The 137,524-nt window shown below is 46.0% G+C and overlaps 1 protein-coding gene across 3 annotated transcripts; it reads right to left on the minus strand.

Annotated features, from left to right (window-relative positions):
• Window positions 1-16,493: 16,493 nt before the first annotated feature.
• Window positions 16,494-121,506, minus strand: DALRD3 (DALR anticodon binding domain containing 3). 3 transcript variants are annotated; one of them, XM_078661799.1, is made up of 14 exons: window positions 121,206-121,506; window positions 103,659-103,963; window positions 90,071-90,326; window positions 89,854-89,938; window positions 88,861-88,919; window positions 85,611-85,727; window positions 75,875-75,945; window positions 74,610-74,668; window positions 69,123-69,205; window positions 65,294-65,417; window positions 36,600-36,658; window positions 21,209-21,322; window positions 20,036-20,104; window positions 16,494-17,347 (listed from the first exon to the last, which is right to left on the minus strand). In XM_078661799.1, exons 1-14 carry the CDS (start codon window positions 121,404-121,406, stop codon window positions 17,228-17,230), a joined length of 1,722 nt encoding a protein of 573 aa, XP_078517925.1. In that variant the 5' UTR covers window positions 121,407-121,506; the 3' UTR covers window positions 16,494-17,227. The 3 variants fall into 3 exon arrangements, with proteins under 3 accessions (XP_078517925.1, XP_078517924.1, XP_078517926.1); XM_078661798.1 differs by having other exon boundaries at window positions 89,854-90,326; window positions 121,206-121,470; XM_078661800.1 differs by lacking the exons at window positions 16,494-17,347; window positions 20,036-20,104; window positions 21,209-21,322; window positions 36,600-36,658 and adding an exon at window positions 40,862-41,013 and having other exon boundaries at window positions 89,854-90,326; window positions 121,206-121,470.
• Window positions 121,507-137,524: the final 16,018 nt, after the last annotated feature.

Raw genomic sequence — 137,524 nt, forward strand, 5'->3', positions numbered from 1 at the left:
GGATCGCAGCTGATGCCACCAAGTCTCATCTGCAGCCATTTCAGATCCAACCCTCCCTGAGGTTAGTTGTTATAAGGTCTTTCTTCCTTTTCCTTCTTTCCACCTTGTCTTCCTGTTATGTTCAGCCTAGGAACACTTAGAATGTTCATTGATGTCATGGAATGTGGTGTGACTGATCTGAGACAGTTGACTCCGGGCTGAGCTCAAGGATACAGCTCCTGGTGGGGCCTTCATACGATCTACATCTTGGCCTACCAACTACCTTGTACTACCTACCTACCATCTCTGTACCTCAACTTGAATAAATATACTTCATGGAAGAACTACCTGGACTCCTGAGAGATATTTACTTTCAACAATAGTCTTAAACAGTCTCGGCCAAAGCTTACCCATGCGATTAAAGGGTGGTAGCATATTAGCAGCTACTTCTTTTTCAGCTGCTCCGTCCTCTTACAGTATGAACAGTGATGCACCTCGTAAGTATGATGACCTCATGTCCCTCATGCAAGGCACCATATGGGTTCACTCCAAGAGTGCCTCTAGGCACAATGGTACAAAAGGGGGTGGTGATGGACGGAGCATCTGAACCAATCAAACACTCACACCCAGTCAAAAGATCTGGGTTTAATCCATCACCGTTCTGTAGCCCCCTCTGCCACCCCAATTCAGACATGGCTATATGCAAATCAGTCTGACCCTGTGCCTCATGGGAACAGTCCAGCCCGAACTGCCAAGCCATGCCTTCCCTGGACCGGAAACAAGCTTCCGAGGACCGGTTTCTGGCATTACAGCCGTCTTCAGCCCGGGTTGCTTGAATCCAGTGGCAAAGTGAGCAAGGGACTCACGTCTGAGCATACCCTGCCACACTTATGCGGCCAAAGCAGTACAAAAGGGGCTGGTGATGGACGGAGCATCTGAACCAATCAAACAGTTCGGGCTGGACTGTTCCCGTGAGACACAGGGTCAGACTGATTTGCATTTAGCCATGTTTGAACTGGGGTGGCAGAGTGGGCTAAAGAACGGTGATGGATCAAACCCAGATCTTTTGACTGGGTGTGAGTGTTTGATTGGTTCAGATGCTCCGTCCATCACCACCCACTTTTGTACCGCTTTGGCCGCCATAAGTGTGGCAGGGTATGCTCAGACGTGAGTCCCTTGCTCACTTTGCCACTGGATTCAAGTAAGCCGGGCTGAAGACGGCTGTAATGCCAGAAACTGGTCCTCGGAAGCTTGTTTCCGGTCCAGGGAAGGCATGGCTTTAGCAGTTCGGGCTGGACTGTTCCCATGAGGCACAGGGTCAGACTGATTTGCATTTAGCCATGTCTAAACTGGGGTGGCAGAGTGGTCTACAGAACAGTGATGGATCAAACCCAGATCTTTTGACTGGGTGTGAGTGTTTGATTGGTTCAGATACTCTGTCCATCACCACCCCCTTTTGTATGGTCTAGGCACAATGGTCACAGATGGATTGTCACTAGGAAGATCTAGCGTTGATCAGGGCCAGCACTCATCACCGTCTGCATTGGTGGAACAGCAACAACCTGTTGTGCGACTGACCCAGTTCTGCAAGTGACTATCACCACAGACTCATCACTCACCGGGTGAGGGAGCGAATCTAGATGACATGACAGTCCAGGGTCTGTGGCCGTCTCATCAACGGGGTCTCTGCGTCAACTCTCTGGAATGTTTAGCCATACACCTGGCCTCAAAACTTATCTCCAAGGCATTCAGGACAAAGTAGACCTGGTGGGGACAACCAACATGACCGCCATGTTTTGCCTGCAGAAGCATGGCAGTACACGCGCTCCTCAACTGTCAGCACTAGGTCAGCAAATTTGCCATTGGTCAATCCACCACCAGGTGCATTTCCCAGGGTGGACAATGACTTAGCAGACCAGCTCAGCAGTACATGCAACCAACAAGTCCAGTCTTACTCCCCTACTTTCATCGGTGGAGGGTATCTGATATCGAACTCTATGTATACCGTGAATGATAATCAATAGCATTCTTTTTTACCCATGATCAAGACAATTAATCTCACAATCTCCTGAACTGCACTGCTCATTTACTTCATTGTTTCTTGTAAACCAAATTTGAGAATATTTGCTTTATATCATAAACACAAATAGATAATCAGTCACATATTCCAAAAACTAGAAAAGCTTAAAACCTATTGTCAAGGTCAGCACAAGACAAAACCAGCGCTAAGTGTCCGCACCCATCACCAAAGTTTGTGTAAATGCAAAATCCTGAATCCAAATACTAATTTTACATTTAAATATATTTACAGCCCCAATCTTTTAATGCACTTCATTGTACATAAAAGCATTTTCTGGAGCAATGCTCTCTCTGTTTCACCACAGAGAAACACAAAAAACAACAAGGGGCTGAGGCACAAGTCCTTAAGAAATATCAGTCTTTTAATGCATTCCTTCTATATTAGGTTCCCTCTGACTTTCTTCAGGCCTAGTACCCCTGTTGGGGGAGGGAGGGAGGTGTGTTGACCTGTTTCAACGTGTTGGAGTTCTCCTCAGGAGTTGGAACTGGAGCGCCTTAAATACATGGACAGAACTAGGGACTGGAGTGCTTGTATGAAAGGTCTGGATAAACTGGTCAGGGATCTTTGCATATGCTTTTTCTTTTGTTTCACTTTCACTATACGAATTGGGGAAACTGTGGAAAACATCCCTCCCCCTCATCCTGGTGGTGTCCACATGGGCCAGATAACCCTGGTTCTCCACCCTGCTAGAGATGTCTATTTCTCTGCATGAGAACCCCCCAAACAGGCTGGACCTTCTCACACGGAACAAAGACAGATTCAAACACCCAGACCCCCAGGCAGCTCAACTGAGCAATTTGTCCCCTGAGGTCCTAGAGTTTGGTTATCTTACCTCAAGCTTGGACGCCTGTAGACCCACCCTGGCACTCGCTAAGCTGCCAAGTGGAAGAGTTTCATGCACAACTGTACTTAAAACTGTCTAAACATTCTTACACCAACGGTCCAATGCATCTTTTGTCACCTTTAACATTTGCAGAAGTCAGGACTAGCCCATACCTCAATTCGGATATATCTACCCTCTGTCGCTGCTCATAGGCAGAACAGGGAACGTTCCGCACTGTTCAAGATCCCTGTCTTTAAAGCTTTTATGGAAGGCCTTAAAAATGTCATCTCACCAAAGGTGCCTTCTGCCCCAGTATGGAATCTCAGTGTTGTCCTCACAAGACTAGCGGGTCCCCCTTTGGAACCATAACCCTCTTGCCCTTTACATTTCCACTTCTGGAAGCTCGCCTTCCTGGTAGCCATAACTGTCCTAGGCGTATACGTGAATTATAGGCCCTAACACTGCAAGAACATTTCTTTCAATTTTTTTCCAGGTCCACAATGACAGGCTTCTTCTTAGAGCCAACCCCAAATTTCTATCTAAGGTGGTCTTTGTCTTTCACCTTAACTAGACATTTGAGTTCCCAGCCTTGCTCCAGCCTGCAGAAGGTAAACTACACACACTTGACGCCAAGTCTGCTAATATGTTTTTTGCATAGATAGGACTAAGTCCTTTTGTAAAGCATAACTTCTTGGAGCCTTTGCACAGCCTCATAAAGGTCATTTCATATCAAAGGCAAGGACAGCCTGGTGGCTTCTCAAATACATCCAAACCTGCTACCTTAAACCCAAAAGGACCCAACCCCATCCTCCCCAGACCTCACTTCACCTACAAATAAGGCACAATTATGGCCTTTCTTGGGAGCATTCCCATAGATGGCATCTGGAAAGCTGCCACATGGTCAATTCCACACTCATTCACAAAAAACTAGTGTGTGGTCATTCTTGCAAGGCAACAAGCTAGAGCGGGTTAAAATGTCCTAAGGACTCTGTTTTAGATTCTTCATCACCTGCTGTCAAGCTACCGCTTAGGAGAACAATGCTTTACAGTTTATACGGAGCATGTGTACCTACAGCCGCACTTGCTAAGAACGGATTATGTGACTTACTAAGCATTTGTTTGTCGCATGTAGCGCTGTAGATTCACTTGCACCCGGAAGCTAGTGTTTGCTGTAGATATCTTCAACCTCCATTAATATTTATACAGCAATCATGGTCATTATACTAGCCTCCTCACTACTCCATAGCTACGCTCACCCGCTTTGTGAAAAACAATCTAACAATGGGGTCAGTACCCATGCGTGTTCATTACCGGAGAAGGAGTCATCGATACCTTATGATTCAAAAGACTTCTTCAAAGAAAAACAAGTTGCAACCGTCTGAGCCAAACACTACATGGCAGGAGTATGCCGAGCATATGAATCTACAGCACTACATATGACAAACAGAGGCTTACAGGGTATGTAACATAATCCTTTACCTTCGAGGTACGTCGGGGGTTGCTTGTTTTGTTGTTTAGAGGGGATGTAGCCAAGCATCTGGCCAAACTGCCTTTTGGGGGAAGAGTCTAAACTAAGTTGTATCTGTAATGGCAGAGTGAGCCAAAAAATTAGACAGAATGTAGCAGTGGTTAAGATTACTTCCAGCATTCTATCATTTATAGCTTTTTTCATCGATTTACCCTTTGTGACCTGGCTCATTGAGCCAGCGGAACTCAAAATGCATGTCACTCAAAAGATCTAAAAAGGCTCACTTTTTCAGGTGAGTTTTGTTCTTCTGGACATTACGACTATTCAATGTTTTGACCCTTTTCGAAATGATTTATGCTTTAATACTAATTTACTGTTTTCCTAGGGCCCGATTCACAGAACTAACTTAAGAAAAAATCCTAAACTTACTACTTTTGGTGTTCACAGAAGTTAGGATTTTGTCTTAAGCTTGTTTTAAGACAGTCTTAAGACAAAATCCTAACTTCTGTGAATACCAAAAGTTGTAAGTTTAGGATTTTGTCTTAAGTTAGTTCTGTGAATCGGCCACATCGTGCGGAGTTTGTGACTACTAAAAATAACACAGTAGACATTATTATATTGGTAATTCCCTCTAATGCATGCTCCTTCTCACTCTAGCAAAAGTGAATACACTTTTATAGATCAGATTATGGGGATTTTTTACTATGGGTTGTCCGGTGGTTCATGTGACACTGTTCAGTTTTGCTCTGCGATCATATGGTGTTATTGGCGGGCAAATGGATGCAAGGGCATATTTAAAAAGAATTAGTGCTCTGCTGCACAGCGAGTGTAGTTGATCTGCTGTGTTGCGTGAAAGGGAGAGAGCAGAATTGCTTTAAAAAAAGGCACAGTTCTACTCTTTACTTGCACTGGTGCACTTTGGGTTGCCTAAGCCCAATGCAGGCACCATTGCTCCATAGTGCAAGTGTGCCTGCGTTATGGTCAAGATAGTTTTCGTGCAAGAAGGTGTAACTTCCTGCACAAAAAGTATCCTTGGAGGCTTTTTTCTCTTTGCATGTGTGCTGCAGACTGCAGCACACAAAGGATACATAAAGAGAAATAAATATAATTCTTCTCGTTGCGCCAGCGTCAGGCAGGCATACATTTTGGTGCAAACGTATGTCGACATCTATTTGTAAATATGGGTTTGCATCAAAATCCATAGGTGGATGCAAGAGAACGCCTCCCTGATGCAAAGTAATGCAAGGCCAGCACAATCTGCTGCATTGTTACTTTTACCTACAAAGCCACGCAAATCAACATTTGAGGGACTTTGTAAATATCAAAAAGGATTTTGCGTCGTGGCTGCGTCACAAAAAAGTGCCATAACTCAGACGCTAAATCTTTTTAAATCTGGGCCAGTATTTTGTGTTGCACAGTGCAAAATCTTCATTAATAACCTCCTATCTTGATTTTTCTTTCCATGTCCAAGTTGTGCACCATTAGGGAGAACCCGTTTCAAATACGTCAAAATTAAAATGGCTCGTATGCTAAATGTGCTCTGCTTTTCTTTATATCTTTAGACTACAGGACTCAAATGCAAGACGGCTGTCCTGGCTGTTCCGCTCCAATGAAGACTTTTCACAAAGCCTCTCCACGCATCAAAGGGAAGAGCCACGCAAGCTCCAATGGTGACGTGGCACCCTGGGTGCGACCCTCCTTGTCTGAGTCCTCTTTCACCACCTTGCTCCACAGCATCCCTTTGCCAGCTTCCTGCACCGACCACCTCAAAATGGTGGCAGGCCTTCGAGATCCACGAGAGGTGCGTCCCAGTGTCATCACTGAGGAAAAGGGCGGCCATTTTGAAATGCCAGAGAACAGCAAAATCTTAAGGGACGCTAAGGCTAGGCGTGGTGGTTCTCAGCGGTATGGTGGCGGGAAGGTCCGCGTGGTAAAGCTGCCGCCTGTCCCGAACGTCACCAACCTCAGCTTCAGCAGGAATTTCACCTTCTCGTTCTTTGAGCTTATGGATCACCAGAGTCGGCAGCGCATGATACAGGCGCTGATGAAACAACTGCATTAAAGTTCTCGCTGCAGCAATTCTGCACCTATACCAAACCTCTATTCACAACGTGGGACTGAAAAAAGATTCTGTGTGCCTCTCCGTCAACTGGAAAGCTGTAAGACTTGAGTCCAGATTTACCAAGGCTTTTTTGGCATTAAAACGATGCAAAGAAGAATAAGTTATTTATTTCCCTAAGCAAAAGGTGTTTTGTGCTGGAATGGTGCCCTTTTCACAATACCAAATCGGTTCAGTCCCTGTTTGATAATGACAGCAGACTGACGCAAACACCCATAGGTTTTGACGCAAAGCATGCTCAGCTTAGCAAGCCAGACTGGGCTTTGCATCAAAAACTAGCAACGAATGAAAGCATGCGTAAATGAGGTTCAACATACTATGCAAAGCTTTTCCCACTTTACATACGTGCCGCACAGTGATGCACGCATGCAAAGTCGGAAAAGGAAGGAGAAATGAAAGCATTTCTCCTTCATTGCGCCTAGTTTAAAAGGGCGCAGTTTTCTCATGTTAAACCCAAACTGCTTTATTTAGTAAATTGTATTTAGCCTGAGAAACCTTAGGTGGTTACATGGGAACGCCCATGCCCACCATTGGCGCTAAATAATGTAAGGCAGCGCCATGCTCTGCTTTGCATTACTTTTTCGTTATTTCCAGCGCTTTACAAGTTTAGTGCTGGAAAGTAAATTGAAAAAAAGATTTTGCGCCGATTTGCGTCATTGTAACGCAAACGTGGTGCAAAATCTTTGTGAATCTCCCCCTTAGTAAGTTTTATGTGAAACCTTTGCCCCATTGCAAAGTTTTTCTGCAGAGCCTAAACTTGTGTGGAATATACCGGACACATGTTTTAAACTGTCCCCTGCACACAGGGTTACTCTTCAGTGCAAACATTTATAACATGTTCCATACTCTACACACCTATGATGCATTAGAAGCAGATGTGTTTGTAAACCCATCAGCTGGTCACAGGCTGTACAAGATTAGGTAGAAAAGTAATATGATAGCTACCCGTCAATATGTAAATTGTAAAACAAACTAGCGCACACATTGTCAATAATGTCATCACTTATGTTATTTGAGATGTCATCAGTGATGTCATACATTATGTCATAGAACATGTCATGTTTGATGTAATATGTGAGGTCATAAGCAGTGCATTGTGGGCGCGGGAGTTGCAGTTAGCTCTGCTAAATATAACTAGTGAATTTCTGTGTTTTATTTATAATTCAAAACGTTAATGTTGTCACTGACATATTCACCTAAGTATAACTTTACTTTAACCTTTGGTTGTTCCAGTGAATATAAAGATATATACATACACTAACTAAACTAATGTTACCTCAAGTGAAAAGGGGGCTAAAGTTGACTAATACTTTGAAAGTGGCTTTACCAGGAACAATAAAAAGATATGAAATTGAAAAGTTAAGTACCTACCTTTTCCTAATCTCCCTAGGTGCAATTTGCATAGTTTTCATCTGCAAAATAATGTGAAATTTGGGGAAAATTATGCGAAATACTTATCCATCAATTAGCACTATATTTTAGCGCATAAGGTGCTCTTTAATCACTTTTTGTTGTGAGGACACATTTTGTGTAAAAAAAACAAAAAAACAGTGTGAACAACTGCTGCTTGCGTTAAACCCATTGGCGTAATTCCTGCGCATGAGCATGGTAAATGTTTGTAAGTGCATGTAATTACACAACGTGATGTCCTTTCGGTAATTTTGCATAAGAAGCTTAATACAAAGTTACTGAAATTACACATATTACGCTGGCAGAATTTACATTTCACACAGGCCTACTTAAATGTGGAAATGAGCTGTGATTAGAGGCGTTATTTCTAAATATGTAAAACTTTGTCTGATTATGCAGTCAGATAGCTGAAGTGACACTGAACATACGTTGAAATAGCAAATTGTTGTATATGCTTATATGTTTTATTAAATGCTGTTTCCTTGGAGAAATTATGATGATGAGGTGTTATCACTGTTTTTAAATTACTTTGTACATGTCAGTGTATGCCAGTTATTTGTGTATTGTATTTTCAGGCTTTTGTGGTTTACACCTTCGTTTAATCCACATGACCTTAGAACAGCTGAAATCCAGAGATGATATATTTTGTATAGTGGTGTTTTTGGTGTACTTGATGTTGTTGAAAATGCATGTTAGGGGGAAGTGATGGAATGTCTTGACTTGCTCTTTAGATTGCAGTGTGTGACACTATTTGGGGTACTGTTTTGCTCAAATTTAGATTCCTTCCATGTGTCATTATTAAACATGCAATGTGTGAAGTTGTACATTGATTACTTTTGGTTAATGTTATTAACAATATATAATGGGGTGGGAGAGTAGTTAACTTTTCACTAGCATGTCTTTTTAGATTTGTGGTATAACCGTCGTCAACAGATCAGTTAGCTTCAAAGCCCTCTGATAGTGGTAGTGTTGCCGTATTATAGTGGGAAGGGTTGCCCTATTATAGTGGGTGTATCTGGGTATCTGACAATGGAATGTGAGGGCATTTGACGGTGGGATGCGGCTGTACGATGGTCGATAAGATGGCGTAAGATACCAGCTGTATGGGTATTTGGAGAAATATACTGGTGGTTTTGTGGGCATATTGTGTTTTTTGTTTTGGCAAGGGGTGGTGCTGTGTTGGAGTATGATGGTGGATGTGTAGGTATAGGCCAGTCCAGGTGCAGGCTCAACCATAGAGCCAGGCCATGAATGACTAGGTTCTTTAGTCTCGTCAGATGACTTCGACGGACAAGGTGAAGTCGAATACCTTTTTGATGTTTTACTCTTCTTTTTGTGGGACGTACTAAAACACTCAGACGACTTTGACGGGGATTGATGGCTCCGCAACTGATCCCGGGACCTTTCTTTCGTCCGGGATTGAGACCGTCGCTGCATCGCACGTCCAGTGGCAAGGAGCTTGAGGGACCATTTCCTCAAGGCCTAGAGGTGCATGGTGTGGAAGTGGATGCAGATCTTCACGTCTTGGTCACACTCAAGACACCAGAGGCACACAAGATGCAGGTCTGTCACCAACATCTGATGGTGACAGCCACCACAGGGCTTGAAACCAGCCTTCCATTGGATATCCTGCTTTACCAGGAGAAAAATCTCAAAAAAATTAGACAAAAAAAAAAATGAAAAAGGAAAGTCAAATAATGTCTGGAGGTAGCTCTCTCTGGATCAATGCTGACTGGTGTGGAAAGAAATGAACTGATGTTAGCGTGCTCAGGTGGAGCTTATATAAACACCGCACGCGTACTTCTGGATGTCAAATGACGCCACCTACCAGCATGCAGGGGTACTGCTCACGGAAAAAGTTCAGGATCCAGTCTGATGCCAGGGGATAATTCTATGGTAAGGAATCTGTGGGTAGAAGTCTCTATAAGATGACAAATTTCCCCAGATCTGAAGTGCACAAATGCAATGTCTTACTACATGTATGTAAACAAAATGGTGCAAACCAGCCATCAGATAATAAAAAACTAAATATATTTAGATATTGTTATTAATATAGGCTTGTGCATCACGTAGATGTTATTTGTATAATTGTGCTACAGAAATGTCATAATTCATTACTACCTTTAAAACAAAGCCAATTTTGGTGAGTATCCAAAAGACAGGGGGTCTCATTTACGAGAAGTGGCGCATCGCTGCGTGAAAGCAGCGACGCGCCACTTCTCAGTGTGCCCTCCTTGCGACACCAATGATGTGTCAAATTTACAATATGACGAATCATGTCGCAAGGAAGGACAGATACGTCAGTATAACTGACGTATCTGTCAGCGCTAAAAGTGGCGCATTGCTGGAGTTGTGTCGGAAGCCTAACGCAACTCCAGCAATGTTCCTTTCACATGGGGCAAGCCCCATGTGAAAGAGCCTGCGTCATCCTTACGCCTGCCATGAGGCAGGCGTAAGGTTTTGATGCATTGGCGTCCTAGAAGTGGCTCAGCAAAATCTCATAGATTTCGCTGCTCCACTCCTACGACCCTATCTTGCGGGGGAACGCCCACCCAGCAAACATTATACCTGGCGCAGGTATAATGTAGCGCAGGAGTTTACGAAGTGACGCATCTACCTAGATATGTCACTTCTTTACGCCACTGGGGCTTCACAAAAAGTGACGCACCGGTGGTGTAAAAGTGACGCAGGGGCTCATAAATGATCCCCAGGATGTGATCTATACTCCTTACCATGTATGGAGTCCATTTCATGACCTATCTGGAACATTTGAACTTTAGTCTAGACAACGTGCTTACATCAAAGCCAAGAGTGTACATTCAAGACTAAGGAAGTGCATTCATACTGTACGTACACTCCACATTCACGAGTCAAACGAGTTGTGAATGGACAATAAAAGAAATCATATACATTCAGAAAAAATACAATATTACATAACTAGATTCTCAGTCTCTGTCATTTAGAGGACAGTTGAGAACTCGCAGTCTACTGGCGCGTCAAACACCCCACCTCCACAGGCTCCCCCCACAGCCACCCCTGCCAAATGTATAGCTCCTCACCATGTAGGTAAGTATCTCTCTGCCGAAACTGCATCCACCAGGACGATGGACGCAATTTTTTTTTTATAATGCTGAATACAGAGTCAACGACATGTTACTGATGGTAGCTTGGCATTTATTTTGTTGGAACCCCTACTCTTCCCTAAAAATGTAGGAGTGTTGCTGAAAATGAAAAAAGAATTTACCATGGCACAAAAACATGTCTCCTTGTGCATCAGGACATTTCAGTCTTTTCCTGCCCGGGAAAGACATGCGCAGAATGTCACTCCCAGGCAGGGGAAAACAAGTCAAGAGGTGAACTAACACGGCTATTGCACTTTCGCCAATGTGGCACGGCAGCCCTGTGGTGGACGGGCCACAGAATCAAGGATTTCTCGACCAGCAATGCTTAATATGGGCTGGTGTTTGCATGTGTGGCCCACCGGCACTCATTGTTGGGGACTTAAAACTTTGATCCACAGCAAGAGAGAGAAAAAAGCCACAAGAAAAGGGAAAAGAAGAAAGTGGATCAACAAAGGGAGAAAGCAGGGATGAAAAAGAACCTGAAAAAGTGAGTGAAAGAAGCAGTGTGTGTTTGGTAGTGGGTGAAAGAGGCATGAGGTGGAATCAAGAGTACGCTGCTTTCGTTTTCGGCACCTCGATCTTTTGATGGCTGTGGAACCTCTGAACAGAACTGTGAGCACCCGCACTTGCCGAGGTAATGAAATACAGTCTTAAAAGACGATAGTCTCAAGGGACCCTTGTGCAAGGGCTCAAAGGGAGAACCCATCAAGTAGGTTAAGACAAGATTTAAGTCCCATTGAGGCACAATAAAAGGAGTGGGCGGAAACTTGTTAGTAAGGCCCTTAATGAACCTTAATACAATGGGCAACTTAAACAAAGACGGCTGATCCAGCAAGCAAAGGAACGCCAACAAAGCCGATAAATAGCCCTTCACAGTAGCCACAGCAAAGCCCTGCTGGGCTAGAGAGAGAGCAAACTGAACGATGTTGGATAAGCGATCCCTCAAAGGATCAATAGAATTCTCCCCACACCAAACTACAAATTTGGACCACATATAGGAATAAATAGACTTGGTGGACTGAGGTCTGGCGGACAAAATAACGTCCACCACATCCGGCGGGAGAGAGAAAGAAATCGGGTTTCCCCGTTCAATCTCCAGGCATGAAGGTGTAAGCTCTGGAGGTGGGGGTGTAGAACCTGCCCCTGCGACTGCAAGAGGAGGTCTGCCCTGAGAGGGAGACGGAGCGGAGGGCACGAGGAGAGGAGGAGAAGATCTGTGTACCATACCCTTCTTGGCCAATCCGGGGCAATCAATATGACTTGGGCCCGGTCTTGGCGAATCTTTCTCAGAACCCGAGGAATCAAGGGAATGGGAGGAAACACGTAAAGGAGTTGTGAGTCCCAACTCACCTGAAATGCATCCCCCAAAGCTCCCTGCATCAGATACTGGAGACTGCAGAATGACGGGTAGTGAGCGTTCTCGTGAGTGGCAAACAGGTCCACCCGAGGAGTTCCTCACGTCCGAAAGACGTGACGAACCACCTCCGGATGAAGCCTCCACTCGTGGTCGGCAGACAACTGCCGACTGAGACTGTCTGCACGCACGTTCAGAACTCCGGCCAGATGATTTGACATCAGACAAATCTGATGGTCCTGAACCCAGGACCAGAGACGCAGAGCCTCTCTGCAGAGACAATGCAACCCCACTCCTCCCTCCTTGTTGACATACCACATTGCGGTAGTGTTGTCCGTCAGGACTTGAACCGACTGACCGCAAAGGGAAGGGAGGAAGGCCTTGAGCGCCAAACGTATCGCCCGCAACTCTAGAAGGTTGATGTGAAGCAACCTTTCCTCTGGAGACCAAAGACCCTTGATCTCCAGATCCCCAGATGAGCACCCCACCCTAGGGTAGAGGCATTCGTTAACATTGTGGCAACTGTTGGAGGAAGATGAAAGGGCTTTCCTTGAGACAGATTGCCCTCCACACTCCACCAAGACAGATCCGCTGCAGCTTCTCTGGAGATCCTCACAGACTCTCTGAGATCTCCATTGTGCCGATACCACTGCCTGCGGAGGCACTAATGGAGTGCCCTCATGTGCCAGCGTGCATGGTTGACCAACAGAATGCAGGAAGCAAACAGACCGAGCAGGCGAAGGACCTTCAGGACTGGAACGACCGCTCCATTGTAAAAGAAGGGAATCATTTCCTGAATGTCGAGAATCCTTTGAGGAGGTGGGAATGCTCGACACACAGTAGTGTCCAGTACCGCCCCTATGAACAGGTTGCGCTGAGAGGGCACCAGGTGAGACTTGGGCACGTTTATCGAGAAACCCAATTTGTACAACAGCTGAGTTGTAACCTGCAGATGATGAAGCACCTTCTCTGGCGACTCTGCTTTCAGTAGCCAGTCGTCCAGGTAGGGGAAAACTGGAATCCCTGACCTCCTGAGAAGGGCTGCCACCACTGCCATCACCTTGGTGAAGACTCGAGGTGCAGTAGTAAGTCCAAACGGGAGAACCGCAAACTGACAATGCTGCGATCCTACCGTAAAATGGAGATACCTCCTGTGCGACTTCAGGATCAGGATATGAAAATACGCGTCCTGCAAGTCGATCGACACCATCCAATCTTTCCGTTGCAGCACCTGAAGAACCTGCGCCAGGGGGAGCATCTTGAACTTCTCCTGCTTGAGAAAAAGATTCAAGATCCTGATATCCAGGATTGGACGTAACCTGCCACCCTTCTTGGGAATCAGAAAATACCGCGTGTAGCATCCCTGCCCCCTTTCCTGCTCCGGAACCACCTCTATTGCACCTTTTTTTAGTAATGCAAGGACTTCCTCCTGCAGAAGAAGGTGGTCCTCCGAACAAGTCCCTTGGCAAGGAGGGTAATTTGGAGGAAATTCCCGAAAGGGAAGAGCATACCCATTTTCCACAAGATTCAGAACCCAAAGGTCCGTATTGACCGATTCCCAATCTTGTAGAAAATGGGTAAGCCGACCCCCCACAGGACCAACATGATCCAGAATGGTGGATCTAGGGCTGCTTTGCTGTGGCAAGAGGGGGGGAGGTAGAGGAGGAGGAGGGCTGATGACCTCGTGGACGACCTCTGTTCTTACCCCTGTAGGTCGTATACAGGGTATTTTGCTGCTGCTGTTGCTGCTGCTGAGGCTGCCTGTAGGTCCGAAAGGACGACCTTCCAAAACCTCTGTACCTTCTGTAAGAGGAACCTCTAGACTGTGCCTGTAGGCCCAGAGTCTTGGCTGTAGCCTTGCTGTCCTTGAATCTTCCTACGGCTGCATCCGCCTTTTTACCAAACAGCCCAGAACCATCAAAAGGGAGGTCAAGAAGTGTTGCCTGCACATCCGGAGAGAACTCCGACGACTTGAGCCAGGCACTTCTCCTTGTGGACACTGAAGACCCCATAATCCTGGCAACAGAGTCCGCAGTATTCAAGCCACTCTGAATGACCTGGCATGCAGCAGCTTGAGTATCCAATAAAGCCTTATTAAAATTCTGTCTGTCCTCAGACAATTTAGGAGCAAGCTGTTTTGCCGAGTCCATAGGAGAGTGGATGCAACGGCCCAAAAGACAGGTGGCATTTGTGGACTTCAAGGCCATACTTGCTGAGGAGAATACCTTTTTGGCTGACTGGTCAAGCTTTTTCGAGTCTCTATCACCAGGAACTTGAGGAAAGGCCCCAGAAGATTTCTTCAAACAGGCAACCTGAACCACCAGGCTATCAGGAGAAGGTTGAGATGTCAGGAAGTCCGGATCTCCTGGAGCCGTCCTGTACCTCCTTGCAACAGATCTTGATACTGATGGAGCCGAAAAGGGCTTACGCCATACCTCCATAACTGGCTTAGTGATGGCATCATTGAAAGGCAGCAAAGGCTCTATGACAGTGGAGGGGGAATGAAGAACCTCCGTCAAAATATTAGATTTGAATTCAGCTGTTGGAAGCTGCAGGTCTAAAAGCTCCGCTGCCTTCCTTATCACTGTGTTGTAAGGAGCCACATCCTTAGAAGGAGCCTCTGAAGGAAGAGAAACCTCCCATTCTGGTGACATATCAAGGCCACTTGCCACCCTCAGATCTTCAAATAAGTCCTCTGACTCTTGAAGTTCACCTTCCTCCATTTCTTCCTCTCAATAACGCTGCTCCTCCAAAATCCTCTGAGCATCCCGCCTGGATCTTATCCTCGGAACCGGCATTGGTGGAGCCAGACACGACTCAGACGAATCCGGAGCCGGCGTCGAACACGGACCCGGAGGCACAGCCTGAGTCGAACGAGGCTGAGCTAACGGCGCCGGAGTTGAAGGGAACGGCGTTGACGTCCTCGGTGCCGGGAAATGCCAGGACGGCGCCGCTGGAAGGAATGGCATAAAGGGAGCCTGCGCATAGGCCTGAGGAACCCCCAGATTAAAAGCCATAGGACCCATGGAACCCAAAGGCGCTCCTGAGGGGTACATAGCTCTTTCAAAGACTCCATACATTGCATTTAAGTAATGTCATGGATCTTGACTCGGGCCAGGGAAAGGTGGGTAAGCACCCGGTATAGAATCTGGCTGAGGCATTACCGGACTCAGACCAATCAGCGCCGACAGTGGAGCCAATGGAGTCGACGACTCATCTGGTACTGGAGCCTCTTCCACCGGAGCCGGAGAATGAGCCGGCATCGGAGATGGAGCCGGAGTTGGAGAATACGTCGGTGAAGCTGCAGGAGAAGCCGATCAAACAGGAGAACCCTGATTCGAGGGAGAAGGAGACACACAGTCCTTACGATGTCGAGGAACTGGAGAGGTCAACTTCGGAGCAGTGTCCTTATTTGAACTGTGTCGAGAGCAATGCCTCTTCTTCTTCCTATGCTTTTTTGATTTTGAAGCATGACCCGACGACGACTTTGAGGCTCGACCTCAACCTGGATCGTGACCTTCTTCGACCTCTCTTCTCCTTCCTCATCTTCGCCATGAACAGCTTGGCCTCTCTTTCCTTTATAGCCTTCGGGTTCATGTTCCGACAGCAAGTGCAACCCTTGACGTCGTGCTCCGACGACAGGCACCGTAATGGACATATGTCCTCCACACTCCCTACAGGGCTTGAACCCCGACTTCCTTGACTACATCTTCGAGAAAGAAACAAGAGAAGACCAGAAATACAATCCAGAAAAACAATGTAACAAGAAAACCACGGAGTCCCCAAAAAAGTTAGTGTCGACGGCACGGAAAAAAAGGAACTGTCGTCATCACGCCGACGAGGCTCTCTTATGGCTCCGGTGACGTCAGCAGAGTCGCGAGCGGAGCCATGCTTCTGTGACGTTGTCCTCGTCCACGTGGAGAGCCACGAAAAATTTCCGAATGCTGCTAGCGCAGGGGATATTCACAAGGTGAGGAATCCACTGGCAGATGTATCCATCAGAAATGCTTTTTTTAAACACCTCAACTGGTGAGTTTCAGTACTTCTGAGCCCTTTCACCTTAATGATGAGCAAGGCACAATTTTCTCATCAGGGTACACCTAACATCCAAGAGACAAAATAAAGCAGGAAAATATTATTAAATTCTCAAAAGGTCATGTAACCATAGGCAAAGCCGTTTTTAGCAGAAATAAAAAGTAAACCTGAACACTTGTCATTGTCATTAATTTTTACTTTTTTTTTTCATAGTATGTCTGAGAATTTAAGAGTGGTCCCCAAACACTCTTGATATTTTTGGCATTATCCAGTTGGTCGTGTATCTCTTATGAGGAAAGCCAATAATAATTGTTGTACTGTGACAGGCTAACTCTGCACTAAAACAATCAGCCAAAGATACCCTACGATAAACCATGTTAACTTAAAACCAACTGCAGCACTGTTGAAAGATAAGAGGGGAGCTGGTTCTAGCTATGGTGAGATCTCCTTGCTCTAGGTATGGTGAGGTCTCCTGGTGGTATTCTGACCAGCAGAATTATGGTTTAGGGATGGATTTTGACACTGATGAGTACTGCAGTTTTTAGGGCACAGTCTTCCTGGCTAGTATTTGGTCAGAATTCGGAAGGTTCTAGGTCACAGTCGCTTGGATGGTAACAAGGTTCATGCATAGTTTTCAGTGACCTGATCTCTTCATAGTCTTCTCGTCCCCTTGAGAGTCTCGGTAGATTGTTCCGGTCCCACAACCAAAGTCGATGCCCCTAGAGATCAATGTTCAAACAGCGCCAGGATCACTGGATCCTGTGGTCCGACGCATTCTGCCTCAAGGCGGCCCATTGGTATCTTTCCGTCTCAGGGTTCTCAGGTGCTGAGCAGTGCTCAGAGCTGGTCGAGTGGTGGAATGTGGAGTGTGGCTAGTGCACGGTGTAGAACATCTTGTACTCCTCTCATCAGCTGCAGTCGAGCAAACATCTGACTGAACAGGTGTGACAACGGCTCCTGCAATAAGACAAATGCATACTTTAACTTTGCCAAGTAAACATTTATATAGGCTGGTTTTCACTAATCAGTAATGCCACCCCACAAATTATCCAATTATCAGTGTCAGGAACCACTCCTAAAACATTTGCTATCAAGAGACAGAGCCTCCAGCAGTAGACAAGTGTGAAGGAAAAGGTATTGAGTTTCTTGTTATTTAATTATTTAAACCTTGCAGACAGATGAAAGTGGCGACGTAGATTCAAAATCAGTTAAACATGGATGTGGTTGTTAGCACTTTCCAAAAGTGATTGAGAATTAAGAGACTGATTCTTCCATGAGAACAGGTTCCATAGCCTTGGATCCTGAATGGAGAATCTCCGGTCTCCACAATCTTTTTATATACTTTTCGGGACTTCTGAAATCACTTGCGTGTCAGCCCCTCAACCTCTGTAACTTATAATATTTTTAGACCCATGTTCTGATCAGAAATTCAAAAGGTTTATATCCAGTATATCTGCACCTTTTACGATGTCCTTGAACTGTGACATAACTTTTTCAATAAACTTGGACAGCCAATGACCGCGGAGAATCGTGGGACCGAAGTTACCCAGCATAGCTGGATATTGATTGCCCATTTTAATTAATGGAGTTTGAAACACTTGCCTCTGCTCCAGCAATGAGAAATACACTCATCAGTTTGGTACAAACGCAGGAACAAATGCTACAAAGGTCTTAGTCAGCAGAGCTGTGACAGCACTTTCCAGGGAACAGTGGTTTGACCCTCCATTTCTTCAACTTGCATGGCAGAGTTCAGTATGAAAGGTTTTCAAACTACCAGCTCCAGCACGACCCATGAGCTGGATGTATGAAAGTGCAAAGTACATAATAAGGGTGAAATGAAACAACAAGCATCCAAGATAGTATGTATAATCTAAAGTGTTATCTGGTCTTGCATAGTGAACCCCTTTTTGGGTGGTCACCCCCAGTTTTTCATTTTTTGGGACTCGCTTCCTGGTAACCTTAAACTCTAACACTGGGGCTCAGCTATCCAGTACCCAGTGTCCCCCTGACACCTAAAGTATGTAGAAGGGCATAGTATATGGTGCAGAAAAACACCCATGGCATGGGAAGTTATATGTCACTTGTGGACAGCAGCACCTACTGTGCCATCCACTACAGTGGCAAAGACAGCATGCCTCCAAGCCTACCCGGACAGCAGCGTCTTGAACCCTGCTACGCAGACCTGACAAAATTACCCTCCTGAAAGGCAACAAAACCTGATTTAAAATATTAAACAAGTAGAACCTAAGTTCACCTTGCTCCCCACATGGTAGGGTGCATAATATGTAATATTAGGAATGGTGCTGTAGTAAAACGCTACACAACTGAAAGTTAACTAAGCTCCTTTGTTATGCGAACAAGCTATCCGAGTCTTCCAAGAAACTGATTTCTCCAACTGTAATAGCTCACCTTCTAACTTCAACATTCCACGTTCTACTGATGTCATTAATACCTCTACACATGTTTCCCCCCATGACAAGAGCCCAAAACAAAATTGTCACCTGTCAGGCTGCAGCTGGAACATAGCAAATTTCAAAGTATAGATTATACGCGTTAATCTATAACTATGGCTCCCGGTTTTATGGTTTTTTATTTTTTTTTACATTTCTGTCTGTATTAATTTTTGTCAACTCTATCTGTATTTATTATGGGTTTTGTGAAAAAAATAAAGCTGAAACTGGTATAGTGCCACATTTATTTAACCAATAAATATGCAGACATGCTTCAATGCCTGCAAGGTTTCACTGATATGAACACCCCCAGAAGATAAATCAATGCACTTATATGAAAATATGCACATTTCAGTATCAGCCTTGTGCATATTTACTGCTGTTTATGCCTTTTTACTAAATTCCTTTCTTTTTTTAAAACCCTTACCTATCAATCCACACAGTCATTGGCCTGGCAGTCATTGCAAAGTGTATTTAGTATCACTCAAAAAAACACACAATTTCCGTTTCTATCCACATTTAAAAATAAATACAGACAAGAAAATAACTGGTTTTCTGTCTGTATTTAGCTGTAGAAATCAGTAACAACAGAAAACAGGGTGCCTTATCTATAACTTTGTACTAGCTACAGACTCAATTCAGAGAATTATTGTTATATTTAACAAAAATCCATGCTAATCGGTAAGTTAGATTTTCATTTTCTATACGGGAAATGTTAGTTTTATAAAGTGACTTTCATGTACCTGAAGCTGCTGGAGGCTAATTTCCACTAGCTCTTCAGGAACTGCGCATACGGTGCTTGACCTGAATTAGGTGTGAAACCTCTATCCCAGAGAAGAGACAATGGCCTGGGAATGGGAGGTGTTTTCTTCCCCAAGCAGGAAGACCCCTTGAGGTGGTCCCAGCAACTTAATTTACTTCAAAGGGGCCTTCCCTGTCACATGTGGAATGGTTCCAGCTTTTAACCCCCTAGTCAGGCAGGCACCAAAGCCGGTGGGATGAAAGCTACCACCAGAACCAGTTTTGAGTGACCACAGAGGTGGGGATGCTCATTATGCGCATATACAAAGCCAGCCTCCTACAGGCGGTATTTGTACAGGCGGTATTTGTAAGTGGGTGAGAGATGCGTGTTCACTCTGTCTTGGATACGGGATAAGGATATCTGAGAAGTGGCATCTGATTGAACACAACTTACCCCGAGAATGTGGACCCGGTTATAGTAGGAGCTAAAATCCATGCTAAGGTTCACCAGGAATTTGCAGACCTGAAAGACAAGAGGGACATTATTCCAGATACAAGCAGGCTCAGCATATGGATCTACAGACATAGTTTTAGGGAGGAGTCTGAATCGTAGATGGACCAGAAGATAACGCATTTAGTCCCCGCTAGAAGGAATCCAATGCAGCTTATCGGCAATCACCTTTGACAATGATAGTGATCCGCCAAATACACTGCTTTATATCAATGCTTAGATTTTTAGGGTTTTTCCAAGCTCCCCAAATGTCGGCAAGCTCGAAAAGTGAGGTACAGACACAGAATGTGTGAAAGGGGGACAATAAGGTCCAGGAATCCCGAGACTGGATATGAATCCCAAATCTGTTTTTACTTGGAGGAAAGTTGGCTTAAGGCTCTGGACCTCTCCAGCCTCTAGAGAATAAAGTGAGCAAGGGTTGTAAGCGGATTTACCCGGGGACCTCCGAACTGGCACTCGCTGCGTTCTTGAATTTCTGACAGGACTACGGATGATTTATGCTACATCATGTGACTTTGTTTGTATGCAATGTTATGCTGTCTGACAAAAAGAAAAGATTACAAAATAGCCTTGAGAAAGCCCTGGCTCTACTCGTCATACAGGGCGAAACACGTGTCGGCTGTTCTGTCCTTTGCTGTATGAATCAACTGAACAATGAAAAATACGCGCAAAAGGATAAACGTTTGAGAAAATACAAATAAAAAACAATTTGTTTATATACACAAGTTGGTGCTGTTGTATTTAAGGAAAATCTACCCATTGATGGGGATGAATACAAAGATTGGGAAAGGAGGAATACACGCTTACAACCCTTGCTCACAGAGACAGAATGTGCTGTGGTCAGGATTACAACACAAGTGAGGAAATCTTGGAACAGAAAGCCACCAGCTTAGCCAGTAAATCACATCAACCTGGTGGCACGTGCAGAAAATTCTTTTTGTAAGACATTATACTGGATTGACAAATATAGAATTATCTTAAGAATGCATGACCTGATATAAAGCATGAGGGAGCAGCCAAAAGTCAGCTGTACAAAAACCATTAACCCATTTCATGAGGGTATACTGGAATAATGAAGAGGGGGGGAGGCGACATATTGCAAAGGAGTGTTCTCACCGCTTCTGTGTGCGCTGTGATCCGGATTCCTTTAGTAGCAAACTGCAGCTGTGCAGACTGGTCGAGCAGTTCTGGGAATGGAAGGATATAGTTGAACAGCAGCAGCCATTCACCCTGTTCAAGAAAATTCAAGATATTAGGCAGGAACAAACATTCTGGATATTTAAAGAAGACTTCTGAACTCGTTCACGAAAACCATAATCCTTTCCTTCATCACAGTCATTTATTTATCACAATCTTCCCTCTTGATTGTACACATTGGCCATCACAGCGCACCATGCAACAAGCCTCTGAAAAGTTGCACAACACTGGGCAGACCTTTCTATCGCTTTCAAGTAGAATTATATTTTCTTTTTTTTTCTAGTTCCTTCTTACAAAACAGATTACAAGGAAATAACAGGGTACCGAAACTATGATTTACAAAAAAAAAAAAACTTTGGGAAGGCCCTACAGTGCAGTGAATGCTTTGGTTTCTGGATGCTGAGTAAATCAAACATTCATCACCAGTCAAGAAATCAGGGTTAAATCCATCGTTCTTTTGCTCACTAAGCCACCCCAGTTTGGCCCAAGCAATATACAAATCAGTTTTAACCCTGCTTCTCATGGGAACAGTCCAGCCGAACTGCCAAGTTGGGTCCTCACTGGACTGGAAACAAGCATCCTCAGTCGTTTTTGGGGTTTTACCCCTCATCAGCCTGGCTAGCTTGAATCCAGTGGCACAGTGAGCACAAGACCCACGTCTGGGCATACCCTGCCAACTTAGGTCGACAAAAGCAAAAAGAACAAGTAATGGATGGAATGCTGAACAAATCAACATTCCCCCCTAGTCACAGATCTGGGTTTCATCCATCGTTATTTTTGTTCACCATGCCACCCCAGTTTGGACCCAGCCATATGCAAATCAGTCTTGACCCTGCTCCTCATGGGAACAGTCCTCACTGGACAAGAAAGAAGCATCCTGGGACCGGTTTCTGGGTTTTACCCCTCATCAGCCTGGCTGGCTTGAAGGTTGAGGTTTCTTTTTAAGCACAATAGAGATGAAGGCTTGCGTAATCCCACAGCAACGCATCTGTGCATAGCTCCTCAACATAATAGCGGCATCTGGAGGAACACATGGTGGGCGAGGAGTAACAGAGACAACGAGAAGCAGAATACAACCATCAGAAGGTGGAGAGACACTGACAGGACTTGGCCAATAGGGAGGTACAAGGGAATGAACATACTGGAATATACTAAAAACTATCATGATTGACAGGCAAGTGAGCTGCTGCAGAAGCATGGATGTGCAAGAAGGTAAGATGAAAGAAACAAATAAGGAAAGACCCAGGGAGTGGGAAAGAGGAGATTGGAAGTGAAGAACAACACACAGAGGACCAGTAAGCACCACACATCTGAACAAGGAGCTTCAGAAATGAAAAGGGAAGTACAGCATGAAACCTGGAGATAACATGTAAGCATCACAAAAGAGACTGGATTAAAAGTAGGAGGAACAGGAAAATAAAACAAACAGTGAAAGGCCAGGCAAGAACAAAGACTCCTCATAGCAGCAAATATCACAGATGGAAGGGAAGAAATGGAAGAGGCTGGAAAGAGGAGGACGCTAGTCTCCAATAGGGCTACAACAAGGCACAGGTAAAGGATCCAAGATTCGATCGCAGAGGCAGTGGGAAGGTGTTCCGCTTTCCACTAGCCTACAGAACAGCAGTTAAGCAAAGCAGGTATTAAGTGGACCTGAGGCATTTAGAGATGGGGATTACGACTGCTCAAATTCCGTAAGATTGTTGCCCGGACCCCGGGATGGCCATCTCCAATGGCTGAGCATGGTGAGGATTACTGGATATTGAAGACTTGTCTAACTAAGACCTGTTCTGGGTGTTTCCTAAACATCGGGAGGAGGGTTATGCTTGTAGGGCTGACTGTACAAGAGATTAACCCCCAGATTCACCATTGTACCGTTTTGCGAGTCCCTAATAGCGATTATTAAGGAATCGCTATTAAGGACTTGCAAAACGGGATTCATGTAGAAATCGCAATTTTATTTGCGATTTCTACAACTTCCTTATTTGCGATTAGCACATTGCTAATTTGCAATTTGCTAATCGCAAATAAGGATGCGATTTCAAGGATGCCAGGGGTGTCCAAAGGACACCCTGTAGCACCCCTGAAATGTCAATGTAGACTGATGTTGCGCACACACATGTCCAAAGGACATGTGTGTGTGTAACATACAACTTGGAAAAATGCACTAAAGTGCATTTTTCTAAGTTTTTGCTATTTACCACAGAGTCAGACTTCGCGGTATATAGCGGTAAAAAATAGCGAATTCTCAATTTTTCAAAGGTTCATGAATAGCATTTAAGGAATCTCTAATTGAGATTCCTTAAATGCAATCGCAATGTGAGAAATCGCAATTATTTGCGATTTTTCAAATTGCGAGTTCATGACCCATTGATGAATTCCAAATGCCATTTTTGCGGGCGCAAACGGCCGAATTTTGCGATTACACACCGTTTGCGCTCGCAAAAATGCTTGATGAATCTACCTGAAAGAGCGGACTGCCCACAGGACCTCCATGTTTGAACCACTTGACCCGCGGTTGGCAGATTGTCAGAACAGGAGTCCATGCTGGCAGCAGGGAGCAGCCCCTCTGAGCCCGGCCCAGGAAGCCCTTGCATGCATGCATATTCAAGGTTAGAACATTAGAATGCTGTGATCCCGAAGGAGACAGTGGGTAAATAACGGCTGCCACAGCTCTTCTGGTCCAACAGTACAATGCTTCGCTTGCTGTTCATCTCTGTTTGAGTTGGAACCTCTTGCTGTCAATGGGCGTGATGTTCTTTGCCTCAGGCTAGTCCTATCACAAGATGTCCTCTCTCCGGATACAGTCACTCCCCTGAGGCTCTGGAACTATAGTTTAGGGTCAAGGCAGGTAATGACTAGAGGAGCACTCAAATGCCAGCATCTTTTTGTGCCGAGATGAGCTTGTGCATCCGACTCTACTCCCAGTGAGATGAGCTCGTGCGTCCGACTCTACTCCCAGTGAGATGAGCTTGTGCGTCTGACTCTACTCCCATTGAGATGAGCTCATGCGTCTGACTCTACTCCCAGTGAGATGAGCTCATGCGTCTGACTCTACTCCCAGTGAGATGAGCTCGTGCGTACGACTCTACTCCCAGTGAGATGAGCTTGTGCGTCCGACTCTACTCCCAGTGAGATGAGCTCATGCGTCTGACTCTACTCCCAGTGAGATGAGCTCATGCGTCTGACTCTACTCCCAGTGAGATGAGCTCATGCGTCTGACTCTACTCCCAGTGAGATGAGCTCGTGCGTACGACTCTACTCCCAGTGAGATGAGCTCGTGCGTCCGACTCTACTCCCAGTGAGATGAGCTCGTGCGTCCGACTCTACTCCCAGTGAGATGAGCTCATGCGTCTGACTCTACTCCCAGTGAGATGAGCTCATGCGTCTGACTCTACTCCCAGTGAGATGAGCTCATGCGTCTGACTCTACTCCCAGTGAGATGAGCTCATGCGTCTGACTCTACTCCCAGTGAGATGAGCTCACGCGTCCGACTCTACTTCCAGTAAGATGAGCTTGCGCGTTCCACTCTACTCCCGGTGAGATGAGCTTGTGCATCCGGCTCTACTCTCGGTGAGATGAGCTTGTGCATCCGGCTCTACTCCCGGTGAGATGAGCTTGTGCATCAGGCTCTACTCCCGGTGAGATGAGCTTGTGCATCCGGCTCTACTTCCAGTAAGATGAGCTTGCGTGTTCCACTCTACTCCCGGTGAGATGAGCTTGTGCATCCGGCTCTACTCCCGGTGAGATGAGCTTGTGCGTCCGACTCTACCCCCAGTGAGATGAGCTCATGCACCCAACTCTACTCCCGGTGAGATGAGTTCATGCACCCGACTCTACTCCCGGTGAGATGATCGCATGCATCCTACTCTACACCCAGTGAGATGAGCTTGTGCGTCTGATTCTACTCCAGGTGAGATGAGCTCACACGTCTGACTACTCCCAGTGAGATGTGCACATGCATCCTTCTCTACTCCCAGTGAGATGAGCTCGTGGGTCCGACACTAATCGCGGTGAGATGAGCTCATGCATCAGACTCTACTCCCGGTGAGATGATTTTGTGGGTCCGACTCTACACCTGGTGAGATGTGCTCATGCATCCTACTATATGCCCAATGAGAGGAGCTTGTGCGTTCGACTCTACTTCCGGTGAGATGAACGCATGCACCCTACGCTACTCATGGTGAGATGAGTTTGTGTGGCCGACTCTACTCCCGGGGAGATGAGCGCACTAATCCAACACTACTCCCGGTGAGATGAGCGCACTAATCCTACTCTACTCCCAGTGAGAAGAGCTCACGCATCCTACTCTACACCCGATGAGTTGAGCTCGTGCGTACGACTCTACTCCCAGTGAGATGAGCTCGTGCGTACGACTCTACTCCCAGTGAGATGAGCTTGTGCGTCCGACTCTACTCCCAGTAAGATGAGCTCGTGCGTACAACTCTACTCCCAGTGAAATGAGCTCGTGCGTACGACTCTACTCCCAGTGAGATGAGCTTGTGCGTCCGACTCTACTCCCAGTGAGATGAGCTTGTGCGTACGACTCTACTCCCAGTGAGATGAGCTCGTGCGTACGACTCTACTCCCAGTGAGATGAGCTTGTGCGTCCGACTCTACTCCCAGTGAGATGAGCTTGTGCGTCCGACTCCACTCGCTGTGAGATGGGCTCACGCGTCCGACTCTACTCCCGGTGAGATGAGCTTATGTGTCCGACTCTACTCCTGGTTAGATGAGCTCACGTGTCCGAGTCTACTTCCAGTAAGATGAGCTTGCGCGTTCCGCTCTCCCAGTGACATGAGCTTGTGTGCCAGACTCTACTCCCGGTGAGATAAGGTTGTGCGTCAGACTCTACTCCCGGTGAGATGAGCTTGTGCATCCGGCTCTACTCCCGGTGACATAAGCTTGTGTGTCAGACTCTACTCCCGGTGAGATGAGCTTGTGCAATCGGCTCTACTCCCGGTGAGATGAGCTTGTGCAATCGGCTCTACTCCCGGTGAGATGAGCTTGTGCATTCGGCTCTACTCCCGGTGAGATGAGCTTGTGCATTCGGCTCTACTCCCGGTGAGATGAGCTTGTGCATCCGGCTCTACCCGGTGACATAAGCTTGTGCGTCAGACTCTACCCCCAATGAGATGAGCTCACGCACCCGACTTTACTCCCGGTGAGATGAGTTCACGCGCCCGACTCTATTCCCGGTGAGATGATCGCATGCATCCTACTCTACTCCCAGTGAGATGAGCTTGTGCGTCTGATTCTACTCCAGGTGAGATGAGCTCACAAGTCGGACTACTCCCGGTGAGATGATCGCACGCATCCTTCTCTACTCCCAGTGAGATGAGCTTGTGGGTCCGAAACTACTCGTGGTGAGATGAGCTCATGCATCAGACTCTACTCCCGGTGAGATGATTTTGTGAGTCCGACTCTACAGCTGGTGAGATGTGCTCATGCATCAGACTCTACTCCCGGTGAGATGAGTTTGTGGGTCCGACTCTACTCCTGGTAAGATGAATTTGTGGGGCCGACTCTACTACCGGTGAGATGAGCGCACTAATCCGACACTACTCCCAGTGAGATAAGCGCACTAATCAGACTTTACTCCCAGTGAGAAGAGCTCACGCATCCGACTCTACTCCAGTTGAGCCTGTGCATCTGACTCTACTACCGGTGGGATGAACGCACTAATCCGACTCTACTTCCTGTGAGATGAGCGCACTAATCCGACTCTTCTCCCGGTGAGATGAGCGCACTAATCCGACTCTACTTCCTGTGAGATGAGCGCACTAATCCGACTCTACCCCCGGTGAGATGAGAGCACTAATCCGACTCTACCCCCAGTGAAATGAGTGGACCAATCCGTCTCTACTCCCAGTTAATGAGCTCACACATCCTACTCTACTCCCTATGGTGCAACATGTAATGTTGAGGTCCCCTGCAGAATGTGGTGAGGGGGCCCTCATATTCAAATATCTCACAGATATTCCTAGACCCTACGATGCCAGGTCCCCCTGAATGTTGAGGCGGAACAAGGGGTTCCACACGTGTAGGGCTGCAGGGGCTTACAATACGGCCTTGTCCACTCCAGATTTCTCCTCTACTTTGTCGAGTAAACACATTTCAAAAATGACTATGAACATACTTCAAAATATTCTGTTAAAAATCATATATCGTGCCCGCTTCCCTGCAGCGTTATTTACATTTCCCACTGATGTAACGTTAAAACTTCAGCATGTGACTTGCGTTCTCACCCTTCTGCCTTTGCTGCAGTTTAACACACACTGAAGGCACATGAAGGGCCCAGTAGAGAGTCAGACTACAGCCAGCGTAAGAGGATCAGAAGTGGCTGCTTCAAACACTGCCAGTCAGCCTCCGGCCTAGCCTGGGCTACAGGAACATTAAACTCTGCTGAGTCAACACAAACCAGCCCCACAACTACTTGGTAACAGAACTACATCTGCCTGAGCAAACAGAATTAAAACAACGTTAGCCTCTAAAGTCAATATTGGACGCGCCTTCAAAAACTGGAAGGGTTTTGTCGCTGGAGCCGTGGTGGGATACTGAAGCTGGGGAAGTTTGGGATTCCACTAGTCTGGGTTTGTTTGTAGAGCTGCAATAGGAGTTTGATGTAACTTTATACCACAAAATCAAAACGACGCATGTATTCCCCTGGAGGTTTGTATAGCGCTACAATGCCACTTTGGACCACTTCAGAGTGCTAGGTTTACAGCAAGGTCAAAGGAAAAGTCCCAACACCTGTTTCCAAAGGTCTCCTGATGTCCAGGTGGCCGGCACTAGCCTCAGGATTGGATTCAGAACCTTTCGAAATTTGGTTTCTCTGACTCCCAGGCACATGCCTTTATGCTCTAAACATCAGAGAGCTTGTTTCTGTAACTGGCTACAGGTGGCTGAACTAAGTACTCTGATTTGGCTTCAAGTTCTAAGATGTCGCCTCTGCACCAGAAGGCTTTCTCCATGCTTGATACACTCTTGAATGTAATACTGACCCCTCTGGCTGTAAGAGACTTCATTTCGAAACAGATTTCACAATTTTAATGTTCAGACATGATCATTTGGCTGCTCGATACCGCACAGTAGGCACTCGGAAAATAAACTTAGTCAATTGACTGGTGTAGACAATGACAAAGGAAGTGTGAAGGGTTTACGCACTTTTTGAGTGAGAGAAAACACACAGATTATCTAAGTTCAAGGATGTCTCAGATTGCTTGGATAGTAGGAAAACATAGGTACCCCAGGGTCCTGATCGAGAACAGATGAACAACAAGTGGCATTAGATAGCTCTAGCCAGACACACTAGGAGAACAAGAGGAGGGTGGGAAATTATCGACTGCCCATGCTAACGAGCAGCATTGATATGGCAACAAGAAAACCCTTGCATAGAGGAGCAGAGATGGCACCAGTGTGAGTAACACCCAATCCAGTCGCCACGCTGCATGCTGGGAGAAGCGACAGTCGGCGGTCAGCGGCTGATTAACTGACCTGTAACGCCACCTCTCAACGCAGTTGTCTGCGGGTGAAACGCTCGAAGCCTCAGAGCGAGCTTTGCGTAGCAGAACGAAGAAAATCTGTGCCTCAATCTTCGCTACGGTCCGCATGTCTTGCTGTTGCACAGTCGGCACTTCAGCTACGGCAGGGGGGCGTACAGCATTGATCGAGTGGGTCCAAACTGGACTCAAGCTGATAACCGGACCAGGGAAGGTCACAGGAGCGGCTCCACGAAGGCTGAGACCAAGTGAGGAAATTATGACCACCCAGGGGCAGAAGAATCTAAAAACGAAAACAGTCTTGCTTCAAGGAGACATGGAGAAGGCTGAAAAAATGGACCTCCTGCTTAAAGGTAAACAGGACTTAGGGGCCATTAAGAAGCACATAGGGAAGCCTGGAGGAACTGGCACATTGAAAGAAGGTGCAGCGGGAGGCGCAGGAGTATCACCCTCTATCTGTAAATACTTCTCTGTAGTCAAGGGGCCCTCCACAACTATAGAATTAAATGCACCGACACGAGGCGATATTAACGATCATTGTGCACCGAGTCAGGGGGTCCCAGAACAGAGAGCAGAGCTGGGAGGTTTGCACCAGAGTGATGTCCTGACCACCTTACAGACAGCTTTGGGGGACATTGGGACTGATAGCAGAACGCCTCCAGTGCTGAGTCTAGACCCTCTCACCTGTGCTTCGGATGTCGCTACCACAAGCGGTGGAGTAGGGGGAAAAACCACCAGGACAGTAGAGCCAAGGAGGCCAATAAGGAGGCTAATAGCGAACTGGTAGATAACTCTGGCCCCACAGTGCCCCAGGGCCCAATTCACAGAACTAACTTAAGACAAAATCCTAAACTTACTACTTTTGGTATTCACAGAAGTTAGGATTTTGTCTTAAGTTTGTCTTAAGACAGACTTAAGACAGACTTAAGTTAGGATTTTGTCTTAAGACTGTCTTAAGACAAACTTAAGACAAAATCCTAACTTCTGTGAATACCAAAAGTAGTAAGTTTAAGATTTTGTCTTAAATTAAACTGTGAATCGGCCCCATAGTCTCCGGAGCCCGCCGCTGAAAACTTCTTTTCGGTATCCGATGGGTCTATATCCTGTACGGAGAAAGATATTATCAGCTCAAGCGAAAGTAGTATGTCTAATGATAATGATAATAAATATGACCCCATGCCAACCACGAGGACTATTCAACGGAAAAAGAAATCGCGGACCAAAAGACACAACCAGCTTAAGTGGGATTACTCAGATTCCCTCAGCTTGTTCCCCCTTGGGGGAGCGTCCAATCTTCAACAGGAGGAGAGCCTGCAATGTATTGTTGAAACTCTGCACGAACCTTCCTTGGCCTCTATAATGAACTCTATAAAACAGTTCCAAGAGGAAGAACGTTCACATAATCTTGCCGCCAAGGGTGCCGCCAAAAAACTTCAAGGAGGCATCAGGAAGTTAAATAAGATTTGTACAAACATTGGCAACCGGATTTCAATGGTGGAAGCATGGACAGAGATTTTGGAGGTAGAAGTAGCCAATGTGAAAGACCAGGGAGCCGCTCATGAGGTTTGCCAAACAGATCTAATGGCCAAAATGGAAGAGCAAGAAAATAGGCAACGGAGAAATAACTTGAGGTTATTGGGGATCCCTGAAGGCGTCGAAGGTGATGACCTCAGAGGGTTCATCATTAGACTGCTTCGAGATGCATTCCCTGCGCAGACTAATTGGAACTGGGACCGAGAGGTTCAAAGGGCACACCGCTTTCACTTTAATTTGAAGCAGAGGCGAGACTGCAGCAGTTCTAATAATGAGAAACCCAGGGTTTTTTTAGTATTTTGGGGGAATTTTCTTTTGAGGCAATTGGTGTATGATCAGGCCAGACCGAACTCCCAGAAAGAGGTAGATGGAATAAAATTCTTTGCCAAGCCGGATTTCTGCCACGCAACGGTAGAGCGCAGGTGGAGACTTTGCCAACTGATATCCCCTTTCCAACAACAAGGCGCTCAAGTGTATCTAATAAATCCGGCCAGACTGAAAGTCATATTTGATGGCGGAAATCAAGGCTGGAGAATATTTAACCCCTCCGCTGCGCCGAACGTTCCGCGCTGGTGCGGAACGTTCTATTGCGCGGGCGGGGCCGGAACGTTCAGCGGACGTGCTCAGCACTACCGGGGCAGTGCACGCGACGTCCGCTGAACGTGCGCCGCACGGAAGAGGTTAAAAGATATAACGGGGAGAAAAAGATTGAACTAACTAGAGACGTTTATCTTTGGCCAATAGATTAAGTCTTGTATTTTTTTCTATATTATTGTACGTTTACGGGTTAGAATCCCAGGAACAGGCAGACTCATGTTTCAGATGTCTAGGATTGTCCCGGCCTGGCGATTGGAACTCACACATGCTAATTATCATTCAGGTTTTTCCTGACTGCTCGAATGTGTGGGGGGTGGGAGGGAAGGGGACACAAAAGGTGTGAATTTTCAGCGGGTTTTTCTTTTGTTTGAAAGGGACATGGGAAATCTAGATCAAAAAATGGTTAAAAGGGGAAAAAAATATATAAGAAGAAGTAAAGAGACAACCAGGAATATGCAAGGGGGTATAGGCGGAGAGAGAGGGGCAAGGGGTAGAGGAGGGGATAGGAAGGTGGAAAACGGGGAAAGGTTGAAGGGCTTAGTTGACCTTAGAAGCATGCTCTTTTTAATCTGTAAGCTTACTGCCAAAAAAGCTTGGGTTACTATACAGGGTCAGAGAACCCAGCCCAGAAAATGTGCATTTTAAATAAACTCAGAATTGTATCAGTGAATATCTGTGGCCTTAATGACGCCTTAAAAAGAAGAAAAGTAACACAGGGATTACGCTTACTGGGGCCGACATCGTCTGCCTCCAGGAGACACACATCGAGGGAGCACAGAAACATCTGTTGAACTCACTGGGGTATAAAGTAATTGGGGCAACCTCACAAGGGGCTAGGGTCAAGGGAGTTGGGATATTAGCTGCTAAGATATTACCTCTTAATGTTAAAAGAGTAAAATCGATTGTCTTGGGAGATGGGTGATTGCAGGGTGCTCTCTTCCTCCAAACTTTGTGTTCACAATATGCTCTATTTACAGAAGCAACGTAGATGAGCCAGGGATAATTAATTGGGTAAACGTGGAGTTAGTACCTTGGCCACTTCCTATAATTCTCTGTGGCGATCTAAATATAAACCTGCCTAGCACCTGAAAATCTGATGAACTTTGGAAATACAGAGGCAGGAACCAAAGGTCTTCCAGACCGTGCTAAATCCATGGATTGAAGGATGTATGGGCCAATTTAAAACCTGAACAGGATGGTTTTACCGTCTTCTCAGCCCCATATCTTTCTCTGGCAAGACTTCACTACTTCTTGGTTTCTCTTTCTCTGGCCCATCTATGTTGCATTGACACTGCACCCCGATTTTTGTCAGATCACAACCCACTTATTTTAAATCTAGAGGGACGGCGTTATAGAGGGCCAAGCTCGAACAGGAGTTTTGAAAAAGCACTCTTATATGACAGCAATTACAGAGGGCACATGCAGGGTTGGATTAGTGAGTTCTTGAATATAAATATGGGGTCAGCTTCTATAATGGTTGTGTGGGAGACATTAAAGGCAGGAATTAGGGGGGAAACGCTTCAGTGCTCAATTAGAAGGAATAAAAGAGAGAAAGCACAGGTGACCCATTTGCAAGATAAAATGACAAAAGCAGAAAGGAAATTAATACAGGCTGTTAAAACAGGAGTAGAAATTGAAGCAGCTCAATTCACTGTAGCCACTGCTAAAGCCGAGATTGGGTCTATATTCGCAGAGAGAGCAGCGGCAAAATAGGCCTCGGTTCAAGGAAAAGTATATGAGTGCAGCAAACTTATCGGCCATCAACTTGCTCTCTCTATTAGGCAATTTCTTCATTCCAAACAGCTTCAGACGGGGTCACTAATGATCCAGATACAATACAAGAGGCCTTTCGGGAGTTTTATGAAAGGCTTTATTCAGAAGAGAACACTAGACCCTCAGAGATTAGAGGAAAAGAAATTGCGGAATATTTAGAGACAACACCGATGGCCGAACTCAATATCGAGAGTTGTGACCAAATGGAACACCCTCCAACTTGGGAAGATATCGTGTCTGCACTTGCAAGCCTACCGGATGGCAAAGCTACTGGTATGGATTACATTCCAGTCAAGTTTTATAAAAAAAATTCACAGCAAATTAAAGATATTTTTGTGGAAGTGGTAATCTCTTTAACGGTGCTTCTCCTCCTTCTTCGTGGTCCACGGCAAAAATTTTAATATTCCCTAAAAAGATAAATCACTGCTTGAGATGTCTTCTTATAGGCCAATAACGCTTATAAATACTGACTCTATAATATTTTCTAAAATCAACGCATCCAGATTATCTACAAATAGCGAGTCTATTGTCTCTAAATGGCAGCAGAGGTTCAACCCTAAAAAGGGTACTACAGAGCATATCCGCAGGACCATCACATTATTTGACGCCGCTAAGGTGTCTGGAGACCTGATCGCAATCATTCTACTTGATGCTGAAAAAGCTTTCGATCGGGTCTCCTGGCAATTCCTCTGGGACGTCATGAGGCGGATGGGCTTTGGCCCTTAGATAGTACAGAGCCTTCAAGCCTTATATAAGAACCCCTCAGACAGGATTTCAATCAGTGGGCATTTGACTGAACAAATAGAGATCTCACGAGGGACAAGACAGGGGTGTCCTTGTTCCCCATTGCTTTTTGCCCTATATATTAACCCTCTTATTAATAAAATCGAACGTAATCCTGAAATAAGGGCAATGAGTAGGTTTGGCATAGACACTAAGATCATGGCCTATGCCGATGGCCTCGCTGTAGTGACCCAGGAACCTAAAGCTGCCATTAAGGCTCTGGAGCAAGAGGCTCAAGAATTTGGAAAGTTATCTGGATATGCCCTTAACAAAACAAAAACACAGATCATTTTAAACGAAAAAATAAATTGGGTGGATAATAGAGTAGTCCAAAAAAAAAATGTCTAGGGGTTAATATAGTTGCTGACTTAGATTTAATAGTAAAGGAGAACCTGACTCCGCTAGCAGCTGACACCAAAAAGTCACTGAAAAAAATTAACAATCTACATCTGACTATAGTAGGAAGATGCAATGTTTTAAAGATGACTTTTTTTTCCAAAATTACTTTATTTTTTCAGAACAATTCCGTTAGAGTTTAATAACAGAATGCTTCATATGTTTGAACAAATCCTTTCCCAATTTATCTGGGTCTATTCGCTAGCCGAGTAGGTCTTTTAAAGGTGAGTGGGTTCTTCGCATTCTAAAATTATATTATTGGGTAACAGTCTTACAATATTGCTCTGATTCATTACATGAATACCCAGATGACAATCCTATGGGACTTCCATCTCCCTATATATCACTATTAGGGGAAAGTGCTAGGGGATGGAATTTGGCTACTATAAGCGGGTCAGGTTCAAAACTCTGACAAGCGCATATAGTGTTTTTTCCAATATACGCAGATTATTTGGACCGGGCAGACTAAACTATTACACCCCATTAAATAACAACACAAACCTGCCACTTATTTTTGAAAAAATATATCTTCAAGAGTGGTATAGAGCCGGCATTTTAAAATTGGGGGATCTGGTGACTTCAGAGGGTGTCCGGCCCTTTATTGACTTTAAAGCCTGCTACAATCTAAATGATAATCAGACCTTCTTGTACTATGCCATTAAAGATTTTTTATTACATAAATCGGGAGGACTAGCAGGCTTTGCAAAGATAGATCTGATAGACAAGCTGCAGGGGCCACCCTGGATTGGATGTATTTATACAATATTAAACAATCAAATGCCGGATGATCTCGGAAAGATAGATGAAAAGTGGCAGCAGAAACTGAATGCCCCCCCAACACCTTTTGTCTTACATTGAGCCTTGCACAAAATTATTTGTTGTCATCTAAATTACAGGCGCAATTATAAGACAGGATTCTTCCTGTATATAACTCCCAGTAGGGTTGCCAAATGGGGGTCTGGTAGGGGAACAATGTGTCCTAGATGCTCTGGGTTTTCGGTGGACTCGGTGCACATGTTTGCGACATGCCCCAAATTAAAAACTTTATTGGACAAAGTGCAGCAGTTCCTGGGGGTAGTCTTATTATCAGACATCCAACTCACCCAGATTGTTATCCTGCTGGGGTTATATGAAACGATTAATAGGAAGGCTGGGGGTGCTTTAATGTTTGTTGCAATGACTATCTTCAGGATATGTATTGCCTCGCATTGGAAATATCCAAATCCTCCCTCGTTTGTCCGATGGCAGTCCCGGCTGCTGGCTACATGTAAATTGGAGCGTGCTATTTATGCTAAAAAAGGCAGACGTGCAAAAAAAAGAGGACTGGAGATATGGGAATCTCAAACCAGGTGTCTCGACACTATGAATACTCAGGACATCTAGATGAATATTAACGATGATTCTTTTCTCCTCACACTGCTCTCTTCTCTTCTCTCTTTTCTCTCTATCTGTGTTTCCTTTATTTCTGTGGATTTGTTATGTTGAGATTTGATCAGCCAGATATGTTTTTCTTAATCTAAAGCAGAAATTAATGCTTATGTATGGTCAAACTTTCTTTTTTTTTCTGTTCATCGTTTATGTTAGAACCTTCACTGCTTGCATTATTCATTGACTGCTTCAAGGGGTTTGGGAAGGGGGGATGTCGTAATGAATTACTTTGATTTTGTATTCTATTGTATTGCATTTTGAAAGAGAAAAAGAAAAAAAAGAAAACCCTTGCATCTAAATGTTGTCGTGGCTTGATTTAGGAAAGGTTTTCCCTACAAGAAGAGGGGGGCGTAGTCAGCTTACTCTTGCAACTGAATACGTGGTCTCATAAAATCCTGCATGCAGTTAAACCCCATTTCTTGGAACAACCAGGCCAGTAATCAACTGATGAGCCAGTGATGATGTACTCAGGAAATCTCATTTCCTTGCAGAAAAAGAGAGTGAGTGAGTGTGAGAGTGAGTGTGAGTGTGAGAGTGAGTGAGTTAGTGTGTGTGAGAGTGAGTGAGTGAGTGAGTGTGTGTGTGTGTCATTCCGTCCATTGTTTCCCAGTTAAACTGCATTTATGGATGGATACTGGCATATGGCACTTAACATACGCTTTTTAATACAGTACATCAGGATTTGAAATGTTCTACAATAGAAAAACATGAATCCAATCCTTGCATCAATGAGCAGTTATGTTTCAACTAAATATTGTAAATATTTTACCACTACCCCTTGAATCAGCAGCGCCACTTTCTATCTTGCCCTCTAAATTTAGGATTCTTTGTCATTTTATAACATTCTGATCCTGAGAGAGTAATCAGGGACATGTACGATCGCCAGAATAAGGTCTAACTTTTTTTTTTTTTTACACTTATAATTTCCTGGGTGATGACATTTTAGATGAAACACAGAAAGAATGGTCATTGCACAGAATTTATTATGCATACATGAAGATGTATCAGTCACTTTTAAATATTAACCTGGGATTAACAAGTTAAACCTATGAGCCGCTGAACCTATTTAGGCAGGGTGCAAAAAGTGAGAGAGAAATGACCTACGGTGCCCTTCCATCAACAACCTCTTTCGAAATCTGACTTTTTTTCGAATATTACTAAACATTCCAAGTTCCCAAAAAATAATAATAGTATTGTCACAAGAAATGCGGCAGTTAATATTCAGATTTTTTCCTTTGTCTCACCAAGGACGCTCTCAATTTATTATGGAAATACAAAGGTTCTGCACATTTATGACGTACCTCCTCCCGCAGAGACTTAAAGTCCAGTTCACCTGGTGTAGGGAACTCTGGGTACAAACCTACAACAGAAATTAAAAGGCAAAGTTGAGGAATGGAATTCTATAGCTGTGACTGTTTTATCTGAAAAGTAAAAAATTGACTGGAATATTGAAACATTTGATAAACCATTCATTGTTATATTTAAGAGATTTGAATGAGCTACATTCAACATTTTGGTTACTACAGAGCTCAAGAGGGGATAGGAAGTGCTCCACTCTTACGAGTAAGCGAAGAGGGGCAGCGATCAGAAGGTCGACTAGAGAGTGAGCTGAATAGTTCAGCTTCCTGACGCACATGGTTGGGCTCAGATCTCAAGAGAGTTTGAAGGCATTACATAGTCTTGGATCTTCTAGACACAGAGAAGCTTTAATGCAACCTTGGCTTTGAGTGGTAGCCAGTGTAGTGCTTATAAAAAGCAGGTTTGATCTGGTCCCAAACACACACAAAGAGTAAGGGGTAGGAGGAAATTAGGGGGCCCACTCCAACCTCCAAACAACAACATGATAAACACAAAAAGGAGAGGTACTCCGTTTACAGAATGTCCGTGGCCCAGCGTCAGGCAGACCACCAAAGTTTTAAATCTGCCCTCACACACAGTATACAGTGTCATGCTTCATCACAGGGCTGCTAACACACCTCTGAGCGAGCCAACGCGGGAGGTGGAGCAATAGGGCGGGGAAGACAATACAACACAAAACCCTATACCCAACAAGAGATCATAAGTGAATAAAGGTGCAGAAATAGTAGTTCAAACTAGGCACAGGATATCCTCAATCCCAATTTAATAATGGATTCCTTTGCCCAGGTTAAAAAAGATCAAGTAGGTGACCAATGGATGGCTATTATGAGTCTTCTACCCCTCCATTCTGCTAGAATGGTACCTCCTTCATGTCACAACACAATTAGGCAGCTTAGTTCTGAAGCTTGGAAATGAGCTTTTTGGAGAGGCTGGTGTAGATGACGTAACAACAGTCAGTAGGAACATGACGAGGGTTCAGATCACTTCCAGCCGAGAGTCAGCCTTGACTAATGGGAGAGTTTTTAAATTAAAACTAGTGGGAGCTGGTGACTGATCCCTTTGAAGACTGCGTTTACATGTGGAATGAGCAAGAGAAAATCATGCAGAATTTGATTTGGCCGATAGACCCAAAGGACCGGCATTAACAGATATTCAGTGTCGATGGCCTCTGCTATACACCTTAAATATCTGCAGTCGTCAAACGAAAAGACCAGAGAACACTAAAATATTTTCGGTACCAGTGGCTGTGAATCTATAAAACCTTATTACATTTTATATTTTACGAGGACAAATAGCACCTAATTCCAATTCATACAACTTCAGGGGAAAACATGCATCTTGGTAAATGATCATTAATGCCATGATATGTTCTGCCCATAATATGGATCGAAGTAACCCTCCAGCACTGCTGGAACAGCAGGCCAGATAGCGAATAGTCTTAAGCCGTCTTGTAAACGATGAATGTCATACTGAAGTCTGATCCAAAGTGGAGGGGGTTCCAAAGTCTGGGGCCCCGAAATCATACCTTCATATGGAGTTCTTTGTTTGTAGGCCTAACACCACATTTACTACAGGCACACCGACAAAGAGTACGCATACTCTCACATTCACCATAGCCCTTCCATGAACGAATAACTTCCCTTCAACCTTTTGATCCTTCTTTCCTAGCAGCTAAGGTTTGGTTAGTAATCCAGGTAGGGTAAATGGCCCAAAGAAAATACTGTTATTTAGTCAACTGCTATGTACATGGCATTAGGTATGTCTGTGGCTGCTCATATTCAAAGCTCCTCATTGTAACATGTGTAACAATAAGCTTTAATATCTTCTAATTCATTCTAATTCATCTCAAGTGCCTAAAAAGACAGAGCCTTCCTAGGTAGGAGAGTGACTAGTACAGGACCAGAAGGCCCACATCAGATTTCCAGGACAGCCACACGTGGTAAGCTTATTTAGAAAGAATCTAAGTGGTTCCCACTTACATAGTCAGTAGTTATTGTGAAAGACTGGCCTTGACCCAGCCCTTCTGGCCCTGATTGACACCTCAGCAACATACAATTCACTATAACACAACACCGCAGTGTGCTACCATAGTCCACCAACCTCTGACACTGATACTAACCTCATAATAGGCTATTTGTGGAAAGGAGCCTGATATTCCAAGAGAAGGCGGCCTGCCCGCAGTATCAAATCGTGCTTCACATTCAGAACCATTCCTTCTTCACTCACTCAAAGTACAAAAAGGTACACTCCAAAGCAACTCTGCACAACACTGAGCAAACTAGTGTCTTCTAACCCTGCAATCGAACCGGGGTGGGGGCTCTCGGGCTTCGCACCTTAAAGTTAGTATTCTGTGAGTTATAGAGAAGCAACAGAAAGTGCCTAGATTCCTGCCTTTTTGTTCAAACCTGCCTGTTAATTACACCTCTCTCCTTTGCATGCTATTCGCGTACATTAAGCATACGTTTTTCAAACAGTGTTTTTTCAATCAAAAATCCTTTTATTTAAAAAAGAAAACTATTTCACAACCTTTTTGCAGTTTTTACAATGCAGCAAGTATTGCTCATTGATCTTGCGAGACTCAGGGATGGTTTAATTTGTAAATGAACCACTTACGTTTTTTCCATTTTATTTGCGAGTTTGCTAGGGTTTCGACAGACAAAGAATGCCCTGCTTACAATGTGTGCAGTTCTTGGGAAAACAAATAAACAAGGCTAGCCTAGACACTGTGGTGTCTTACTTTCAGCTGTGTAATGACCTGATTTGTGGGTTCAGAGATCACTGCAGTAAGAATGAAGAATAAACTCCTTCTGAAAGTAAACCACCCCAAGGAACTGTCCTACAGTCCCGCAGTGAATAGAGAAACCCTTAAGAAGGTATAGCGCCAGGGTCTTTTGCTTAAGATTAAGAAGTGCCAAGTTAGTTAAGACTCTTTGGTTCTGCGTATGACGCCAGGTCAGGAACCTCTGCAGTTTCACAAGCTCCTCTTCTGTACACAGATGGACACTTCCAAGGAGAGATCTCCATGCCAGTCCCACTGGGGTCTTTGAGGTGTGCACTAAGAGGACCCTAGAGAGATGTAGGACTCCTGCTGGAGTCTAGTCTCTCTACACCTGGCCTACAAACACCTAAATCTCCAGGCCTGTGGGTCAAAGCTGCTGATACAGACTGGCATGTCAAACCATAGAACTGCAATTAGTTTTGGTGTGTTAGGGCAGAACATCAAACATTGTATTATAATTGCATTCATATAGTGCTTACTACCCCTGATGGGGCGCTGAACCTTCGTACAAGCAAGATCAAGGGGGATCTCAAAATCCTCTGATTTGAGAGACACTTTGCTTAAAAAGGGGCTTGTCGCATTGCCCTGGAGACCGAAACTGCCAGTTTTTTCAGCCTGATGACTCTGTTTTCCGATTGCCTTATGGTCCTTTTGTGACAAATGTTTTCTAAAATACTTTGGACCTTGTTCTGTTTATATGTGAATATCACCTGCCCAAACGCTTTGCTTTTCCAGTTGCTAATTGATTGTTTTCTGATGTTTGTTATGCAGAACATACGTCTTTGTTGCGGGGTGGGTGACACAGGGGAAGGAAGTGAGTCGGAATGCTGGAAGAGTGCTTTTAACGAAGGCTTTATTTTTAGGTACGCTTTCTTTCTCCTGCTGGATTGTCTTATACGGGCAAACTCATCAGTCTCCGTCCTGACACCTTTCGGGAATACAGATATGTCCAGGGTGGCTCTGTGACGGGCAGGTGTTCTTGCCGCCAGAACGTCGGGGTCGCCGTCGACCTCCAGCCGTAGTCCGGGAGTCAGGAAGGCGCCACCGGAAAATGAAGGAGAAAAGAATATTCAGGAAGAGTGTTTAACTCACACTCGTAGAGGGAGAGGGAGTGAGGGATTCCGTGCAACAGTGCTCTATACAGTTCGTGGTGACGGAGTGCCCGTGAGGAAGGGGTGCAGGGAAACGTGAGGCGGAATACAGTGAGCGGTTCACCCGCTCCAACCCGCCCAGCCCGCTACCTTGCCCCGTACCTTTGTCAGCCACGCCCCTCCCGTGGGTGCGTGGCAGGGCGATACGTGGAAATGTTGGCCTCCTGGCTTGTCGTCTTCGGTAGACTCGTCTCTTCTCCGACCCGTCTCCGGCTTCCTCTCCTCGCCACACTCGATCTCCGGGGAAGCGATTTCCGGCGTCTTCCGGGTTCCTCCTTCTTTTGTTGTGACGAGCTCTTCCCTGGGCGGAGTCTCGGCTGCGTAGCTGTCGGCTTTAAAGGCACAGAGTCCCGGCACTGTCTCTTCACCCCATGGGTATGCAAACTCCGGGCTTGCCCACTCCTCTTCAGGCACCGTGGCGGGAGGCTGGAGGGGGTGAGAAAAGGGCATCATAGGTACCGCCGACCACCAGTCATGTGTAGTCCTTCCCACGTCCATGTTACCATCACAGGGACAACCCGCCCCGTCACAGTCTTGCTCCCTTGTTATGTAGGGATAGGCATAGCACAGAACATGTCTCCTGGGTTGGAATACTTCGGGTGCCGGACGACCAACCCCAAGCAGAATTTGCTTTCAGTCCTGGACATGTGCACAGCCACACCGCGCCCGGACAGTGGCCAGGTTGGAGGTAGGTTAAAGCGTCAAGACAGAGTTCTCTCTTTCCCCATTAGGTCTGCCGATGACCTGTGACTGCAGGGCTGCGACAACGGTCTAGATGGTGGAATGGAATCACACAAGGCAAAGGCGAAGGTCTAAAAAATAAGGGCCTTCTATTTCTTTCCTCAAATAACTATTCGTAGAGTAGAAGATAGATATTGAGGTCTATGTGCTGAAATGTTTTTGCAAAACAAAGTTCCCCATTTCAATTTTCGATTCTGAAAAACATTACTTATGAAAGTTGTATTTGAAAATACTCAGTACAGGAAGTTATGTTTTATACAGTTAACAACAAATAACCTACCGTAAAAAGTAATCATTATTGCTTTTTAAGTACTTTTTGAAGCTCCCTTGCTTTTTTCAAGCTCGTCATTCACCTTAAGGGGGAAAACGCCGCTCAATCAAAGATGGCAAAGCTTGGTGGACTCATTGGTAAAACTACAGCTCTATCAGTCCATGTGCTCAGACCCCATGAATGGCCTATCTGGAGGAATGAAACACATCCAGGGTGAGTCTAGAGTGCCTACTTCACCGTCTGTCTCAATCTAGGTCGCCTAAATATCTCAAACTAACTAGGCTAGATCCCTCATTGACAATGAGGAGGGGAAGGAATTCATTGAAAGCAACCCCCTTTTTATTTGGGCTGAGACAAATGTCCAGATAAAGAATATAATAAAACATCAAACCATATTTTCCGGTCGCATTCAACCTCTTTCCCTTTACCAATCACTCCAACAGCTTAATTACAGCTACACAAAATTAGGCCGTGTCTTACCACAAATCTTCAATGTTTCTGAATCCTGAATGAAGATGGGTACTCCCAAGTCTTCATACGTTTGGAAATACTTATCTATTTTTACCTTTTATATGCCAGTTCTCCACCAATTTCAAGCCTCGTGCCAACTGCCCTCCTCTCAGTTGACAAGCCTACTTTGGCGAAACACACCCTCATTTCTTTGCAGCAGAGATACTGAAATTCACAAGGACGGATCCAGATTTTCTTTCAAAGGACAGAAGGCAGCCTCGGAACCTCTGTACTTCTGTCCAATCCACCAAAACAAGGTATGTCCCACAATACAGCAGCCGGAATACCTATGCCGCAGCGTGCAGTAATTACCAGGTGCAGTACTACCAGATTTGGTGCTTGGAACGGGGAACTATGGACATCAGTGTTAGATTTCCACATGTTTTCATTTCATCTCAAGGACATGTGCCAGGATATATAGTCTGAAGGTTTTAACAGACAAAATATATCAAGTGAAAAACCTGTAGGTCCAGATTTACCTACAAAATCGTAATCTCAAATTCAGTGGAATTTGAGACTTTGTCTTTTGTATTGACATGATTTAAAAATATTAATTTGAGTGATTTCTGCTACCCTTAAGGCCATAAGATCTATTAAAATCTTTATTCCCAGCCAATTTATGTCAGTAAAAATGCAAGTTCTTCTTTGTATACAGTCGAATAACAACTGTAGTTCATGAACATACATGTATTTATTCAAAACACCTCCATAAAGTGCTCTCACATGTGGATTGGCATAATGGTTTTGCTGGGGAAAAACAGAAAAAATGTTTTAGGTTTAAAGTATTTTATTACTTCATTGCAAAAACAATACAAACAAATTAAAACAAACATCATAACGGGGTGATGCAAAGCTTCCGCACAACGGGCGCCCTCAGCGTGTATGATGCTACAAGGATGATATCCTCCGCTGCATTAGTCCAGGCGGATATGCGGTGGCAACAAGTTCAATAGCTACTATCCCCTTCCCCAACTCCCCCCCCACCCCCCAACTCCCTTCCCCCCTCCCTCCCGCGCTGTTCGAATGTCCCCCCCCCCCCGCAGAACAACCGTTTCCCAACTACAGAGGGGAGTGTGGTGGAACGCCAATAGATGAGTATGTTCTGTATCGCTGAACCCAGGGCGATCGCTATCTGTCTACCCCTCCTGGACCTCAGCGGGTACATCAGGCCATTGGGCAGTCCCAGTAGGACATAGGCTGGGAAGCGGGGAGTTCTATGTCAAAGCACTGGTCTATTTCATCTAGGACCTCCTTCCAATAGGGGCTCAATAGAGGGCAATCCCATAAAATGTGTGTGAGTGTTCCAATCTGCCCGCACTCTCGCCAACAGGTGTTATGTTTCGGTTCATTTTATGTAATCTCTCAGGGGTGTAGTACCAATAGGTGGATATCTTGGTGTATGTTTCGGTGAGCCCTGTGTGGTACGCTGAGTGGCGTGCGCGGTAAGAAATGTGTTCCCAGTCCTTGTGACTCAACTCTCTACCCAGCTTCCGTTCCCAGCGTTCCCGCCCCGGGTTGTGAATGTGGAAAGGGGGTGGCTGCAAGAGCTTGTATAAGTCAGAGATGAGTTTGGAGTCCGACGAGCGCGTCGCCAGCCACCTCTCATAAGGAGTACGTTTCCTGTCTGCCAGGTCCCGCACTTGCGGCTGAAGCGCCCAGTGTCGAACCTGTAGATACCTCATCCGTTCGGTCTCAGGCAGCCGATATTCCTTGCTGAGATCCTGAAACGAAACGGCGCCTTCCGGGCCTTATATGTGAAAAAGTGCACTGCACCTAGCCCTCCGCCAGTGCGCGAAGGCTCCAAGTTCCATCCCAGGTTGAATGTCCGGGTTCTCGACAAGTGGCGTGAATGGAGACGGGAAGGTGGTAAGTTCGTGCCTAGCGTTTACAGCGTCCCAAACTCGCAGTGGGACTCGTGTGATAAAGGATGCGTAAAGATTGGGGGGTCGATGAGCCCTGTGCAGGAAGGGTATCTCCTGCAGGGTTCTACCCGCCACCGCCTGGTCCTGGAACAACCAGTGCTTATCTGACTCCCATCTGCTCCACTCCACTAAGTACCGCAGCTGCGCTGCCTGGAAGTATTTGAGTAAATCCGGTACGCCAAGTCCACCCGACTCTGGTGCTAGTGTGGATAAGGCTCTCTTGCGTCTGGGTTTGCGGCCCTGCCACACAAAACGTGCGATGTCCGCCTGGGCTTGCCCTATCCATCCCTTCGGGGGCTGAAGAGGTAAGGCTCGAAAAAGATACAGCACCTGCGGTAAGAGCGTCATCTTCACCGCCGCCACTCTACCCAGCAACGATAACGTTCCTTTGTTCCAGCGGGTCAGCTCTTCCTTAATTTTCCTGCCTAGTGCTGCGTAGTTGGCTGTCACCATAGCAGGTAAAGAGGGCGCTAGCAGAATGCCCAAGTAAGGAACCAGTTCCTTAGACCAGCGCATGGGGAAGAGGCCCTGTAATTCGAGTCTCGTGGCAGTGGTAAGCGAGATGTCCAGGGCCGCCGATTTCCCCATATTCATTTTAAAACCTGCCACCGCGGCGAAGGCTTCCAGCTCAGCGATGCAAGCCGGTAGCGCCCTTCGTGGGTCATCAAGTGTTAAGATCACATCATCCGCGTACAAGCTGACGGTGTGGATATACCGCCCCATCCAAACCCCAATCGCGTCCGGATTCTGCCGAATTCTCTGTGCAAATGGCTCCATGTATAGAGCGAAGAGCAGCGGCGATAACGGGCACCACTGTCTGGTGCCCCGTTCTATCGCAAATGGTCGAGAGCTGCAGCCATTCACTCGAACTACTGCGGATGGGAATCTGTAACAATTGAATATCAAAGTGCGAAATTTCTCACCTATACCCAATTTGTAGAGCACCTTCTCTAGGTATGGCCAATGTACTCGGTCGAACGCCTTCTCCGCGTCTACCGAGAGGAGCATTCGTTCCCCAGGAACACGGGAGGCTTTTTCCAGAATATGGACTACCCTCTTGGTGTTGTCCACTGTTTGTCTGCCAGGTATAAACCCCGCCTGGTCCGAGTCCACCAGGCCTGGCAGATGAGGTGCTAGACGCGCCGCTAGGATCCCGGTGTACAGCTTCAGGTCTACATTTAGCAGCGAGATCGGCCGGTAGGAGCCGCATTCCTTCCGGTCCTTCCCCGGTTTGGGGATAACCGACACTGTCGCTCGGAGCAAGTCAGGGGGGGATAGCTCCCGGGTCCGCAAAGGAGTTGAAGAGTCGTGTCAGCAGCGGCGCCAGTTCTTGGCAGAATGTTTTATAGAAAAGCGGGGTGTACCCATCAGGTCCCGGGGCCTTCCCGTGTTTGAGGCGGGAAATCGCCGTAATCACCTCCTCGATCCATATTTCCCATTCCAGATGGTCTGCCTGTTCCTTGGCAAGGATGGGGAGATCGACCGAGGCCAGGTAGTCATCCTCGGTCTGTGGCGAGGAGGGCTCGCCTGCATATAAATCTGCGTAGTACCGACGAAAGCCGTCCGCAATTGGACCATCTTCCGTGGCCGTCGCACCGTTGGGTATCGACAGCTCTTTCACCCTGTGGTGTTGGTGTTTAATACGAAGTTTGCTCGCTAGGAGCCGGCCACATCTGTCCCCCCGGGAGTAAAACGCGTGTTTCAGGCGCAACGCTGCGTATTCCGCTCTGTCCATGTCTAAGGCGGTCAGCAATTTACGGGCTGCCTTAAGCTGCCTCCAGACTCTGGGGGCACCCGTCCTCTGATGCACGTGCTCCAACTCCCTCATCTTGCTCGTAAGTTCATCCCTTTTTTGTTGTCGCTCCCTATTTTCCGCCGAGGAGATAGCGATAAACTCACCACGAAGCACTGCCTTCAAAGCGGCCCATTGCGTCGCTCTAGTGGTGTCGCCATTATCATTGTGCCATCGGTATTCGCCAATTGAGTCTCGAATACGTTGTACAACAGATTGCCTGTGCAACAGGGTGTCCCTGAGGCGCCAGACCCCTCTTGGGAAAGACACCGGCGGTAGCTGAAAGGTACCCGTCACCGGGGCGTGATCTGACAAAGTAAGAACTCCTATGTCAGAGGCTGTCGCTAGTTCACAAAGCAGACCTGTTACTAATAAATGGTCTAACCTCGCGTATGTCTTGTGCGCATGTGAATAGTAGGAGTAGGCTCGGGCTGTAGGGTGAAGGCGGCGCCACAAGTCGTGCAGGCCATGATCGCTTAAGCAGGATCTACTCCGCTGCAAAACCTCTCCCACCTGCGGGCGTCGCTGGGCCGATCTATCCATGGATGAGTCAAAGACCATATTCAAATCCCACCCGATAATCATGTGCCTATCTGGGGTAGTCGCTACTTCCTCAAGAGCAGATTGCAGAAACCTATCTTGGTGGTCATTGGGGTTATATATCGAACCTATCGTGAATACCAAACCTCCCAACCGGACCCTATAAACCAAAAGCCTCCCTTTCTGCTCCGTCACTTTGTGCAGGATCTCCCCCTTAAATTTCCTAGCCACCAAGATTGCCATCCCTGCTGTTTTGGTAGCCCCGGAGGAGAAGAGCTGTACTGGGAATTTCGGAGACCGCAGCCTGTGGCAATCCCCGGCCAGGAGGTGTGTCTCCTGTAGGAGACAGATATCTGCCTGGGTGCTTTCCAGGAGGGACAGCACCGCCTTCCGCTTGACCGGGTTGTTCAGCCCTTTCACATTGAGGGTAACTATCTCAAGGGCCATCTGTGATAACCATAAGGGCAACGCTAAACAAGCATGACGTGTCCCAGGGGCCCTCATCAGCAAGGATCGAGTGCAACGTTAGCGTGGGGTGTGACAAGTGCAGCAGCGGGACAGCGCGGTACTCGGAACTCCTCCGGAAATGCAGCGAAGTCAAACCAAATGCAACAAAAATACTCAGCAATGTAGAGCGCCCCCCAATCCCACCCCCTACCCCCCAGAACTTCTCCCCAACAACCCCGAAGACCGCCCCCCTCGCTCCCCTCCGCTCCCTCCCCCCTATCACCCAACCCTTCAAAAAACATCATTGTCCCAGTCCGGTCCTTATCGGACAGGTCCGTGGAAAGTTACTGAAGTGGACGTCCAGCCACAACCCACTCCCCCCTTCCCCCCCACCGTCCCCGGAACCCCCGCACCTGCATTATTGAAGAGGCTAATGTGATCTCCCCCCGGAGTTCATTCAGGCCGTCAAGGCCATATCTCCAGACGATGTGTCTCGGAGCACCTCCCGTACTGCACTGTCCATCTCCGCCCGTATCGTGGGCGAGTCGGGACGTAAAGGCGGGGATGCTGATCGTCGTCTGCGGACTGACCGCCAACCGTCTCTGGTGCTGCGCCGGCGGCGAGGTGTGGGTGTATCTTCCTCCGTCGCCGTGAGGCCCAGTAGTCCGCAGGCGTCCTGCAGGGACCGCAGCTGGTGAAGAGTCCCGTTCCAGCGAAAGATAAGCCTGAAGGGGTGGCCCCAGGAGTACTGCGTGTCATGCTCTCGCAGAAAATCTGTGACTATTTTGAATGACTTGCGCTTCTGCAGTGTAATCGTTGACAGGTCTTGGAAGAGGGCCACCTGCTGACCTCGGAAACTCAGGGGTTGTTGTCGCCGTGCCTCCCGGAGAATCCGCTCCTTCAAAGGGAAGTCCGGCAGGAAGGCCAAGATATCCGGCGGTGGCGCCGCAGCTCGTCGAGGCGGGCCCACTCTATGTGCTCTATCAATCCGCACAGGGAAGTCGCTAGGTTCTCCTAGGATGTCTCGAAACAGGTCACTCAGATAGGCGGTAATGTCCTCTACTTCTTCTTTGGACGGAACGCCCCGTACCCTGATGTTATTGCGCCTGGACCTGTTCTCGAGATCTTCATTGTGGGCCTGAAGATCGATTTGTTGGTCCCTGAGCCGTAAGACCTCCTGTTGCAGGTGTGCGATCTCTTCATCCCTGGAATGATTAGCTTCCTCCATAGTGGACACTCTCTCTCCCAGGGAGTCGACCTCTCTCCTCACCTCTCGAACCTCCCCGGCCACCTCTTGCTTCAGCGTTTGGAAATCGTCCCTGAGGGTGCTGAACAACGTCTCCAGAAAGGATCTGGTCACTGGGGGTTCTCCCCCCTCCGCACCACGAGAGTTCGTCGGAGGGCTTGGGGCAGTCTGTCCTCTGTCATGTCGCGGGGCACCCCTGCCCAGCATCTCCGGCAAAGTGCGCTCTCCTTTCTTTCCCCCTCTGTTGCCGGACATCTCGGATGAGCGGGCTCGGCGAACTCGAAAAAGAACTCTCAAAGTTCTGGTGGGTACAACGATCCAGAGGCCAATATGTGTCTGAAGTTCGGAGCTCGACGACTCCCCCTCAAGACACGCTTCTGTAACCAGCACCAGGCCACGGGCTCCCAAGACATTCAAGATGTCGGCGCAGTGGCGGTTGTCGCGGTCTGCGGGAGGCTTCCCCAGCTGCGTCCCGGATCAAAAGGAAAGCAGTGGCCCACTAAGCGATCAGGGCCTCGACCACCGGTCCAGGCCGCCACCCAGGCTTCACTGCTCCCTCCGGGAATCGGGCCGCATCGCCCAGTCGGCGGGGGAGGGTCGCCACGTGCAGTCGGCCTCACCTTCCCTTCCGGGCGTGGAAACGGTGGGTCGGGGGTCTGCGTAGAGACGCGGGCCTACCAGGCCTCTCGATCCCCGGCCTGTCGTAGCTGCTCTCCGCCGGCTCCTCACTGCGTCTCCGCGGCCGGGGCGCCGCTCGCCTCATCGAGGTCTCCGCCCTCCGGTCTCACCGTTGGCCCTCGTTGGTAGTGTCTATGAGCCGCCGGCTTCGCAGGATCGCCGAAGCCGGTCCCGGATTCTCCGGTGGGCGGTGTTGGCAGGCTCCGCGGTCTCCGTCTGCTCTGCGGCCGGCCCCGCTCCGCGGACCTTTTGACAAGCGCGTTCTCGGGCTAAGGGGCTAAGGGGCCAGACTGCTCCGCAATGGTCTCGGAGGCGCCCGGTGTCGCTTCCACTCGATCCGGGGGAGATCAGCGGTGCGAAGCGGCGCTGGGGCTACGGGAACGCGGGAGCTCACGGAGAGTGCGTCCTCCTAGCCCGCCATCTTGGCCACGCCCCAGAAAAAACGTTTTAAACTTAAACTTCCCCCAATTGCCGCTTCAGAATTTCCAATCTGATTTAACTGCCAAATAAGTAGGGAGGTTTATGACAGAGGTGGATTTATTTGAATTGTGTGCACTGAATTCACAAAAGAAGCATTTGGAGTGGACAGAGGCCACTTCCTTCACGTGGGGCAGCACGACAGCTCTGAGGCTGGACATTCAAACCACTCCGCATGAGTCTATACCCTGGACTCATTGGTGGATCCGGGACCAGGGTATATTACACGTTTTTGTACGGCTACCAGAGAAGATACACTTAAACAGAAACTGAAGATTAGAGAAATATGGGCAGTAGACTATGCAATGCCATTCATGGACCCACTGGCAGAGCGCACTTACACTTGTATGTAAAGCATTATGCAATGCCAGGTTAGGCCTTCTGCATTTTAACTTCATACACAGAACTTATGTGACCCCACCAAAGCAACAATTTGGATCCGTGTAAAGCACTGGGTTGCTGTAATTACCAAGAGGCCACCTACTATTATTTAGATTGTGATTGTAAATACATAAATGGCTGCTCAGAGCAGGTTGTAAAACATGTGTCAATCACTTTCAGCTCACTATATACTGCTGCTCACACAGACACGCCTATTATGCATTAATGCAATTCGCTGGAAAAATAAAAACAAGTCTAGATGTGTTCAATTAATTTTGTTATTAGTTAAAAGGGAATATTGCAATACACTGGCTAACACCCAAGAAACCAAGAGATGAAAGATGGATAAAGGGTGTCTCACAGTGGTGCTTAGTGGGGAAATATGAAAGAAATTAGTTGGGCATGACGAAAAGTTACAAGATGGTTTAGACACCTGAAAGTCCTTGTCCGGAAACTTAGTGTACCCACCCGAAGAGAGACACCCCCTTGAATGGTTCCATGTGCGACTATAATACCTTATGTGAAGTGATTGTACTGCAATTAGTAGTGCTTGTGTTGTGTTTCTGAAATGCGTAATGCGGATGAATATGATTGTAAACTATGCCAATTTGAATACTGGTAACATGTTAATACCCGAAGGCAACTTTTTGACTTGCTATCTTCTCCTGGTTACTCAAACCTAAACCTACGATACATGTTAACATTCCTCCGATTTGTCTTTGGTAAGTCAAATTCTTTCTTCAGATGGCACAAACATGGAATGCTTTTCTTACCATTGCTTTAGCAATTAAAAACAGATTGAGACAGAAGGCAGAATATGCCCGGTTGTACGGATAAGCATAGTAAAACGTTCAACTTTATGTAGGCTAACTCTCTTGTTCTCAGTTCATGACAAGAAACACTTGTTTGTTTTAAGAAAATTGAGCACATTAGTCCACTATTGGTACAACCAGATTCGCTTCCCCTTGATGCCAGAATAAAATGCAGTCTTACACACCTAATTTTCAAATTGTTACCCCTACAATCCTCCGCCCTGTCTACATTTCTGCAACCGATGAGACTCAAAAGGACGTAAAAGACAAGCTACACCTCCCCCCTCCATTCTCCAAACGTGCAGGAACTCCACATGCTTTCCTTAGTGCTACATGCTCCCGCCTTGCCAGCCTCCTTTCTGTCGTTATTGGAAATTCCACCCTTCCATTTATTGGTTAGGTTGTTCTCCAGCTTTACTCCTGCTTTTTCACAAAACCATCCTGAGCATGAACAGCACACATAATCGTTCGCTAGACACATTGTAATGATGCACATGCATCCAACAGAGTACAGAGATACACTACAGTTGGGTATCTGCTGCAAAGAGACACCAGCTCACTTTGGAGAAATAGGAGTCTTTAAGGAGCCCCTTGTAACAGGCAGGAACAGAGTTGCTTTGAAGAGCCTCTCACCAACTGATCATGTGAGAACCCTGTGATTCAAGTTGCAACAGAATTCTCCAACATCACTTATCCTAAGACAAAGTCACAAGTCTCATATGAAAAGGATGATAGACACATAATCAACAAGACAAGTCACATCCCACCTTTACACAAGACCAAAAGATAAAGAGCATTACAGTTAACCCCACAAAACGAAACTGAGCCACAATACAAGCTTCAAAATACAAAAACCAGTAAATTTAGAAACACACCTGACTGTCTCTTCAGGGCCAAACGTAACTCCCCATTTTCTAATATAAAAAGGCTCTTGGACCTGCACTTTGTCCCCCAAGTGGATTTATTTCCACCTGACACAATGCAAAGCAACACACTGAGTGCAGACTTGGGTTTATCTTCCACAATTCCATCAGCCACTGCTCCCCAACAAATGCCACACCTTCTATCTCTAATACAGTGATTGTGCTAAAAGGGCTCCTCAGGAACGCTACTTTTGTGCCCATTCAATGGCATTCTTGTATATTGAAAATAAATGTGTAAATGTAAATGTATGAAACTTATATAGCGCAGGACTTACCCTGGGGCATCTCTGCGCTTGCTTAGGGAACCCGTCCTGGTATTCCCCTGTGAGAAACCCCGGCAGGGTATCCACAAGGTGAAAGCCAGGCATCCCGCCGCGAGGGGCCGATGTGGAGATTAAGCAAGCTATTGCCCAGAGTCGCAGAGTGTGACCCCGTGAGTCGAGTAGGCACCGGAGCGAGAATTGTCGAGACCGTGGAATTTATGAGCCCGAGACCCACCGAGGCGGGGAATCGAACCCTGGTCCACGGTCGATCTCAGATTCCAGGTCTGCCGCCTCTAACCACTGAGCCACACTTCTCCCCACTGAGCCACACTTCTTCTCATACTATGTGGGGTGACAAAAGCAGTGAGATGTTGCTACGCTGGATAAAGAATCGCAAAGCAGGAGAAGCGTCTGCTGTGTTCTCCAACGCTACTGGAGTAGCTTGTACCCTGTGCTCTTGCCGATTTTAATTCCAATTCTTTTAAGGACCTTGTTGCTTCTGTGGCCGCAGAGGAGGGAGAGGCGCCGGCCCCGGGACTGCGAGGACCAGCATTCACCACCTACAGCTGGTCCTCTTCCCGTGAGTGCCGCGCCCCCTCCCAGTGCCACGCCCTGCTGATCACCAATAACTACTCGCGGCCCCCGCTTCGCGGGTGCCGCTCGCAAAGCAGGAGAAGCGTCTGCTGTGTTCTCCAACGCTACTGGAGTAGCTTGTACCCTGTGCTCTTGCCGATTTTAATTCCAATTCTTTTAAGGACCTTGTTGCTTCTGTGGCCGCAGAGGAGGGAGAGGCGCCGGCCCCGGGACTGCGAGGACCAGCATTCACCACCTACAGCTGGTCCTCTTCCCGTGAGTGCCGCGCCCCCTCCCAGTGCCACGCCCTGCTGATCACCAATAACTACTCGCGGCCCCCGCTTCGCGGGAGCCGCTCGCAAAGCAGGAGAAGCGTCTGCTGTGTTCTCCAACGCTACTGGAGTAGCTTGTACCCTGTGCTCTTGCCGATTTTAATTCCAATTCTTTTAAGGACCTTGTTGCTTCTGTGGCCGCAGAGGAGGGAGAGGCGCCGGCCCCGGGACTGCGAGGACCAGCATTCACCACCTACAGCTGGTCCTCTTCCCGTGAGTGCCGCGCCCCCTCCCAGTGCCACGCCCTGCTGATCACCAATAACTACTCGCGGCCCCTGCTTCGCGGGTGCCGCTCGCAAAGCAGGAGAAGCGTTGCTGTGTTCTCCAACGCTACTGGAGTAGCTTGTACCCTGTGCTCTTGCCGATTTTAATTCCAATTCTTTTAAGGACCTTGTTGCTTCTGTGGCCGCAGAGGAGGGAGAGGCGCCGGCCCCGGGACTGCGAGGACCAGCATTCACCACCTACAGCTGGTCCTCTTCCCGTGAGTGCCGCGCCCCCTCCCAGTGCCACGCCCTGCTGATCACCAATAACTACTCGCGGCCCCCGCTTCGCGGGTGCCGCTCGCAAAGCAGGAGAAGCGTCTGCTGTGTTCTCCAACGCTACTGGAGTAGCTTGTACCCTGTGCTCTTGCCGATTTTAATTCCAATTCTTTTAAGGACCTTGTTGCTTCTGTGGCCGCAGAGGAGGGAGAGGCGCCGGCCCCGGGACTGCGAGGACCAGCATTCACCACCTACAGCTGGTCCTCTTCCCGTGAGTGCCGCGCCCCCTCCCAGTGCCACGCCCTGCTGATCACCAATAACTACTCGCGGCCCCCGCTTCGCGGGTGCCGCTCGCAAAGCAGGAGAAGCGTCTGCTGTGTTCTCCAACGCTACTGGAGTAGCTTGTACCCTGTGCTCTTGCCGATTTTAATTCCAATTCTTTTAAGGACCTTGTTGCTTCTGTGGCCGCAGAGGAGGGAGAGGCGCCGGCCCCGGGACTGCGAGGACCAGCATTCACCACCTACAGCTGGTCCTCTTCCCGTGAGTGCCGCGCCCCCTCCCAGTGCCACGCCCTGCTGATCACCAATAACTACTCGCGGCCCCCGCTTCGCGGGAGCCGCTCGCAAAGCAGGAGAAGCGTCTGCTGTGTTCTCCAACGCTACTGGAGTAGCTTGTACCCTGTGCTCTTGCCGATTTTAATTCCAATTCTTTTAAGGACCTTGTTGCTTCTGTGGCCGCAGAGGAGGGAGAGGCGCCGGCCCCGGGACTGCGAGGACCAGCATTCACCACCTACAGCTGGTCCTCTTCCCGTGAGTGCCACGCCCTCCCTACCCACGCAGTAATATAACTCCCACCTCTCACGCGTATCGCGGGACGCGCGCGGGTCGTAGCCCGGGGCGAAGCCCGGGCAAAGGGCGGGCCGTCTGAGGCCGTCCGAGGACGGACCAGGACGGGACGGGCCACCCCACTAACCTCCTGCTCCCGGTAAGCTTGATCGTTAATATACCTATTGCCCTATCAGTGTAACATACTCACCCTAATTTAATTGAAATAGTCGTAGCTAAAATTATGGGTATAAAAAAATTACGATCCAGGACTATATTTATGAAACGTATGGGTACGGAGGATGCTGTTCGAAAATCAACCGATAAGTCGATACAACAGGGTCGCATCACACGGACCCCGGCGATCACTGAATATTTCTCTTCTTTGACATCTAAAGAAGAAATTGAAATCGACAAGAAATTACATCAGGAAGACGAAATATTAAATTCACTGTTAGATACAGAGTCAGAAGCACAAGTATTATCCAAATTTGGCCCAGCTCCAATACTGAATTTAAGTGACACTGTCTTTGACAAACAGCAAAAGCCCGTTAATAATTCCAACAACTCAAAAACCCAGGGTCATGAGGAAAATCACTTAATATCGTCAACTCCAAAAAAATGCCCAGGAAATACTAGCGATCTAGAAGATCTTTGTGCAAATAATTCTAAGATAATACAAAACCAACAAGAGACAAAAATATCTAACAGCTGCCTTTTTCAAGAAAACTTAACTAATCCACAAACTCACGTATCGTCGATAGATCCTTTTCTCATAAATACCAACTACACAGCTAATATAGCTACACCAATGTCTAAAGCTTTGATTTCCCTACATGATATATTAGAGTCGGTTCTTTCTTTTCTAGGGAACATACTAGAAAACTCTGACCAAACATTGGACGTACAAATCGGAATCCTAAAGCATTTGGTTGAGGAAAAAAAGAAACGGAAAGAACCCCATGAAATAGGGGAAAACCCAATAAAATATGAGGTGAATGACCAAAGGAATTTTATAAGCCACAAAAATGTTGCCAAAGATTTAGGAAAAAACGACTGTGGCACACAAACATCGGTAGTCCCGAAACAAAAAAAGGACAAGTTAATACGACAACATGAAACACCGATATTCTCCCTGAAAAGACTCTTCAAAGACAAGCATTGGAAATGCAATAGGTCTCGCAGCATTAGAGTTAGTGCTTTTAGAATTGTTTATGGGTTTTTTTGTAAATCTTAAGCATTTTTGTTTCCTGTAGCCAATGCTAAAGAATTAAAAAAAAAAAAGCCATAAACATTTCTAAAAGCTCTAACTCAAATGCTCCGAGACCTATTGCACTGTGTGAGGGTGAGGGGTTGAGGGTGAGTGAGGGTGAGTGAGGGTGAGTGAGGGTGAGTGAGGGTGAGTGAGGGTGAGTGTGAGTGAGGGTGAGAGTGGGTGAGGGTGAGTGAGGGTGAGTGAGGGTGAGTGAGGGTGAGTGAGGGTGAGTGAGGGTGAGTGAGGGTGAGTGAGGGTGAGTGAGGGTGAGTGAGGGTGAGTGAGTGAGGGTGAGTGAGGTTGAGGGTGAGGGGTTGAGGGTGGGTGAGGGTGAGTGAGGGTGAGTGAGGGTGAGGGGTTGAGGGTGAGTGAGGTTTTTTTTTTTTTTTTAAAGGCACAAGCAGGCTCTTTGGAGCAAGTATACTGCATTCCTCTTTCCTATAAACGCTGACACTTTGAAGTTAGCCTAGAGCAAAATAAAAAGCTTCCCATGTAAACACAGCTTGACATTTTATTTGGGTGAGTAGTTTATGTATGTCCTGGAAAATACCTTAAGAAATGGGTCGAAAACAGAGTTGCCTCTTAAGTATCATCAACACATTTATTTCAACAAACCAGTTTTAACAGGCTGGGTTGCGTATTAATATTTTTTGGAGTCAAAGGATGTACAGTCTGTGCCAAGTTTTGCTGTTTACAATACATGGTGAAGTCGGGGAGCTGGTAAACTGTGCACGAGGGGCATGCGTGATTCGTAAATGCTACAGCAGTGAGAGTGAAGACAACCAATGAGAGACGACTAGGTCCGTGCACTGGGAGACGGTGTGAGTATCGCAGCCAATGGGAAGCCAAAAAGGCCCTGCTGGCTCACGAGAAGCAGGCGTGAACTGCTGTGCGATTGGCTGAAAGGCTCATGAAGATCGCCGACAACAGCAACCGATACACGAGGAGTAGGCGTGCAGGGCTTGTGACTGGGGCAGGGGAGGGGCTTGCGGGCGGCTTCCCTAGGAAATTGACGTAGCTGTAGATTCAAAATGGCCGCCGGGTTTACGTGCGGTCATTCACGTCCTTGCAGTATTACAGCTCCACAATGTATCTCATGTTCGCTCTTTATTATTTCTAGCGGCTGAGTCGGGTCGGGTTGGGCCCTTTTTACTCTGCCATTGTAGATTCCTTGCTAGCTCTATGTTTGCGGGAGGGGTTAGGGTTGCAAGGCTACTGCTGGCATTTAGAATGTATTTCGAGTTAAGTTTTCATACTGCTCCAAAAGCACGCGGAGTTAACGTGTTTTCACTGCTCGCTTTTCAGGTAGTTGTACAAGTGCGCCCCCAAAAATCCCAGTGCATGAATTCTTTCTCTTTGCTAAGTAAAAAAAAAAGCCTTTCACCGTAACACGGCTGGCAGGGGAGGGGGCGGAGAGGGGAGAGGTGCGACACGGCAGTAGGAGGAGGAGGGGGGAGGAGAGTAGGGGAGGCACGGCCTAGCGGCAGGCAGGCAGGGGAGGAGAGGAGGAGGGGGGAGGAGAGTAGGGGAGGCACGGCCTAGCGGCCGTGCAATCAAGTAGTGAGGGGGCGGAGCTGGGGGAGGCTGTGAGAGAGAGTAGGCAAGGCAGGCGGCTGGGGGCATGTGCACGCGCTTTTAAGCTCAATGCACATGCGCATTGAGCTTAAAAGTCACGGGCACTGCAAGGAATCGCCACGATTCCTTGCAAGTTAGATAAAGTCTGGATGAGCCCCTATAGTCTCGCTTGCTCGATGCGCATGCGCATCGACAGGCGAGACCTAAAAAATCAATTGAAGATAAACATTATCCAATGTTCACAAAGTTAACGAATTTAGATACACCGAAGGAAGAAGACATGGGTGAATCCAGCAAAAAAGCGACTTCAAAGTCAGACAAAATGTCGGGAAAGGGAAAAGTAGGACAAACAAATAAATCTATAACTACTGATAGAGCAGAAGGAAAAGGAAAAGGAAGAGACCAATAAGACGTATACACAGGAAAAATAATTGCAAGCTAAAATTCCAAAAGTTTATAACTCCTAATAACATCCAAGAAGCACCTGAAATTGAACCACCTAAGTCTGGAGCCATGGTTAATATGGAAACTAGTCCAAAAAAAAGAGAAGAGAAATTGAAATATCTAGATCCTGCAGCTAAGGCCTTTGTCCCTGAAACATTACAACTCCAAAGTATGTCTAAAAATGAGAACAAAGGAGAAAATCAACAAGGAGCAGGAACACCACACTCTAGAACACTTCAATTGGAAGAACTCTTCCCAACGGATTTATTACCATTAAATAGAGGAAGAATTATTAATCTACTACATCATATTAAACCCCTGAAATCGATGACTAGCAATGAGATTGATTTAGTAACCTTTCCACAAAAAGATAACAACAAAATAGCTATAGTAACCTTCTGGTCAAATGTTATACCTGGAATCATAATCAGTGAAAAGGAAACACTACATAAACATGGCTACGATGTATATCCAAAAAGGAATCTTAAAGATAATAGGTTTCCTCCTGGTTATGACGATCAAATTTGGAAAATCTCCAATTCGTACCCCAAAAATTCATTGGGAGAAACACATGTGACCCAAGTAACGCATTCAGGAACCAATTATCCTGGAAAAAACTTTTTGAAGGTAAAACTAGAAAATGGCGAAAGGCTAGTTTGGCAACAAGATATAAAGGGAAAGGAATATAGAGAAAGCATTGAATCCTGGTCATGGGTATCTGAGAATTTGAACAGTAACAAATGTACATCATACTTGGGACAACCTGTTTAGCAATGGTCTTAAAATTCTATCATGGAATATAGCGGGGGCAACGAAAATCAAACTAACTGAAGCTGTAAATAATCTCCCGGACCTCATAATGCTACAGGAAACCTGGGAAACGCAATCGTTTTCGCAAAATAGTTACTATGTATACGATATCCCCGCTATAGCATCCATTCGTGGCCATGCAAAGGGTGGCCTGGCCATATTACTGAAAGAGGACTATATGTGGGCCCAGGAAATCATCCAGATCAACTCACAAAATCTGCAATGCCTAAAAATCCATTTAAAAACAAATGAGGAAGCAACGAAACAATCATTTCTGCTATTTAATATATACGCCCCTCCGGGCAAGATCTATGATAATATTTTCTTAGTAATTATGGAATCTATCACCCAAATTATCGAAGATCAATTATGCATTCCATACTTATTAGCAGGTGATTTAAATGGCAAAATCTCGAATGCAGAAATTGGAAAATGGATGTTACTTTATGATGACATTCTTGCTGAGTCTTTAGTCCCACAATTCCCTAAGGGATCAAAATGTGACAAAAGAGGAAAGTTACTATTATCAACACTTCCTACAATAAGAGGTGTAATTCTGAATGGAAATACAGAAGGAGATATTCCCGCTTCAAAAACTAGACAGGGCAATGGAAATCCATCTATTATCGACTATTTTATTTGTGATATGAATTTAAAAGAAAGTGTTACCCACTTAAAAATTCAGTCAAGCAAAGAGAGTGACCATGCTTTGCTAATCTTAAAAACAGAATGGAGGACTCAACCAGCTACCAGTAGGCAGCTAACATTTTGTAGAAGTACTGTTGTGGTAAATAGTGCCCAAAGAAGAATCTTTTGGAGCTCGAAAGTATTGGACAGAATATCGAAGGTGATCGAACAGAAAGATCTCCTAACAGAAATTACCTTGGATGATCCAATAGAAAATTTCGAGTTCACTACCAATAAGCTAAAAAATCTATTAATGGACAAATTGCAATGCGCTCCTAAAGGTGTGAATAATGAGATTAAAAATCGTAACAACAATAATACACAAAATACCCAATTAAATGTAATTAAGAAAAAGTTGAATAGATTAGTACGTTCTCAATATTTGAACAACTCTATGTCAACTAAGAAGGAAATAAATAAACTAAAAAATAAACTTAGAAGGAAAAAGCAAAAAATAAAGAACGAAAATCAAGACAGGAATTGGGTGGATATACAAGAAGCGGCAAAAGACATGAATTCTCGGAAGTACTGGTCACTTGTAGCAAAACTAACTGGTACAAAAAAAAGGTTACAAGCTATACCCGTTACTCCAAAGGACTGGGAATCCTACTTAATGGACTTATATAAAGCAAACCAGGGTAATATTGTGGGGAATAGCACAGAACAATGTAGTGATGACGTTGACCCATATGTATATAGAGTTACAACGATCTCAGTGGAACGGAATATAAGAAAAGCTAGGAAAACAGCAGCCTCTGGACCAGACCAGCTCCCAATAAAGATCTACCAGGCGAATATAATAGAATGGAGTAAATTGTTGGCAAATTTATTCAATCATATTTTCAACACTGGACAGATTCCTATATCCTGGCAGGGAAGTATCACCATCCCAATATATAAAAAGGGCAGCAGGACAATGGCAGGAAACTATCGCCAAATTGCTTTAATGGATGCTGCTGGAAAAATATTCGCAGCGGAGGTATTACAAAGATTAAAAGAATGGGCTTTCACATTAAAAAAAATCCCTATGTTTCAAGCTGGCTTTCGGCCAAAACACTCAGTAACGGACAACATCGCTATAATACAAACAATAATAGATAAATATGTAATTGGTAAATCCCAGGCGGTGTATGCGGTGTTCGTAGACTACTCAACAGCATTCGATCGAGTAGATCGCCCTACTCTATGGTCTAAACTTAAGGAACTTGGCATCCCAGACTTACTGCTCCGAACAATAGTGAACCTCCACACTGATACATGGAGTCAGGTCCAAATGGGAGGCGAACAAGGATTAACAGAAAGGATAAAAACATCTAACGGCCTAAAGCAAGGATGTCTTTTAGCTCCATTATTATTTTCCCTATACCTCAGCGATTTACCTAAACAATTATCTCAAGGTTCTAATCTGTCCCCTAAAATTGCTAAACAAAATATACAAGTGCTACTATATGCCGATGATATCGTGATGTTCGATCTTACTCCTTATGGTCTGCAACAATCTTTGGACATCCTCCATGATTACTCTAAAACTAACTTCTTAGTTCCCAACTTAAACAAAACAAAAATTGTGGCTTTCTCAAAGAAGAAATCTATTGTTAAATATAGATGGAGTATAGGCGGAAAGGAGATAGAAACAGTCAACGAATATCCATACTTAGGCAGGATCCTCACAAAAAATAACTCTAATCAAAGCCATATAGAAAATCTGAAGAGGAAGTCTGAGGTGCATACTGAGGCCCTCCTAAGGCTATATCGGACAACTGGGAATCGGCATTTCTCCTCTTTAATAAAAATATATAAAACAAAAATTCCCCCTGTTTTGTCATACGCAACAGAATACATTCCAATGGCACAGTGGTCCTACATGGATCGTAAGGAGGGAAAAATTCTAAAAAGGATAATGAAAGTTTCCGACTCTACACCAGTCCAAGCACTACGTATGGAACTTTCGAACACGAGCTCATATGCCACGGCGGTAGCAAATGTAATAAGATGGAGTTACAATCTACTCCATGCAGAAGAAGGGACATTAAGATATCTGCTGGGCCAGGAAATGTTGGAGGATGCATCTAAAAATCAAACTTTTTCAAAAAATATGAAAGCTATTTTACAAATGGCAGAGATTACCCCGGAAATGCTGAAAGGCTGGTCAAACGCTCAAATGAAACTTTTCTTAAAATGCTTCACCCCGAAGCTAAGCTATCAACTAGACTACCAGCATTGTAAAAAACTGCCAATGTACAAATCTTATGTAAACTCCCTGGAATATAAACAAAAACGACTATATATTGGGTTTTCATTGCCACACGGCCCAAGGAGGATGATAACTTTGTTAAGACTGGGTATTTTACCTGTATTATCTTATACCGTAAAATGGCAGCCAGAGGGATCCTCGATTTGTCCCTTGTGTGAGGGGGGAGACCAAACCTTAGAGCATCTGTTGTATGTATGCCCCAGTTCCACGGTAACTACTGCTCGGAAAAGATACCTCGCTCCCATTTATCGATTTTGCAGAATTACTCGAGTGAGTGAATTAATGGATCTGTGTAAACAGCCTCCAAATGAATTTGTTTGCTATAATTTTTATAAATTTTTCAAAACTTTTTTAAAATTATATTGATTGATATGTGAAGTTATGTTTTATTTTCCTTTTGAATGTTGTAAATGTATATTTGTGGTCCTCTGATGAGTACCTCTACAAATAAAAACTTTTGACTTTTTGACTTTGATAAAGAATCACATGGTGGTACGCAGAGCATAGATCAGGGATCGAAAATAATTGAGCTCTATACTACATGGTCAACAGTTCATCTATTTTAGATAACGGGTGATAATTAACCAAATGGACTGGTTCAGAGCGTGTCAGATCCACACACACTCTTAATTCTTTATTTCTTTTCTGTGCTATCACTAGTGGAGACAGCCATAGGCAGCTATCCCTGTCTTCAATGACTCCCTCAGACTCAAGATTGTTGAACACTTTAACATCTCCTTTCTTTGCCTGCAACACTTAAGAAAATGAACACAAACACATAACCTATACAAGACAACTCTGCTCACAACAGCATTTATTTCTTAGCAAATTCCACACACACGGCAGAACACTGCACATCCATCCAGCGCAAACAGACGGAACATATATTAATGGAAGCACAACAGTATTCTTCACCAGGAGACATAACACACTATCAGAAAACAAAATAGATTACGACTAAATCCATAATGTACATCTGCCATAAACGAAGTACACCATTAATTTGCTATTGCAATAGCCAGCTAGATGAAAGTGCCCCTTTTTGTCATGGTCAGCCCCACTTTTTTGCCACTGGTACTGATGTTTGCAAATGATGTGTACTGGGTCCCTGCTAACGAGGCGCCAGTGCTCTTTCCCTAAAACAAGGTAAAATGGTCTAACTGCAACACAACTGCCATACTTATTTTTGCACCTCTTTAAGTCCCTAGTAAGTGGTAACCCTGGTACCTAGGGCACAGGTACCAAAGAGGGTCTTTTAGGACTGCAGGATGTATTATGCTACCCTAAGGGACTCCCATACAAGTTGCATGCTGCCCGCCATTGCAGACTGTGTGTCATGGTGCAAGCCACGAGTAAAGACATTACATGAAACCCTCACTATGTGCCATGCCAAAGTCACTGTAAGTAATGCATGCACGTCACCCCTACAGCAGGCCTTGTAGCCCTATGGCAGGGTGCAAGATTTTACATGTGAGGGCATTTCTGCATGAGCAGATGTGCCCCTGTGTTGTCTTGTTCAATTACTAGATGGTACAGATGAACAGGGAAGCTATCTTAAGTATATGTACTGGGCACTGATCATTATGAGTTCCCCAGCTACATGATGGCTTCACTAAAACCTATGATGTTTGGTATCAAACACCTTCTCTTAATAAATCTTTACTATTTCCAGTAAAAGATTTAATATGACATGCATCCAGAGGGCACATGAGAGGTGACCCCTGAAAAACCTGCCAGTATCTGGTGTGCTGGCTGACTGGTATTGAACAGTCTGCCAACACAGACATGTTTCTGACCATCTGCAGGTGAAAGCCCAGGCTCTCTGAGGCCAGAAGCGATGCCTGCCTCGGAGGAAGGTCTTCACACCTCCTCCAGCAGAATGGCTAGTGATTTAGAATATCAAGGCCAGAGGCTTCAAAGCCCCTGCCGCCTTTGATATGCGACCCTGGCTTACCCCAGACCTATGATATGCCACCCCCTGCCCTGAGGCCTGTTGGGCACCAGAACAGGTGGGAAATTAGCTATGTAAGTAGGCGTGCTGCACCACCAGGCTAGTCACACCACTAAGGTGGGCTGCCTGATGTGCTCAACAAAAGAAGGAATCCACCATCTTGGTTTTGGTGGAATTAGGAACTCTGGGACAGGGTTATGCCCACTCCCCACAGGAAGTGGTCATATAGGGGGTGTAGTGACCCCCTAGGGTAAGTAGCCCATTGACTACTACCCTTCACTCCTCTTAATACACCTAAATTCAGTATTTAGATGCCCTCCCTGACACCAGGAACTCAGATTCGCCTGACTAAAGAAGGAGGAGGACAATGAAGAGCCAAAGAACTCAAAAACTGTGGACTACTTGTGGACTTGGTTCCAAAATCTGCCTGCATGCTCCTGTTCTGGCAATAGCAAATACCTAACTTGTCCTGCAGCTATACATCCTCCAAAAGCCTTGGAGGGCAGCCAGGACTATGCCAATCAGCCAGCATCACCCTTTGAAGTGGAGGAGCCACTTCCCTGCAGGCACCGACCGCATTGGCTCGCTATACTGTTCCCCTGACAGCCAGGACCACCAAGGAAGCAGCATCTCAGGAGGAGGTCTTGGTGCTCCAGGAGGTCATATTCGTCTCCCTAACAAGTATGGATCTGCTAGGACCCCCAGGAGCCGCCCTGCACCAATACCCGGGGTACAGAAGCCCTAGCAGCAGCTAAGGCTTGTTTAGTGTCCAGCCTGGACACCAGCACCACCAAGACAGACCTATCGATTTGGGACGTCAGCATCAGAGAGGCCATCGATGAGAGTGGCCCTGTTGTCCTGTTTTGTACCATCTCCAGGTTGACCTAAAAAGTGAGAGCCTCCAACGCATGCGACCCGCTGGACAAAACACTTCTGCACCCGAGCCCCAGAGCCTGAGCCTACTGACGGTGCCCCCTTGCTCCAGAGACTCTCAAGAGCTGAGCACCCCCCTTTGGGTTCTGATGGACTGGTCCCCAGTCCCCACTTGCAGCCTTTTTCTTGTTAAAGGCTTTCCCATTGACTTCAGCTGTAGTGTTCGAGGCTACCCTTGTGACCAGCACCTCTGCACCCGGACACAACAGGGCAAGTAAACCGAAACCGCTGGTCGTTATAAGGGCCTTCGCCCCTACTTAAGTCCAGAAGAGCAACCCTGTAACTCTATTGCAAGTACCCCTATGCTGTGTATGTCTCTCCCATAGGATAACATTACCTTGTTTAGGGCTCATGCCTTAAATCTGACGGCTGTATTTTCTGTGTTTCTGAAAATCGCTTATTTGAAAAGTACTCACCTAATCTCGTAGATCTTGGTGTCTGAATATATGAAAATTGAGGTTTTTCTAAATTGGTGTCGGATTTCCTTACTGAGTGTGTATCCCATTTATTGACTCTTGTTGTGCAACCGGAGCCTAACACTCCCCTCTGATAAGCGTACGGCTGCAGACCACACTACCACATATAGAGCACCTGGGGATAGTTAAAGCAAGCGCCTGTACACTAGTAAGTGATACCTGGACTTTTTGCTCAGTCAGTGCACTTCTTTTTGGTACACGATATAAAGAGCCAGTTTCGTACACCAGCACATTGTCTTACACACATGCACTTCTGCAGGGCAATAGGCATTTGTATAATATCAGAAGATACAACAGTGACTGGGTTCAGCTTTCTGATCTCAAATAGCACTCAGAGAATTTAACATTATCACCCATTACATTTTACATGGATCAAACCTGTTTGCAGAATACAGACACATCGCCAGATCACTTTCATACAGAAATGCAAAGTATTTGGTACCCCTCCATTTCTTGAGGTGTGCTGTGTATTTCTGCATGGGTTTATTTAGGTCTGGCCGCGGTTCCGCTTCTGCCTCTACCACCGTCACAGCGTGTTGCTGCCCTTAACACAATTATTCTATGTGTTTTGATGCAGAAGTGCCAGAAAAGGGATCTGTCCATGTGCTGCATATGAAGGAGAGTGTGTGTCTGTATATGAACGTCGCTGCCCTCAGTGTATCTAAATGTAGAGGACTCTTGTAATGCTTTTGTGCAGGTGGGATGTGTGTATGAATGCCAGCAGTGTCTGTTTGCCACAAGCACATCAGCTCTAACACTGACCCAGTGGCATGTTTTTGTTTGCCTTTTTCCAATCTATAGCAACTAATACCCACAGACTCTAAACTCAGGGATCTGTGGTCCACATCACTTTCAGGTATGCATGCTTCCAATTTTTTTTTTAATGTAATAAAGAACCTTAAAAAATGCACACAAAAAAAACCATCTGTCATTTGAACATTTCCAGCCCCTCAAAGTTGTGTGCTGAGGGAGAGTGATGATAACGCCAGGGGCTTAACAGAAACTTTAACAAGGCCATGCACGTGTCAGAAGAGCCTCCTGTGATTATATATGTACAAGTCACATGGCCATTTAAGTTCACAAATGTGCGGCTGATTGTTAGATACAGACCCTGACGAACAGCGCTGTGGTAACTTTCGAAGAGCGTGGCTAAGCGGGCACAGTTATACATCACGAAGGCTCCACTCTTCGTTCCTTTTGTAGAGATGCTGGCATCATCCAAGACCACAGTGATCTACAGTAGGACAGGGGTGAAAAAACATGTTCACTTGTTTCGTATAGTCTGATTTATCCAATGTTAGAAGCGCTATGAATGTAAAACATATTGAGAAATGTTTTGTGCAAACGTTTGATCTTCCCCAAAGTGACTTAGTGATTCACTTGCAAGGCACTCTTTGAGACCGCTTTTTGGGGGTTAGGCGGGGGAGGGGTCTACTTTTGTCTCGTTGCATAGAGATTTAAACTTTTCAAGGTCCATAATACAGTCAACTTCAATGTGGAGGTACACTTACATATAAAATATAACAAAGTATTTTGAATAAAAAATAAACTACAGGAATTGTTACTTATCATAGTCCAAGTTTTCTAGTTCTATTCACTGAATTCACAAGCAGGATCTTAGAACAGACTATCTGGCTGCACCTCATTCGTTTATGTATAGCCGATGGATGCCAATACCAACTCATAAGTAGTCCCTGCACCTATCCATATATTAATTAGATCCATTTTACAGGCAAGAACAAATCAAAACAGCAAAACAGGTAAGCAGGTAACCCTAAACTGATGTAAAGGAGCGTCACTTTAGATAAGCCACAAATCCGGTATAGTATAGAAAGTGGTGGATTAACAAACACCCCAATAGATCTGTAAGCGAATGCCAGGAATGGTCTTACATGCTTTCCATGCAGGAATAGCACATCTGTTCCAAAGGGAGGAGGCAGGGTAGTGACTGAATTCAATGAAGAAATCCAAGGGGAAAAATGGGATACCAACAGCAGCATCTTTACTCCTTTTTCAAGGGAACTTCATTCAGATCCATGCATTGGATATACAAATAAGAACAACCCACAAAACAGGAAGAGAGACTTGTGATCTAGAAATTAGGATGGGAGCTAATAGATATGACAATACTTGTAAAGAGCTTTCTGAGAAAGGCTTTACCACTTGAATATCAGAACTAGATTGAAACAAGATGATAACACCTGCGAAAATTGAAGACCAACGATCCAGTAGCCACTTTATTATCCCTGCTCATGGTAAAACTTCGATGAAGAGTCACGCAAGACCAGGGAATGCCCGGGGGACAAACTGGATACTATCCATCTTGCTAGGGCCTACTTATCAGCTCCACAGATAGCTCCACAGTGGACAAAGCGCTGCCTTCTCTGGAGAATGCCTCAATGCTCTTTTCATGAATCTTACAGGGAACTGGCCCTGCTGGGATGAAGGAATCTGGGAAGAACCAGAGGAATGGTCCAATTCAAATAAACTTCAGAAATCACTTTGGGTAATGAATGGTTCTGTTGTGGGTCCGCAATGGTCCAGAAATCTCTGGGTGCATTGGGATCAGTTGAGGAATCGGATATATGACCAGTGAACTCCGAGTGTGACTTACACCTTGATGCCCTCACACCTTCTCCTTGGAGCTGACGTAGCGTGATAGGGGTCAAGTTCAGCGTTGTTTTTTATGCTTGTATTTGGACTTGGACTTAGTGGAGGCCATTGAGCAGAGACAGTCCCATGAGTGGGACCGAGTCCAAGCCCTTAACTTGGAGCGGGAGTGGGACCTATGTGAAGGTCGGCGACAAACACCTCACATTGCCTTTGGATACATGAGGGTGTACTTATCACACAACTTAAGAGTTGGACATTTGCTTCCTGCATTCGCGGCGCAGATAGATTCCCTGCAGTTTCCTCATCCTCTAGCATAATGCTTTGAAGTTAGGAAGTTGTCAGAAGACCGACAATGTCAGAAACTGAGCTCTAAATCCTCATCAGAAGGCACCGAAGGAAATGAATTGGCATCAGCGTGCCATGGGGTGGCGCTTCTATGGGCTCCCCTCTGTCACTTGCAGAGAGGTATGTAGCCAGTGCAGAGCCACCTAGCGGCAAGAGGGAGCACTGCTGAGGAATAGTCTAGGCCTCTACAGCGAGGAAGTATCCACCAAGAGTTACTGTTACCTAAATGAATGGTAGTATTAGACAATGTAAGACTCAGTGGCATTGCCAGAATTCAAACTAGTGACCTTTAGATCTTTGCAGATGACATTGCAAAATGTTAAAAGTTCAAGCCATCATTGCTATTTCTTGACACTCCAGAACCCGGGGGTCCAGCAGCAATGGTGTGCGATTTTGGGAGGAATCTTGGGAGGGGAAAAGCAGAATCTAAGTGTGTAACAGTTCGGGATAATGTCTAAGCACCAATACACCTCTTGTTTTAGTATTCTGTGGTAGGTGGACGTAAGAGAGCTTCTCCCAGTGTGTGGTTGTAAGTGAAGGGAATGATTGCTAGTGAGCTGGCGGGGTTTGCCCAATGTACCTGAAGTCTGTTGCACCCCAAGTTCTCAGTTTCTCTGCTTTTCGCGGTGCTGCTGGCTTTGCCAATAAGGCATCTAACTGGCTGGTGGGATGAGTCTCTCCTGCAGAGCTGCACTAAATGAGGGTTTTCCCTTTAAAAACCCAATGTAAATAGGGTCGCTGCCTCTGTTAACTTTCAATCTTAAAACCCCCAAAAGACCCATTTACAGAGCTCAGGAACATCACTGAAGTTCGCACAATAATGTGACAGAGCCCCTCTATGCAACAAAAGATTTGGGAACTGTTAATCAGCAATTCATCCCGAAAATTAAAAAACCTAAACAACTGATCACTGCGGCTAACGACAAATAGGGAATACAATTTTAAAATTTCTCATCTCAGACGCTCTTAGCTCGGTGCACGTTTGTGTAACCTACGTACAAACACTAACAGAATTGCTGCTCTGCAGGTTTTATTATGCGTTTGTCAAAGCACACAGAGGAAGCTACACTTTCCATTCGATTTCCAAGGGCAGATTGATTCCAACTTGTTTACCGAGAACCTCTGCACCATCACAAGGGTGTCCCTAACATCTGCCGCCTATTAGGGCCATGCAATTTAACACAATACCAGCGTTATATTGAGGCTGTTGTCATTGCTAGAAATACACATTTGTTTCTTTTACCACCACTGTTCCTACTTTCATCAAGCATCTTAGGCAAAGTGGTCAGCAAATGATGTCATCACCATCACAAGCATGGCACCTTGTATCCGAAAAGGAGAGGAAAATGCAGCAGGCCAGAAAAACATGGCAGCCAAGAAAAATAGCGACAAAGACCGCTTGCAGCAAAAAAACTGCAGGATCTATTAAAAAAGTTCAATAGAAGGCATTAGTGTGCTGAAACACAGAATAACGGGGGGAGGGGGCTCACCACCACTGACATGTTCTCTACTCTGGGATCTTTTTTAACACTTTAGATGAGCATTAGGGATTTGGAACCGCACTATGAGCAATCAGCAAGGCCAGAGAACACAAATATTGAACAGCTCAGCATTAATGGTTGTGATCGAAGCTGGGGTTGTCACAAGGCAACGGCGGATGGAATCAAAACAGCTCAAGACGTCCCAGTGTTTTTCACAGTTTCTACAGTTGTTTTGACCTCGGACAATCCATAAAAGGATGAATATGGAGGCTACAACTCAGCGGAAAAAGCAGTGAGTTGGAAGAGAAGGGTCAGTGATGGACAGATGTTCAAGCAGGAAAGGGGAGTAAACTGGTAACAGGGAAGAGTTCCAACATTGCTGCTCCTCCTGTATCTAGGATTTACAAAGTGCTACTGTAGAACGTAGGTACCTTTGCAGTCTTGATGTATAGGACGAGTATGGACGACAAAGTCGTCGCAAGACCAAGACAGGCGCTTACCTGGCTCCTGTGTGGTGTGGCTAACATCTCAAACCGGACAGCAGCTGACGTGAGGGAGTCAACAATCTCATCCCACGAGGCACCTGCGATGGGAAACACAGGTTAAACATGCGGAAAACAGCCAGAATTCCAATTAAATAAGGCTAAATAAAATGTTCCAGTGCCATATAACTGATGCAATGTTAAGATTTTCTTTTTTTATCACAGTAAGAGAAAGCCAGAGCAGAAGGGTAAGTACCTTCAGTAACACTGGCTCTGGTAGACACTTTGTTCCCTCCTCTAGCATCTACGTTTATGCTACTGCAGCGAAAATAAATTCAGCCCAATACTTTATTTAGAGCAACTCTACTAATAAATGCACACCGACACGTTCATTACTACAGTGAAAAGGTTAAAATCTAATTTATTAACACTGCCGATGAGCCATGACCCATCCCTACACTCAACAATGGTAAAAAATAGCATTATATAGCATATTACACACTGCACATTTGCATATATTCTAAATAGGCAATATTACTAAACAGAAATATAAAGTCCACCAAGAACCTGCCTTGCAAATCTGTACAGACAGCCCCTGAAGAATGAAGCACCTTCAGTTTTTCCTTTTCCAGGTTACACAAAGAAACCAGGTGGAGATGTATTTGAGGTCACTGTGATAGGGGTAAAAATCCAGGAGTATGCGGTATGTTTCAATAATCTATTATAGGCCTGGGCTTAGATATTGCTGTCCATGGAGCCTCTGCAAGTAAACAGTGGTGTATTCGTTCACTGTTCAAAGGTGGTATAGATCTGTTAGGCCAATTATCGGATCTAGCCTAGGCATTCTAATTTATGGGGAGGATAGAAAGGAGGCAGTTGCTATCACAGGTTCAGGAGAAACCTTAGATAGAAACAATGGGTCCATCCTCAAGGTTACTTTAATCTATGAAAACAGTGACAGACAGATCAGTTAGTAAAGCCTGCAATCCCCTCACTCTCCAGGCCAAAGTTATTTATACCAGAAACACTGTCTTAAGAGCGATGAACATCAAGCCAAAACTGGTATGACAACATCGGACTCAAGCCCCTGGTCACTGACCACACACACAAAGCAAAACAAACGCTGGACCCCTTCTTCACATCCAGCAACAGAATCAGATACAGCCACACCTCGGAAATCACCTGGTCGACCACTCCATTGTACACTTCACCATCGCCGGACCCGCCCACACTGCCTCCAAACGCCACAGCGTTACGCAGCTGGTGCAAGCTCACTCAGCAACAATGCACCGACGCCCTCAGCACCTCACAGCCCAAAGACACCACCAACGCGGATCAAGGAGTACAGAATTTCACCAACTGGATCACCTACGCTGCAGACCGAGTCACTCCAACCAAACCAACCAAAACACACAGACCCTCCAAAAAAGCCAGATGGTAAACCATGGAACTGCAGGTGCAAATAACTAGAAAGAAGATGGCGTGCCAGCAGGAACCACACCGATTGAGTCAATTTCAAATCAACCCTCAACGACTACCCCTGCCAGGTCAAGGCTGCAAAAAAGGAAGCCCTGACCCAAGATCAGCGCCCGTCAGCCACAGAAAACTCTATACCTTCCTCACAGGAACTCTGTAACATCCTCACTGACCACTTCCACAACAAGATAGCTACTATCTACAAAAGCTTTGATCTCCAACACTCCAACCTCCTCAGCCTCCCATCGACCACCACCGCCGGCCGCCCGCTCACCGCATGGGAACAGCTCAACACACCAAACACACCCACTCTTATGAACTCTATCTACTTAGGAGCCCCGCCGACTTTTCAACCTCGGAAGGGACGAGATCAGCTGCCAACTCATCACCATCCTCAACACCTCGATAACCACAGCCATCTTTCCTAATGCCTGGAAAGACGTGGTGGTCAGACCCCTCCTCAAGAAACCCTCAGCAGACCCCAGTGATCTCCAGAACTACCGCCCCATCTCACTGCTCCCTTTCGCCACCAAAGTCCCGGAGAAGGCCATCAACCTCCAACACACTGAACACCTGGAGAGAGAGAACATTCTGGACCCTTCCCAAACTAGTTTCAGAGCGAACCACAGCACCGAGACAGCCCTGATCGCCGGAACAGACGTTATCTGCACCTTCTTTTACAGAGGAGAATCAGACGCTCTGATCCGCCTTGGACTCTCCCAAGCCTTCAACACCGTTTCCCACCACACACTCATCAACCGCCTACACCAGATTGGTATCACAGATGATGTACACAGATGGATGGAATCCTTTCCCACAGGACGCAGCCAGAGAGTCCGCCTCCCTCCCTCCACATCGCAAGCCAAGCACACCATTTGCAGCGTCCCACAAGGCTCATCCCTCAGCGTTCTTCAATATCTACATGTCTGCATTTGCAGATCTCATAAGATCACAAAACATCATCTCCTATGCCAACGACACTCAGCTCGTCCTCTCACTCTCCTCCGACCGCACCTCGATGAAGAGCAACTTCCACAACTGCATGAAGAACGTCTCAACCTGGATGAAGGGTCCAAATTTTCAGTGTGGTTTGTGGCTGAGGGCCGCACTGGTGGGGGCGGGGGTCAGTGGGGGAGGGGGCGGGGCTAGAGCAGCAAAAAAAACTGTGACCATGAGGTTGAACACAGATCCCTGCAGCGAATGCCTTCGTCCACTGAGCCAGCAGACCCGGCATATACACATCTCTCTCTAGCTCTCTCTCTGTCTCCCTCCCTCTATCTCTCTCCCTCTGTCTCCCCCTCTCTACCTCTCTCTCCCTCTGTCTCCCTTACTCTGTTTCACTCTCCCTCACTCTGTCTCCCTTTCCCTCCCTCCCTATCTCTTCCTTTCCCTCCCTCCCTTTCTCTCCCTTTCCCTTCCTCCTTTTCTCTCCCTTTCCCTCCCTCTCTCCCTTTCCCTCCCTCTCTTCCTTTCCCTCCCTCTCTTCCTTTCCCTCCCTCCCTTCCTCTCCCTCCCTCCCTTTCTTTCCCTCCCTCCCTTTCTCTCCCTTTCCCTCCCTCCATTTCTCTCCCTTTCCCTCCCTCACTCTCCCTTTCCCTCCCTCTCTCTCCCTTTCCCTCCCTCTCTCTCCCTTTCCCTACCGCCCTCTCTCTCCCTTTCCCTACCGCCCTCTCTCTCCCTTACCCTCCTTCTCTCTCCCTTTCCCTCCCTCTCTTTCCCTCTCTCTCCCTTTCCCTCCCTTCCTCTCCCTTTCCCTCCCTCCCTCTCTTCCTTTCCCCCTTCATTTCCCTCCCTACCTTCCTCTCCCTCCCTTTCTCTCCCTTCCCTCCCTCCCTTTCTCTCCCTTTCCTTCCCTCCATTTCTCTCCCTTTCCCTCCCTCGCTCTCCCTTTCCCTCCCTCTCTCTCCCTTTCCCTTCCTCTCTCTCCCTTTCCCTCCCTCTCTCTCTCCCTTTCCCTCCCTCTCTCTCTCTCCCTTTCCCTACCTCCCTCTCCCTTTCCCTACCTCCCTCTCCCTTTCCCTACCTCCCTCTCTCTCCCTTACCCTCCTTCTCTCTCCCTTTCCCTCCCTCGCTTTCCCTCTCTCTCCCTTTCCCTCCATCCCTTTCTCTCCCTTCCTCTCCCTTTCCCTCCCTCCCTCTCCCTTTCCCTCCCTTTCTCTCCCTCTCCCTCTCTCTCCCTTTCCCTCCCTCCCTTTCTTTCCCTTTCCCTCCCTCTCTCCCTTTCCCTCACTCTCTCCCTTTTCCTCTCTCTTTCCCTCTCTCTCTCCCTTTCCCTCACTCTCTCTCCCTTTCCCTCTCTCCCTTTTTCTCTCTTTCCCTCCCTCCCTTTCCCTCACTCTCTCCCCCTTTCCCTCCCTCCCTTTCTCTCTCTTTCCCTCCTCCCCGTTCTCTCCCTTTCCCTCCCCCCTTTCTCTCCCTTTCACTCCCTCCCTTTCCCTCACCCCCTTTCTCTCCCTTTCCCTCCCTCTCTCTCCATTTCCTCCCTCCCGTTCTCTCTCCCTCCCCCTTTTCCTCCCTTTCCCTCCCTCCCTTTCTCTTCCTCTCCCTTTCTCTCCCTCCCTTTCCCTCCCTCCCTTTCTCTCCCTCTGTCTCCCTGTGTGTGCCCGGGCTGAGACAGCTTCCCCAGCACGCACACAGCCGCACCCGAGCACCTCACAGGTCTTTAAAAGATCATTTCCATGTAAATGAGGCTTTGTGGTATGTCACCTCTTCGCCCCTGGAGCTCCACACTATCACTGGTCGCCCGGCCCCCACAGAGCAGCAGAGTCTCTCAGACTCGCCCTGAGGCAACCGGCAGTGTTTGCACTGGCGGTGTAAAACACGGGTATGATGTCTGAAAGGTCCGTGGGCCGCCAGGGAAGGCTTGCCGGGCCGCTGAAGGCCCGCGGGCCGTACTATGAGTACCCATGCTCTAGAACAATTCCTGGTAGCCGGGGAACTCTGACCCGCCCCCACGCCGAAAGACCATGCCCGCAAACTCGGCATCATCCTCGACAGCGAACTCATTATGAGACGTCAGGTCAACACTGTCTCCTCAGCCTGCTTCCACATGCTCCCAACATTTTTCAAGTGGATACCCATCAACAACAGGAAGATGGTGGCCCAGGCCCGCATCACCAGCCGACTGGACTAGGGCAACGCACTCCATGCAGGTACCACCACCGAACTCATGCAAAGACTTCAGACAATCCAGAACACAGCCACCAGACTGATCCTCAACCTGCCTAGGAGAACCCACATCACCCAGCACCTGAGAGACCTCCACTGACTCCGTCCAGAAGAGATGCCACTTCAAGCTCCTGACCCACCCCTACAAAGCCCCCCACGACTAAGGACCCATCTGCATGAACCACCACATGTACTTCTATTGACCCCCCAGGAACCTCAGCTCTTCACACCTCGACCTCGCACAGACACTGCTGCTGTGGCGGAGGACGCTTCTTCTACCATCACCCCGCCAAAGCCTGGAATACCCTCCCCATCACCCTCCGCATCAGACTCTTCCTGACCCACTTCAGTACTACTTGACTGATTAATTGTATCTGGTAGTTACAGCAAACTAAGCACGTGGACAGAGGGGGACCACTAATTTGTGGCACTCAATGCACATCAACAGTGCCCATGTAAATGTGAGGAAAACATTAGGAGTTAATTTTTATAAAACAAAACAAGTGCTTATGTCATTCTTAAAAAGAACTTAACTGCGTGGTTAAGTCCTACGTTGTAAAGGGCCTACAAATGGGGCTGTGTGGTATTGATACTGCGTATTAAAGGTAACATTGCCTCAAGCATTCCAGCACCTCTGTGCTATGTATGAACTAGGATATTGTTCCGTCCAGGGTCATGCGATACACTGGGGCAGAAGTATCCCAGATAAAAGACAGGCTGTGGAGATCTTTTTACGGTACAGAATTTGCAGAGGGGTAATTTTCACTGAAATACAATGATCACAAAAAGTGTGTCCTGTGTGGTCTTTGCGGATATCAAAGTAAAGTAAATTAATGAGGGGCAACAGGAATTCATACTCACCCTGCACAAGGTCTCCATATTTCATGACTGAGGCACTGCGCATCTGAGACCTTCGAAGCCTGCATAGAGAGTCCAAGAAAGCATCAATCACAAAGAAAACCTTTCTCTACTAGCACTGGCACGCATCAAAGCTCAAACGAAAGCAGATTGTTTGAACAAAAATCTAAAAGCCTCATGAATTCACATTCTTGTTTGTCCTTCACCAACAATTAAAATAGGATGGATTTTTGCTTTAGCGGATCACAATTTTACGTTAAAAATTCAATACTCTGAGCCCGAAAAGCGCATGTGAGAACAGGAGCAGCAGAGGAAGGCTTGGCTCGGGGTTTTGGCAGGAGGGCAGAGAACCTCTCGTTTTTCAATGGACACTTCAAACCCAGTCAAGTCTATCGCATTCTGAGGTCAAAGCCACCTTGCCATTGTTGGGACGGAGTTCTTGGCAGTGGCGGCCATGCAACAAGAGGACTGCAAAAGATTGGCTTTTTAAATGAGACTTTACCATCCATCTACCTTCTGCAGAACATTGCCTGGGTGCAGTCAGGGGATCAGATCACTCCAGAGCCAGGAACAATGCACAGATGTTCAGTGAAACATGGAAAGGAGCAATGGAATTGTTGGAGCACTCCACAGAGGCTTACAGGACATGTTGGGGCTTTTTCCTGTAAACTTGGGCACTAATTCAGTAGCACCCAATGGTTGCTGTCCTACAGAGACTTATGGGAGCACCAACTCTGTACACAAGGAAGTGCAAAGAAATCCACACAACTTCCAACGGAGGGACTTTCAATCCAATCCGTACCTTGAGTATTTGTGGCAGAGAAGAACTACAGGGAGGGGTTGTTAAAATTGCCCCAGGAAGGGATGTAAGAAGATCTTAGAGGAGCACCAGGACAAACAGTGTAATCAAGCTAACAATATGAAGATGGGGTTTGAACTGGACTTGTCGTGGGGAATGAGGGGGGACAGGCGTGTGGGTTCAGAGATACTGGACACGGGCCATTGCAGGGGCAGGGTAGACTACCAACACAAGGAGCGCATCGCATCAGAGATTTGACCTTAGCGACAACAGCTGAGGGTGATGAAGGTGTGCTCGAACAAGCGATCATATCTACCAGAAAATATGCTCACAGGAAACAGGGGGGCTGTGATGAGGAACGATTTCCAGAAAACTATTTCACAAAGAACCATGGCAGCAGGACACAAGGGCCTTTCTTCACCTAACACAAGGCCCACGCAAACTATCCACATTTCAAGTGAGTACTTACTGAAAGAAATGACCAGCACTGGTGGCAGGAGGGGAACCTGAAACCTTCACCGGCCCACAGACAAGATGTTTCTGTGGAGGAGCATGAGAGAAGCATTTTTATTTCAAAGTCTTTTTACTGAGATTTATAAACAAAACAAAACAATCTTTATAATCATAACGGAAAAAGAAGCATAAAAGGCAAAGTTGACCCACAGTACAGGCAACAGCCTCTCGCGAGACTTGAAGGCAGATAATAAAAGAAGAATGCAAAGAAAAGAATAATGCAGAAGTACAGGTTGACATTACAAAGAGCGGCATGTCTACTGGGCCAGGCTTTGGGCTCGGTCAAGCAGTGCAGTGTCTAAGGGACCACATCCCATCTAAGAGTCCAGTTTGGACAAAATACACATCTTTCAAGTATTGCAATCAGAACCCAGGAAAAATATGTCTGCGTCGGTGTCAGTTACCACCTATGACCTACCACACAGATTGTGTCTTAAGGGAGTTCATAGGTCTCTCAGTCAGGATCTCGGGCCTGCAAAGTTGTGTATAATTCAGGGCGCTCATTACAAAATACGTGGTCTCTGAGCCAATCCGGACTTTACAGAACGGGCCCTATCATCTGGGCCGAGCTATGCAGCGCCAGACCGATAGCAAAAGTAATGCGACCAATCGCGATATTTCTGCAACAAAACCTAGCATCAGCGGCATGATGTGGAGAGGGGACCTCGTAATCTCAGTGCGAATCAGGTCAGAGCAAAAGGTCTGTATTGGGGGACAGAGCCAGGCCATACCAGGCCTGGCCAGGATCATAAAAATCCACGGGGTCAGCATGGCATCCTGGGGTGCAAGTACTGTCCATAAGGCCTAGCCTCTTTGTTGTACAGTAAACTTTATTCAGGAAATTAAAGAGTATGAGTTGCTGCCTGTGGTTTAATCTACCCAGTTTGTCCGCAGCAATATCGCCAAGTTTACAGAGTGAGTCAAACACTCAGGCACCATTCCCTCTTCCCCTGAAGACTTGACATCTACAGCTGATGTAGTCTCGTCGCCATGATGATATAACTTAGCCACCCACCCTCTTGTATTGGCGGGCAGGTACATTTGGGTGGATACTCCGCAGGCTCATGAGGGAATCCCTCCCAAAACCCTGAAGCCACGTTTTAAAAAAAACATATTTTATTGATTTTTCATTCTTTTTCAAGTTACAGTAGCATGAATATGTATATTGAATTTCGCAGTACAGTGTATGGAGCAATTAACATTATATCCAATTCAGTCACCCTGAAGCCACGTGTTGCACCCTATAGTATATAAATACATCCAGGACACTAACCTCACTCAGAGTTCGGCATTAATCTGGTGAGATGACCGTGGCTGCATCAAATATCTGTCTCAGCTCAGCGAGCACCAGTCGCATCATAAAAGCTGCACCAGCCTTTCCATGGCAGGAGCTAGTGCTGGTTGTTTAGCAGTGCGATACCAAAGGGGATGATGGATGGAGCGTTTGAGCAAATCAAACACTCACCCCCAGTCAACTGATCTGGGTTTAATCCATCACCATTCTTTAGCTCACTGCACCACCACAGTTCAGACATGGCCATATGCAAATCAGTCTGACCCTGTGCCTCATGGGAACAGTCCAGCCCGAACTGCCAAGCCAGGTCCTCCCTGGACCGGAAACAAGCATCCTGGGACCGGTTTCGGATTCATAATCCTCATCAGCCGGTCCCAGGATGCTTGTTTCCTGGAGGCTCATAGGAATGAATGGGGAATAACGAATGGATTAGTTACTTACCTGTAATCCTAGTTCTCTTCCAGGGGTATCCTCATCAAAGTCATAAGCATTAGAATATTCCCGCCCATGTGCGGGACCCCGGAAACACTATATTATATGTGCCCCACATATATATATACACTCATATATAATATATATACATATATATATATATAAAAACATGCAATAGCAGCCAAATAAAGAACAGAGCTGAAATATGCTGCAAAGAATTTCCACCATACATGAGTAATAAGCATTAAAAAACTGAGAAAACAACACAAGGTTTGTTTCAGAACGTGTTTTAATGCTCAGAAAGCAGTAGAAATTCTCATAACTCACTGGAAGCATAGAAAGCTCCCAGGCTGCATTGCAAACACACAGTCTAAAAAGACTGAAAAGCTAACCTGTAGCTGCATAGCAATAAACTGACACCGTGCCTTTAAGGCACCCATGACCCCCAGTATCCCATCATGCCTCAGGGTGACAGTTAGGTCAGTTGTTCTTTTCGGAGACTGAAAATAAACCCAGTAACAAATAGGTTAACAATATCTCCTTATTAAAGAATGTCCTTTGCCCGGGGAGGCGGGAGGGTTGCTTATGACTTTGATGAGGATACCCCTGGAAGAGAACTAGGATTACAGGTAAGTAACTAATCCTTCTCTTCCAGGGGATCCTCATCAATAGTCATAAGCATTAGAATAAAATAGCGAGCCTCACCTCATCTCCCTGCGGGCAAAGGAGTAACAATACAGTAACAACCATATGAAGCCTAGTAACTACTAAGCTTGTACAGGCCGTAGGCTACCCAAATAGATTCCTCAGAGAGGCTTGTCCTACTTGAGTATCGGCCCTGGAATCAGACTCGAGACAGTAATGTCTCGTAAAGGTATGAACTGATTTCCAAGTCGCAGCCTTGCAAATCTCAGACATTGGAATGTCGTGAAAGAAGGCTACTGTAGCGGCCTTCCCTCTAGTGGAATGCGCTTTGGGTGACTGCAACAAAGGCTTGCCTGCAAGCTGATAAGCCAATTTAATGCAAGAGACAATCCATCTCACGATGGACCTCTTGGCCGCTGGAAAACCTGTTCGCATTGAACCATAGTTCACAAACAGTTGATCCGTTTTTCTAATCCCTTTGGTCATTTCCAAATAGAACTTGAGCACTCTCTTAAGATCTAAGGAGTGAAGTGACCGCTCGGCTGGGGTCGTAGGATTTGGAAAAAACGAAGGGAGGGAAATGGACTGATTTATATGAAAATCAGAAATGACTTTAGGCAAGAAAGCTGGATGAGCCCTTAGGACTACCCTATTGTGATGAAAGACAGTATAAGGTTCTTTCGCACAGAGAGCTTGAATCTCGCTGACTCTGCGAGCAGAGGTAATAGCCACCAAAAAGGCCACCTTCCAAGAGAGATGTTGCAAAGAGGCCTTGTGGATGGGCTCAAAAGGCGGTGACATTAACCTGGATAGAACCAGGTTCAATTCCCATGGAGGAGAAGGACTTCGCACAGGGGGATACACTTTTTTCAACCCCTGGAGGAAGTCCTTAACCACTGGAACCTGAAAGAAAGAAACCTGATCAGGTGATTTTCTGTATGCTACTATGGCTGACAAATGCACCCTAATAGAAGCGTATTTTAAACCAGCAGTCGCTAGGGAAAGGAGGTATGGCAAGATGACGTCCTCCTGTCCTTTAGTCGGATCAAGGTGATGATCCCTACACCATAAGAAAAACCTCTTCCACTTGAACGCATAGGACGCTCTCGTGGAAGGTCTCTTAGCCTCTTTTAAAATGTTCATGCACTCAGGAGGCAAGTTCAAATGTCCGTATTGCAGGACCTCAGGAGCCATGCTGTTAGGTTCAGTGAAGGGAGGTTGGGGTGCATTATCCTCCCGTTCATCTTGCTCAACAGGTCCGGCCTGCAAGGGAGTCGTCTGTGTGGACACACAGACAGATGTAGAAGATCCGGGTACCACCACTGCCGCGGCCAATCCGGAGCTATCAGGATCATTTCCATGTTCGACCTGCAGAGCTTGGAAACTACTCTCGGAATCAGAGCCAGGGGAGGAAACGCGTAAGCGAATGTCCCTGACCAATCCATCAGTAGAGCATTCCCCTGAGTCCCTGGCCGGTGGAACCTGGACGCGAAGGATTGGCATTTGGAGTTTTCGTCGTCTGCAAACAAATCTATGGTTGGACGACCCCAGCAATGAAAAAGCTCTTCTACTACTTCGTCGTTTAGCACCCAGTCTGGCTGATCTTCGAAGTGCCTGCTGAGTGCGTCTGCTTTTACGTTCAACTCGCCTGGAAGGTGTACTGCCACTACCGTAAGGCCTCGAGAGAGGAGCCAAAACCAGATTGCCTGAGCCTCTCGAGACAGAGGGCGAGACCTTGTGCCTCCTTGTTTGTTCAGATAGAACATGGTGGTCGTATTGTCCGTCTGAACTAGGACTGAGTCGGACTCTATCGCTGGGAAAAAAGCTTTGAGAGCCAGGAATACCGCTCTGAGTTCCAGCATATTGATGTGGTATGTCTGCTCCTGCGCAGACCACTGGCCTTGAATTTGAAGCGGACCCATGTGCGCCCCCCAACCTTGCAGAGAGGCATCCGTCACTATCGACTGGGTTGGAAGAGGCTGGTGAAACCGAACCCCCACCATCAAATTCTTTCTCCGTGTCCACCATTTGATGGCATCTTTCGTCGCTTGGGAGAGCTTGATGCGATCCTCCCAAAGACCTGTCGCCTGGTCCCATTGATCCTCCAGAGCCTGCTGTAGAGGACGCATTCTCAGCCTGGCGTTTGGGATGAGAAAGATGCAGGATGCCATGGAACCCAGCAGGGATGCTACTTGTCGGGCTGTTGGAAGCCGAGATTCTAGCAGGATGCCACATTTCTGGTTCATGGAAAAAAGTCTCTCCTCCGAAGGAAACGCTTTTCCCACTTTTGTGTCCAGAACGGAGCCTAGGTAGTGAATTGACTGTGTAGGCCGCTGGACTGATTTCTCCAGATTCACATGGAGGCCGAGCCTGTGCAACTGGAGTAGACACAGATGTAGATCGTGTTTTACCTGCACTGGAGATGGACCTTTTAGGAGCCAGTCGTCCAGGTATGGGTAGATGAAGAGCCCCTTCTTGTGAAGAAAAGCCGCCACCACTGCCATGCATTTGGTGAAGACTCGTGGTGCGGACTTGAGACCGAAGGGTAGCACTGTGTACTGATAGTGTTTGTTCCCTACGACAAACCTCAAGTACTTGCGATGTTGTAGAGCAATAGGGATGTGAAAGTACGCATCTTGCAGGTCCACCGAACACATCCAATCCCCGACTTGAAGATGTGGGCATATTTGGTGAAGCGCCAACATGCGGAACTTTTCTCTGATGATGATCTTGTTTAGAAGTCGTAGATCGAGTATTGGTCAGAACTTGTCCTCCTGATCTTTTTTGGGGACAAGAAAGTACCTGGAGTAAACTCCCTTTCCTCTTTGAGCGAGAGGAACCTCCTCTATCGCTCTTTTTTGTAGTAAGACTTTTACCTCTCTTCGGAGCAAGCTTAGTTGGTGAGGGTAAGCGCTCTTTGGAGGGATGTTCTTTGGAGGCGCACGGAAACGTAGTTTGTATCCATTGCGCAGTATATTCAGCACCCACTGATCCTTTGTGATGCTGACCCACTCTGCCAGGTGTTGTGAAGCACTTCCTCCCACTGGAGTGGGTAACGGCGCTAGAGGAAGCCACTGCTCAGGCTTTCCCTCCTCTTGTGGTGTTAGAGGATTGTTGATGACCTCCTCTACCTCTGCCAGGTTTACCTCGAAACTGGGGTTTCCCTTGGTTCTTATTTTGGGACCACTGAGGGGTTTGAACCCTCTGTTGACCCCCTCTCCCCCTGTTGGTCTTGAAGCGGCGCTTGAATTCTTTCTTCTTCTCCAAGCCCACCGCTTTCACTGTGTCCAGCTCCGTCTTCATTCGGGTCATTTCCTCGTCAGCATGTTCCCCGAAGAGAGCGGAACCCGAAAAGGGGAGATTAAGGATGCGATGCTGAGCATCCGGCTTCAGGCCTGTAAGGCGCAACCATGCCGACCTCCTGGCACAAACCCCATGGGAATAGGAATGCGCCGCAAGGACAGCACCATCCGCAGCCGTGCTTATCATCTGATTCGCCACCAGACATCCTTCAGTCACGGTCTCTTCAAAATCCTGCTGGTCCTCTTTTGGCAGCTTGGCTTTGAACCTTTCCATAGAGTCCCATAAGGATCTGTCGTATCGACCCAGAAGCGCAGCCGCACTAGAAACCTTAAGAGTCGAAGCAGCTGAGTTGCAAACTTTGCGACCCCAGGAGTCTTGAGTCTTGCTGTCCTTGTCTGGTGGGACTGAAGAAGAACCGGCAACTGCGTGTGTCTTCCTCGCTGCTGCCACAATTACAGAGTCTGCTGGAGGGTCAGATCTTACAAAAACCGGGTCAGAAGAGGCCGGTTTGTATTTCTTCTGAATGCGGGCTGGCACCGCTCTGATAGCCGCCGGAGTTAGGAATACCTCCTTGACAGGATCCATAATCCCCGGGACTAATGGCAGTAGAGGACGGGAGATCGCTTTTTTGTGTAAAGTCTCAAAAATGACTGTCGTTGTAACCTGAGGGACAGACATTTCAATGTTCAGCTTCTGAGCTCCTCTTTGCAAGACATCCAGATACGTGCCAATGTCATCCACTGGGGAGGATCTGGACGTAGGACTGTCCGTCAACGTAGGGGAGTAGTCCCTCTTGGAGGACTTGGCAGAAGAGGTAGATGAAGTAGACGGAGTTCGTCGACGACTACGGTGAACACGGTGCCTCCTCTCTTTTGATCTCTTCGAACGCTCTTCCCGTCTAGGAGAGCGAGACCTGACTCGATCCTCCGGTTCTTTTCTGGGAGATCGGGGCCTTCTGGGAGATCTGGTTGGTGTTCTCACCGGAGATTTGCGCCTGGGAGGGCTATGCTTGTCCATCTCCTCTACCAGATCCTGAAGAGGAGACCTGTGCTGTGAGCTGGCATAGTCCTGCATACGTTTTGCAGCCCCAGAATCTCTCCAATGGTCCAAAGATCTGTACCATCTAGGTGACAGTCTTACTTTATCCGCCCATGGATCTGTCCGACGCTGAGGAGATTTGCGCACAGGACTTCTGGATTTCGAAGACGCAGTTGAGGAGCCAGAGGACCTTGAAGTGGAATGACGGGAAGCTGACTCCGTTACCATAACCACATCCGAACACCTCGACGTCGAGCGATCTTCCCTCGTTGTCGAGTGCTTTCGGGGAGTCGGCGGATCAAACAATCTTGTCTTTGATTGTCTATGCGAGGATGTATGGTCTCTCGACGTCGAGCGGCGATGATCAGCCGCCGACAGAGGTCCCTGTCTCGACGTCGAACGGCGAGTACCGGCCGTGGACGGAGCTCTCTCTCTCGACGTCGAACGACGATGCCCAGTCGTCGACGGAAGTCTCTCCCTCGACGTCGAACGGTGATGATCAGCAGTCGACGGAGGTTTCTGCCTCGACGTCGAATGTCTGTGCGACGACGGCGGAGGGTTATTGGGCACCCTCGATGCCAAGAGCTGACGAGACACCGACGGAGACTGCCTCCTCGACGCCGATCGACTTTTCCCTGTCGACGGCGGAGGGGTCTTGGTCCTCGACGCCGAACGCCGTTTCTTTGGCGACGGCGGAGGAGTCACACTTCTCGACGCCGGTCGTTGTCTGGATGACGTCGGCGGAGGGGTGACCTCCCTCGACGCCGGTCGCCGCCTGACGACGGCGGAGGGGTCTTGGATCTCGACGCCGACCGTCGCCCGGTTGACGGCGGCGGAGTTCCCTTCCTCGACGTTGGACGTCGCCCGGTTGACGCCGGCGGAGGGGTTTCGACGATGGAACTGGATCCTTCGACGTCGTCGACGTATCTGGTCTTCTCTTCGACGGCGAGCCCGCCGTCGACGGTAGTTTAGACGATGAATGATCCACCGGTGTTACTTTTCTCAGCGCCGAGCCCGACGCTGAAGGTGAAGGGTTTGAAGACTTCTTTCTGGAAGATGTATGAGTCTTCTTGGAGCCCTTCTTCACCGGAGATCTTCCTCTTGATGACCTATGAGCTAGGCCATAAATGCGAATCCTCTCCCTGTCCTTTAGAGTTCTTCCTGACAGGTGTTCACAATGAGGACAGGTGCCTGGATCATGATCTTCAGGCAGACACAGGATACAGACGTCGTGGTTGTCTGATTTGGCCTTCTTGTTGCCACAAGAAGGACATTTATCAAAGAGTGAAGGCATTCTCAAGAGAAAATGTTCACCAAACTGACTGAAAAAGACAGTATCTTACTTGACTAGATGTTAAATGTCGAGTAAGAACAAAAAAAATGTAAAATTGAAGGGTTTTTCTGTCAAAAAACAGAAAAATAGTGGAGCTGTGTAACCAGGGTCCTTCACTGAAGGAGCCGGAGAGAACAACTGACCTAACTGTCACCCCTGAGGCATGATGGGATACTGGGGGTCATGGGTGCCTTAAAGGCACGGTGTCAGTTTATTGCTATACAGCTACAGGTTAGCTTTTCAGTCTTTTTAGACTTTGTGTTTGCAATGCAGCCTGGGAGCTTTCTATGCTTCCAGTGAGTTATGAGAATTTCTACTGCTTTCTGAGCATTAAAACACGTTCTGAAACAAACCTTGTGTTGTTTTCTCAGTTTTCTAATGCTTATTACTCATGTATGGTGGAAATTCTTTGCAGCATATTTCAGCTCTGTTCTTTATTTGGCTGCTATTGCATGTTTTTATATATATATATATATGTATATATATTATATATGAATGTATATATATATGTGGGGCACATATAATATAGTGTTTCCGGGGTCCCGCACATGGGCGGGAATATTCTAATGCTTATGACTATTGATGAGGATCCCCTGGAAGAGAACGGTATTTACCAAATTTTACAGATTCGGTAAAAATTTGCGAATTAATACCTACATACCAATTATCCATTCTAAAATACCGAATCTGTAAAATTCGGTATTTTAGAATCCGTAAATGGTATTTACCTACATCTGGCCCTTGGTCTTGTTCATTGGGCAGGTGAGGGCCCTATATTGGGAATTAAGCCAGTAAATGACGTAATGGGCAGGAGTACCATTCTGGATAAGTCACCAGCCTACTGTCGTGACCATGGAAGGGTGAACAGCTGAGGTTAGTCCTCCCTCGAGTTGAACTACTGCCCTGCTTGCAGCACAGTCTATCTGCAAAAGGCTCTCAACTCACTGAGCCAGTGAAGGTGTTTTCAGGAGCCCTATTAGCTGACCAGCCTACTTCTGTTTTACTCTCATGACCAGGCATGTGCCAAAGCCCCAGGAGAAAATGTAACAATGAAAATACTGGACTGTATCTGAGCTTCCACCCACACCACTCTAGAAATGTGTCCAAGTCAGGGACACCCGCAGCTACACACCGCGAGTCACACTACTGTTCATACTGACCGACCTGAAAAGGAGCGGGGGGTCTTAAAGGTGAACACAAAATTCTTTCAAGTGAATTTAGGGCTATAAATAAATTGAGGCTTTTATTAAAAAAACGGAAATATCTCAATTTAAAATTATAACTAGATTTAACATTACCCACTATAAATTTCTCACAAATGAGGCGGTAAAAACTGTAAAGTCTGAAGTGCTGTTGTGACTTTACCTATATCGCATAAAAAACAATAAGAATAGTTGGAAAAAAATTCTTCCAACAGGAATAAGAAATGGTTTTTTACCCTAAAAATAATTTTACTTTCAAAAGTTCAGAGTAAAATACTTCGCTGCATAGCTCTGTACTATGCGCCTCAAGTGCAAATGCTACATTAGGGTCAAGATTTTCCTTTCGAATGCACAGGATAAATAAAGCCTCCTGATAGGTATTTGAAATAAATAGATACTGGTATTAAAATACATTAAGCACCAGTATAATCCGACACTTGTGTACCTGTGAGACCACGTGTGATCTGGTGCTCAACAGCTGCCAGAGTAGGTCCATCTTCTGCTGCTGAAATTCATCCTCACAGTTCACGACATGGATGACTGTGCAGCCGCCTGGCACGTCCTAAGAGCAGGGCGCAAAGGGTTAATGTAGAGAGGAAGCGACTGTCCCGGCCCCAATACCTCTTAGTTTCTTAATTACTTTTTTTTAACACAGTTAACACACTAGTGCTAGCAGCGCACTGCCCTCTACCTCTGTCCCACCTACACACAAGTATTTTTGATCTAATTCGCCATGTTGTGGCATAACACAAAATGATGTGTTCTACCGCCCCTTGGTTTACTGACATTTAAAGTCATTTCTACAGGCTTGCATCTCTTCTACAGGCTTGCATCTCTTCCTCACACGTTGCTTTGCCGCTCATGTATGGTACATTAAATATTTCACAAGGGTGTGTTCAATCCTGCATTTCTATAACACTTATTTAAGCATGGTATATTAAATGCTCGACTTAGGTCAGTAATATTGCATTTTATTGTCATTCCACCTCTAACCCTCCAGCTTTTCTGCACCATTTACACAATGATGTTATATAAAACCACACTGTGCACTCATCCCCATACGTATATGTACTAGTTGTACAAACATAGTACAAGAAACACGACACATGAACCTGTATCATGCTGCATCACCTTTCACATTTATATTCTGTAACATTTATACACATTTCAGGTCACCCACAACTTGGCGTGTGCCAATACAACGACCCGTCCTATCACACTCAAGATTCAATTTTTCTGTACCACCAAACGAGAAATGATAGATGAACAATACCACTAGTCCTGTGCCACGCTAGGTCACTTCTCACTCATATTCAAATATCATTTTATATTTATCATATTCTCTGTACATATTTTTTTCACATTTGCAGTAGCAACATAGTAGTGGTCCTGAAGAAGGCATTGGATGAAAAGTTTTCCATATGTGCTGAAACATGTTGACCTTTTTTGAACAACAGTCTGTTGTTTGCTACAGACTGTTGTTTGCACTGTTTTTAGTTTGGTCTGTGAGAGACAATAATAAAGTTAGGGTTTTTCATAGGTCAATTTTAAATTCACACATCACCCTATCATTGTGCACCGCATTCTTTTCCTACATGACTCAACCGCTCTCATCTGGTAGTTTAGACAGGAGTTCAGTTTCTCTCTGGCTACTCTCAGAAAACATCCTCTGGCTCCCCCATCCTTCTGATGAGGTTGTAGCCCTTAGTGTCACTAGCTTGACAACAATGAGGAGACCCAGAAGAAGAAGCATGTCACCTAAAGGTGAGTGAGGGGAAACCGTTCACCTAAATAGGATTTTCCATTGTAGTAGTTTTCATTAAGGAAGTTGGCGCACACACAAATTTTCGTTTGCTCTAGAGTTCATAGCGTTCAGAGTTTTGCTTTTAGACCCTTGGATATTCGTGTTGTATAGTAGGACACAAGGACCCATGATGTTTGGCCAAGACCCTCTTCCCCGAAATACCCTCCTTTCTTTATTAATTACAGCAGATTATGACACACCAAAAGTGCTCAGATAGTTAGTCGATACGTTTCGGCTGCGTACATTTCGGTATCGTTTCTGCCTTAGGTGCTGTGTTGCAAACAACAAAAGGAAAGAGCTAAAACTGAAAGTATTTGAACCATGATGCTTATCTAAGACTATTTTCAGTTTTATCATCTGCCATCTACAATAAGATCTCCTGGTGCAGAGCTCAGAATGGATAACATTTTCAGCAAAGATGCTTTAATATTAACAATCGAGTACGGTCTGTCTAAGGCTGGATGGACAAACATCCTGATTCTGAGATCTATGGCTAGCAGGCTTTTTAAAAGTTGAATTGTCTCAGACAGAACATATTTCAAGTGTCATTAAACCAGGCTTCTTTCAGCTAAGATGCCCCCATGGCAATCTACAGACCCCTGCCCGCAGAAGAGTGCACTTAAAGCTCTTTGGGTTCCACAAGATACCTCAAAAGCCTATTTTTCCATCAATAACAGGTTTAACTCCTGTAAAGAGCAAAACCATTCCTCTCGGCAATTATTTTTGTCCTGCGGGTTCCACGGCTCTACCACCCCACAAAGGAAGGCGCGTACTTCTCTGTCTGGAATTGTACCTGCTGGTACCAGCTGCTCCTGGGGCTGTGAACTCAAACTGATTATCTCAAATTTCGCTGGAGAAGCAAAATCAGATTTCTTGTGGACATTGGGAAATTGCTCATCTTTTTTCCAGACATCAAGATCCAAGACTAGGGTGGAAAATCTAATAAGCTGAAGAGTCCTTGAGAGTATTCTGAAGATCGAGCTGGAGAGAGTGCAGAGCTGGAAAGAAACTGGCTTGCCCACACCTAGCTTGGCCTCAAATGAGTAGTGACTGAAGAGAAGTTGTACAAGTCCTGGAAAGAAGGGGGAGGGGCGTCTATAAAGAATGAAAGACCAGTGGCGGCAGGAGGAAGAGAATGACCTCACGCCATGGGAACATGGCCAGATCTAGGTGACTGATGGAGAACAGTCCAGCGTGCAGCAGGGACAGTCCAACGAATAATGGATGAGGGAAGGGATTCGATGAGGTGGAGGAGTGAGTGCATTAGTCTGGGGGTACCACAAATGGAAGTTGGTGTTAGGTTCACTGCTTACGGAGCAGCCCTATTGGGTTAACGCTCCCCTGGTTGCTTTTGCATTTAGCTTTGTTCAGTTGTCTTCATACACGTTGGTCTTTCCTGTACCTTTTCTTTGCTTCTCACAATTCTCTTTAACTTCCTGATGTACCTTATCCTTTCCTTTGTATGATTGTGTTGAGGTCTTAGAAACAGGGTGTGTTTGATGAGTGTGTATGCAGATTTTGAGCACTGGATGCGGATATCAGATTATGGGTGTAATTTCTGTGAGACAGAGGAGGTAGTTTACTCCAGGTGGGAGGAGGCTGCACTGGTGGGTTGTGCCAACAAGCACTTTTCTTCTAAACACTGCTTGCCTTGCATTACTATAGTTAGGGGAGATCTCCCCCCCCCGTGTTGTCTGCGTACTCCATTTTAATATGTATAAAGGTGTATGCTCCCTTGAACAGGGGTATGACATTTCATTCAAAAAAGTAATGCTCATCTTCACCACCCGGTTCCATTGGAGGACGCCTTCTGCAGTGAAATGTAGGATGGATTCTACAAAGTAGCGCTCAGAGTCTAGCGCCTTACAAATGAATGCGCATGCACACTTACTTGGCACTGTAGTACAGCTTGATGTAGCTCTGCTAGGTGTCTGAGGTTCCCTTCTAGAACTTTAAAAAATGAAAAATACATAAAATTAGAAAACACTTTCAGCATTCGGAGTAAGGCAGCAGGGTGTGCTGGGACATGCCGCATTCTGAAGGTAAAAGATAATAAATCGGGTAAAGTAGGGGAAGCTTACCCAAGTCAAGCACTATATGTACTTTATTGACCTTGGAAGATGAAAGGTTGAGACAGCTCTGCTGAGAAAGCTAGTTTGTCAGACTCTGAGCTGTCACGCCAATTAAAAACACAATAAAACAGGCTAATTAAAGAGGGTTTCTTCATCTATGCCCTCCCTTCGATAGCCAGCTCCACTCTATGTGAAATTTCTGGGGGCAAGGCCTGACCCTTAGCAAATGAGTTTGAGACCAAATGACTGATGGCTGATTCTATGGTGCATAACTGTCTTCAAGCCAGCTCAACATTCTCAAATTTACAACAAAAAAACCCATTAATTTTCTCATACACACCAAAGCTTTAAGGGGGACACCTTTAATTATTCAAAAGTACAAACCAGACAAGAATGCACGTCAAAAGGTGCTAGAGCCAAGAAACCGGTTCCCTGCTTTCTTCTATTTTTAGTACTGGTGTTGTGTAGGTTGTGTCAGGATGGCTCAGTGAGCCGAATGCTCGCCCCTGACTAAGTGCAGTGTTCTGGAGGTCAGGAGTTTTAATCCCGCCAAGGCAGACTCAGCCTTCCATCCTTCTGAAATCCATACATTCGGCTATAGTAACATCACTATATAAAAATTATCGTTACAAACGCCTTGATTTCTGTGAATTGTGCACAGGGTGTGGTACAGTGCATGTGCTAGCTAAAGCTGTCGAGATGACAAAAATGTAAATGTGTGCGTTGCTTGCCTTACTAGTATGCTCAAGTCGCACATACATATGGCCTATATATAGCAAGACTAAGCGACAGGGACTTCGGGTTCCATTTACCGGTAAACAAATCCAAGTTTGGGTCATACCCCGGCAGCTGGCGCTGCTCCAGGAACTCTTTCAGGCGCACGCGGCAGACAGCATCCTTCGGTGGTCCATCCTTCTCTCGCACTGGGCAGGCAGCAGCATCCTTCGGTGGTCCATCCTTCTCGCGCACTGGGCAGGCAGCAGCATCCTTCGGTGGTCCATCCTTCTCTCGCACTGGACAGACAGCAACATCCTTCGGTGGTCCATCCTTCTCGCGCACTGGACAGACAGCAGCATCCTTCGGTGGTCCATCTTGGTGGGGCTGTGTCGTGATCTCCACCTCGATGGCTTCGGCATAGGGAGAGTTTTCTAGCGCCTGCTTCAATGCCCGAGCACCGGCGTCTATGGATGAGGCGTCCACTTCTGATGGCCAAGAGACCCTCAGCTGTCGCAGGAAGAGACCGACCGCCCCCTCGCGCAATCCGGGGACCAGATGAACCTTCACCCTGAAAAGAAACAGCAACATTTACTGCACCATCCGAGTTTATGGCATCGGCACTAAATGGTCAACACTGGCACTTACGACAGTCTGCCACATGGTGGCGCCGTCTGGCTTGTTTAGCGATTGGCACAACACCAGTTGTTAATTCATTCAAAGTACATTATAAAGAGGGCTCCTAGTTTTCCGTTTTTACTGATTTATACAGATAAATACATACAGGAAACTGTTTATTTTGTTAAGTTATTTTGTAAAACGCATGGCTGCCCCAGCAAAGTGGCGTCCCGACGCTGATTGCAAACAAACAGAAGAGCAACAAGAGTAGATGAGAGGCAAGCAGAGTACTTGGGAAAGAGATGTGTTTTAATCACCTTTCGGGATGACACATGATTTTTGATGCTTCTGATGCTCACCGGGAGGGAATTCCACTTTAGGGGCAAGAAGGCAGAAAGAGCCCCTCCTGCTCTCTTCCCCCAAGGTACAGCAGCCAGGTGCTGACCAGTAGAGCGCTGCTGGCAGGTGAGTGTGTAGGGCTTGAAAATACATAATGAAATATAAAATTAAAAATGTAAAAGTTAAAAGTTAAAAAGGGAAAGTCCTAGTCAGTTTCTTAATGCTAAGCATTGTGCAGTGCAGTTAAAATAATGTTAACAAACTTCCCAGCTCTTGCTAGAGCCTGGCCTGTGTTATTGATAAAACACAGATCTGATGCTTCCCTGCAGTGTCTCAATGTCTTTTCCCGAAAGACTGGAGCCAATAGGCGCCGACGATCTATGGCAAAATGCGGACAGCAACATAGTAGGTGAAGCCAGGACTCACTCGTGTGGATAGTTGCAGAGCCTGCAAGTAAGCTGCCCATTCCGCCGGGCCCACAGCGAATTAAAATCAAAAATTGGTAGAGCTAACAGCCTCATGTACAGTATTTTATTGCGAGTCTGTGAGTGAAGAGAATAGTTGAAGTATGGTTGAAATTTCCCTTTGATGTATGAATCATTCAGTACTGTGAAGAGTGCGTTTTTAGAAAACCCGGCGACGTCTGTCTGGAATGACGCTAGAGTGGTTTGGCTTTTTATTGTTAGGGCTTGAGAAGATCGGCTAACGTATCGGGGGATTGGGCGTTCAGAATTCTATGGGAGATACAAAGGGCTTTGAAGTTGATGCGTTTCTCCACCGGAAGCCAGTGTAGTGTGCTGAGGAAGTTAGAAACAGAGCAGGTTCTCAGCAAGCTGAGGAGCCTCCGGACAGCAGCGTTTTGTGCCCTTTGTAAGCGATGTATCTCTGCTCTGTTGTCCCCTAGGTAAAGAGAGCTTGCATAGTCCAGCCTGGATAGTACAGTGGCCTGGATAATAGCATAGAAAAAACCCCAACAGGGGTTTAAGACCGCGCAGGAGCCCAAAGCAGACTCCAGCTACCACCTTGGTTTGAGCCTGGAAGGTCAATGCAGAGTCGACCCATACGCCCAGATTTTTAATCATCTGTTTGGGGGCAGGCGGGAGGCCCAGGGTGGGCAGCCGCCAGTGCTCACTCCATAGATGTTTTTTTTATCCGACCAACAAGATCTCAGATTTGCTGGGATTCAATTAAAGAGAGTTAAACGTCATCCATGTCCACAATAGCTGTTAAATCATCTTTAAATTTGAGCGCGTCCTGTGCAGAGTTGTCCGATAATGCGACCACTAACTTTGTCACATCCGCATAGGAGACTACAGTTAGCCCCCTCTCCTTACCGACTGCTGCCAGGGGTTGGATATAGATATTAAATAAAGAAGGGCTCAAAACAGAGCCTTGGAGAACCCCTTGGTGTACGGTGTGCGTCTGAGAACAGAAGGGGGGGAGCCAGCCCAGGGCCGAGCCACTGATGCCAATATCTTCCAAGCGCTGCAGAAGAATCTGATGGGACAGCGTGTCAAAAGCGGCGCTTAGATCCAGAAGGATCAGTGATGAGGCTCGTCCTACATCTAGTGAACTTCGTAAGTGTTCCTTAACAGCCAAAAGGGCAGTTTCAGTGCTGTGTAGTGGACGGAAGCCATTTTGGAAGGAGTCTAGCAGATTGTTGGCTTCTATGAAAGTGGTGAGAATGGAGTTAATGTAAGCTTCGGTGACCTTAGATACCAGAGGTAGAAGAGAGATAGGGTGGTAATTCTCCGGCTTGGAATCATCCAAAGTGGGTTTTTTAAGTAATGGAATCACCTTGGCGTGTTTCCAGGCGGTGGGGACCACAGCAGAGGCTATAGACAGATGCATGAGATCACAGAAGGGGGAAAGGAGCTGAGGTGGGAATTTCTGAAACTGATCAGGTTTGAGGGGATCTGCTGGCGAACCAGATTTAAATTTATTGTAAATAGTGCGCATGACTTCCCGACTTCCTGGGAGAGCGCATGTAAAGCTGAGACTGCAGGGGCGGCACTGGACTGGGGGCCTGCTCTAAATGCAGTGTGGGGAAAGGTTTTGTAAATGTCCTCAACCTTCTTAATAAAGAATGCTTCTCATGCCTCACATTGCTGATTAGAGGAAAGGACAGATGTGTTAGGTTGCAGTGAAGATTTGAGGTCCTTAAGCAAGGAGAGGATACATTTTGCAGGATTGCTGCTATTTTTGATTTTTACTGCAAAATAATCAGCTCTTTCTTTCTGAATAGATCTATGGTACTTTTTGATGACAACCCGTTATTGTACTTTCAGGGCAGGATTAGGATGACATCTTCATGCCTGTTTCAGGGCTTTGCAAATTTTCCTGGCCTGGGCCAGATTGTCGTTGAAACATGGGCTTGACTAGGATCTGCGACTTAGAGACAACTTTGCGGGGATAAGAGAGTCCAGAGAATGCGTGAGCTACCGGGACAGGATGACATCAGCCATTTCAGGATTATCTGGGAGGCTAGGTGTTTGATTGAGGAGGTCGCAAAAGCAGTCAGCATCCAGTTTATGCCAGGGACGCTTTAAAACTGCTTTCTGTGGGACATCCTGAGGAGTACCTACTCTCTGTAATGACACAGATACCAAATAGTGATCAGATCAGCCTGTCTATATTTACTTTTAAATACAGAAAAATACGGAAAATAGGCCTTCTTTTGATGATTTTTTTCTACTGTCAATCAAGTGCCAGGTCAGTAGGTATACAGACTGAGAGGTTGGAAAGATGACAAAACACAATAGATTTACTAATTAAGCTTAATACGGTGCAGATCTACACTTATTGGTGCTATTCTACAATGCAAGTGTTTATCAGATAAATGCTATTGCTCTGTATACTGCTGAAACCATCAGGATATTCAAATGTGAGTCTACATTTATCAGTCAAATGTGAAAAAATACCCTTTGCTGCTTCATTTATACAAAAAACACAAAACAAAAAATAAATATGGATAAACACTGACCGAAATGTCAAAAAAACAAATACAATAAAACCGGGATCACCAATTATAAATGGCCAATTCCTGCTGCCCAAGTCCTTTTTCTAGGTTTGGGGGCCTGGAATAGTCGGAGTTGTCACACTTGTACGGTAGGATGATTAGCAGTTGTGTTGGTTCATTGACAGCGCTTTCAGGGGCAGTGGGTAGGGCAAGCTGCAGTGTCCTCCTGATGAGGCACCAGCACTTGTTTATATTTTACAATTTCAGTACTGATTGTGAATCCTGTTCCTAAGATTAAAAAATAAACAGAACAAACAAAAAAAGTATTTATTAACCCCTTGCATGCTGCCGCGATTCTGCACCTGTGCGGCAGAATCGCGAGTGGGCGGGTTTATGACGGCCCCCAGCCGTCATCAGCACACGAGCGCCGTAGTGCATGACAGATGGGGGCCGCCATCAGCATGCAAGGGGTTAAAAGCTGGACTAAAAAGATGTTGTCTTTGCAACACATTCAGTATCTGGAAGACCCTTAATGCATCGCCGTTGAGCTATGTCAAGTAGCTCATTTCCCCTATGTCCACTGTGAGGGGCCCAGGACACCGCCAGTGCAGCCACTGGCGTCAGCCCACCTTCGATCCTGTACTGCAGCCAATCTCAATATTTCAAATACATTGCTGCACAAAGTTCAGGCGTGCAAAACCAAAGAAAGAGTTACCTCTGGCTTGGATGGCTATAGGATTAAAAAAAAAAGTTTAGGATGGATGAGCGCTGAATTTCAGAGTGAAGCCAGGGTGCTTGGTTAGATGAAAGGAATGAAAGTAAGGCCTAGTGACTGTGTATGCGATATGCGATGGCACCTGCTGCCTGTGTGCTTTAGTGTGTAGGTATGTTGAATATCCGACAGTGCCACAAGTGGGGGCTAACCCTGAACCCCTGAAAAAAGACGCACTGTCAACAAAAGAACAATGGGCCTGTGCACTTGTTGATTGTGTATGCAGAGCAATCTCTCTGTATCACAACTTCACATAGGTAGGTTTAACAGTGTTATCACGGTAAATTGCACAAGAAAAACATTCAGGGGTCTTAATTGTTCTTTTTTTATTTCTGTCTTTGCGAGCCATCGGATCACAACATACCTGCCAAACACATCTCTTGCACAGCCAAACACATCTCTTGCACAGCCAAACATATCTCCTGCACAGCCAAACACCTCTCCTGCACAGCCAAACACCTCTCCTGCACAGCCAAATACATCCAAACAAAGTTCTCACTAGTCCAGTTGGGTGGACCTTGAAAATTGCAGACACACTATTCTGGATATCCCTTCTCAGGGATAGCCCCACTTTTCAACTGTTCAAAAAGCAGCTGAAAGAAACATTGTTTTAGGTCTCACCTAGTTAGCGCTTGGGCTATCTCTTTAAGACCCTTTGTTTCAACTGGGCCTACAGCCTGCCATTGTGTAGTAAGGAGGTCCACGCAGGAAGGTTGTAAGTAGAGATGATTTATTCAAGTAGTTAACAAGTAGGATAGTTTAGAACAACAAGTAGTTAAGTTCTGAAGGAGAGCCCCACCAGGAGCAGCCTGTCAGCTGCTCAGCCCATGTCCAACTATCCCTTCACCTCTCTGTGTCCCAACATTCCAAGGCACATGAAGACTATCATTCTATTGAGCACAGAGCACAGGCACTGCCTGAGCAGGAGTGGTAAAATACATTACATACCAAACGCAGGATACTACATATCCCTTTTCCTTCCAACAGAAGAACAAATACAATATGTGCTAAAATATATCGAGAGTGAGCAAAGGACGGAAAGCAAGGAAAGAACAACGGTGTGACAGAGAGAACGTAAAGGAAAAGAGCAAGCAAGGCAGAGCGAGGAGTTCGAAGGGAGAAGACAAGGAGGAGAGGGTAAAGTGTAAGTAAGCAAATAGAATAGACCCATCTTCTACACCAATGAAATAGAAAGAAGGAAACAGTGAGACGCAAGAGAGGATATAAGAAATAGAGAGAGATAGACGTACCAAAGACAACCCCTACGCGCACCCACTGGCCAGGCAGGCAAGCAAGGAAAGAAGGACAAGGCACGACGGGAACAGAACAGAAGACAAACCCAAGCAATGGGAGAAAAGAAGGAAGAGATTCCTCCTGAAACAACAAGACGAACATTGCAGAAATGGAAGAACTGAAGACCAAAGAAGAAACAGCGAAATGTGTACGGTCCAGATTCCAAAAACGAAAAGGAAGTGACATCAAAAGGAAATCTGAACAAATGAGAAACAGAGAAGAAGCAAAGTATATACAAACAGTATCACTTATCCTCCCCTATTATCAAATAGACAAACCAATATGATATAATATATTGTGTTGTATAATAAAATCGGCAAGGTGGCATAAACAATTACATATTGAGAAAATAACAGCCAATGGGACAGAGACCCGTGGCCGTCTTCTACTCCTAGGCAGGAGGGTGAGGAGCCCTGTGAATGGGACCTAAAACCCATGACAAAGCAAGCATGTGAAGTAAACCCCCATGTAGAGGAAAACAGTACTGCCCTGTAAAGATGGCACTATAACCCATAAGACGCCCTGTGTGAGGGTGACTGAGTAAATATAAATGGGAGAGCGACCCATGAAATGGTGCTCTGTGAAAGGAAGAAACCCGTAAGTAGCCCGTGTAGGCACATGTAAGACAGCAAATGAGGCAAGAACCTATTGCCCTCCCTGTGTAGGGAAATGTAAAGTGTAAAATAGTACACAAGAAAAATGCACAATGAGCCCCTGTAGGCGAGTGCCCAAAGTCCATGAACACAAAATGTAGCCCATGTAGGCAAGAGAGTGGTGTGTATGGTACCTATTACCATCCCTATGTAGGGAGGAATAAAGTGTTAAAACATACGCATGTGAAATGAACACTGAGCGCATGAAGGTGTGTATCCAGAGTCCCTGAAGGTACAATACAATACCATGGTGGGTAAGTGTGAATAAGACAGTGCCAACATGAAATGTACCAAAAGCCAGAATTATAATGCAAAGGTGAAAACACAGCAAAGCATACAATAGGCTTAAAATAGAAATCGCTTTAACATTTAATTTGCTAAATGTAAGAATAAAGGGTGTTCGTGTAACCATAGTCTAACGGCAAATAACGAATTCAACGAGCAAGCAATGTGCTTGACGTTGACTTCTGAGGAGAAAAGCTCACCACGGGGGTGATGTGTGGGAAAGGATATGAAGGCACAGTGAAGGAAGGTGAGCAACAGTCATAACATTAGCTGAACTGTAAAGCACACAGTCAGCAATAGATACCATAAAAAGGGGTCATGACCCACAGCAGCTCGTAGGAGAAGTCTTGAGCGAGATCTTTTCTTGGATGATGTAGGGTAGACAATATAACAGCTTCAAAGCAATGTCAGGCACAGTATAAACCTGTGAAAGTTTTTTACGTTTCATCATCTGTGAGACGACTTTAGTGAAGAGCAGGTGCGCAAACCCCAAACGCTGTAGCACTGCAGTAGACGATAGAAACCAGCAGCAAATACTGTATTGTAGGGAAGATACATTTGAGCCACGAAACTTCCTGAAAAAGTTAGCGATAGGATGTACACCATGTTGTTCAGCAGAATGATGGCGGTCACGAAGACAGAACCACATGTAGAAAGATTCAGAGTCCACAATACGTAGTGTAGATGTGCACAAGGTCACACAGCATAGACAGCAGGTGCTGAGGATCACACAGCACAATGTAGTAAGAAGGCAATGTTCAGCAACATCTTCTTACCGCTGTTAGAAAAATCAAGACAAAACAAACAGCTATCTGTAAGTAGTAGAAGGCATGTGGTAGTGCAGCAGACTGAGGTGGTAAAGCCAAACTCCAAAATGTGTAGAGTAGATGAGCGCAGCACGCCTGATCTAGGGATGTCCGGTGGCGAGGACACTGGTGGGGCTGAATGGCGTAGTGCTTCATCTTACTTGTGTTGATGTCTTCTTTTCTTTTTTATGCTTGTTTCTCGCTTGTTGTCGTCATTCATGTTGATTGTAGAACACGCTTGTTTCATGTTGGCATCTTTTCGTTTCGAGTGGATACCTCCTCGTGTAGTATTTTCCACTTTCAAAAGTAGTCCGTAGTTCTGAAGTCTGCTGATCCTCTTTTCTTTGGCAGGTCTCTGAAGGGCAGATGTAACGCGTAGGTTCTTCGCCAGCTCGTCACCAACAAATGCAGTGAGGAGGTCCAGGCAGGAAGGTTGTAAGGAGAGATGATTTAATCAAGTAGTTAACAAGTAGGATAGCTCAGAACAACATGTAGTTAAGTTCTGAAGGAGAGCCCCACCAGGAGCAGCCTGTCAGCTGCTCAGCCCATGTCCAACTGTCCCTTCACCTCTCTGTGTCCCAACATTCCAAGGCACATGAAGACTCTATCATTCTATTAAGTACAGAGCACAGGCACGTGCTGAGCAGGAGTGGTAAAATACATTACATACCAAATGCAGGATACTACACATTGCTTACCAAGGGTTGGCTTCATTATCACCCTCATTTGCTTGCTTCTTATTGGTCAGCTGCTGTAGGCTTCCACCTCTTCGTCTGTGTGCCCCCTTTGTAGGTGCTACATTTTTCTTTGTGTTTAAAGTCTATTAGCACTCTACCAGTGTCCTTTTAAGATGGCTCCTTCATGTACTTCTCCCCTCTCTGTGTTTCTCCCTCGTTGCTGGCACCCGCCCCCTTAGGTGATTGTTTGTCCCCTAATCATCCTTCCATCCTATGTTGTTGTTGTTTGCCTCCAACCACCTCCAATATTGTTGCTTGGTCCCATGCCCCTCCGTCGTCGTTGCTTGCCCCCCATTCCTTCCCTCCCTCCGACATTGTTGTTGCTTGCTTCCACCCACCTGCCATAGCAAAAAAACCACAATGATGCAGACAACGATGGCCACATCATCCCGCTTCCCCCACTCCCTCTGTGTTCCCTCCCTTCCTCCGTGATTCCTCCCATCCCGCACTCCCACCAAAAAAAAGACTTTAAAAAAAACTTTCAGCCGTGCCCCCTACCTCCTGGTAAATTAAAAGCGCTATGACGCAGACGCCTCTGGCTGCATCATATCGATTTTACCCTGTATCCTTCATGATGCATACCATTCCTCTGTGATACCTCCACTCCATCAGCAGTAAAAAAACAAGCATTTACAATGCAACGGTTTCGCCTTTGTAAAGGTTTGAGCTATTGGCATTGTAAATGACAAATTTTGTATTTATGTGTTGGTTTTGAAAGCAGATAAATAAATGGCATTGTCATTTACAATGCCAATAGCTTAATCTCACAAATGCGAGACCTATTGCAGCTGCATCAGACCCCACTACACATCTATCCAGCACTACAACACACGTGCAGCTGTGTCACCATTAAAGTGTTACAAAGCACCATAGACAACTGCACCAGCCATCGCACCCTGAAGGAGCCCCAGTAATGGATTATGCGCAATGGGACAGATAAAAAAAACACTATTAATTAAGCAATATTGACAGGAATGGGACAAATTAAAAACACCATTAAAATATTGGCAGGCTGCGTTTCTCGGGAGATTCCCACGAGTGTTATTTTTCCACTTCACAGATTTCTTCATTGTTAGTTTATAGAATGGAGTCGTTCTTTGAACCCTGTGCTCTTCTGGCATGTGCACCCTCCCTGCCTATGACTTTCTGTCATGTACCCCCACTTCCGGGATCCTCACCCTGCCTCAGTAAGCCGTCAAGTGAGCGCATAGCACATTTGACATTCTATCGTACATGCCACTTGAGACCCACTGCCTGGCGGATGTGTCAACCCGCTGCGACATCTCACATCGTGCAAAGGTGACATCTCGCTTTGGATGTGAACAGTGCGCGCATGTGAAGTGGTGGGAGTGAGGAGGAAGACGCTTGTAACTGAGCAGAGGTGGAAAGAGGGGTGGATATCATAACAGAAAGAAACTGGCTACAAATAGCTCACCTTCCCGCTTTTCTGAGAAAAAAATACCTAAGTGCACACTCTTTAAATAGAAAAAAAACTATGTATTATCAATGTACCGTGCAAAATGTAAACCGTCTTAATGATTCTTCTACCCGCACTTTCATTGATTCTGTCTGCTTGCAGCTGCAAAAGTGTTAACACAAGATTTTTATGGCAGTCTTTTTTTACGTAGGTATTCGCAAACTTGAAGTGACACTCTTTCACCATATTTGTGTATGCACGGCGGGCTTAGGCGATTTGCCCACAGTCATATGATGCTGAGCAGAGGAGGATTCGAACCTGGGTACCCAGCTCTAGCCGCTAGGGCAGATCTCCTCCCAGACTGGAGAAATTAGCCGTCCTCAAACATGTTTTAAACGCGTACACAGCACAGTCAGTCATAGAGCTGCTCTGTTCCTAAGAACACGGAAAACCATTTGTGTTTTTTCTCCGGGAACTGTTAATTATTACCTGCAGACAAACCCCGGGCGCATCTATTTCTCGACAGGCCCAGCTTGCATAGGGGGCCAAGCAAAAGAGGTGCGCGGGCTGAAAGCGCACCGGCAAGAATACCTCCCCTGTCTCGCCAAACATGAAAGAAATTGGAATTCTCCACACACACACACACACACACCAAACTTCCCCACGCACAGCCGATCACACCAATCCTCGACAGACCTAGTTAGCAGAGGAGGCCAAGGAAACAAGCACCTACGGGCACACGGACAGCGGGGGGGGGGGTCGGGAAGACGAACAGAGGGAGGGGGGCAGAACGGGCACACGGACAGTGGGAGGGGCGCAGGAACGGGCACACGGACAGCGGGAGGGGGGGCGGGAACGGACAGCGGGACATCGCGCAACCCACCCCTGCAAAGGACACTTCCGAAATGGTGGAAAACAAAGCTGTAAAAAATAAAAATAAATAAACACCGCCCACCGCCGCATGACGATCGCAAGGGGGTGGGATGAGTAAAAATGGCCGGAACGCCCACGAATCTGCTCCGGCCATGACGGACAGATCTCTGTTCCAATGGCTAGCCTCCATTTATGGAGCTAGCCAATGGAACAGAGGGGCGGGACATGGGTACACATCTCTAGACATAAGATTTCGCCCTGTGCGAAAGTCTGCTTGCGGAGCTTTCGGCGAGGCGAAACCTAAAAAGGGCTATGAAGTGGCCAGCGCTGGCCGCATCACAGTTTTTTTCTTAAGCTTCTAGCTATGCTGGGCCACAGTCACGCTTCTATACAACATGGCTCAAAACATTGACCAAGCCAATACCTCACGTAGGAGAGACCTACTGGCATCCAATGCTTGACCAGTGCCCGTCCACTGAGTATGGTGCATGGGGTTAACTCCTTCCGTGCTCATGACGAGCCCAGCTCATCATGAGTCACAGTGGAGCTGTGCTCATGACGAGCTGTGGTCCGCCCACGCGGGATTGATTACCTGCCTGTGTGGGAGAATTAATCAGTGGGCAGGGTTGTGACAAGCTCCAGCTCGTCATGAGCACAGTTCCACTGTGACTCATGATGAGCTGGGCTCGTCACAAGCACCGCGGCACCCCCGGACCCTCCGGTCTCCCCCCCCCCCCCCCCCCCACCCCCTCTTCGGGGGAATTACCCCCGCAGCGAAGGGGCTAAACACACTACTGTTGCACAGATTATGACTTAGTCAGTGCTTTCCGACTCCTGAATCCCTAATTGTGAAGGGGTCGAAAGTCTGACTTGGGTGGTATTGTCGACCGCATCCAGTAATTACCAGGTGCATTAAATACCTCACCCTTTGTTACAATTTGGCAGGCCAAACCTGCTGGAATTTAACAGTGGAAAAATGTACGGTATTTACTGTACCATGAGGATTTGATGCAGTAACCACCAGAATCTGCTTGTTACTCCCAAGAAACTGACAAAAGGTGCTACTTATGGCACCTGATAACTAACAGAGCCCATTTTATTGTTATTTATCTGATGCAGCAAAAGGCACCTGGAGTCCCACACAGAAGGAATCAGAGCCTCTGTGGAATATGTGGATTTCTTTCATCTTGCAAGGTTTAACTCTCCCTTTTTAATATGTTACTCCATTAGTTTCTTTGTCTATATGTAAGTTGGCTTCTATTTCTGGTCTCTTCTTTCAGTTGCTGGTGCCTTAAAACTGTACTTGTGCAACAGTTTGCAGTTTGGTTTAAGAATCAGAGCCAGAGGAACATTACATTAAATGGAATGTTGATCCTTTGCCATCGCCACGGAGCTGAGCGCCTGGAGACGTTTCATAGGCACTTTGGAGCGGCTGTTCGAACTGCATGAGCGGGTTACAAATGACCAATAAAAATAATAGAAATATTGTATTTCAACGCCTGGCTTTCTGATTTCATAGAATTGTGATAGCTCAGAAATACACTTTTTATAAACGTAGAGCAATGCGACTGGTTTTATTCTGGGTTTAAATGGTTTAAGTGTCCCTCAGATGGATGAAGGAAACACAGGACACGCCCAGGAGAGTTTATTTTCTGCATTATGTTTGTAGAGCACAATCTGAACCCTGTCAACTACTCCCTATTTGGCTAAATCTTTATAAATGCACTTGGGTTACACATCACTAAAGTAAAAAGGGCATACTTTCAAAACCTGTACAGATATTTCGGTTCTATTTACTTTGGCATCATCTCACTTTTAGATGAAATTCGTTACAAACCTGTGCCAAGCCTTACAGAGTTTATGATGCCCGCACTACTAAAGAGAATAAAATCTAAAACACACATTTGGTTTTGTCTGATCCTCGCTGAAGCAGACGTCGGGTTACACCGTGCAGGATAAGGAGAAGGAGGCGTGGCTTTCCTGTTTCTGAAGGCCACATATGAAGGAGTCTAGAAATATATTTCACTGTGCATTTTGTAAGCTGCCCTTGGCTGGCTCCTCCCACATCCTGCTGGGTGCACACAGCACACCCCTGAGGGCAGCCAGCCTTCCCAGCATGGCAGGACCATGTTCCTGGCTCTCTGCCTCCACAAACTGGTTTCTCCTCTGGCTCCGAAAGGAACACATTTCATGCTAAGTGTGCAGACAGAAGTGACGGGATTCTGGAATCGCACAGCCTGCAAACAGAGCTGAGTGAAAGGGCTTCCAATTCAAGCAGAGGAGGGAACTGTGGCCCAAAGAGAGTGAGGGACTTGCCCACAATCAGTGGGTGGATGAATGAGGGAGGCAGTCGAGCGACTTCGACTTGCTAAATTTACACGTCGTAGGATAGTCAAGAAACCGCACTCATCACTAGGTCTTCCTCGTATTCCAGACGTTTCTAAAAGTGTCTTTCAATTAGTGTTAAGATGAGGAACTCTACACAATGTCTACCTGACACTTAGCACGGGACTAGACACAAAGCCGGGCATTGGGATCCATGGTGCTCGCAGCTCAAGGCTGGTCACTCCTTCCCTGATGCCAATCATACTGAATGACTATCAATGGAATCTAAATTTACACTCAACAATCTGCACCAGTCTTGAGAATCTCACTGGGATCACTGGTCTGTAAGGTAGGCCTATCCCCGCAACTTCTGTCAAGCACACCCTTTATTGTGGTTGATGTTCAAACACCTAACACTAGCCAGTCTCTAAAGAACTTACTGAGCCTCATAGTGCCAGTCGAAGGTACCCCCAGCCCAGTCCACTAAGACTTCAGCCGACAGAGCTATGGGTCCAGCCCTCTTGCTCCCCCCTTCTTTGGCCAGGAATTAGCCGAGCCAGCCTTCTACAAAATGGACTTCATTTTTTGCCACACCAGCCAAGACTGTTAATGCAGGAATGTCAGACTTTGTCCAAAAAATGTAGCAAGTAGCTCTGGTCGGAGAGCTTCTCCTCCTATACAGAAGGCTTGAAAATGAAAGGCGCCTAGGGCAGTAAGAGGCCTTTGGAAGCTCCACATTCACTTTAATACACAATGCCGTTACTCAATCACACCCAACCATCACCAAAAACATTTACGCATTTATGTCCTAAAGCATGTCTCTTACCCATCTCCTCGAAGAACTTCCGCCAAGTGATCAGCCACCAGGATGGCCCTCAGGCAGCCAAGGCTTAGATCATCCACAGTCTTGCAGCCATGTAGAGCGACACAGTTCAAAATGACACTTTTCATGCTGACCGAAGTAGAGGATGGAGGTGTTAGATAGTGAGGAATGTGACCCAGCACCTGCTCAAACACCAAACTCCTTTCCAGCCGCACTGCTAGGCCAAAGTCTGAGAGCTCACAGCTTTGAAGTGGTAGCACGCCTTCACCTTTGATGGATGAAATACGTTTTACATCCTCTTCAGGAACCTGTGGGGAAATTAAAAGTTACATGAGTAAACAGCCAGTTGCGTGAACAAGCAGGCAATGATTTGAATGGAAAGGGGATGCTCGGAATGGACAGCTAGTTGCTTCAATAAAAAGATCATAGCGACTTTCCTCTTTCTATGGTTTATTTTCTCATCCCTTTCTTTTTTTCCTTCCTTTCTTATATATTAGTATTGTTCGTTATTGGTGCATGTATCACAATCAACATTTGTATCTCAATATGGGCCCTTGCTGGATGTGCATGTCACTGTATTTGCTGTTATTTTTAGTAGTCAATTTATGTCAATAAAAATAATTCCCACAAAAAAAAGAATACATGGATGTAAAAATGTAGTCTTGATGAAGACCTAATTGGTTGTGCAAATGTTTGCAAAATCCAACAGGTGATGTTTTGACTGAACACATTTGCTTTAAAATATATATGGTTAGACAATATAAATGCTGTGTCAATACGCGGGTGACAGACTAAATGGCTCGAAAATGGATATATCAAAGACTGACTGAAGGATTATTTGGGTGTGCGGTGTGTGAATAAATAACGTTTCTGAGAATAAACGTGTGATTAGTTGAGAAGAAAAAATGAATTATTCATGAATCGTGAGTACATAACTCAGTGGATAACTGATTAGAGAAAACGTAAGCTGAAATTATAAACAATAAGAAACATGGGCAATATGCTGAAATGAATGTCAAAGTAGTTCAACCAGCAGTTGGATCCTGGCATGATCAGGGAACCGATGACTGGATGGATGAAGAACAGCATCAATGCATGGAAAAGTACATAAATTAATATCCGAGAACGCCTAAAAGGAGTGTTGTCCCTTAATCAGACCCTCCAGAATTTCGCGATTTGCAAAAAGATTGCGAAAACTGCAGTTTTTTCAAAAGGAAACGCTTTTTACAAAAGTACCCGCGAAATTTCTGAATGCGAGACCCTCCTTGTATTGGTCCAGCGGCTCACACTGGGCCAGTAGGAGGAGGGTTTCTTGTATTCCTGTGAGGGTCGTGATGACTTCCACCTTTAAATGCCCACTAGACCGGCTAGTCTAGTGAATCTTGTGAATTAATGTTTTATTTGTTTGAGACGGTTTTAATTAATCATGCATTAAAGTCATTACCACTGTCACTAGACCCACTGCATGCCCTGTGGGTGGCGGGCTCTAAACATTAAAAAAAATAAACACCCCCTGGGCTAGCCGCTTGCCCCGTGGGCCCAAAACTTGATACAATTGAATGCCTCCCTGGGTCCACCACCCACAGGGCACCTGGGGTGCATTAACTGTTATCAGGTTTAAGCCCGCCGTCCACGGGGCATTCATTTTTTTAATGTTTAGAGACTGCCGCCCACCTGGCATGCAGCGGGCCCAACGGGCATTTCTTTGTTTCAAGTTCCCCACAACTTGATAAAAATACATGCAAATGGCAAAATAATATGCCGCAAAATTGCTGTATTTGTGCCGCAAAATTTGCTAATTCATGCCGCGATATCAAGGGGGCCTGCTCAAATGAAGAAATGTGAAGGTAGAGCTCAGATCTGCCCCCGAGAAGGAGCTGAAAGTGGGACACTTGAAACCTTTAGTGATTTCCAGTCAAACCTTAAAGACTGACACAGAATGAGATCTCTGCATCTGAGCCATCAAAGGATAACATGTGGGTTTCTTTAATACAAGATTACCTTTGACCAGCTTTCACTGCAGGCCCAGGCACGAGAAAGGAGTCTGCAGGCACTGTCCTGCTGTCTGGTTTTCACTGTGGCAGCTGCACATACATACATTTCAGGAGACCATGGATTGGGATTTTGTTTTAAAATGAAAGGTACAGAGCAGCGAAGAAGATGCTCACATCCTGTGTGTCTGAACTCATAGTTAGAACAGTCACAACATTAAAGGGTTTACAAACAAAAACACTTAAAGCAACCTCATTGTACTGTACTGCAAGCTGGGTGTGCAGACAACTTCGCCATTACGTGCTTTGCTGTCTAGTTAAGAACAATTAATGAAATCGCTTCCAATTAAATTAATTAACTGTTCTTTACTTTTCTTTTACCTGTTTTCAATGTATAAGCTAATGTGTTTTTCTTAGTTTTGCGATCTTATTGTATATGTGCAGTTCATTGGTCATTTTGCTACATACCCTGAAATGTTTGTGTAAACCACAACTGTTCTCGTGTGAAAAACAAAGTTTACATTGATTACTGCCTAGCTATGGTTAAAAGATTAACAGCTGCAAACTGACGAGACTAAAAGGCAGTTTTTGAATACAAGATGAAAATGGGGGTAGGAGAGACAAAGCTCTGTGTACAAAATGGAACAGCAAATCACTCAAAGCGCTAGGTAGAGACCACAAAGTGAACAGAAATCGGCGAGTAGAGTTACACACTGACATCTCAGCTGTGATAACTTCTGAATAGAACTACTAAAGTTGGTACGCAAGGTTTCAAACAATTTGTTACATTACACCCGACTTGCTGCCTAACTCAAAACTAATGTAATGTGTTGCAACATGTACCTTTTAGAAATTTGCTACTCTGTTGCCCAATTTTACCAGTGGCCATTTGCTGAAGTTGGCCATGAGATAGTCTTCTGCCCACCTGGAGAGACATGTAAACTGCTCCTAGGACAGATATAGAAGTCTGGCTTTGGAGGAGGTGTTACCCAAAAGGCGAGCTTTAGGGGGGACTCTGCATTTGAAGGGCAAATGGCATTCACAAACACACGAGAGATGCTGTTTTTTGTGTTTGAGTAGACAGGGTGGCGTTAGGGATAGAGAGCGGGAAACACTGGCCAAACTTTTTCAGTGGGCGTATAGCCCACAAATAGCCACACCTCTAGACAAAGCGGCTACCGAGCTCTTGAGGACGAAAGAGGAGTTCTGCCATCTTGAGAGTGAGCAGAATGAAGCCTTCTGAGATAGCTGGATGCCACACGTTACAAAATGTTGTCATCAGGCGAGGGGGAATCTAGTAGCTCATTGGCTAGTGACCGTGACCTGCCACATTCTGGGCATGAAGGAGGCACCCAGAGTTCAGGTCTCACTTAAATGGAAGAGGACCAAAGGAGGACTGCCCTACTGACTTTGGAACCAGCACAAAAGAAGCTACACCGAAGTTGGACTGCACCCACTGCTCCTTGGGCTAGCAAAGGAAAGTACTGTGCCTACTGTGTCCTGTTCGTGGAGAAGTCGTGCTCTGACCCAATCTTGAAGCAGAAATTCCAAGTCAGTTGGCAAACTTCCTAGTCGCATCTCAGTCACAAAAGCCGATGAAATCTGCTGGGGCAGGTTGGTAGCCTAGATTACCGGATCGCTGCTGTGCAGCCCAAGAAAGCAGCATCCAACGCTCAAAAGCTGCACCCGAATCTGCTGGACCCGGGAAAGTCATCAGAGTGCAACTTGGTCAACCAGAAGATATTCCATCAAAAGAAGGAAACTGCTGTAACCATTGTGTCAGGCGACTGGCAGCCCAGTGGCAACAAGACTTCTGCTCTGCCAAAATGACTTCATGGGATGGCAATCCCTGTGGCCAGAATCGCTTCACGAGGACCGAGGAGTAGCCCCAGGAAGACCCCCATCGACTGCACAACATCTTCAGCATCCTGTATCCCTTGCATCAGGACCACTCCACAGAAGTCAATTGCAAGGATCCTCTAACCCTCGAACTAGACTGAAGACTGCTTTCTTAAGGAAGTAACTGTTCTGTTGGACCTTGGTGGACCCTTTGACTTACTCCCTGCTGGATTTGGTAGAACAAAGTAACTCAAAGTAGCCACATTCCACTCTAACAAAGTTTTTCTTGAAAATGTTTGTGTCAAATTCCTTGAATTTGTCAATGATTGTTCGCGGTTAAGTGAAAAGTGTTGATTTATAGTTTCTTGTGAAATCTATAACTCCAAAACCCTCCCAGGTATCTTTTCATTTTGGCATCCATAAATTAATAAAATGTACTATTTTTATCATTGGTGTTGGATTCCTGGAGTATCTAGTTTCTTTCTTTTTAAATTGTTTTGGTGCTGGTTAAATGCTTTACACTAGTTCCTTTGAGTAAGCTTGACTGCCGAAAGCTACAGATATCCAGGGTAGAGCTAAAGTTTAACAAACAAGACTCAACTGGTCCTTTAGGGGGTTGGTAGTGTATTACATGGTGAGGTTACACAATCACATCATATAATACACCCCATTGCCTCACATTAATTTCAGAAATGGTTGCTACGATATGTCTGCAGATAAATCATGTAACTTCTGAACACACAAAAAAATATGCATGAGAACAGTATACATTGCCCTACTGTAGTCTTATGATACTTGTGTCTAACCACTGCATCAAGCGCTAGGAATAATACCAAAGAGGATAGTCTGTCTCCTAAATGCAATATATACACCAAAAAGTGTACAATACAAAAAATATCAGCAATTTTGGCACCTAATCATGGAGGTAGGACTTAATCTTTCTAGTCATCACTAAATATTGCCCCCGGATCATTGAATCAAGAGCATAAAATCAGTGGAACCATAAGACTATGGATTCTAGAGCTGTCCCAAGTTCATGAAGTTCAAAAGGAGAAATCTGGGATCATCCGATAATATCCTTTTTGACGCCAAACTTAGAGGACAATCATTTTTTGTTACAGGGTTTATCGTACAGAAGTTGTGATATCACATCCTTTGCCACAATTTTCCCTAAAAGGTTTTGCTCATTTGTGATAATGGCACTAATCAAATTTAGCTTTATTCGGTTTTCAATTTTGCGCACAAAAAACCATAATGCACAAATTTCACAGTACCATATCACAATTATTACACAATAGTCATAACTAAATTAATTTAAAACGTGAAAACAGTTTTTAACATTTCATATTGCCACTACTATACAATGATTATAAAAGGGAATTAATGTAAAAAGATAAAACAAAATTTACAGATTTAAGAATATTTAAAAAGCAACACCTGGGTACATATTTCACAGAGGGACAAAGTTCAGAGATATTTCCTACATCTAATCATACATTACAAGAATGAGATAATTTTTGTTACAAGGCGTTCATTATCTAGAAAGTGCAGTGTGAGGTGGGCCGGACGACATTGTCTCGTACCTCAAATTTTCAAGATGTAAACAAAATACAGGTATGAAAATGGTTAAGAATTAAGATCTGGGAGCATACTTTAAAAGTAGGACAAAGTTCAGAGATGTTTCCGTCATCGAATCGTGCGTTTCAAAAACAAAACAATGTTTCTTACAAAATATGAATTGCCTAAAAACTGTAGTGCAAGTTAGGCCGGACGACATTGCCTCATACACCAGATTTTCAAGATAGGTTTAATCCACCTCATCCTCAGCTCTCGATAAAATTTGCAAAATAATACTATATGAATTGTTGAATGGGGCGAGACTCCGTCGCAAGGACAATTTGGTAAGGTTTTAGACAGTCTTTTACGGTCGGAAAGCTTACCAAACGATGAAATACATTGAGCCTGATGCATGTAAGAACAGATATGTCATACCCTCTTATTGTATATGTTAAGTATGGTTGAATAGCGAGGGTAGAACGGATCAGTTGGTTCCTTTGAACCGTAGGCTTTGGTGCCTCGCTGGCAGCTAATCTGTTTGCCTCCATATGGTTCATACATTGTTTTTTTAAAAGCTTTCTAGAGATTATATCCATCGAGGAGGGATTGTGATAGTATTCAGGCTGGCCTAAATCATTCATAAATTATTTTATGTATTTCAACCACCTGATCTCTAAGGTGTGTTCTAACTTAAGACTGTCACTTAACACGTCTCGGCTGAATGTTGTTTGTAAGGTGGTCCGGATCCGGTGCCACAATAAAACTGGTTGCACCTTTATTATGTCTATAATATATGGTAGGCCCAACTCCGTGTGGCAAATATAAGTTGATGAGCATCGTGGAACAGCCAATAAATACCTTAAAAATGCATTCTTAACCCTCTGTATTTCGTTTACATCATAATATCCCCATATTCCGGCCCCGTAAATAGCTGTACTAAAGCACTTAGCTTTGTAGATTTTAATCAGCTCTACTGGGGGTCTCTTTCCTAACTTTTGTGACACATTGACTGGGTTTGTTGTCGTTCTCATGAACAGAAGTTTCCTGGCTTTAATGCCCTGACACCACGATCCCTTGTGATCAATTAAAATTCCTAAATAGGAATATGTTGTAATGGTTTCTACCTTTTTGCTCTCTATGAAAATGTCCCTCGGCTTCCTTCCGTCCCTCCCACAGTTCATTATAAAGGTTTTAGTGGTATTTATTTTTAGGTCTAAGTTCTTCATGAAATCATTACAGATACTGAGAGCCCGCTGTAGGCCTATAGGAGTTTGGGCCATAATTACAGTGTTGTCCGCGTAGAGTAGGGCAGGTACAGGGCGTTTTTGTATCTGAGGTAGGTTCCGACACCCTTCCAGCATGGCTTCCTCCAAGCCATTTGTATATAGCGTAAACAGGAAAGGTGCCAGAACACAGCCTTATCTGACCTCTCTACTTGGAACAACGCTATACATTCTCCATTGGGTTCATATCGTACCAGAGCTCTTGCATTTGTATAAAGTTCTCTTAAGAAATTAATTAAACGTACCTCAACCCCCATTGCCTCTAAGATACTCCATAATTTTTCATGGGATACACAATCAAATGCGGCAGTGAGGTCGACAAATGCCAGGTACATCTTTCCCTTTCTAGATTTTGTACATTTTCCCATTAATATGGTTAAATTAAGACCCTATTCTATTGTACCAAGACCCTCCCTAAAACCAAATTGAAGGTCTGAAATTACATTGTTATCCTCGGCCCATTGTTGGAGCCGGTTTAGGACAATACGGCCTGCCACTTTACCCACTGAATCCAACCAAGAAATGGGGCGGGATAATGGCACTATGAGTCTCCAACTTATTGGTCGGACTTTTGTTATTCTTTTTTAGTTGTGTGTTTCTTTTCCATGTAAATGGTATTTCACCTGGGGGGTTTATATTTTATGGCTTTTACCTGCTTTACACGTGCTGACGCACCATTCATTGGATATAGGGACTTTATTCCCATCAGGATTGTCCTCCTTTTTTAAAGAATATTGATTCCGTTCATGATGGTACAATAAGATTGAACACCTGTTGAGAGATTGCTTTCTACCCTACGCAAAACTAATATTGTGGTCATAGAATATAGACGGGTCCAGCTTCCAGTGACCTGATGTCTGCGGCAAAGGAACAGCACCCATGTCTCCGAATGTAGGCATGCGACTGTTACTACTTGAAATACTCAACAGTAAAGAATTTTGAAAAGCAGTATTACTCTGAAAATCTCTAATATGAAACGTAAGTAAGGAGAACGCTTACCTACAACATCATATTGACTTTAAATATGAGAAAAGAGGGAAGGTTGATGTGAAAGACTAACAATATACTTGTGTAGCAATGGAAACTGACACTTAGGGCCTGATTTAGCCCTTGACGGATGGGTTACTACTTCACAACAGTGACGGATATCCTGTCTGCCGAAATATCAATCCCATAGGATATAATGTGATTTACATTTCAGCGGATGGGATACCTGTCACCGTTGTGACGAAGTAACCTGTCCACCAAGCTCTAAATCAGGCCCTTAATTGCTAAAGATTCCCGGTCCTCAGACAACTGTTTACTTTTCAAATATCTTGTCGCAAGAAAACGAGAGTGCTGTGCTTGAATGCTTTCTCCCAGTAAGATGCATGCTGGGAGTTCAATTCCTAGTACAACAGACCTTCAAACAGAGTCTGATAGGCACCATATGGAAGTTAAAGCAGAGTTGCTAAAAAAAAGTGAAGCAATCTGAGTGTGTGCTATGGTTTTCCCCAGCAGTCAAAGTTAAAGATCTGAGGAATTTATTGATTAACATTTCAACAAAGTGTGCTATTTAGACTGGGCACCAGTAGTGTTCTAGGTGGCATTCAGAAATGAGTGAGAAACAAGTCTAGCCGGTACCAGACTTGCAAGACACAAGGAGAATAACAGTACAGCAGTTCTGAAGACGATCAATCCATAAGATTATAACAACTCTACATTGCTAGAATTGTACATTGAGGAGCAGCTAAAGAAAAGGCTGGTCCAGGGTTTACAACTGCACTGCTTTATCCAAAAGGACAGACCTCAGAGTAGCAACTGGCAAAGCTCTGGGTCAATATTACATGCAACGGTTGATTTTCACTGGACCAGTTCAGCATATATAGATCGTGCCCTAAGATGTGACTACATCCAGGGGCCCTGGGCCCCCACTCTCTAGCCTGTGCAGCTCAACTCAGTGGAGTAAGCAGAGGGTTTTGCTGAAGGGCAGTCGCTGTCTGCTGTGTGATTTGCACCCAGATGGTGAGTCCTTCTTTCAATAAGGTTTTTTTTTAAATGCTTTTATGAGTTCCTGACTGGGTGCTGCGTGGGATTGGTAAAAGGTGGGAGAGAGGTATGCTAAGCCATTGCGCCGCCACTGGTCCTTCACTCTTAGAAATAACAATTGATCAACGAGACAACTTTTCCAATCTAGGCATTATCTCCTCCAAATAACTAAGTGTGTTCGTTGAACTGGTCCAGCTGATTTGAATCAAGGCTATCTTGGATTGGATGATTTTTAAAATAAACCTCAGGACTTGAATGCGGTGTCCATGTGGCATGGAACCAACTATTTCAAAACAAACTTTTCACACAGGCTCAAGTCTAACATTAGCATGTGAGGGATGGAAGAATGGCCACTTTATATCCATCCTAACCATCTGAGTATATTCCAACTCTCCTCCCTCCAGAACTCCATAAACCACCAAAGTAAACACTGTCCCAACTCTATAGCTAGAAGGACATTTTAAAAAAAGGAACGAAAGTCTTGTTTGCATATGGTAAACAGAAAGCATCATGCAGAGACCCATCTCACAGGTTTGATGAAAACCAAATATGGGCCTTGGGTGAAACATAAGGCAACTCTTTTGGCAAAAGAGTTTGGTTCAGCCTGCGATTTCAAACGTAAATGTTTCTTTTTCCTGCACCTTTTTCAATTTCTCTTCCAGAATACTAAGAGCGAAGTACATATCTATAAATGCAATATAAACAACATTTTACAAAACCAGTAGTACTGACACACACACTTGAGGAATAGGGAGAAGACAGGCAGCGTGGGGTAAAGGGCATTTCTTAAAAACGTACCTTACGTTTTCTGGAATAATTTTGAATGGTTTCATTTTGAACTCGGGTAAGTGATTTACGACCATTTATCCTCTTCCTTTTGCTAGCCAAAATATTTTTTTCATATTTTTTCTTTATAAGGTTTATGACAACTTTTATTTTCTTTGACAGTTTGCAGAATTTTTTTCCATAGCTCTTTGTTGCCTATTCAATAAGGTACAACATGCACAGATATCTAATAATCGGTTACACGGTCTGGATAAAATAGATCAGAATAAAGATACATCAAAATATAAATTATAACAATTGACAAAGTTGCATATCCGGTTTCAGAAGTACCTCGGCTCCCACTATAATGAATACATTTCCATTGGATTATGGGAGCATGCAAAATAGCTGCATCCCCTCCCATGTAGCCTTAGTGTGGCTAGTAGTCCTTCGGATCTGGCTGTTTTCCCACCCACCTTATGGGCAGATTTATACCCGTGTGGTCTGTATTCTCCGTTAAGTAGGTGTGGGCTGTTGCAGGTCATATAAGTATTGCCCAGCCAGTGTGTGTCCAGCCTCTCGGTTTATGGCGGTCGTTCATCGGATTTGGCCTTTAGGGCCCACAGGAGCGTGACCCACTCTGTGTGGTTGGTGTCCCTTTGCCTAACAGTTGGTGGATGCAGGTCATAACATTTATTTCCTTGGAGCATCATTTTATAAACTCTTAGAGCCCTTTCGAGACCGGTGGGGCTGTGGTGGCCTTCCAGCTCATCGCTATATTACACTTGCACAGAAGCAGAGCCAAGTCGAGAAATCTAGATGTGTGTGTGGCTTTTTCAGGCCTCGAATCTTCCCAATAGGCACTCCGCAAGCATCATGGGCAAGTGCCTGCCCGTCAGATCTGTTAAAAAGTCTACCAAGGACTTCCAGTACGTTTGTATGTGGGAGCAGTCCCAGGCCATGTGCAAGAAGTCTGTGTCTCTCGTCTACAAAAGGGGGTGGTGATGGACGGAGCATCTGAACCAATCAAACACTCACACCCAGTCAACAGATCTGGGTTTAATCCATCACCGTTCTTTAGCCCACTCTGCCACCCCAGTTCAGACATGGCCATATGCAAATCAGTCTGACCCTGTGCCTCATGGGAACAGTCCAGCCCGAACTGCCAAGAAGAGCTTTCCTGGACCGGAAACAAGCTTCCGAGGACCGGTTTCTGGCATTTCAGCCATCTTCAGCCAGGCTTGCTTGAATCCAGAGGCAAGGTGAGCAAGGGACTCACGTCTGAGCATACCCTGCCAACTTGTGTCTCTCATCTGGCATCTGGGGCATTCCGATAGGAGCCCTGGAGACATGTTGGCAAGTTGGGCTGGGGATACATGGTGCAACAGAGATAATTAAGTGGGGTATATTTAAATCGGTGGGTTCTATTCGCTCTGTTTGTGCATTCCAATATTTTACGTTGAAACGCCTTCTATCTTTTGTTCCCATTTGGTTCTCAGAGCAGCGGTGGGGGCGTTGAACACTGGGGCAAACGCCCTGTGCATACAGATCCCCTTTGGTAGATTGCACATATATGCATTGTATCCTTATTGTTCCTTTTGTTTGCCAGTTGCATGATAAGGGCACCCGGGCAGCGGGACTACCTGTCCCAGGAAGCTGCGAGGAGAGGACCGGCAGCCCCCACCCCTTGGACACCGGTGATTTTGAAATACTTCTCGCGCCCCCCGCTTCGCGGGAGACGCATCGGCCCTGTGTGCTGTGCTGTTTGGGGAGAGCGGGGACGCAGCGGGACTACCTGTCCCAGGAGGCTGCGAGGAGAGGACCGGCAGCCCCACCCCTTGGACACCGGGGATTTTGAAATACTTCTCGCGCCTCCGGCTTCGCGGGAGACGCATCGGCCCTGTGTGCTGTGCTGTTTGGGGAGAGCGGGGACGCAGCGGGACTACCTGTCCCAGGAGGCTGCGAGGAGAGGACCGGCAGCCCCACCCCTTGGACACCCAGGAGGATATATTCAACGTCTCATTTCCGGCCCGCGGGCGAAGCCCGGGCAAAGGGCGGGCCCTCTAAGGCCCTCAGAGGCCCTCAGAGGCCGGGACGGGCTACTCCACCTGACCTTTCCACTGGATGAGGTATAGAGACGCACCTTACGTACTGACTTGATCTGTACTGCTTATTGTCGCTTTTCCGGGGTTTGTATACTAAACATGTCCGTTTGGGAGGAGCTCAATGCCCTGTGTGGCACCAAGTATGTCCTGGATACATCACCCCCCCAACTATGAGCAATAAATCTGACAATTTAAATGGCACTCCGCGGGACTTACCTTTACCTTTAAACAATGACAAAATTGAGTCCTTTGCTCTGTCTCGGGGTCCCAATATTAAAAGGAAGCATGATGGGGTAAATGTCAATGAGAAACAACCACAAACTCTAAAGTTATGCACCAGCCCCACATCTTCCCCCTCTAATCCAACCACACCAATGGCGGATATGGATGTGGACAAAATAGATGATCCTGTACCGTCCTCCCAACTGACTTTGCTGGCTCAGCTTGAGCAACTGTTTTTATCTGTCATATCACCTTTGGTAACAAAACTTAATGACTTGGGGGACAGGCTGACTAGCATTGAGAAACAAATCAAAAGGAATTCTTCACCAACCAATAAGTTGGTAACACCCGTTTATCCTAATCCCCCCACTACCCCTGTTAAGCTTAAGTCAATTACACGTAAGAATGCCCAAACCAACATACTACCTCTTAATTCACCTACCGCAACAGGTCCCAAAGTGGCATTGAAACCTCTGTTAATTAATTACACAGTGGCAAGAGGCGTTCCAGTAAAAATGCCACATATTAACTTACCTCCCGAAGCCGCCCCATACGTGACTGTCCTCTCTGGGGTTCCCCCACTTAGCCAGGGAAAACACGAAACATACCAGAACCTGCTAAATAAGGTTATTTTTTGGTTACAGAACAATAGACCTTTGCCACCTGATCTAGACGGTGGAATCCTGAGCGTCAGGAGGGTGGGGTGGATAGGTACGCTGCCCAAAAACACCTCTGGGGACCTGGTGTTAATTAAATTTAAGAATAAGAACACCACCCCATACTTACGATCCTGCCTGCCCAACGAAGGAGATGGCCCCATTTGCATTTGTGACTTGCATGACTTCTACCCAAGTATCACATACATCCCGTTACCCAGATTAATGGCTAAGAAATACAACCCCTGGGGAAGGGGACCCTGTGCATCTAGCGCCACTAACCATCTAGCCTCTAACAGATTTGAACCATGGCTTAAAAATTGTATTTTCTGATAACCAAATTTTAAGAGGCCACTCATGAGTACCAGCTCAATTAATACAGTTGTATGCAATTAACAAGTAAACTGCCGACATTGGTTTGCCCGACGTTCTTCCCCTGAACATTAGCTATTTTGTGGCACTGTATGCATGACCCTTCCTGTTTCTTTTAGAGCTGTTATTGATTAACTGATCCGTCATATCCATTTAATCCTGTTTTAATAGTTGATATTAACTTTGTAATGAAATGTTAAGGTATGTATTTTTGTATTGTTGCTGCTTTTATGATTTTTAAACTAAAATCGAATAAAGCTAATCTAAACGAAACGATAAGGGCACCCTATAAACCAGAATTCTCACCGCTAGTATTGTGTATACGATTCTCAAGCCTTAGTATTGCTAACCGTTTTGGAAACAAGCTGCTTCTGTTAAAACAGGATTTTACAAGAATTGTCACTTCAGTATAAACATCGTGTGTTTAAGCCTGTAGCCAGGCAGGAGAGCCACCAGGCTAGGAAGCAATCGGACTGACGTGCACTACATAGGATGCTGCTGCCAGAAGACCTGGAAAAAAATATAAGTAAGGGATGCACTTACAAAAGACATCCCGGAAATGGTTATGGGGGAAACTGTAGAAAATGAGACCTTATTCCGCTACATCTGTTATAAAAGCCGGTGGGCATTTTGTTTGCTTCTGTGTTTTTTTGTGTTTTTTTTTTACTTTTTGCCTTGGCTAATAATCATTGCAAATATATTGTTTGCATTTTTGCTACACCATAGTAGTGGCTAAAAAAGGTTTGTCGGTACATTATCAATGCGTTTGTTCACTTCCAGAACAAAAAGAAAGGGGAGCCTAAAAATAACCCTGTTGTGGTCTCTGGCAGATCTGCAATCTCATGACTGAGCCGTCCTGTAGAATAGCTCAAAATGGGACGGGGGGTGGTGAGTCAATTAGAATCCAACCTATTTCACGTGCTCTACAGATTTACAGACTAGCGTCACGAGGCTGGGGTCTACGAGCAATCCATCAGAAGGGCTGACATCTTTGTCTCACAAATAATATTTCTAGACCGCACTTAATGCTTCCATGCATTCATTTCTAAGAACTATAAATAACTGACAGGGTCTTCCTATTACAGGTTAAAATGAGAATGTCTCCAGTCTGAAAGGTACCTACTCCTGGGAGATCTATGTATCGTGCAGATCACGTGCTCCAGAGTCAGATCAGTGGTACGCCTCCTGAAGAACTGCCTGCAGTGCAAGGACACTGCTGCTGAGCCCAGAGAGGACCTTCAGGATCTGCGTTAGTGGCAGGCTTTAATCCCAGTAAGAACCTTTGACACTGGATAGGGTAGAACTGGTAGTTACTATAGTTCATCTCCAGTGCCATTGTTCATCTCAAGTGCGCCCCAACACTGCAGCTCAGTTATCAAAGTTCTACACAGTATGGATAACAACGAAGAGCACCGGGACACTCCGTGGAGTAGCCCTGTGCTTAACAAATACCCCTATAACTATAACAATATGCCTGCTGGGCACACACCACCACTAAAAATACCAACAAAGCTGTGTTAAATCTTCAACTGATTGAGAGAATCGTATGCATCACCTCATGTAAAATGTTTCTGCCACAAAATCTACAGACAGTATAATTCCACTGAAGAGACATTCACTTGTGGGCCAGAAGGGAATGGTGTACTTCATAGGCGCTGAACGTGCGGGGTGGGATGCAATTTTATGCTCATCTTGTCACATGTGTCTGTGCTCAAAGACAGAGGTTAAATGTCAGGCTAAGTCTTTATGACAAATGTATTTTCTTTTATTATGGAGTTTACTTTTCTTTCTCTGGCAGCAAATTGAGAGGATTTGGTAAAGTGAACTAAAAATCTTGCTGGGGTACATGTAGTATGAAGGGGAAGGCTGTCATATCTATTTTTTTCTAGCACATAAAATGTAAATACCTGTGAATGAACTGTACAAATATTTCAAAATATATCACCAGTAAGTAAAGTACAAATTAAGCACATTTTTGTAATTCCGGGATATGATTGAAACAAAGATTTTAATACAATAAAGACACTTGACTTGGTGATGCACAGATGATAAATGTGATGAAAACATAGTTTTATCAGTAAAAAAATATATTTTCAAATATAATGGCCAATTTAATAGAAAATGTGCTGTCTGAAAATGACCATACACCACACCATGTTTTAGTAATATATTTGCAACAGTGTGCTCCAAAATCCACAACCGGCTACATACCACACCCATAACACTCTCCTGCTGAATTGTGTGGCTCATTTGCTACACTTCGTGTGATGCTTGGGTCTTAAGTAATGCACCACTGATGGCAGTAGCCCCACTCTGAAAAGTGTCCCAGCCCTACAGGTGTAGTTTGGTTTCTGGGCAGAGGGCACTTACATATTTGCGTTCTAAGGCAGAGGATCCTCGTGTACATAGGGTTATGGGCCAGAGGGCCCATGTGTATTTCTGTTTGCCAGACAGAGCCCTCGAAGAGTCTAGGTTCTCTGTGCTGCTCTTTGGGGAGGATACGGCGGTGATGTTTTCAAATCACAACTGGAAGGAGTAAGGTGCACTGGTAAGAATGCTTTATTGAGGCTTACCAACCGGCCCTTTCATAGGCATGCAGTATTTTTTCGTTTGACCTTAACAGAACCATTCGTGAAAAAAGAACATTGGTGTTTTCTAAAACTATTTCTGTCATGGTGAACAGCTGCTCGATGCTGTTGCCAAGTAAGACAGAGAACGAACACTCTCTTAGATGCTAAACAAAAAGTATTCTACTGGCGCCACTTCAAGCGAAACACTGGTGAGAGAAGTCCTTAAGGAGGCAGTTTTGTTTGCAAGCCACGGAATCCTTCATTTCACACACAAAATCAAGACAGGGCCACGCTAACAGGGAGGTTGTGCAGCCAAGTTTGTAAACACGACTTTTCACTCAACCGCTGGCTTTACCCTTTACTTACCAGAGCATTTCTAGCAAAAGAAGGCCGCGTTTTGGATAACAGCAAAACCCAAAAATAAATAAACATCTCTCCCTACTAGGTGGCCAATGCCGACCTCGCCGAATGGTAGAGGAGTAGCTGTGAGAGCTCTAGCCAGCCACTAATAGTGGACTTCCTGTGCAAGAACGACACCCAAAGTGGCACTTGGCATGCATACAACCTGATGCGCAAAGTATGTGCGGCGCAGTCAAGGTCTTACAGCTACAGAAGAGAAAGGTGCAGCTCGCGTCAGAGCCTTCAAGGCAATATGCGCGTTTCTGTCACCTATATATCTGTTGAAGTGGCCAACTCACCCCCTTCCATGCCCACTGTCAATTAAGGTCCCAAAACAAAACCCAGAATCCCGCTAAAGCTACGAATTCTGGATGAAGGCCATCCACAGCAAAATGTATGCAGTTTTAAGAATTTAGTTTGCATCCTTTACACAACTTTAGACAGAAGTAGCTCTCTCAAATTTGGACTATCATTCATGAAACGACTTGAACAGACCCTTCACATAATTGCTTACTCCACGCCGCCTGCATTATTTCAGTGACAAATCTGATGTCCTTGCCCCTTTAGGCTGAGTATGTATTGTTCGAGTTTCTGAACACACCTGGATCTAAGGAAATTGGACTCAAAGGAGACAGGGGCCAGATGTTTATGGAAGTGCTGAAGCTTACAGGGACCTCTTTCCGTAGTCATTCATACAACCAGTGCCAATGGCCATGCTAAGCATCTTCCCGAAACCAACGGGAGGGTAACGTTTATACAGTGACCGTGGTTTTCGATAATCAGGGTCGAATTGACAACATTTTTGAACCCGCCTCCGACTCAAAAACACTATTCTTTTGCAGGACCCCGTGGCTCCGGGTAATGCGTGCAGCCTAGTTTGTAATATTCGGTGTGGTGATTTGCGCTCCCAGTAACACTTAACCAGTGAGGAAAGCCCTTGAAAACGTGCCATGGACGAATGGCTAATATTGTGGCTGAGGGTATGAACGAATAGCGGACCCCGAAGTGGCAGACAAATATAGGAAAAAGTGCTTTGCGAAGTACATAGACGGATAAATGAGGGAATCGATGAGCACACGCCTGAAGCAGGAATATGACGAGTTAATGAGGGAATGTAAGAGATGTACCGCTAAACGGGTGTGGGTGCAGGGGGGGGCAGGTGGGTCGAAGGAGCGCAGGGGAGTGATCGATAAGGAAAGAGGCATTTAAACAAAGGCAGACAGGAACGACTGGGTGAATTCATCACTAATCAAAAGAACGAATAAGAGAACTGGATGGCTTAATGTGAGAGCAAACATAATAATTAACAAGTGGACGGCTATATTAGTAATATACCCGGCGTCCACTTGTAATATCACTAAGGGCACAGACGATTAATTGGTTCAGTGAGTGAACAGAGAGGGGACCAGGCGAACAAATGAGCTGAACGCATGGTAGAGTCGTGGGTAAACAAAAGAACAAGCGGTGCAACCAGTCGCAAGTCATCTTATTGAGAAAGTAACCTGTGTGTGCGAACGAATAGATAAATAAACGCACAGGGGGGGCGGGGGGGATACGTAAGTGGATTAATGGAGGAGTAAATAAGTGATGGAGTAAATAAGTGATGGAGCAAACTGGAGGATACATTAAGGGGTGGAAACAACAGATGAATAAACTGGTGCTTGGAAAGGAGGGGTGATGGGAGGACTGAGTGGATAAAGGGTGGCTGAAGTGGAGGGAGTGGAGGGGTTCGTGGGGTCCCCTCAAGTCTAGCCGCCCCGTACCTCCCCGCGCCGGTAGAGCTTGCCGAGGGCCGCCCTGGGTGCCAGGAAGTCCCGGTGCCGCAGATTCTTGGCGCTGCTCTCCTTGAACCACATGCCGGGCACTGGGGAGGCGTCACCGGGAAGTACCGCGAGGCTGAGCGCCCGGAGAGTATCTGACACCCGGAGGCCCTCGTGAAGCGGGTGCCCGCCCACCGACTCCATAGTAACAGACCCTCGGTGTCCCGGGAGCGGCCGTTAACGGACAGTGGGACCGGTAACCATAGACTACCCGACAGGCTAGAGTGGCTCAACCATAGAGTCTGAGGATCCCAGAGCAGATAGAGCCTGGGAGGGGCTAGAGCGTCTCAGCCAACTGTGTCTCAGGATACCAGAGTGAATAGAGTTCAGGAGGGGCTAGAGCGTCTCAACCACAGGATACCAGAGTGAATAGAGTTCAGGAGGGGCTAGAGCGTCTCAACCAACGGAGGCTCCAGAGTGAATAGAAACAAGGAGGGGCTAGAGCGTCTCAACCAATGGCTACAGCCGCTAACACCAGAGAGACAAGAAATATGATAGAGCGGCTCACCTCAGAAATAGACACAGAGAACAGACTTTTTTACCTGTCCAACCAGAGGGGAGCTGGAATGACATTCCTAGTTTTTTGCCCTGAGCTGCACTCTCAGGGTAGTACTTTATGCCATTCAAAATTACTTACTTTTCATTATCATCAACATCATCCATTAAACTTTATTTCGGTCAATTTGATCATAACGCATATATACTATAACATACATTTAATTTGATACGTGATTAAAACAATAACAAAGAAATACATTCGTCATATGACATTGTATATGTAATACACGAGTTCACCTAGAAACAATCTATATTACAATCAGTCCAAACTCACTAGCTACATTATAGTGCGTGTTCAGTATATACGTACAATTTACAATGTCGGACATAATAAGCCCATGCTCTATCTCACAGGTCAGTCATTCTGGCAATTTTTTGTAGAGTGCTTGTATCTGTCAATTTAAAAAGCTGTGGGCATAATCATACACCCATGGACCACTATTCTACTTGTTGACAGTCCTGCACACTAGTACACTATACATCAAGTTAAAAAATACATCAACAAAGTAATTTTAAAAAGCTCATAACATTCATAAGTGATATCACCAGATAAAAAGACGTCCAAAGATCTTTAAAACAAGTGTATCAAGGTTCACCAGTGTCTGTAGGGGTCGACTTCAAGAATACTCTGTGTGTGCACCACATGGAGAATAAAAAGCCTGCTACTGAGAATTCTATAGAGAGGCTTGCATTACAATATGCTTACTTTTCAACCATTCCTAGAAATATGTGGGCAATTTATAAATTTCCCCAAAATATTCTAGGATTGGAGTTGGAATACTAAATAAACCTCCTGGAATATTAGGGGGAAAGTAGCTCTTTCCCCAAATATTCTAACGAGTTAGTATAGAAAGTTTGACCTTCCAGTGTCTGCGATGCCTACGGCTGCCTTGAGGGTGCAGTTTAGGGCAAGAAATACGAACAAGCAGTTTGGATGACAGTGGCATACATGCCAACGGACCTGATTCAGGCGGCAGACTCCTGCTTTTAAAGCAAAAATTACTTGATTTTGCTTTCTCCCACCTGAAATAGGCCCCACTTCAATGTAAGTCCGTGGGGAAAATACATTCCTCTGATTTTTTTTGATTTTTTAAATCTCCCTCTCTCTGCTGTCTCAGTGTTGGCATGTATAGACTGATTAATTAACAGGTTTTTCCCTTTAAGGCTCTCCTACTAGAAAGCGCATGAAAGACCTATTGTAGGCCTCCTAAAAACTTACAGTGTACATACAACCAGCCTGTTGCTTATCACTGGTTGCTTCATCATACATGCCAATAGACCCGATTCAGGCGGATAATCCTGATTTTTGAAGTCGAAAATGTTTTTTTTTTGTCTTTCTCCCACCTGAAATTGCCTCTTTTTCAATACAAATCTATGGGGGAAATACTTGCTCCCAATTATATTTTGTAAATCTCCCACTTGCCTCTTCTGAAATGTTGGCATGTATGCTTTATTGTCACTCACATTTGCTTGCTTCTCATTCCCAGCTTGCCTCACTCTTGTGTTTGTCCCTCCCCTTAAGCCAGTGGTTCCCAAAGTGTGCACCGTGGCACCCCGGTGCGCCGTGATTAGAAGCCAGGGGCGCCGCGAAACAGGATGTGGGTCGTGGAAATTGCAGCCGCAATTCCTCCCCCTCCTTTGTGCTGCCAGGTCACGTGATCCTCGCACTCTGCATCTCAATGAGTGATTGATGGAGAACGCCTTTAATTCTCACACATGGCAGACATTGCCCCAGGGCACGAATCTCCCGGTGTTTTCTTCTCGCTCATATCTGGTGATTGCTTATTGCGCTCATCAGCCCCAGCGCCTTACCTGCTCCTGCTGCCCCAGTGGCAAGCTGCTCATTACTGGACTAGGGGACTCTGTAATTACTGCTAATGGGCCCAGATGAGTGGTCACTCCTAAGGCTTAGGGGTCCTTTAGCCTCCCTTACAGGAGGCGATTCTGAACTATCGCAGGTGCAGCTGACCTTTGACCCTTGGTAGGTGACCTTGAACAGATTATCGAAGTGCTTTTTTTTATGTCCTCTAGAGCTCGGCCCAAGACGAGGCCTATGCCCTGATGCAGCCACACTCTGCCAGCTTCTGTCTTTGCCTCACTCCTCGTTGAGGGGTCGTCACTCGTGACTGCTGCATGTTGGAGAGCGTTGGGTGGGTGCAGGGTCAGGGGCCTGGTGGAGAGCGTTGGGTGGGGTGAGGGGTGCAGGGTCAGGGGCCTGGTGGAGAGCGTTGGGTGGGTGGGTACAGGGTCAGAGGCCTGGTGGAGACCGTTGGGTGGGAGGGTGCAGGGTTATGGGAATGGTGGAGAGCGTTGGGTGGGAGGGTGCAGGGTTAGGGTCCTGGTGGAAAGTGTTGGGTGGATGGCTGCAGGGTCAGGTGGCCGGGGGCAGGGTCAGGGGTCTGATGGAGAGCGTTGGGTGGGTGAGTGCAGGGTCAGGGACCTGGTGGAGAGCGTTGGGTGGGTGGGTGCAGGGTGAGGGGCCTGGTGGAGAGCGTTGGGTTGGTCCAGAGTCAGGGCCTGGTGGAGAGCGTTGGGTGGGTGCAGGGTCAGGGGCCTGGTGGAGAGCGTTGGGTGGGTGCAGGGTCAGGGGCCTGGTGGAGAGCATTGGGTGCGTGCAGGGTGAGAGGCCTGGTGGAGAGCGTTGGGTGGGTGGGTGCGGGCTCAGGGGCCTGGTGGAGAGCGTTGGGTGGGTGGGTGCGGGCTCAGGGGCCTGGTGGAGAGCGTTGGGTGGGTGGGTGCGGGCTCAGGGGCCTGGTGGAGAGCGTTGGGTGGGTGGGTGCAGGGTCAGAGGCCTGGTGGAGAGCGTTGGGTGGGTGGGTGCGGGCTCAGGGGCCTGGTGGAGAGCGTTGGGTAGGTGCCTTATGCCCTGATGCAGCCGCACTCTGCCAGCTTCTGTCTTTGCCTCACTCCTCGTTGAGGGGTCGTCACTCGTGACTGATGCATGTTGGAGAGTGTGGTGTGTTGTGTTTCAGTTTCGTGTTCCTGCTCTGCTCCCTCGTGGACGTCCTCCTGCGACGCCCTTGTGCGGCCTCGTCGTCCTACATATATGGTCCTGGGCGAGGGCCTCAATCCTGGCCTCATAAATCCCTCCCAGTCTCCACTGTTTCATGTAGGCAGACTGCGCACCGCGGACCACACACAGCTTCATATATAGCGCTGTATAAAGCACCTACTGGTTATACGTCTTCAGAGGCTGTTTATGAATTTATGGTGATGTGAAAAGCCTCTTGCGCCGTGCTCTTTGCAATTTTACTACGTCATCTGATTCAATGCTCCCCAAAAGCAGCACAAGGCTCCCTACCAAGTATTTTTTTACGGTTTTATATAGCGCGAACTCCACCCGAATGCATCCGAGCGCTTTACATTAGCACCAGTTGCGTTACAGACGGACACATTCATTTTTAGGCACGGGGAGACCATCATGCTTTTGAAATGGTGCCATTGTTCCAGGTGGCAGCCCCCTCCATTGGATGGGAAGGGTGCAAGGGGGTGGCAGAGAAGGGTGCAAGGCAGAGGGGAGAAGGGTGCAAGGCAGAGAGGAGAAGGGTGAAAGGTAGAGAGGAGAAGGGTGCAAGGCAGGGAGGAGAAGGGTGCAAGGCGGAGGGGAGAAGGGTGCAAGGCGGAGGGGAGAAGGGTCCAAGGCAGTGGGGAGAAGGGTGCAAGGCAGAGGGGAGAAGGGTGAAAGATAGAGAAGGGTGCAAGGCGGAGGGTAGAAGGGTGCAAGGTAGAGAGGAGAAGGGTGCAAGGCAGAGAGGAGAAGGGTGCAAGACGGAGGGGAGAAGGGTGCAAGGCGGAGGGGAGAAGGGTCCAAGGCAGTGGGGAGAAGGGTGCAAGGCAGAGGGGAGAAGGGTGAAAGGTAGAGAAGGGTGCAAGGCGGAGGGTAGAAGGGTGCAAGGTAGAGAGGAGAAGGGTGCAAGGCAGAGAGGAGAAGGGTGCAAGGCGGAGGGGAGAAGGGTGCAAGGCGGAGGGGAGAAGGGTGCAAGGCAGAGGGGAGAAGGGTGCAAGGCAGAGGGGAGAAGGGTTCAAGGTAGATGGGAGAAGGGTGCAAGGCAGAGAGGAGAAGGGTGCAAGGCAGAGAGGAGAAGGGTGCAAGGTAGAGAAGGGTGCAAGACGGAGGGTAGAAGGGTGCAAGGCAGAGGGGAGAATGGTGCGAGGGGGAGAAGGGTGCAAGGTGGAGGGGAGAAGTGCAAGGCAGAGGGGAGAAGGGTGCAAGGCAGAGGGGAGAAGGGTGCAAGGCAGAGGGGAGAATGGTGCAAGGCGGAGGTGGAGTAGGGTACAAGGAGAAGGGGGAGAAGGGTGCAAGGGGAGGGGGAGAAGGGTGCAAAGGCGAGGGCGAGAAAGGTGTAAAGCAAAGGGGAGAAGGATGCAAGGGGGATGGTGATGAAGTTAAAAATGTGCCCCCCCCCGGAAACATTCCTGCGGACGCCCATGATCAGAGCCCATCCCAAGTAAACTTCTTGTAAAGCCACAGAGCTCCTTGAGCCTTTCTCTACTTTTAGTGGGAGTGCTTTATACTACTCTATGTATGCATTGAGATGTACTTTATAAGATCTTTGTGATTGCAAATAAAGTTTTATGATAGTGATGGCTACTCTCTGAATCCTTCATCACGTCTAGGCTTGATTCTTCATGTAGACTAGTGGTTCCCAAAGGGTGCACTGCGGCACCCCGGTGCGCGGGTAAAAAAATGGTGGGGAGCCACGGCAAACTGCCAATTAGGTCAAGGGAGCCACGGGTCAAAAAAGTTTGGGAACCACTGCCTTAAGCCTTTCCTCTTCACCATCCTTTTGATTGGCTGACATGTAGCCTTCAACTATTTCACTTTATGGGAACTAATTTTTCCTTTTTCAGCTAAGCACTCAATGAGAGTATATGCCTTTTCTTGCTCTCACCATGTGCTGCTTCATTCTTAATTCCCCCCATCCAGGGCCGGACTGGGACCCGAAATCGGTCCTGGCAAAGTGCTCAGCCGGCCCCCCCTCTACCCTGGGGGTGCGACCGCACTCTTTGCCAGGGCCGGTTATCGGCCGATTTTGTTACAGGGCCGTTTTTGCAGCTATGCTGCAAAAAAGGCCCTGTAACAAAAACGGCCCCCTGGGGCCCAAAACCGGCCCCCACCCATGCGGCCGACCGGGGGATTGCCCGGTGCCTGCAACGGCCAGTCCGGGCCTGCCCCCATCACTCGCTCTCAATGTTGCTTCCCTGTCCATTCCCAACTCGTACCATCACTTTCTGTGTTGCTCCTGCCACAGCTTGATCTGTGCCTTCCCTCACCCCCATCCTACTCTTTTTTATTTTTTTATTTGTCCCTCCACCTTTCCCTCCTCCATTGTTCCCACAGCCCTCTTTGCTTGTGACCCCTTCCTGGTTATTTAGAATTGTTTTAATTGACTTTGGGGCACCCCACGGATATCAGCAGACATCTAGCTTAAAATGTGAGCATTCATCTTAAAATGAACAAACCCCCCCTATGACTAAGGTCCTCCCCCCACCAATTTACATAGATGCCCACTGCACATGTGTAGTTGTGGGCATCCTTCTTACAAGTTGAAAAATCCAATTTTTAGATGGACGCAGAGGTAAAAGGAGATGCAATCGCAGCTACTTACATGTTAGTAGAAAGCAAGAATGGTCCTCGGTTTCTGTTTTTAAGAGGAGGTCTTCTATGCATTTGATGTCAGTAAGCTACGGACGTTAGAAACTCACGTCTTCTACAATGTGCACTAAACACACTGGTGTCAGCGCGTACCAAATAAGGACACACTTCCGAAAACTCCCTCGTATACCACCATATCACAAAATATCAAAACTTGTGATATTGAAAGGGACACATACTCATTGAATTGGTTTGTTCAGTAATTACAATGCTCACTGTACATCAAAAGGGCATGTGCTGGGTCACAGGGCCCGTATGTTGAGTTTTTCTTCCTACTCTATGACCGCATCACTATTTTTAAAGGGATGCAAGAGTTGTCTTCTTGCAGAATTGCAGCACTATTTTGTTTTTAAATTGGCCTTTAAACTCCATACACCTTAACACTGGTCATGTAATTTCAGACAGCCTTCCCTGCGGTCTACATGCCTGGAGAAATTGAATTGGATGAATAATTGAAACATGTCCCATCTGTGATGCGTGTGCCCAAAGCTTGCACTTTAATATTGCTCATTTAACACATTTTTAAAGCTTACTATGTCTCTGAACAGCATGCAAGTGAAGTACTTTCTGGACTAGGAATGCATCAGCATGGGGGGAATTTACTCGGTCACCTAGTATGACGTTTCAGTTGCACTTTTCATGAGTATGGCAAAGTTTCTTGTAAATGCCAATTCAGCTGCTTTTTTTCAGACTGCACGCTTCATGCCGCAGATGTCTTGCAGGCAAACACTAGAAAAGGAGTAAGAGGCTCTGTCCTGCAGATGGTCATTGAGTCAGTCATGTAATTTGTCAAGAAAACAGTCATGGAAGTGGTCATGTCAAAGTACATGTATCACATGAAATTGTAATCTAGAAATATTCACATAGCTATGCTAATAATGTGTTAGCTATGACCTGTTTTGCAGAGTCACATTTAAGTGTTGGCACGCAAAGCCTGCGATAGGGCATTATCTGTGAAAAATGAACTCTCGTTCATAATACAATCATTTAAGCGATGAAACAGTAGGTGTGCTGGAAGCTATTGGATAGATAATTCGCTAACAGAAAAGCACTGGGAAAGCCAGTAGGCTATCACGTCTTCCCCAGCTCTGAACCATGCAAATGACCATGCCACACACTAAGCTTAGTAACACATATCTTTATTCTTCGGCATGCAACCGTTAACTGAATGCACTGCGTCATAAACTTTATTGACCACAACCAGACACCTCACAACTGATTATGTAACTTTGTAGGAATCTGCCGAGGACCACAGGGGTCTAATGTTCATGAGCACACAAAACTACATCTCCCCTTTTGTTAAATAAAAAGTACAGACAAAATATAATCATTAGAGTTCCTCAATGAGTCATTTAGGTGCTTGCACAAATCTTCCAGATCTCATTGTACGAGGTGAAGGAGTTGCACTGTCATCTGGCATCGTAGATGTAGACTCAGATGCTTGGCTTGGGTACTCAGGTGGACTTGTCTTACTCATGATGTCTCGAGCTGACAAACATCAAGGCAATTGCTTGAAATGTGACAAGTCTCTAGGAATGGACTTTCAGGGACGTTGAGTGGTCACAATGTGTCTTTTACTTGTCACAGCACTCAATGGGTCAGCATCAAACAGAGCGCCAGTCTTGTGCTTCCCTTTTTGTTTGACTAGGACTCAGTCTTCTTTTTCAAAAACCTTGTCCCGAGCAAATCTGCGCCTATCCACAAAAGTCTTAATTTTGCTTTTGTGAGAGGTGATCATTACTCGATTCTTATTAGTGTCTATTATTGGGCTTGTGGCTATTGCAATGGCTTTGTCCCAATAGCTGTCCCAAACAGCAAGGTGGTAGGGCTTTCACCTGTTGTATAGGCACAATGGGCTTGACATGAGGCTGACTTGAGATCGATTGCTTCTAATGTAACATGCTGAAACACTTTCTTCAGGGTGGCCATAAGTTGTTAAACAAAGCCATTTGCCTGTTGCCAGAGAGGTGTGCTTTTCTGATGCTTGACATTCAAGCGACTAAGAAAGTCCTTAAAGTCTCTGCTATTGAAGGGTGGACGGTTGTCAAATTGAAGAATGGAGGGAACACCCCACACTGCAAAAATATCATCCAGTCTCTTGATGACTTTGTCATGGGTGGTCGATGACAAATCTTCCAATAAGGGAAAACCTGAGGACTCATCAATGACTACCATGAAATGATGTTCATTGTTTAGGGGTCCAAAGAAATCAACTCAAGTTTTCTCCCATGCTTGTTTAGGAAGGTCGGGCATATTTAGCGGATGCTGTGTTGTCTTGGGAGATAAGTAGTTAGACAGGTGACATGTTTTCAGTTCCTTCTGTACTCATTCATCAAGGCGAGAAAACCACACTTGGTCTCTGAGCACTCTCTTGATGGCTATAATGCCACAATGTCCTTCGTGTGCTTGTTCAATGACTTATTGCCTCAAGCACTCAGGTATGACAATTCTAGAACCTTTTAGTACAATAACTTCTTGTGTGACAGAAACTTTGTCCTGCGCATTATTGAATTATTTATATTCAGCATCATCTGTGAGAGGTCTAGTATGTTTTCTCTATGATTGCGTTGCAATAATATCCTTGAGTGTGAGCATGTCTTAGTCTGTGTTGGTAGAAGCCATGATCTGCTCAATGGATAGTGCTGTAGGGGTGCAGGCCTTTACTATAAATAAATAAATAAATGTTTACTATGAAATAAATATACTCTTCAGCCACACTATAAGTTGCACTTTGACGCTGTAAGAGCACCTGTGGGAAGTAATCTGCAGGGTTTTTATCCTTTCCCGGCATATGCACAATAGTGTAGTCATACTCTTGCAATCGCAATCCCCACATCTCGATGCGACGGGGGATTTTGGCTTTCAGATTTCTGAAAATGGTAAGCACTGCCTTGTAGTCAGTGACATCGGTGGCAAAGTCACAAATATATCAGGAGCATTAGCTGAACATGCCTAAGAGGGATCACAGCATGGTTACATCTTGTGGGGGACAAGGGGATGAGAATGCTTGTACCTTTTCAGGGTCAGGATTCATTTCCAAATTCAGAGAAGATATGCACAAAGAATTTGAATTTGATTTTATAAAAATCACACTTTTCTCTATTTAAATTGAGACCCCCATCAGCGAGCAGACGGCCTACCTGTGTAAGAACTTTGTCATGCTCCTTTTTGTGTTACCCCAAACACCAGTAAATCGTCATTCATCACTGCAGTTAAAAGCACGTGTGATGGGTTGAATTACTCGGCGAATGACATCTTGAAAGATTTTTGCAGCCAATGGCACACCAAAGCTTAGTCTTTTCTATCTGAACCAACCAACATGAGTTGAAAATCTAGTCATGTACCTACAGTTCTCTTCCAACTTGAGTTGATGGCATCCTTTATATCAAGAAGATGGGAGAAGACTTTAGCACATTCAGCTGAGTAATCATGTCCGCTATGTGTGGGCCTGGATATCTTTCTCTCTCAATTACTTTGTTGGCCTGGTGCATATGAAAAAAATGCGCACTGCACCTCCATTGTCCTTCTTAGGCACCATCACTATGGGTGAAACCCCTGGCGTTGGACCAGTAGAGCGCTTAAAGATGTCATGCTTAAATAGTGTCTCTAGTTTGTTTTCAACAGCCTCTTGTAAATGTAAAGCAATCTTATGGTGCTGCTGAGCAACAGGATGAATTTTCTCCTTAATGTGAAGTTGCACCTTCATTGCCTTACATTTTCCTACAGAGAATTCCAACAGGAATTGACTAACTACCTTAGAATGTGCATTGAGGTTGTAGTTAATGGATATCAGTCCCATGTCAGCAGTGGTGCTGAAACTGAGTAGACGTTCACTCGACGAAGTATCTTGGAGGATATGAATTGATGCTTGTACCATTGTTTTCTTATGCCTCATGGTCTCTTCAAAAGACCTTTGACTTTGAAATGGCATAGAAGCAATCCATGTGTACACCCTTGTTCCCGAAGTCTTTATACATGGTTTCAGAGACTGTTTTTGCATTTTTCTGCTGGCATGAGATTGATTGATGCACCACTATCTATAATAAAAGTTGTAGGGTAGCCATACACTTTTAGCATGGCCTTGGGGCAACTTCCAAATAAGTTTGGTCACTTCACATGCCGATCTCTCTTTGACTGGTGTTCTTTGCAAGCAGACAATCCTACATGTGCACCTTGTTCTGCTGTCAACATCACCATTGCAAATCCATGTTCTTCACTGTCGCTCGATAGCGATGTTGAAGAGCCTTCGGAAGTTGAATTTGATGACGATCAACTGTGTTTATTCTCTACTTGCCTCAATTGATGTTCCCGTTTGGACTTGTGGACATGGCTAAAATGCTTCTCAAACTTTCTGGCGTCCATTTTATCTACTTGTCATGACCAACTTCGTTCCTTTTTAGCTTTGCAAACTGTTATGAAATGGTTTTCTTTCCCACAGCCTTTGCATATCGGTCCAATAGCGGGATATTTAACTTTGTGTGGAAATAAAAGTCTGCATCGGAAACACAATATCTTTTTCTTTGGAGACATTGTCTTATGTGCCGCCACTTTGTGTTTCTGCTCGCTTTCCATGATCAACGATGATTCATTCTGGGCTGTTCAAACTGCAATATCAGCAGCCTGTCGATCTGTACGTTCTTCAGCTTTGGCAGCCAAGAGTATAGTCCCTAGACAGAGTGTCTCTCTCAGCATGCGCCGTCTGAACAAATCGGAGAGGCAACCATCGATGACTCTGAGAGGCATGGCGTCTTCATTATTAAATTCACTGAACTTATAGTGCTTGCTGAGGACATCAAGTCATTCAAAAAACTCACCCATCGTTTCGTCAACTTGCTGTCATGCCTGGTTATAAATAAACCTTCCATAATCAACATTCGGCGCTGGATTGAACTAGGCTTCCAAAGTTTCTTTCATTTGACATTACAACAGTTCATCAGCATGTGATATTTTCTTTATCACTCCTTTCACTCCATCACCTGCAAGGTTCTTTAAGTATTTGATGATCTTTTTGTCATCTGTTTCTTCTAGAGCATCTATGAAATCATCAAATGTTTCAATCCATTCAGTCCATCTGGTGCCAATATTCAGCTTTTTGGTGATGTCGAATGGTGGTGGAGGTTTGAAAAACGACAGCAGCATCATAACTTGTGTCTGCACGTACTGACGTTGAGAGTATATGCCGTTCCAATGACAGTCGCTGCTCACTTGGACCTGCACCATCTGTAAGCATCAGCCGTTTGCTTACATCTGGATCGTCACTCCCGAGCTGATGTCGTATGGGCCTATCTTCTTTCTTAACAGTAACGGTTTTGTCTCCTACACATGTTCGTCACTTCTCTTAACTTTATGCTTCGTACCTGGTTGTCGCTGCCTTTAGCATTTCTGCTTTGTATGGAAGATGGCTCTGTGTTACGCTGTGGTGCAGTATCTCTTCTTTAGGCCTTACCAGTAGGCTTCTGGCGGGCTTTAGGACTGTTCTCCTCTGTTGGGCCTTCACCTTCTTCGTGGGCATTGTAAGAGCTAGAGATTTGACTCCACATACACCACCCATCGACAGCTTCTTGGGGTGCACATGGCAAGCACAAGCAGTTTGCTGGACCTCGGCAAACTCTCAGGGAGAGCAGTCTTGTTTCTTCGGGGGTGCGTATCCCATCCTTGTCGACAGTTGTGGCGTCCTCTCCAGCACTGGATCATGCAAAGGACTATGCCACACTCAGAGCTCTGTAACACATGTCTTTATCCTTCGGCATGCAACCGTTAAATTATCGCACTGCGCCATTAACTTTATTGACCACACCCAGACATACCCAGATACTTCCCAACTGTTTATGTAACTTTGTAGGGAGTCTGCAGAGAAACACAAGGATTCTACTACACATGATCACATGACACTACATTAGGCCAAGCTTCTAATTTTAAAGGTGCAACCTAATAGCTTTACCAATCCTTCGTTTAGTCTGAATCCTTTGGTTTTGGGTTTTTAAATAACCATATCTAACAACAATATGTAATCGTACAGACTAGGACTTCATAAGAAAAAACATCAAGGAATAAGTCAATACAACTTCTTGGTGCAAATATAACATTACGTTCATAACTACTATTTCAGACAACATAAAGGTACCTTGATGATAATAGACATAGAAGAAAAGCAATCCGTATGGATGCCGAACATTAGCCGAGTGAACTGAAAACAACCCTATTGAGGTTGAGTGGATGCCGTCTCCGCTCCTTCTCCATCCTTCCTATTGACGAAAGGAATTGTTATAATATCTCAGAGCAGGGACCATATTTAAAAATAAGATTAGATGAACTGCACATTTGTCTAGAATGTGGAAGATTAAGTACAAATGACATGAGGGCATTTAAATAAGCTGTCATCGGATAGACCGGGGAGACTGACTTATGAGATCAAGCGGAATCTATTGTAGACGTTTTTTATTATATAAAAGAGAAAAACAAGTCGATTCTTGATAAAGGTGGTTGATACCTGGCTTACGCATCCAAAATGCGTTGACGCATTGAACAAACTAAATCTGGTGGACATATCGGAGTACTTGATTTAAATGTTAGTGGTCCCTGGAAAGGGTGATCCTGAGTTATATTAAAACGCCATCCTATGTTATTTCTAAATACATTTTTCCTTGTTGGTATGGTTTCAGCAATAATCACACATTTCTCCTTAGGTCTGTTGGTAAACATGATATCCAAACAAAGTACTATCTTATTGTCAAGTCAGTACATGCAGTGGGAAGGGTGTCTGGTGTCCTTGTTGGTAATCTGCTAGATGCTCAGTGTAGGTGGTGAACAAGATAAGCTCATTTTGTCTTCCGTGTGTGGTAAGCAAGTTCTGAGAGTGTTTATTTATTACTAAAGAAGCCTTCAGGCCAATTATGAACTACCGGTCCAATATTTCTTGGCTCAACCTATCCTTATGCAACCCACACCAGCCAGTGAACGCAAGAGCGCACCCTGCAAGCAGTGTCAGGGCTTGCCATTGGATGCCGAAGCTGTTCCTTTAGAGGGGGACCAGACTGCAGATGCCAGTGACCAACAATTGTTTAGCTGAGATGAAACTGAGTTCATACTTCTAATCTAGTGCGCATCACTTTTAACATCCCCCTGACCAAGTGGTTATTGGCACATAAACTAAAACAAGGATTGGCAAAACCAATGGGTCTGCCATTAATGCTGTAATGTATACAAGCACAAATATGTGCAAGTGCCCACCTGTGCATGTCAGTGCTTGTGTGCATTGGCATATTATAGTCAAACCATTGGTTTTGCCAGTGCCTGTTTTTAGGTCTCGCCTACACATCGCGCATGCGCTACATAGGAGTGCCTTTAGCCGTCGCTCTGCTCATTTTCAAGCAAACACTCGTGCTTGTGGTGGCATCCACCTTGCGGGAGCGAGCAGGGGCGCACCACAAGCACGAGTGCAGTGCTCGAAAATGAGCAGACTACTCTCCCAAGCTCACGTGAGTGCCTCTCTCCTCGCCCACTCGTCCCGGCCACTCACTCGCTCCGCCCTCTCCATCTCCTTTTTGCTCGCGCTTCTTGTTAAACTTGTCTCCATTCCTGCACGGGCTCTAGCCTTGCTTACCACAAGGTTGGTAATCTCACATTAAAAAAGCCATGTTTCCTGAGGGTTGATTCAGCTTTTACTCACAATAGAAGCATGAAAGTCGCATGCAGACGTATTTCATGCAAAATATGACTTCCGCATCTCGTATACAATGGAATGTTTCAATGTTTGGTATACTGTTGAAATACGGTACGCATGCGCGTGTCGAACCCTTTCCCTGACTGTACAACCATCAGAGGAGCGAACCAATAAATTCAGCACAGAGCAACTAACTAACAGGCCTTTTTGTTGCTGCTCTGTAGAAGCCTGAGCCGTGTTTGTGTGCTATTTAGTTGTGCCAGGAAACAAAATGTACTGCGTTCTGGGTGTCTTGATGCTGCTTCTTAGCGCTATATCTTCCTCGGGGACAAGATCTGCAGACGACAATCGGATAACTCCCCGCTTTCGTGACTGTCCCAAGTGCGAGTTAGTATAGAAATACGATGTAAGGAGAGCGTCTTACTAAATGCTGATCTACTTTTTTTTTAAACGTTATTAAACATGTTTTTGTTTGTGTTTGTCCCAGTGTTCCCTGGCATCGTTAGGCTCTGTGGAGATGTAGGTCCCACATGCGAGTTAAAACATGTTTTTATTTGGTGATTTTTTTGTTTTGTTTTACTTTTTATATTTTTACCATTTCTGAAATCAAAATATGTCCAATGCATTTGTTGTCGCTGTTGAAGGTTGTAGTTCTTTGCGGTTCAAACCAGGTCATAGTCAAGTGGATTGTTGGGAAAATAGCATGACTGTATTTCTCTAAAACATTTCTTTCTGGCGGTGTTGTTTTTCGAGTTTATTTTTATATAGGTTTACACTCGCAGAAATGCATGGGTTATGCTTAGTCTTAAATTCACGTTAGTTGCGATGATGTTTTCTATTTGTTTGATTGATTGTGGTGTTTTGCAGTTGTATATTTGTAACTGCCTTTGGATACTGCTTCGTTTCCCACACAAGGTACCGAAGCCCATTATCGAGCACATAGTGTTTGTTTGGAAGGACTGTATTTGCAGTGAGGTTTATGTTGGAAGCGTTTTGGGGTCGTTCCAGAGTGACGACAAAGATGCTCTTATCATGTCTTATTCCACATGGCCTAATTTGGAGGGAAGAATAGAGAAAGCTTATATCCTGTGCTTTTGTCGGTTGCCTTGAGGTACTTTACAGGTCCCCTGTGAAAGAGGCTGTGTAATATCTTGGTGGGACTGCTGAGGGAGAGTAGGTGAGATAAAGAGGCTGAGGTTTTTTCAATTCACGACGTATTTGAATTGAGAAAATAGGCATGTTGTTGAGAAATGAGCGTAATGTGGTAGTTTTGTAATTTTAGTTAATTTATAGCACATTGGGGCATATTATCAAAACAGGCGATAAAATTATCGCCGCTTTAGCGTCAGAAAACTGCCGCTAAAAAGGCGATAATGGGGTTGATAATATGCTCTATGGAATTCCAATTGAAGCCCATGTTAGATGTCCTTCACATCTAACATGGGCTTCAACTGGACTCGTCCCTGCTTTTGTATCTGATACTTGAGTTTGCACTGTAATTTTGGTCTGACTCTAAACACTTTTAGACAATTGTTGACCTTGTGCTATAACAGGATACACAACACACCTCAACACACTCCTTCCAGAACATACAACAAGAATTTGCGTTAATGCGAGACCTATTGCATTGCAAATGCTTGTTGTTGTAGTGTGGGTTTACATGCAGTGACAATGCGCCAGCACCAGTCCCTTTATGACCAGCTGGACTAGCTCCTCGACGGTCGCTCCCTCTCGCTCCCTGCCTCACTTCCCCGACCACCTGGATACACTCCGCTGATCACTGCCAGACATCGCCTGCAGTTCTGGCGCCTCGACACCGGACCAGCGCTCATTGCCTGTGTGGTATCGTTTTTCAGGCAATATCACATTTTATTTACTTGATTTAAAAGCGCTGCATTTGCCTGTCCAGTGTAATTTCGTTTTTAGTTTAATTATTAATTTATTCATATAGCGCTGCATTTACTGGGTTTTAGCTGTCCCCTTCTGTGTGTCCGTGCCCCAGTTTCACTTTCCCTCCCTCCATTTGTTGTGCTCGTGGTCCTACGCGCAGCGTCCACGCGCTACGGCCTCGCCGAAGGTGCTCCAAAGGTAAGCCCGTCTACGCCCGTCCGCGCCTGGACCGCACCCAGCGCCAGACCCCCTGGTCCCCGCCGCCCCCAACCCTCTAGAGTCACATACGATGCCGCTACTCTCCTCGCCCTCAACCCCGGACGCACCCCACTATGCTGCGAAGCTACCCCTGGACGTACACACGGCCCATTCTCCTGCCTCTCCTGCAAGTTCAACTGCTTCAGGACCCTCACCAAACACACTTCCTCCACACACAGCTCCGAACCCAACCACCTGAAGTGCATCCTACTGAACAACCGCTCGGTCCACAGACAT

Source organism: Lissotriton helveticus, chromosome 9, assembly GCF_964261635.1.
Source record: "Lissotriton helveticus chromosome 9, aLisHel1.1, whole genome shotgun sequence".
Classification (NCBI taxonomy): Eukaryota; Metazoa; Chordata; class Amphibia; order Caudata; family Salamandridae; genus Lissotriton; species Lissotriton helveticus.

What these genes read in the sequence shown, in the direction of transcription:
- DALRD3 (XM_078661798.1), bottom strand. Translation starts at nt 121,406, where the DNA reads ATGGAGTCGGTGGGCGGGCACCCGCTTCACGAGGGCCTCCGGGTGTCA. An exon ending in ATATGGAGACCTTGTGCAGG is followed by an intron (nt 69,206 to 74,609) that starts GTGAGTATGAAT and finishes TTCCCATCGCAG; the next exon opens with GTGCCTCGTGGGATGAGATT. An exon ending in ACCGGGTCCACATTCTCGGG is followed by an intron (nt 17,348 to 20,035) that starts GTAAGTTGTGTT and finishes GTCTTATTGCAG; the next exon opens with GAGCCGTTGTCACACCTGTT.